We start from the raw sequence: 126,761 nt of genomic DNA, 5'->3' as shown, positions 1-126,761 counted from the left end.
TTTTTGCCCCCCCCCCCACCTTTTTTTAACCTTTTTTTTTTTCCCTTGGCGGCTTGCTGATATTTTATATAAAAGAGAAAAGCAAAGCAAAAGAGAAGCTGATAGTCTTGAATATTTTATTTTTTTAATGAAAAGAAAAAAAAATGAGAAAGTTATGTTTCATAATTTCTTAGTCTCTTACAACACGAGCCAGTGTAAGCCTTCAGGAACTGTGTGGGGCACAGGCCCTGTGGGAAAGGCGGCAGGGCTGTCTCTGCGGGAGGGGCCGGGGCAGGCCGAGTCAGGGGGCCCAGGGCCAGGCTCCGGGCTCCAGCTCCAGCCTCTCCCTGAACCCCCCAGAGGCACAGCCAGTCTGTGGCATCCCCCCTCCAGCTCTGGCTGAAGGGTGTCCCCAGCCGGTCTTTCCCACCAGCGGTACTGTGGAGATAACTTTAATAAAATATTGCCTCCGTTTTATCGAGGAGAGAAATAAAAGTAAAAAAAAATACCCTTTACAAATTTATATTTCTCCGTCTAAAACACGGGAGCCAAGATTCTGCTGGTGGAAGAGACAGAGCCACCCCCGAACCTCCGAGAGGTCTGCCTGGTCTGCCATCGCCACGCTGTCTGTTCTCTGTCCGTCCTTCAGCCCCTCCTGTTGCTGTCCTAGGTCCGCGGGCGCAAGCCGGGGGCAGGCGGGCTCTCGGACAGGCGCTCCTCTCGGCCACCCGGTCTCTGTTGATCTGACGGTGGACCCACCCAGCCTTAGGGGATGCTTGGTTTTGGGGTGGTGGGTGGCCAGCCAGGGGCAGGGGGTATGAGAACGTGATGGGGGCAGGTCCGTCCCTCGTTCATGTCTCGCCCACGGTCTCGCTGTGACGGTCCTTAATAGCCCCCAGAACTGCACTCTCCGGAGAGGAGGAAGCAGGGAAGTGCCTAGGGGTACCACCAGGCCAGCGATACTGGCGCTTCCCACCCGCCCTAGCCACAGGAAAGGGTCTTCCAGCTTCCGTCTCTGGCTCTACAGGCTTTATCCCAAAATGAAGCAGATAACTTTCAGACATCGGCCATTTAGTGATTTAAGGTGAAGTTCCAGCAGCAAGCATGCTTTGATAGATACCTGGTTCAAACCCCCATCAGGAAAGAGGAAACCCCGCAGTACCCACAGCGTGGTTGTCGCAGTGCTTGGTGTGCTTGGGGTCCTGTTCCCGGCGCCCCCTCGGCCCAGGCCGTCCCCCTTGGGCTGGCTCAGCCCCCGGGAGAGAGACCTGGACGTGTGGCGAGGGACTGTGCCCGCCTTGGCTAGGATTAGGCACGGCTCCACGCACCGCTGATATTTGCCCAGCAGGAAAATCGTGACAGTTAACATACCAGAAAGCAAAAGGAACGTGGTTTGGTGGCTAAGGTTTGGCGGGATACAGGGCTTGTCTTGGTGGGTCCCCCTTGGACCCGCGGGCCAGGTCTCGGGGCGATGACTCGCCCTCCTGCGCATCACCTCCATGTCCCCTCCCTTGGCGAGATGACAGAGCTGATGTGAAAAGCACTTGGGAGATTCATGTGATCTGAGAAAAATGACTTCTGTGCTCTGAGATATATATGTGTGTGTGTGTGCTACATATATATTTTTAAGAAAGGACCATCTCTTTTAGGATATATTTTTTAAATCTGTGGAACACGTCAAAAACCAAAATGGTTTGACTCAACCGACTTGGAAGCTGCATCTGACAGTTACACCCCGATGGCTTGAATCCCCGCCCCCCCCCCCCCAGGGGCGGTGGCCTTGTGCAGTCTGGGCTGTGGACTCAGCCCCTGTGAGGGCTCCGGGTGGTGGGGAGCCGCGTTCTTGGGGACAGGGAGGCATGGTCGCCTTGTGCCCTGTCCTCCCCTCTTCCCAGTCCTTCCGTCTTCATTCTTTTCCCCTGAGCTCCCCCTTCTGCAGACTCTTGGGAGCTGTTCTCTTCGTAGTTAGGCCTCGCCGTCGGCAGAAGGACTCAGCGTAAAGCTCAAGAGAACAAACACCGCATGGGACACTCCGGGTGGTTCTTTGTGTCCGTTTCCCTCTGTGCCAAAGACAGACAGAGGCTGAGGCAGGCCGTTTCTGAATCCAAGCAGTAGCCATCTTTCCACGTGGGCCTGGGCTGTCTGAAAGGGAGAGGGCTCCTGGAGACAGAGCTAGAGACAGGACCTTTCCTTTCTGAGGCTCCTGGGGGTGTGGGGGCCGCGTGTGCCAAGGGGTGGGGAGCTGAGAAGGGGGTCCCGTGGCCCCTGGTAGCACTTTGGGGGCGGAGGGGAAGGTCGGAGCTCCTCCACGCGGGACTGCTCTCTGTCCCCTGCCCCCACTGCAGAGACGGCACCGGGTTCCCTTCAGGCCTGGCAGACTGGCAGCGAGGAGGGGCCTCAGTTAGCTCTCAAGGGTGCCTTCCCCTCCTCCCACTCCAGACATACCCTCTGCCAAACTGGGAACTGGCGGTGCTAAGTAACTACCTCACAGAGCCCCAGAGGGACCGCCTGGTCACCCCCTTCCTCCCACCTCTCCTCCAGGGGTGGGGGGGGTCGCCTCCTTCCTTCTCTCCCCACCCCCAAAGGTGCTCACGGGGAGACCCTAGTGGCTTTGGCGCCTCCCGCCGTGCAGCTGTCTGGCCTGTCCGGCGAGACCCGGTGGAGAGGAGAGGAGAGCGGCACGGCCCGACGCGGTGGTTGCAGGAGGTTGGAAGAAAAACCCTCCGTGCCAGGGGACGGAAAGCCATTTCCCTTCCAAATGCTTGATTTAGATGCAGAACATTTCTCTTGTATTCAGACGTAGAGCAACACCAGCTGAAAACTTCAGTTTCTGCCCTTGGGATGCGTAAGGCTTCCCTGGGGGGCGCAGGGCAGGCAGGAGGCCTCGAGACCGAAGGTGGGTGTGCAGGGTGCAGGCCAGAGCACCGGCCCTGATGCTCGGCCCTCCTCGGGGGCGCGGTCTGTTGGCACCGGGTCTGGTGACTTGGTCTGTGGTTGAATCCGGACTGACAAGGCAAAAGGAAAGAAGATTCTTTTCTGAGATAGCAGGAGCTCCTTGGGAGCATGTGTTCGCGTAACTACAGGTGATGGGGGCCACGAGTACGAGTGGATTAACTACCTCAGTCCTTACAGTAAGGTTGGAGCCGAGGGCAGGGCCTGGTGCGAAGGGTAGGAATCCCAGCCGAGGGGAGTGAGTTGAGGCGTGTCCCACAAAAGGTTTGTCCTTGAGGAACAAGGGGGCCTGCCAGTGTCCCCCGACTCCTGTCCGTTGAGTTGAGGTGGGGCTGGCCATCGGTTCCCCACTTCCTGCCTTCTTTGCCCTGGGGTCCCACGTTTTCACCGCTTTGCCTCCAGCTTGTCCCTCTCACCTGCTATATCTTTGTTGGTTGGCCCGAAGGGGGAGGAGAGGAGTTGCCTCCTCTCCCACCGGAGGGGGCTGGCTGGAACCCACCACTTGGGCCCCAGAGCCAGGGAGCCTGGGGGAGCCAGAGCTAAGACCTCTTCAACAGGGTTTCTGTGAGATGCTCCGCCCCCCCCCCCCCCCCCCGGCATCCCCCTCCCAGTCTCCACGGAGACAGTGGGCTCTGGAAGGAAGAGGTGGAGCAGGAGCCTTTGTCCTGAGAGTCTGAGGGCCAGGGTCCTCTGGTGGCTCAGGCGTCTTTGTAGTCTGGGGAGTCCGCTGGGCCGTCCCAGCCCCTCCCCACCCTCTAATGGACCTCCTCATAGAAGCCCCATTTCACTTTTGTTTTATCTACCTCTTAGCAAGACAATAGAGATGAGTTAGGTAGTGGCAACTCCACTTGCTTAGGTTAGGGGGGGGAAAGAAGATTTCTTTTTCCAAAGGAAAAAAAAATATTACCTTAAAAATACTTTCCAAAAAATTTTTAAAAGCCAAAAAAAAATTTGTTGTTTTGTTTTGTTTTGTTTTTTAAAGAGGGAGACATTTTCCAGTGACTGCTGGATTATTTTAATTCCCCGGACTTTTTCTTTTCCCCCATAAATGAGTTTCACTCTTTGGCGATGAAGATGATGCGCTAGTCTAACAGGTACCACTTCCACGGCTGGCCCCTGGCCGGCCCCTGCCCTCTCACCCCATTCCTGCTCCTGAGTCCTCCCTGTGCTGCTCTCCTTCCCCCCCCCCCCCTCCCCAGCCAGGTGATTTCTGGTCACCCCCAGCAAGAGCTAAGGCTTTGTGTGTGTTGGGGTGCTTATGTCGTGATTCACCATTTCCCCCTGTAGGGGTTGGGGGGGGTCGCTTGTAACATTTCTGTGTAAAGTTTCTGTAACCCACTGCAATGCAAAGGTAAGATGAATTTCAGCAGGTGATGAGTTAGCAACACAACTAACGCGTGCCGCCACCGTGTGGATGCTCCCCTGTCTCCAGCGTCTTGATCTCGGTCCCAGAGAAGAGCCCCCTCCCCTGAGGTGCAGTGAATGGGTACCTAGGACACGCCTCTTACTCAGGACAGTAAACAATGTATTGTGGTGAATGCGCATCGCGGGTGGGCGCTGGTGGGGGTGGGGGGCTCACGCCTGTGACTGTGCAACCCTGTTCTGTAAATGTGGCCACTTTGGAAATTGTACCTTGCTGGAAATTTGCTGGCCATCACCACCTGGATTTTGATTGTACCCATTCTCCCGCCCTTGAATCTGGCCTTGACTCTGTCGGGGGAGGTGGGGCAGCTGGCTCAGACTTTTGGAGTTTGTTCTTTTGCTGGATGAGCACTCCAGTGTCAGCCACAAACCACTTCATTCCACTGTTTCAATTTCAAAATAAAAGGAAACTTTATATTGAAAGCCGCGTGTGTCTGTGTCTCAGAGGAGGGCTTTCTGGGTTGGGGAGCTGAGCTGCCGAGACCTTCGGGGGGGACGACCTCAGGGAGAGAGACCTGGTTTCCAGGGTCCAGAGTCACTCAGGTCCAGAATAGGTAGGCATTCTGCTTCATGCTCCACAGAGGGGCGGCTTCTGAGGGGCGCCTTGCTCTCAGTGTTCTCTGAACATTAGAATAAGGCCTCCGCTGAAGAAGATGTTGGAAATCACCGTGCAGAGCCGTCACAGTTGGCCCGGAAATATAATCATGGGGGTGTCTTGCCGTTCTTCCTGAAACCTACACTGAGAAAAACGGTGCAAACAACTTCTAGGTTTTTTTGTTTTGTTGTTTCCTGGAAAGAGAACTAGGTCACCACGTGTTGTGTCGCTGCCTTCTCCTGAATGTCTCCTCTCTGAAGGCTGGGGTGGTGGAGGGACAGCCTTGGGTGGTTGGACCTGACCCTCCTGAGGCTTGCTCCGTCCTGGTCTGTCCTAAAAAGTGGCAGAGCGGACTGGCCCACACCTTGCCGGCAGGGATGATCCGGACTATCTGTTGGGTGAAGAGAGGTGCATGGTACCAGCTCCGGCGTTCTGAGGTCAGCGGTGCGAGGAATGCACCAAGAGTTGCCCCTCCCCTTCTCTCAGGTTTTACAGTTGCCCTGGCTGCTGAGTGGACGGTGAAATCTTAACTTCCACAGGGGACAGAAGGGAGTTTCCTCCGAGTGTTGTTACAGGAGCAGCCTGCCTTTCCTTCTTCCCAACCTCTCCTGCATCCTTTCTCCCCCCCACCCCACCCCAATCCAATCTTGTTTAAAAAAAAAAGTTTAAAAGTGAATCTGGATGGGTTTGGGTCATTAGGCTAAATTTGGTGTTGCTGTTAAATATACCTCATCAGACCCTGGCTGGTTGTAGCTCAGTGGATTGAGCACAGGCCTGTGAACCAAAGGGTTGCCGGTTGGATTCCCAGTCTGGGCACCTGCCTGAGTTGCTGGTCAGGTCCCCAGTAGGGGGCACACGAGAGACAACCACACATTGATGTTTCTCTCTCTTTCTGAAAATAAATAAAATCTTAAAAATCAAATAAAATAAATATGCCTCCCCAAACAATTGGATGTACCGGTTAGTTGGGACATGATTTTTGAGTGCTGGTGGAAGCTTTGTGTAGGAGGTGAGTATTTATTTGTTCCCTGTTTTGTTTAGAAAATAATTATTGTATTTTGCTCTGCATATATTACACTTCTGTGTATAATTGTGCACCTACATTTTTGGCCCAAACTTTCAGGGGAAAAAAACCTTTCTTTTTTTTTTTTTAAAGATTTTATTTACTTATTTTTAAAGGGAGAAGGGAGGGAGATAGAGAGAGAGAGAGAAAAACATCAATGTGTGGTTGCTGGGGGTTATGGCCTGCAACCCAGGCATGTACCCTGGCTGGGAATCGAACCTGGGACACTTTGGTTCCCAGCCCGAGCACAATCCACTGAGCTACGCCAGCCAGGGCTAAAAACCTTTCATTTTTATTCATTTTTTAAAAAAACATTTCCATTTAGAAACAAAAATGATTATTGTATTCAGGGTATTACTTTGCATATGGGTATCATTATTGCTTTCTAGAATAACACTTTTAACACATAACCAAGAGTAAAAGAATTAAAAACATTTATATAGATACAGAATTAGTACTACCCACGTATAATGCTCATCCTTATTTTTCCCTCAGAAATTTGGGCAAAAAAGTGGGCATTAAGCCTGGGCTGGCGTAGCTCAGTGGATTGAGCGCGGGCTGTGAACCAAAGCATCACAGGTTCGATCCCCAGTCAGGGCACATGCTTGGGTTGCAGGCCATGGCCCCCAGCAACTGCACATTGATGTTTCTCTCTCTCTTTCTCCCTCCCCTCTCTAAAAATAAATAAAATCTTGAGAAAAAAAAAGGGCATTATACATGGCAAAGTACAGTAAGTGGTTTAAACATAGGAATAAAACGAAATTTTGCTAATGGCCAATATTTCTTGAGATAAATGTGCTTCTCGCACACCTGTATGTCATTAAAGGCTTCACGTGATGGGTTATGTAACCCTCAATAATCCGAGAATGAACATGGCTCCCATTTTATGGATGAAGACACTGAAGATCAGAGAGGTGGTTACTAAAGTCCCAGACATTTGATTCCAGAACCTGTACCTTTAATAGCACAGCTAACCAACATCTCTCCGCCACAGAAACCTTCGCTGGTGCCTGTGAGACAAGGTGGGAGCTCATTTCGTTTCAACTGTAGGTTTACTGGAATACATTCTTTTTACTGTCTCTGTAAGTAATAAACTGTGAGTCTAAAAGCGACTCTTTGCATCTTCACTGGTCAAAATTAGACCTTGGCCTTGGCCTTGCCTTGTTGCATACGCATGAGCTTGACAACTCTGGTGCCCAACCTTGGGGCTCGCGAAGTCACAGAGCCCCTAAGACTGGAGGCCGTATGGGTGAGGTTGGGGGATACCAAGCCTGCCCCAGGGCCTGGTGGCGCAGCCCTCACCTAAGTGGTGGGTGAGAGAGAGACGTTCTGTCCGTCGGCTGCATGGGGGGAGGTCAGGTGAGCACAGCGAATGCACCTGCTGGTAAGTGTTCGGAGGTCAAGTGGCTAGACGTTGGATTGGTGCCTTCAGGTGTTAAAAAACAGAGGCTGAGTTAAGAGCTGCTTAAAACCTAAAGTCAGGGCAAAGCTGAGTTTGCCTGTTTTCTGAGGAACAAGTTGGTTTCCAAGAGTTCTCCAAAGTCCAAGATTTTTTTTTAAAGCATCTTTAAGAATAGATGAATTTTAACATAACTAAATGCGTGTCAACTCCTTGCCGCTGTTCTTTTTTGCTGCTTGGTCCAGGGAGGAGACAGAAGCCAGTTATTTAGCATACATTGAATTTAACATAAAAATTAAGAATTGTTAAGTAGGTGTAAAGTTAGTAAGTAGATAATTCAAAATGTAAAAAGAACTATAGGGCTGTGATTTTTCAACCCCTTGCATTTCGTGGTCCACGTAAACTGGTGAAATTCTGTGGCAACCCAGCAAGTTTTTTTTTCCCCATCCGACAACAAAAAGAGGTGTGATTTTGATTCACTGACACAGGACGGCAAGTGTCCATTTTTTATTTGACAATCTAAGGGGGAGAGGTCAGTGCCCTGCTAAATAGTCAGGTAACGAAAGCTTTAAAAATCCTTGATTCATACCAGCTGAAAAGAGCGACTCGGGTATTCAGGAGTTAGAATTGTCTGAAGGAGCTACAAATAAGAGGAGGAAATGTCCTCTGTTGGTTTTTATCTGTAGCATTGGTTAATTTTTATTTTTATTAAAAAGATTTCACCCATCTATTTTTTAGAGAGAGAGGGAGAGAAACATCAATCGTTTGCTTCTCGCATGCCCACAACTGGGGACCTGGCTTGCATCCCAGGCATGTGCCCTGACTGGGAATCGAACCGGTGGTTTGGTTTGCAGGAGGGTGCCCAGCCCACTGAGTCACAGCAGTCAGGGCCCACTGGTTACCTTTTAATTATATATTTCACTTCTCATTTCTCAGGATTAGGTTTTCTTCCTCCAGCTTGGAACAAGGAAGCGGTGTAGAAGCTGAGCCGACCAAACAGAAAGAGGGACCAGGAGTTAGTCCTCAGTAGACAGACATGTTGGACTGCTTATATCAGAGAAAGCAGAGGTTGGGAGAGTGGAGGGGGAAATGGAACAAATAGAATTTGATAGAAAAGCACATGCTCCTTTTCCCTGTGTTTCTCCCTTTTTAATAAAAAATTGCATTAGCTAGGGAGTTGCTGTAGGCCAGGCATTACAGGCCCGGGGATCAGGTAGTCTCGTAGTCCGTGCTGTCATTAGGGCCATTGATTTCTGCCAAGTCTCCGTTGTTGGTGTCATTGGGGAAGGTCTGGAGGACCGGGGTTTTAAACCCTCGCCGGAAGCAATAGCTTTACCTGCCGCCTCTTCCTTTTAAGCCCTTCACCAGAAGCGCTCACACAGGGAGTACCACGGTTTGCGTCCCACGTCCTGTCCTCTTCCCGTTTGGTGGTGGGGGTGCCGAGAGAAAGAAGTGGCCTGGCTCATCTGTGAGCACGGAGCATCGGGCTCTTGCCTCCCTGGGGACCAGCTGCGCCCTCACTCTGGGGCTCACTTTCCATCTGGCCTCCCTGGGGGCTCCCACAGGGGACCTTGGAAGAGCACCAGTCCCGGCGGGGGTCCTGGAACCCGCAGGTCTCCTTCCTTAGGGAGGTGCTCCGTCGAGTAGATGTCTCCAGTGTCTGTGGGCTGTTTTCTCCCTGAGGTCGTCTCCCTGAGGGCGACCGAATGCTGTGCAGGAGCAGTTTGGGCAGCCGGGGAGTCCGGGTGCAAACTCAGTTCGGACACAGACGGGGAGGTGGAAGGGTGAGGTGACCTCCTGCTGCCTCCCCGCAGCTAGAGCCGTTCCTGGCCTCTCCCCTCCGGTGGCTGTGGGGGCCTTGCAGCCACACTGTCCAAGCAATTACACTGCCTCGCCTTGCACTCACTCTGTCCCTGAAGATGCATCTGACCTTCGGGAAGGAGTTCGCAGAAGCGGTAGAAGCCTCACAGGTGGCCCAGCAGGAAGTGGATACAGTGATGGCACAGGGTCAGATGATTGAATGGTCTCATGAGACTCAGCAGAGTATACTTATCTAAGCTGTAACAATGACAGAGGAGATAATACAGTAGAAAAAAACCCCAAATATCAAAGAGATTTGAGATATTCAGGTCCTTTCTCAGTCGCCTAGGACATGCTTCTTGAGATTACAAACCACCAGGATATGTGTGAGGTATCTATCTAGGTCTTTACAGAAAAACAAGATGATAAAAAAGGCAAAAGATAATACTCGCTTTGAAGAGAAAGCAGCGCATACTGAGATGATATGAAACAGCTGTGCTACAGACTGAATTGGGTCCCCTCCAAATGCATCCACTGAAGCCCTAACCCTCCAAGTGGTGCCATTGGGAGATGAGCCTCTGGGAGGTCAGCAGGTTCGGGCGAGACCCCGAGGGTGGCGCCCTCCTGCTGGAATCAGTGCCCTTGTTAGGGACACCAGAGCTGCCGCTCTGTCTGCACCCTGTGAGTGCACTGGCGGGAGGAGGCCAATTACAAGCCACGAAGAGCTCTCACCACCACCTGGCCAGGCTGGCACCCTGAGCTCAGACTTCCAGCCTCCAGGACTGTGAGGACATCACGTTCTTTTGTGAAAGCCACACAGTCCGTGGCATTCTGTCATGGGAGCCTGGGCTAACTAGTGTGTGCAATGATGCCGTTCCAGAACAAGAAGTCCAGGAAGTGAATGCCGGGCAGGCTAGCACAGCCGTAAGCTGGGAGAAAATGGCTCATCTCCATTCATTCATTCATTCATTGAATGCCTGCTCCAATGCGAGCGTTGTGTTTGTACGGGGGATATAGCACTCGCTGAACAAGATGAAGGGGACTTCCACTTTTCCATGCCTCCCTTCTGCAAAGCGCAGGCGTAAATACCATGTAGGGTAAGTGCTGTTCGAAAACTAGAGAGCAACGGGGGGGGATACATGCGTCCGCAGAACTACCCCCGCTTTCTGGAAGGTGACATTAGATTGAGGCCTGAGTGACAAGGAAGGGACAGCCACGTGACCTGGGAGAATAATGTTCTAGACAGGGAAACAGCTGGTACAAGGCCGAGTAGGGAACGGAGCACATTGTGTTTGAGGGAATTAGACGCGGCCTGTGTGGCTGGGGCTAGTGAGGAAGGTGGGGAAACAAAGTCTGAGAAACAGCCGGAGAGCAGGTCACGTGGCCGAGGTAAGAAGTCTTCCGTGTGTTCTAAGTCCGTGGGGAGATCCTGGTGTTTCAGCAGGGAGTTGCCATTGCCTGGTCCGCCCTGGGATGTGAAGAACAGCTCGTTGGTAAGGAAACTTTTGTCATCAAGAAAGCTGACAAATGGTGGTGATTTTGGCAAGGGTAGTAGTAGCTGTGGCAATAAAAAGAAGTGAACAGAAACAGATCTGTAATATGAATTGGGACTTGCTGATCGATTAAATACAGGGAATGGGGAGAGAAAGGCACCAAGGGCCCTGGCTGGTGTGGCTCAGTGGATTGAACGCCGGCCTGAGAACTAACTGGAAGGCTGCGGGTTTGATTTCTGTGTGGCACACAGCTGCGCTGTGGACCAGGTCCCCAGTTGGGGGCGTTTGAGAGGCAACCAACTAATGTTTCTCTCCCTCTCTTTCTCTCTCCCTTCCCATCTCTCTGAAAATAAATAAATAAATAAATGAATAAATAAATAGAAGGGCATCAAGGGTGATTCCCAGATTTTTGGCTTTAGAAACTTCTTGGACCCTGGCTGGTGTGGCTCGGTGGATTGAGCACCAGCTTATGAACCAAAGGGTCACCAGTTCAATTCCCAGTCAAGGCACGTGCCTGGGTTGTGGGCCAGGTCCCTGGTCGAGGCGTGTGAGAGGCAACTGATCGTGTATCTCTCACACATTGCTATTTATCTCCCCCTCTCTCTCCCTCCCTTTTCCTCTCTCTAAAAGTAAATAAATAAAATCTTTGAGAGAGAGAGAGAGAGAAACTTGTTGGAAGTCAGCTGCATTTACTGTATTCAGGAAGACTGGAGGGTGATTAGGTTTGGGGAAAATTCAGTTTTGTTTTCTGACATGTTAAGCTTGAGATGCCCATTAGACACCAAAGTGTCAAATAGGGGACTTGCTGTGTCATGTAAACCATTGGATATGCAATGTTGTACGATGGGAATTTGACTGGTCTTTGCCCTAGTTCTTGGGAGCAAATAACCTCTAAATCCTTGGAACTTCCCAAGTAATGGGATTGTCTTTGTTATTCAGGGGCCCTGGACCACTCCTCAGTTAACAGGAGATGACTCAGACCCGGAGCGGGGGTGGGGGTGGGGGGGTTGGGGGGGGTGGGGGGGGGCTGGCGGGGAGCTGCGCTAGTGGCAAAGACCAACGAGGTGATTGGAGGTCAGTGCTTTGAGCCAGGCTGTATCAGCCCAGCCTCCGGGGATGCCAGTGGGGCGGGCAATTGAGTTCAACCACAGGATTCATGACACTCAGTCAAACATACCTACGTGATAAAGACCTTGGTGAAAATTCTGGATACCCAAAGCTTGTTGAGCTTCCTGGCTGGTGAACACATTGATACGCCCAGAGGGTGGTGTCCTGGTCCCCAGGGGAGAAGACACAGAAGCTCTATGTTGACGACCTTCCCAGACCTTCCCCCGTGTGTCTCTCCATTTGGCTGGTCCTGATTTGTATCCTTTCTAATAAAACTGTGATAGCGAGTGTCGAGTATCCCAAGGCCTGCAAGTCATTCTAGCAAATCATCGAATCTGAGTGTGGCACGGTGAGCCCTGAACTTGCAGCCCGTCGGTGAGACGCACGGGTGGTCTGTATACCCCTGAGTGTGGCATGTGAAGGGAGGGTGGTTTTTGGCGACTGCGCCCTTAAACCTGTGGAGTCTGTGCGAACGCTGGGTGGTTAGTGTCAGGACTGCATTGCGGTGCTGCAGCAGGTCTGAAGTGGAGGGGAGTGGTGGAGACATGGACAGCCACTGGCGTGGAGATGGTGTTTAATGCCATGGTCTGGATGGATTTTCTAGAAATACTATATAGTTGGAGAAAGGAGTCTCAGGAAGGAATGACCCTGAAGAACCCTAACATTTTGAGCTTGAGCAGAAAGTTAATGAGACCGGAAAGCAGCTGCCAGGGGTGTCGGAGGGAGCCTGAAGGGCATGGAAGGGGAGGAGTCAAACGAAGAATGAATGGGTTCCTAGGAAGAGGAAGCAGTCGACTGCATTAAAAGCTCCTAAGCCCTGGTGGGGTGGTTCAGTCGCTTGGAGTGTTGTCCCATACACCAAAAGGTTGCAGGTTCGATCCCTGGTCAGGGCACATACCTAGGTTGCAGGTTCAATCCCCAGTTGGGGTGCGTACAAGAGGCAACCAGTCAGCGCTTCTCTTTCACATGGACGTTCCTCTCTTTCCCTTCCTGTCACTTTAAAATCAATAAACATATCCTCAGGTAAGGAAGGAATAAGGGGGATAAAAGCACCTAAGATGACAAACAGCATGAATATAGAGAAAGGACCATTGAACTTGGCAACGTGATATTCTCAGTGGAATATTTACCGTGTGAGTGTCCCTGTTGTTCGATCTACCCCATTATTCCCAGGGTCCTTTTCTCATCCTCCTGGGTCACTTTGGGAGACAGCATGGGCAATACGCCCTCTGTGTCGGCGGGGAAGCTTCGTCAGCCTCCTTCCTGTCTGCAGGGGGCTGGGGCAGGGCGGTCCTTCCACAGCTCTCGTCTTTTTTCCAGCCAGGCTGGGGCCCTTGGTCAACATGGTTCTCTCACAATGGAGTATTTTCTGGGTACTTGATTTCAGATAACTTCATGGGCCAAAGTCATATCCATAATTAGTTCATGCTTTTTTTTTTTCTAGACTTAATATCAGATCCTCAGTAACAGGTATATCAGGTTTCTGTGGTTCTACCCAGGGCGCAGCTGTGGACTCGGCCCAACACAAAATCGTAAATTTAGTTACAACATTATGAGATTTTTTTTGTGATTATGTGTCACAATGTATTTAATGGGCGGCCCAAGACAACTCTTCTTCTTGCAGTGTGGCGCAGAGATGCCAAAAGGGCTGGACACCCCTGTGACACAGTTTGGTGTGGCTGCACGGGCCCGCAGGCACCGCCCTAATCTCCCCAGAAGTCTTTCAATAAGAGTGTCGTAGCCACTCCCTTGATTTAATACGTGTCCTAAAACTACGTGATGGATTGCAGCATTGGCCACAAATCCCTCCCATGGTTGTATACACCCAGCTTTGTTTGCGTGGTGACGGTCAGCCCTCCCCACAAGACAGAGGTTCTGTGTTTTACCCTTCTAATCTGGGTTTAGCCGGGTGGCGTGCTCTATTCAGGGGTACGCCGCCTGCCCTGGCCTCAGCGCTCCTGCCAGCCTCCCCTGCCGTGGCCTTGGAGAATGCTTCGTCCATCACCACGGTGTCCCCCACATGTTATGGTGAAGCAAGTATGACAACGGTCTCAAGCTCACAGAATTCCTGGCCTTCACAGGTGGCCCCACCGCAGAAGCAAAGTCTCGTCAGAACAGCAGAAGGGTCTGCCGGGGGCTCAGTCACACAGTGGCTGGGGGGCCATGCCCGCGCCTGTGGGTTTCTGTGCTCCGTACCGCACACAGGACACGAGCCCACCCCTGACATTTGTGAGGCTGAGGCAGGAATACAAGGAGAGGTCTAAACAGTGTGAAGTTAGAAGTCAGGTTAACAGTCGAATACAACGTGTTCTGCCTGCCTAGTTTCAGAGCAAATGGGAAAGCTAGATTTAAATGCAGTTTTCGGGTCTCTGGAGTGCACACCAAGCAGTAGTTGCCTTTGGCCTGGCCCCTTCCCTTCCCAATCGCTGACTTTGTTTTCTGTTGGGAATAAGGAAATTAAGAACTAAATTTCCTCTAATAGACAAGAATCACATTGGAGCTAAAAGGAAATGATAAGGGAGACACAGTGCCTAAGCAGTGTCTAGCAGACGCTCTCCCCTGGGTAGGCTAGATAAGCAGTGCTTTGTAGTTTTTAATGAGAAATAGAAAACTAGCTAGCTAGAGCCAGGAGATTACTAGGTTAATGAACAAACAGCCTGTCTTCCCGCCTTATGCAAGAATGCTTGGTTTGAAATTCCCGCGCGCGGTTTTTGTAAGCGAATTGCTAACTGCCACGTCTGCTTCTGTATAACGCTTGCTTGCCCTCCCCTATATAAGAACGTAGTTGTAAGTGCTCGCACGGCTCTCATTTGCAGCTCCTTGTGGGCACTGTGTCGCTGGACACTTTGAGAGTTCGCCCCTGCGCAGGTTAACCTTGGCCAATAAAATAACGCCTTTGAACCCCTGAAAGTCTCTGATGCTCATTCCTCGTGGATATTGAACGCAACATTTTCCCATAAATTTGTATAGTCACCCGAAGCAGCACGTCCCGAGCTCTGTTCACACGCTTTGCAAATAGCCAACCCTTGGCCACTCTGTGAGCTGGGAGCGGGGTATGGGGGAGGGGGGGTGTATGCTGATGGCAGTGGCACAAGTCTAGGTGAGAGGCCTGGGCAAACTCTGCAAGTGGGCAGGGGTTTCCAGCGTCCTGGGCACCCAGAGAGCTGCCTGGGGGCCTGTGGGCTCCGGGTTGGTGTATCTCCTCAGCCCAGAGTCCTCGTCCCAGCAGGGCGTCCCCACAGGAGACACAGAGCAGGGCCTCTGAAGTGCAAAGCCCACGTCCGGGGACCTTATTGCCTGAGTCTAGAGGGCATATGCCCCAAACGGGTGGCCGCTATATGCCATCTTCGTCCCCTTGGCCTAGATGCCTGGCGTGAGAACCACAGAGTGAAGGAGAGAGTAGCCCCCTGGCCCATACCCCCAAGTGCCTGCTGGAATAATGTTTGCTTCCCAGCCCCCACGAATTTGGGGCTCTGAAGGTCCTAGTGCGCAAGAAGGAATGTTCTCACCAAAATGGACAGTCACGGCTTCACAGAATTAGGAGCTGAAACTGCCTCCTGGAGGTTTGGAAGGAGTGGAGGGTGGTAGAGAAGTGTCTCTCCAAGTTGGTTGGCCTCTTGTTTTGTTTTGATTTTTAAGCCTGTCACTTGCAGGGTGCTGCCCTGATTCTGACCCCCTGGGGACACGTGGACTAGCTAGGAGTTACTACCACAGGTGGGGGCAGGCACTGCCTTTCTCAAGGCCATGGCGTAACTCGGACAGCTCCGCTCTCGGAGTCTGTACACCCTCAGGCCAGTGGCCTCCAGCCAGAGCTACTATACCTGCACCCACTCCTCCGCCCCTGGGGGTTTTCACCGTGTTCCCGTTTGATGGTGTTTGATCAGCGTAAAAACCAGAACTGCCCATAGGTCATTTCTAAGGATTACCCAGGTGAGAAACAGCAGTCATGAGGACATAAACATCAGAGGGCAGAAGCTAACAGCCGTACTTACCTTTATATTTTTTCCATCAAAATCTAATGATGATGATTTGTCAAAGATCTAACCTTCTGAGCAAGACAAGAATCTTTTACATGTATACACACACACACATATTAATTATTCCAAACTTTTTCTCTTCCTCTCCATATCTTATGCTGGTTTCTAATATTTAAATTTACAAATATTTACATATTTTAGATTTAGGTTTTTAGATACAAACAAATGAGCCATTATTTATAATTAGTAATTATTTAGAGATACTATTTTGTTTTATTGATTTCTAATCTTACTCTTTCTCTTTGTATTCCACTGACTTCCTCCTGGGTTTATTTTCCTTCACTCCAGTAGATCCTTTAGTGGATATTTCAGAGGGGATCTGGGTGTTGAAAAACCCCTTTTAAATGTCTGTTTCACCTCAGTCTTCAAGTTGTGTGTAAGACTCTAAGGTGACAACTATTTTCCTTCAGCACTACTTGGGTCTCCATGGGTCTTCAAGATGCAATTACAATGTCTTCTGATGTCTGTTGCTAATAAACAGAGCGCCGCTAGTCTGAATATCATTTCCTTGTTAGAAATCTGTTAATATTCATCTTTTTCTGGTAGTTTTCCATCTTTAATTTTAATCCTTGATATTCTGCAGTTTGACCACCATATGCTGATTTGTTTTTATTTATCCTGCTCAGAACTCGTGTGCTTTTAAAACTGAGGATGCACACTCCTTTCTTCGATTCCAAGAACCTTTAAGTCATTGACTCAATATTGTGACCCTCTTTTTTTGTTATCCTTTTCAGATAGAACTCTCATTAGATGTATTTTGGACCTTCTCACTGAACTTTCATGTCTCTTCATCTATTTTTCTTTTTTTCCAAGTTCTTTAATTCTCTCTGTGGCATTCTGGAGATTTTCTCTAGATCTGTTTTCCAGTTTAGGGAATCTCCTTTCAGCTACGTCTAAATTATTTGTAACTGTCCACTGGTTTTCATTTTAATGATTTTTTTCTATTCATAAACCTTCTATTTGAATCTTTTTCAAATCTGCCTGTTGTTTTCTCCATCATATTCTGTCTTTAAGGACTCAATGTTATCTTTATTTCCTTTGAAAAATGCAAATGCACTCATTTTAAAGTTTATTCAAAATTGCATTATTATTTCTTTTTTCTTTTTTTTTAAAGATTTTATTTATTTATTTTTAGAGAGGGAAGGGAGGGAGATAGAGAGAGAGAGAGAAACAGCAATGTGGGGTTGCTGGGGGTCATGGCCTGCAACCCAGGCATGTACCCTGCCTGGGAATCGCACCTGCGACACTTTGGTTCGCAGCCCGCACTCAATCCACTGAGCTACGCCAGCCAGGGCTGGATTATTATTTCTATGTCGCAATTGTTGCACTTGCTAACTATTTCTCATGGTGTTGGGTTTCCTTATATACTTTATAACTTTTATTTATGAGTTTCCCTTTGGGAGAGTCTCTCTCTGGGCGTTTCTTCTTGTGCAATCCTTGTTATTATCCTGGATTGTGGTATATTTTATAGTTACCTTTTTTTAAGTTATACAAGATCCACTTGTTCTGCATCAGTTTTACATTAGTCAGTCAGCTGGGACTTCCCACAATGCAAGCTCAGTCTGTGATACCTAAAGAAAAAAGGGGGAGGTTCAACAAATTCAAGCCCTGCCTCAGGCTTAAAGGAGACGTTTCCCATTAGGGGAATTAGTGCTAACTCTTCCCCTTAGGCATTAAATGTGTCCCAAAGCCCAAGTGGCAGTGTCTTTTCTGGGTGTGACAGGGACTATGGGGTGCCTTCCAATATCCATTCTCTTTCTTTCTTTCTTCTTGGTAGAACCTCAGATTTATTCAGGCTGTCGATCAGTTCAGCTGGAAAAAGAGAAGAAGAAGAAAAAAAAAAACCCCCACCACATTTCCAGCCTATTGTAAAGCTAGGATGGTCATATGATACAATTCTGGCCAATGAGATGGTAGTAGAAGTCAGTGGCTTATTAAGAAGGGGCAGACTCAACTGGGAGACTCGGTTGTTTGTGCTTGGTCCTCCCTCCCTCCCTCCCTCCCTCCCGGAATGCGGAGCAGCCCTCCACCTTAGCGGTCCTTCTGTAGGCATCAGGAGGAAGCTTCGCCCTAGGAGTAGCAGAGTGCAGAGCTGGAGGAATCTGGGCTCCTGTGTGGTAGAGCTGCCATCCCAACTCTATATAGACTACCTTCCTCTGGGTTTCTTGTTATACCATATAAATAAAACTTCCAATGTGTTCAAGCCGTGCTTTCGACTGTCTGTTTCTTGCAGAAGATCTCAATTCCTAAGAGATATTCAGTATAACTCCTTCCTGCCGCTTAGCATGTGGACGGCTTGGCTGGGCTCCAGGACTTTCTTGTTAAGTTCCCGACAGTTACAGGGAGCTTAGGGGTCCTGAGGATGTGTGTACAAGCGAAGGCCAGGTATATACAACCCCGAATAATGGGGCTGCTGACCCCTGGCTTGCAAGTATATCAGAAGCTTGTCCTGTGCTTCAATCCAAAGACTACGGCAAAGCTCTGCTCCAGCTCACCACCTCTGCTCGGTTCTTCTGCTGCTCCCAGGCCTGGGACCTCAGCGCACTGGCAACAGATACCCAGTCAAACTCTGTGGTGTCAGGCAGGGGTCCCCAGCACTGTCCACCACCCCCCCTCCTGCCGCGGACCCTTATCAGTGGGCATATGGCCCGTGAGGAACCGGGCTGCGAGGGAAGTTTGCCTGGTCTCCGCCTCCCCTGTCCACCCCCACCCTTCCCCTCTGCCATCTGTGGGGAAAAGACGGTCCCAGGTACAAAAAGTGTTGAGGACTGCTGCACTGGTCTCCTTAACCGACCCATAGCTCTGTAAACAGTCCCTTGTTTGAACTCCATTCAGTCAAACCCTTTTGAAGGAGCCACATATTTTTGCCCTTGAAGTTGACATTTCCTGATGCATATGATTATTTAAAGAAGTTTAAACATTAATCAACCCTGACTGATGTGGCTCAGGGGGTTGGGCATCGTCCCACCAGGTGAAAAGTCTCCGTTTCAGTGCCCGGTGAGGGCACATGCCTGGGTCACTAGGCCAGGACCCCAGTTGGGGCGCACAAGAGGCAACTGATCTTTCTCTTGCACATTGATGTTTCTCCTCTTTCTTTCTCCTTTCCTTCCCCTCTCTATAAAAAAAATAAGTAAAATCTTTGCCCTGGCTGGTGTAGCTCAGTGGATTGAGCGCGGGCTGCGAACCAAAGTGTCACAGGTTCGATTCCCAGTCAGGGTACATGCCTGGGTTGCAGGCCATGACCCCCAGCAACCACACATTGATGTTTCTCTCTCTATCTCCCTCCCTTCTCTCTCTAAAAATAAATTTTAAAAATCTTTTTTTAAAAAGTAAAATCTTTAATAAAATATTAATCAAAGTTTCCTGGAATTTAGGATTAAAACTTACTGGTTTACCCTGACTGCGTGGCTCACTTGGATGAGCATCGTCCCCTAAGCCAAAGGTCACCAGTTCACTTCCTGGTCAGGGCACACGCCCGGGTTGCAGGCCAGTCCCTAGTTGGGGCGCATGCAAGAGGCAATTGGTCGACGCTTCTCTCAGGCATCAATATTCCTCTCTTTTTCTCCCTCCCTGCCCCCTTTCTAAAAATAAGTAAATACAATCTTTAAAATGTACTGGTTTAACGATTAATAGAAATAATAGTCCTTATCATGAATAGAAATAAAAGCCTTAGTTGACTTTTGCCACAATAGTGCCAGGTAACAAAGCGCCCCAACACTGCTTACGGGAAACACTTATTCTCAAGCTCTCACGCCCCGAGACCGACTGTGGTGTGGCCGGGCGATTCTGCCAGAGAGCGCCGGGGAGCTGGGTTCGACCCCAGGTGGTGGGTTTGGTTTGGATCTGCTTCCTGGGTTTTATTCTGAGCCAAGGCTGACGGGCACAGCAGCTCCCTGGGCATGTTCTTCAAAAGGCAGATCCCTGGAACTCAGAGGAAAAAAAAAGCCGACTCACACAAACATATTTCAGCCTCTTGTAACATCCTTTTAGCTAAAGCAAATGTTCTGGCTGAGCCCAAGTCTGCGGGGCAGAGCCCAGCCTGAGGCCACGAGAAATGTGACGCGTGACTGTAATACCAGAGAGTGAAGTGTTGGAACCAATCATTCATTCCCTCACAAATGACATCTGTTCCCTGTTTATGTTATTGCGGTTGTCCCCGCCTTTTCCACCTCGGCCCACCTCTAGCCCCGCCTCAGGCAATTCCCCACACCAAGTCCCTCGTCCAAGGGTCCCACGTGTGTTCTTTTGCTAATCCCTTCGCCTTCTTTCGTCCAGTTCCCTCCGCTGCCCCGACAGCCGTAAGTCTGTGCCATGCATCTGTGCCTCTGCTTCTGTTTGCACTTCTGTTTATTTTATTCACTAGATTCCACATGTAAGTAAGATCATGTGGTATTTGTCTTTCACGGACAGCCTTATTTCACTTAGCATAATACTCTCTAGGTCCATCCATGCTGTTACAAACAGTAAGAGTTCCTTCTTTTTTTTTTAAGATTTTATTTATTTATTTATTTTTTAGAGAGGGAAGGGAGGGAGAAAGAGAGAGAGAGAGAGAGAAACATCAATGTGCGGTTGCTGGGGGCCGCGGCCTGCAACCCAGGCATGTGCCCTGATTGGGAATTGAACCTGCAATGCTTTGGTTCACAGCCCTCGCTCAATCCACTGAGCTACACCAGCCAGGGCTGAGTTCCTTCTTTTTCACTGCTGCATCGTATTCCACGGTGTAAGTGTACCACAGTTTTTTTCTCCACTCATCTACTGATGGGCACGTAGGCAGCTTGCAGAGCTTGGTTACTGTAAATGACACTTCTGTGAACATAAGGGTGCATATTGAATATAGATAGAGCTGACATTTGTGACTCAGTAAATTTAATACTAACTTAAACCTTGGTAATCACACAGCAACTTTTCAATGCGTAGGAGCTGCCCTTACATATTGCTAACACTTAACTTATTTCCTAATAAGATTTTGTGTTTGAAGCACCTGAGTACACTTTATGTGTATTAATTCACTTAATTCTTAAAACAACCCCACACGATAGGTGCTGTTACCATCTGCATTCTTATAACTGAGCACAGGGCAGTAAATAACTTATCTGCGGTCCACACAGCAGGCAGGGGGCAGAAGCAAAGTCGGGCTCTAGAGTCCATCTTTTAGCCAGTACACTATGCTGCTTCTTGAAGGCATCTCGACGATTCAGAAGACAGTTCTTTAAGAAGAAATGTTCAGCCTCTCATGTTGTGCTCCTTTTGCCTCCATCCACATCCAGGACACACTTCTTGACTGCCAGGGTCAGGCTGACGCCAGCAGGGTGGCACCCTTGACTTCTGTCCTTGCTTCATTGTTCCAGACCTGGCCCTGGTCCTCCCCGGCTTTCTCTCTCTTTTGCGTCTCTCCCATACTCACCAGCCCGGAACCTCCCCTCCACCTAGGCCGCATGCTATGCTGCCTGGTACAGGGGAGGTGGAGGGCTTTGGATCCAACAGACCTGGCTCCAAGCCTCCTGTGGCCTCTCTCAGGTCTCTTCCTCCCACGAGGGCGAGATAAATGCAACACCAAAGGCTTGAGATTGTTCTGAGCACTGGACAGTATAATAACATTCATCCACCCCTTTCTCTAGCAGAGAGTTTTTGAATACCAACTAGGAGCCAGCCCCTATGCCAGAGATACGATGGAGAGCAAGGGCAAGGCCAAAGTGGTACAGCTTTTCAGGAAGCACGGGGAGCAGGCAGCAAACACACACAATTCCCCCTCCTACACAATTGCAAACTCTGACCAGCACCGTACCCAGAAAGTATTGGGACACCCAAAGAGGGGTCTGGCCTGGTCTAAAAGGGGCCGTTTGGAGGAAGTGACATTTAAGCAGAGGCATAAAAGCCAGACAAAAGCAACATGTGGGTGTGGAAGAGTCTCTCTTGGAGAAGGAACAGCATGTGAGAGCCTGAACAGCCCTCAGGGCTCTGAGACCCTAACCCAGCCAGCTGAGGACCTTCTTCCCTGGACAGCGCAGCTCAGCACCCGCTAGCTTAGTTCTTACCCTTGAGCAAATGGCACCACTTCCTTTTTCCTTGAGTTTCTGGTAAGCCAGGTGTTGCAAGCCGTAATCAGAGAACTGCTTGTTGACTCTTGGGCTGGACCTGGGCTCCCCACCCCATCCTGTCCTTGGGATGTATCATCTTCCACCCCACTGCTCTCACACAGCCGTTCCGAGGACACAGCCAAAAGGAAGATGTTGCGACCATCTAGACAGTACACATGACTGACCACAGTTAAGGCCTCTATGTAAACTTGAAGATTCTGGGGATGGTGCAAAGATCTACTCATTTCGTAGCTACCCAAGGCAAGCCTCTTTGTGTAAGTTCCCTGGTTTATTACACCTGCCACCTGCCAGGAGAAATGCAGTTAGTTACCTACAAGGAAGCTCCCTAAGACCATCAGCTGATTTCCCAACAGAAATTTTGCAGGCCAGAAGGGATTGGCACAAAAATATTTCAAGGGATGAAAAGCCAGGACCTACAGCCAAGGTCACTCTACCCAGCAAAGCTATCGTTTAGGATCAAAGCACAGAGAGAGCTTCCCAGACAAGAAAAAGCTAAAAGATTTTATCATCACCAAACCGGTATTACTAGAAATCTTAAAGGTGCTTCTTTAAGAAGGAAAAAAAAGATTAAAAATACAAATAATAAAATAGTAGTAAGTACATATCTATTAACAATTACAATGACTTTACGTGCAGATAGATTAAGTGTTCCAGGTCAAGGACTTGTGGTGAATGAATGGACAATGAAACAAGACCCTTACACCTGCTTTGTCCTAGAGGCTCCCCTCAGATTGAAAGATACACACAGACCGAAGGTGGAGGGATGGAGGAAGATGTTTCATAAAGATGGAAACAAACAAACAAAAAAACTGGGGCAGCCATACTCATACCAGACAAAATAGATTTTGAAACAAAGGTTATCACAAGAGACAAAAAAGGACGAGCGATTCCACTTCTGGGTATTTATCTGAAGAAACCCAAAACACTAACTTGAAAAGACATACATGTCCATATGTTCACTGCGGCAGCATTTACAGCAGCCAAGACATGGAACCTAAGGGTCCGTCAGCAGATGAGTGGGTGAAGAAGGGGTGCATACAAACAACGGAATGTGACTCGGCTGGGAAAAAAGAATGCAGTCTTGCCACCCAGCCACACAGGTGCACCGCCGAGAGCGTACTGTGCTGTGAAATGACTCGGGGACAGACATGTGCCATGTGATTCCACTTATACGTGGAATTGAAGAAACAGAACAAAACAACAAGCAGAACTGAAACTCCAAGATACAGAGAACATTTTGACAGTTGCCAGATGGGAAGAGATTGGGGGGATGGTGAAAAAGGTAAAGGGATTAAGAAGTACAAATTGGTAGTTACAGAACAGCCATACAGTATAGAGTCCTGGCTGGCGTGGCTCAGTGAATTGAGTGTGGGCTGTGAACCAAAGCATCGAGGGTTCGATTCCCAGTCAGCGCACATGCCTGGGTTGCAGGCCACGGCCCCCAGCAACTGCACATTGATGTTTCTCCCTCTCGCTCTCTTTCTCCCTCCCTTCCCTCTCTACAAATAAATAAATAAAATCTTTTTTTTTAAAGTGTATAGAACAGCCCTGGCCAGGTGGCTCAGTTGGTTGGAGCATCTCGTACACCAAACAGGTTTTGGGTTCGATCCCCGGTAGTAGCGCATACGGGAGGCGACCAATCGGTGTTTCTCTCTCACATTGATGTTTCTCTATCTCTTTCTCCCCGCCTTTCTCTCTAAAATCAATAAGCATACCCTCGGCTGAGTATTAAAAGTGAACAGGACATGCTTGCATTCCTTTGGCTCCCAGGTGTTGCCACCACGCACCAGCACTTGGGTCCAGTGTTAGAAATCGTTTGGCTTCTTTCTTCCCTAAGTGTTCCTCCTCTTGGCTGCGAGCACGGTTTTAATCTGACCGGATTACGAAGCTCAGATATGTTCAGGTGATGCAGCTGAGTTCCCTGTGGGCCACCAGGAGCTTCTCCCACAAGGCACAAGTAGACAAGAGCCTGATTGTTAAGGATAAAGTTAATTTTTCTTTCGGCTCAGCGACACCGGTGCCAGCTGAGCGTGGCTGGGCTCATCCAGCGCAGTGGAGATTCACATTACAGAAGAACTGACAGATTTGTCCATGTGACAGCCAGAAATGGGTCAGTAGCCCATTTGCCCCAGGGAGAAGTGGAGGTCTGGTTCTAGTGGTAAAACGGTAACCAGCCATAATGAAAAAGTATGAGGTCAGCCACTGGGAGAAATTACCTGTGGGCTGACCCCAGACAGCACCTGGGGAGTCTGTGCGCAGGCCTGGCCTCTCTCGGGGCTCCAGGTAGCCTTGAAAGGTCATTTCTTCTCTGTCACCGAGGGCTCTGATTGGCTTGGCTCTGCATCTTGACTCCCAAGGACCATAGAATGGCCGTGGGTGGAGAACCGGTGTTAGCGGATCCCCGCTTTGCCAACTTTCCCTTCCTGCCAGTCACTCTCAGGGCAGGGAGAGGAACTCACAATCACAGGGAATTCACCCCGGACCTGAACCCACAGGTTACCATTCTTCCGTAAGCAGAAGACAAGGTCAAGTTAACCTCATGCCCACCTCCTAGTCACCAGTGTTCTCCCATTTGGAGAGAGCTGGGGAGGCAGGTGCACCGTGGGGCCAGCACCCACGGGCCTGAAGGACACAACTCCCAGGTGCGAGTCCTAGCTCCGGCGCCGGCCACAAAAGTTTGAACAAGTCGTGAAAACCTTCCTACCCTGGGTCTTCACGCTGTGAAGCGGCTCGCAGTGTCACCCGGAGGGTTGAATTAAGGGGGATAATGTACACGGAAACCCTTGGTAAGCACTGGGGTCATTGTTTACATGGACATGGTTAAGTACAATCCGTTGCTGATTAGTGCTGTCCAGGGAAGCATAACCTCCCTCTTAGAGCTGTTTCTAGAACCCAGTTATCTGCAGCTGCTCTTCCAGAGCAGCAGCGCCCGCACCGCCCCCCACCCCCACCCACCACCCTCCCGAGCACCGCCCGCAGGTTTCTCTGTTCCGCGGGCTGCCCAGAGGCGCAGGGTGAATCTGGAACGCCCCAGGTCCTCGGGGCATCTCTTTCTGGTCACTTTCCTGACCTGTTCGGTTCGATTCATTTCTCTCACTTATTTACACCACCTTGTATGTGATGTGTCTCTGTCTAAAATTCTTTTGGGGACAAAGCAGGGTCTAATTAAGTACCTACGGTATACACAGAGAAACGCCGGTTATTTTTGCATGCCATTGTTTTGTCCACTTTAAAAATACGTCACGTTTGCGACTTAGGCTGGGTCAGGATAAACTACAAGACAATCCCACCTGAGAGGAGCCACAGGAGAGCACCCAACACCGCACCTGGCTTGTGAAAAGGTTCCTGTAAATGCCAATTTCATCAGAAATTCCCCAGACTCTTCCGGGCACAAAGGCATTAAGTGGCTGCGCGGGCCTGTTAATGCGTTCAACCCACTCCAGCTTCCCTCCCCGGCGCCCTTTGCCAGCACAATTTCCGTGGAGTCAGGGGTGAAGTGAAGTGTGCAGGCAGCGCAACCGCCGAACCTGGTGAACCCAAGTAAGGGGTGGGTGTGGGGGGTGTGGTGGAGGAAGGAACAAGGTGAGGCGAAGAAGCTCGTGGGCCGTCAACACAGCTTAGCCGGTAAGGAAAGGAAGGGGCCGTGGTGGTAAGGGGACTAGAGGTGGGCACAGGGATTTTATTGTTCTTTTAAGGTGGAGAGAGAGTTCCGATTACCCGCCGACGAGAAGCCGCTGGAAGCTGGGAGGTCTGGCGAACAGCGCAGGAGCGGGGCTGCCGCCGCCGGGCGCGCGGTGCTTAGACTTGCTCGGGACAGAGGAGGGAGAAGGGAAACGGAGGCTCGGGGTCCGCTAGGGGGCACGTGACCGCGTTCCTGGCCCGCCCATCCGGGTCCCCGACCTTTCAGAGGATTGGGTAAACCGCTGAATCCCTGCGCTCCTCAGCAGAGAGGCCCCCTAGTACTGACTCGGACCTCCGGTGCTGGGGAACCGGGCGGGCTCTGGGGGCTCCCCGACCGACGGACAGAAACTGCTCCGCTAGCCGCGCGGGCTTCCAAGTCACCCAGACGCCGTTGGAATCCCAGCTCCACTTGCTAGCTGATTGCCCCCACTTTGCCTCAGTTTCCCTGTCCTAAGAGTGGGGCGAAGAGCGGTATGCGCCTCCTAGGGCTGTTGTAAACGAATAAATGGCTCAACCTAAATAACGCGTTTAGCGCCGAGCCGGTACCTAGTTTCATGCACAGGGGCTGTGGTCTTCATCGCACCCTTCCCCAGCTCTCCAGGGCTGTTCGCTGTGAGGTCTGGTCGTCCCCAGACGGTACAGATGTTTGGACAGACTGGCTGGCACCACGCTGGGCTCACCGACAGAACCAGGAGGTGGGCGGGGTGGTGGGGTGTTTGTGACGTGGGACTTGGGGACCGACCCAAACTCGCACACCTCCCCCACCTGCCCTGCTCCCAGAAAATTTGCCGGCGTTGTTGCTGGGACCCGACAGTCTGCGGGGTGGCTGCGGGGCTCTGTTCCACCGGCTCGCCAGCTCACCCTGCTCTGTCCGGTTGTGCTGGTCCGAGGCGGCCTGATTCAGAATGACCTTGCACGGGTGAGTGTCCCCAGGGCACAGAGAAGTGGGAGGTCAAACCTGGCCAGCCCGCAGCCATCGGAAAGTGGCCAGATGTGGGGTCTGCTGATGCCAGGGCGGGGGAGGCGATAGTTGGTCTCCAAATTCAGTCCGACCCGTGCCCCACCCCCGCGTAGGTGGGGGCAGCGGGAAGGGCACGGCGCCTCCGGGCGCCGTTGCTGTGCCCCCAGGGCCCACTGGTTTCCCAGTTTAAAAATTCGACAGGGAGGTGGAGGTTGCCTCTCGTTGGAACCAGGAGGCTCCGGTCCTCTTTCCTTCAGTCGTGGCTCCAGACAATACCCTAACAGGCAGGGTTTTGGGAAGTCGACCTTTAGGTCCACGCGCATCCAGGGGCTCCAAAGAGCCTCCAAGGAGTTGCATAATAATTAATGGGAGAAAGGAGACTTGGAGGTTTGTCTACCTGAATGTTTATGAACTACTTAGACGGATCAGAAATACAGCTTGTGCCTTTGTATTCCCAAGGTTTCTCTCTTCTTTGTAGAGCAATCTTTTCTTACCGGCGAGGAAGTCACCTAGTGGAAACATGGTGAGATGATGTTTCAGGAGCATTTAAGCGAGGTCTGTTCTACTTCGTGCACAGGATGAGACGGGGAGGGGGCAAGGGAAGCAGCCCTCGCACCCACCCAAGGTCCCTGGCGAAGGCTTTCTTTCCTCCCGTTTCCTTCCCCGCCATCACCCCACCCATCACACATGCCTCACTGCATGGCCACCCTAGGAATCCTTGCGCCATGCTAGAAGCGAGTGCCAATACGTTTAAAGCACGTTAGTGCTTGTCCAGTTTGGCTTTCCCTGCGCAGTCGGACAGTTAGCACCTTACACAAAAGTCTGGGTTTTACTCGCTGTTATCTCTACGATCTTAAGGTTGCTTTACAGGGCCTCTGAAGAAACTTCTTGGAAACTTTGCTTCTAAATTTTCTTTTTTCCATTTAAAAAATGTCTGCTTTTGAGATGGATATATCTGATCTTGTCTAAGAGGAGACAGCATAATCACGGGGAAAAGGTAGACTTGGGATCCTACCTTAATGTTCATAAGCTACAAAGGGTCGGAGACACATTTGTCCCTCTTTATCTCCAAGGTTTCTTTTCTTTGTATCTTTCAGAAGTCAGTTGACTTTTCCGATCATTTGACAATGACAAGGAAGTCAGCTTGTGAAAATGCAAGAACGTGTTCATGAGAACATGGCTCATAAGCATTAAAAAAAGTACACAGTGTGCAGAGGATGAGGTGTCCCCATACACTCTACCCTGTCCCGGGGAAATGATGCAGTGCTTTGCAATAAGCTCTGTGTAGGGCCTGTTCTTGATTTTTCCAGCAGTGCTCACAGCAGCGCCATTTGAAGAGAAAGTACTCTTAACTATGTCCACCCTACAGCTGTGGAAATTGAGGGAGTTCCCCATGGAATGCACTGGAGGGAGCAGATTGGAATTCAGCTGTATTTGAGGCTAAAGCCAATGTTTTTTTTTTATTGTGTGGGACGTGTTACTCATAATATTTTATTCAATGAATATTTGCTAACACTACGATGTGCTCACTATTGTCCTGGGTGCCAGGGACACAGCTGCCCCAACCTTCTGGGGGAGTGGCAGCTGCCGCATGGTTGCCATCATCCGCTGCTTCCTTTTAACCTCTCTCCCCTACAGAATTATTTTCTCTCATAATCAGTACTAATGATTATTTTCTTTCTTATTTCATTCTAAGACAATTAAAAGTAAGCTACATTTTCTAAAGATACTCAGGTTGTGCCCTGGCTTGGCTCAGTGGATTGAGTGCGGGCTGCGAACCAAAATGTCGCAGGTTCGATTCCCAGTCCGGGTATATGCCTGGGTTGCAGGCTATGACCCCCAGCAACCGCACATTGATGTTTCTCTCTCTCTCTTTCTCCCTCCCTTCCCTCTCTGAAAATAAATACATAAAATCTTAAAAAAAAGATACTCAGGTTGTTGGGTAAAATACTTCAAGTATGAGTTAAAATCCTCATATACCAAACAAAATATTATACTTGGCAGTTTATACTGTTTTAAAGCATAAGTAATAAAATATGCTAATCTGAAGTTCATACATGCTATTGAAACTTAACAGTAACTGCAGCAATTGCTTAGAACTTAGATTTTTATACTCTTTAGAAATGATTGAGGTCCCCAAAGCGCTTTTGCTTATGTGGGTTGTATCTATTCCCATTAAAACTGAGAACATCGGAAACTATTTATTTATTCAGTCATTAAGAATAATAACCAGCCCTTGCTGGCGTGGCTCAGTTGGTTGGAGTGTCGTCCACCTGCATACCAAAAGGTTTCGGGTTTGGTCCCCAGTCCGCCGGGTGTGCAGGAGGCAACTGATTGATGTTCCTCCCTCCCACTTCCTCTCCCTCTCTAAAAAAATCAATAAATGTATCCTCAGGTGAAGAGTTTTTTTTTTTTTTAATATTTTATTTATTTACTTTTTAGAGAGGGAAGGGAGGGAGATAGAGAGAGAGAGAGAGAGAGAGAGAGAGAGAGAAACATCAATGTGCGGTTGCTGGGGGTCATGGCCTGCAACCCAGGAATGTACCCTGGCTGGGAATCGAACCTGGGACACTTTGGTTCCCAGCCCATGCTCAATCCACTGAGCTACGCCAGCCAGGGCCAAGAGTTTTTAAAAAAGAATAATAATCATAAACCTACCAGATAGTATAATAATATACATTAATGAAAAATAGCTAAAATGAGTCGGAGGCTTGGCTGGGGCCGATGGATACACTTCAGTTCACGCGGGGTCCTACTGGCTGCAGGCGTCCGCTCTCTGCCTGGCCCTGCGCCCGCAGCTCACAGCCGGGCAGCTGACCTCCCGGAGCCCATTGTCTGGGAGAGAGTGTGCCACCAACACAAAAGCCACAATGTCTCCTATGACCTGATTTCCGCAGTGATCTTTGCTGTTATATGTCCAAAGAGAACAAGTGACATTTTCTGCTGTCAAAATAGAAGAAACCTTGAGCAATAATTTCATTATTTCAATGAGTTGCAGGGTTTGGATACTTTTTTTTTTTTTTTAGCTGAGAGCTTATTGAAAAAAAACTAGGTAAAGCCCAATTATAAGTTACCACCTAACCCAGGCCAAATGATAACTTTGGAAGCAATGTGGTTGCTAAAACCATAAAGGAATGGTCTAACCCCTCCTGGGTCTTGGAAACCATACACCCTTGCCAAGAAGGAGTGAGGGAATAAGTCTGTACGTCGCTTACCCACATGAACTCCTTGAGAGCGAGGTCTACTCCTGATTTATCTTTGTGTTCTAGACCATTGTCTGGCACATAGCGAGTGCTCAGTACATTTTTACTAAATGAAATCGGATTTTTGCAAAATGTATACATATCTCTAATACATGTTTATATTGCATGCATGCTGTAAAATACCCCACTTGGGTGAATCTCCTACAGGAGCAGGCTGTGCCTCACATACACGTGTTTCCATATTATACAAACTGCCGCAGGGGCGTCCAACCTTTTGGCGTCTCTGGGCCACACTGGAAGGAGAAGAGTTGTCTGGGGCCACACATTAAACACACAAACACTAACAAAAAGTGATAAGCAAAAAGAAGGTTTTAAGTAAATTGACGATTTTGAGTTGGGCTGCATTCATAGCCATCCTGGGCCGCATGTGGGGCGCTGGCCACAGGTTGGACATCCCTGCGTTAAAAAGTCCCCAGGAGTCATTTGCGTGGGACCACTGCTGACGTTAGCTGTGTTTTAGAATTCCATCTAGTACGTGCCGCCTCTGATTAAAACCACTCTGTAGAGCACTGATGCTTTATAATACTGTCTCTAAAACATTTTTCTGATACAAAGGTAAAGTGATCCTTTTCAGTGCATACTTAGTGTATACATTTTTACACTCAAGCCAGGACTGGAGATAGTGTCCCCACACTCCCACCGTCAGCATCTGTGTGCCACGCAGTCCCCCGTCTCAGCCAAAGGGACGTCACTGCGTCATCGCGATGCGTTCAGGAGGGTTCTCCACTGCGGCTCCTTACTCACGGGAACCGCCTCTTCCTGCCGCTCATTGCAGCCTGTGGACAGTCCTGGTCCGCAATGGCTGATGAAGGTGGGCAGAGAGTGGAGCTGGACCGGGACAAAGAAACTGAGAGAGGATATGATATGATGCTAAAATGCCAGTTTTATGAAAGCTCGGTGCATTTTTAAGGAAATGGCTGACAAAGCACAGGGTTAAGACCAGCAGGTAACTGAGGAGGTACAGAGGTTGTGTGACAGCGTTATTTCTAAGTACTGTGTCTTAGCTGCTGCCCAGAGGTTTTGATATGTGGTGTTTTCATTACCACTTAGGTCAAACTATGGTCTAATTTCCAGTGTGATTTATTCTCTGACCCACAGTTATTTAGAAGGAGATTTCTGAATTTTGGAGAACAGGGATTTCACTGCTCACTTAATTGCATGGGGGGCAGAAAATATACCTCACATTATTTAAGTTCTGTGAAACTTTGGACACTTGTTTTATGATTCAGAATTTGTTCAATTATTATAAGTGTTCTGTATGCATTTGAAAAGATTGTCTATTTTATAGTCCTTAAGTGCAGTGTTCTACATACGTTCATTTATGTCAAGTTTGCTGATGGCTTGGTTCAAATTCTTACTGATTTTTTGTTTGCTTGATCTATTAGGAAGAATAGTGGGTTAAAATCTTTCACCTTGATTGCGGATTTGTCTATTTCTTATCGTAATTCTATCAATATTTTGCTTCATATATTTTGAGGCTATGTTAAGAATAAGAATCTTGTTCTGAACTGAATACTTTCTCTTTGAAGTAGTCCTCTTTATCTATGGCTTTGGATTTTTGTCTTAAAAGTGTACTTCATTAGTATAGAGATAGCAACTTTATCTTGGTTACAATTGGTGTAGTTATCTTTTTTTTTTTACTCTCAGGGTTTCTATATCCTTTGTGTTTTAGCTATTTCTCTTGCAAACCACATATAACTGGGCTTCTAGTTTTCCTTCAGTCTGACTAGCTTTGTGTTCTAACTGGAGCATTTAATCAATTTATGTTTATGTAATTGTTGATACATTATGTGATTGATTATTTCAGTGTAACATTTCTTTGAGTGCTTTCTGTTTGTTCTACTGAATCTATGTTCTTCTTTCTTACATTTCTTGCACTTTTTGATATTGATTATTTTTTATTATTCCATTTTCCTGTCTATTAGCTTGAAAGTTATTCACTATTTGTACTATTTCCATAGTCATTACATTATAGATTATAACATACTCTTGGCCTATCGAAATATAAATTTACGTGGTATTTTTAATCCTCCTCCTAAACAATGCAAAGACCTTAGGACACTTTTAGTTTATTTATTGCCTTTCCTGACATGTCACTATTTTACTATTTTTTATTCTATTGTATTAAACCAAACAAACAGTATTATTGGTTTTTTTAAAATTAAGTTTTAGAGGAAAGGGAAGGAGAAAGAGAAGAAGAAACATCAATTGGTTGCCTCTCACATGCTCCCAGCTGGGGACCTGGCCCACAACCCAGGCATGTGCCCCGACCAGGAATCAAACTGGTGACCTTTCGGTTCATAGGCTGGCACTCAATCCACTGAGCCACACCAGCCAGGGCTATTGTTTTATGCAGTTACTGGTTATCCAACTTTACCCACTTATTCACATTTTTTATTTCTTGTTATGACCTGTCATCTGGGATAATTTCCTTTTAGTTGTTACATTAGTGCAGATATGCTGGTGACAAATTCCCTCCAATGTTGTTGGAGGGAATTTGTCACCAGGCTTTCTGAAACATTTTCAGAAGCCTGAAAATGTTTCTATTGCACCTTCATTCTTGTATATCTATTTTTGCTGGTATAAAAGATATTTCAATGTCCCTGGCTTCTCATATATTCTATTGGAAAATTAGCTAGAATTCTGTTTTGAAGAGAATTCTCTTTTCTTCTCTGGTTGCTTTTAAGATCAACTCTTTGTCTTTAATTTTCAGCATTTTTACTATATTGGTATTTGTTTTTCGTTTGTTTGTTTGTTTTTTAATTTCCCTCCTTGTGGCTTACAGAGCTTCTTGAAAACATAGATTCAAGTCTTTCATTAGTTTTGAGAGTTTTCAACCATTTTTTTTCCTTCAAATATTACTCTGCCCCATTGTCATCTCTTCTGATACCTCAGTACTCACCATCCTCTGTGTCTTTACTTCCCAATAATTTAAAATCTTTGGTTTCTCTATCTTTAATTTTGGCTGTTTTCTTCTGACCTGCCTTCCAATCTTATCTAATTAAATCTATTGAATTCATTCACTAAGTTTCCATAACTGTTATTTTTGTTTCTAAAACTTCTGTCTGGTTATTTTTATGTTCTTCAATACTGGGTTAACATTTTCAATCATTAACTTACAGTTTTTGGGGGGAGTAAGCATGCTTATTTTACGACAGGTATCTGATAATTCCAATATTGGACGCCCTGCATTTTTATTGTGTTAATTTTCTCATTTAAAAAAATGTTACATCCTGGCTGGGTAGCTCAGCTGGTTGGAGAGTCTTCCCAATGCACCAAGGTTGCAGGTTCCGTCTCTGGTCAGGGCACGTACAAGAATCAATCAGGGCTTGCATATATAAGTGGAACAACAAGTTAATCTCTCTCTCAAAAAAAATCAATTAAAAAAGATTCCTCATATGAAAAAAATGTCATCCTATCTCCACATGTTCCTTAAAAACATGGTCTTTACAAAATAGTTTGTGGAAATAATCTGAAATATAGGACAAGTTACCCCAGAGATGACTTATGTTTGGGACTGCTAGGCTCCAGAAGCACTGGCTGTGTAGGATTGCCTCAGTTTACCTCAAGGATGATGAATTCCATTCACTTCACTTCTCATTTCAAAGAAGCTTAGTCGCCTAGCCTGGGAGTGCTGATCCGATTCTGACTCACCCCTCTCCAGGGCACTGCAGCCCATTGGTGTTTTCATGTAAGTCAAAGGGGATTCACCAGAAACCCCCACCCCTCCTCCACCCGTGATGGATCTTGAACTCTAATATTTATTCCTCTCGCCCCAGGAGGCTGAGAAAAGCATGCTCGGCCTATGACCTGCCCTCCCAGGAAGCAGCAAACACATCCAGGGGAAAAGTAGTCTCCATCCCTAACCTCTGTTATCCCTTGAATCCTGTGTAAGTAATTCACTATGTAGGCAACCATCTGGTCTCTTCAAGCAGATTTTTTTTTTGGTCCAGCTTTTCTCGTTGTCATCAGTGGGAAAGTTGATCTGAATTGCATGGCCCGCTATTATAGGAGGCTGAAGTCCCTTTTGCCCCTGAGGCTCCAGGTGGAAGTTGGTAAGACTGTTTTTGGAACTTCCACCAATCACAGTAAGGGTGGAGTACAGCCAATTTTAATTTAGTGTAAGGAAAATAAAGAAAGGTGATGTTATTTGTACTCTTAGTCCACTATGAAACACTGAAACAATTCATAGTCATTTTATATATATATATATGTATAATTTGAATGGGTTTCTATTACTTGCAACCAAAAATTCCTAATATCTAAAAACAGTGTGTATATATCATTTTTGTTCCCCATCACTTTTGGTGATTAATAGGCATTAAGTGCTACCTCAAAGTTATGTTTAGCCCTGGCTGGTGGATTGAGCGCCGGCCCATGAACCAAAAAGTTGCCAGTTTGATTCCCCATCAGGGCACAGGCCTGAGCTACGGGCCAGGTCCCTAGTTGGGGGCATGTGAGAGGCAACTGATCAATGTATCTCTTGCATATCACATCAGTGTTTCTCTCCCTCTCTTTCTCCTCCCTCCCCCTTCTCTAAAAGTATATAAATAAAATCTTTTTAAAAATGTATTTCATTATTTTTTTTACATGTTTAAGCTCTCACACTAGGGTTGAACAACGGGATGCATGCACAATGGAGACATTATTTCTCCCAAAGAACTATAACCACACATTCTCAGCATAAATATATGATTGAACTAATATCAATATACATCACATCTTATCAATTACATAATAAAACAAATGAGCAAGTATCCAAACATTACACTACACAGCTCAAAAGGCATATATTAATGTCTGTTCAATTGATTACCAGAAGCTCACATTTTTAAAAAGAGAAATTGGGAAGAAAGGGAAAATAATCACACTTTAAACAAAAATAATAGCAGTAAGTCCTAGCCAGTGTGGCTCAGTTGATTGAGTGTCGTCCACAAACCGGAAGGTCGAGGTTTGATGCCAGATCAGGACACATGCCTGGGTTGCGGGTTCGGTCCCCGGTCGGGGCGGGTACTGAGGGCAACCGGCTGATGTTTCCTCGCAAATCGATGTTTCTCTCCCTCTTTTTCTCCCTCCCTTCTCTCTAAAAACAAATAAAAATATCTTTAAAAAATAATAGTGGTAAGCAACTTCCAAGGTATAAAAACATTACGAGATGTTAAAAAATTTCATGATTAAATCTTGTTTTAGCTGCAGTAACAAAGCATCACTACCTTCTAAAATTATGTACTAAAGGGTGTATTCTACATGCTTTGCACAAGACAAAGGCAGCATTTTAATTTAGAATATTAATAGTCTCTCTCATTCTTTCCGAGGCCCTTCCTGTTCAGTTATACTCCACATGCAAACATTCAATTAACTGTAAAGTTTTTTTTTTTGTCTGAAGTCTTTAAGGACAGGTGCTTCTGTAAATGTAGATTTTCTTTTTTCTTTTGTAAAACAGATTTTCAAAATGGAGGTTTTCTATAACAGCACAAAGTGAGATTTCTAGAAAGACAAAAATAATCACTGTAAGACTTGGTTAAAATCCAACACAAATGAATGCTTGCATCAATCTAATTATACTGGTACAAACATGGGGATTTCACATAAAACACGCAGACGGATAACCATAAGGCCCTTCTTTCTGTGTTTGAAATGACTGAAGGGAGCAACCACGGAAGACCTAGTGTGTTCGTCATTCCTGGGCTTTAATTCTATATGATACTAAAAGTACACAAGTATTGGGCTGGGTATTTTGGTACTTAATCTCTCTAAATTTCTTTTTCTTTTTTAAAAGATTTTATTTATTTAGTTTTAGAGAGAGGGAAGGGAGAGAGAAAGAGAGGGAGAGAAACATCAGTGTGTGGTCGCCTCTTAAGCACCCCCTACTGGGGACCTGGCCTGCAACCCAGGCATGTGCCCTGACTGGGAATCGAACCAGTGACCATTTGGTTCACAGGCCAGTGCTCAATCTGCTGAGCCATACCCACCAGTACTAAATTTCTTATGTTAATCTTATGTTAATAAGATTCTGGCATGGGTTTAAAGGAGACCTAACTTAAGAGTGCATGAGTTCAGGAGAGGCCCATGATACTAATGAGAAGCACATTTTAATGCTGAACAGCAACAGTCTTGTGCTAAGTGTCCAAATAGGGTCAGGATATGGGGCTCATGGACGTGACCTTAACAAGTCTGTCTGCCACAAAGGTCCCACATGTTTCTTCTTAAGTTTCTGCTGCTTATTATTCTGTCCCTTTGCATTGTTAATTTGAATTAGATCTCTTCTTTCATCCTATTTTGACTTGTTGGCTTGTAAAAAACTGTGGAGCAGTGTGGTTTTGAATCCTGCATCCACTGCTCACCACTGAGCAATTCTTTTTTTCCTCTTTAAGCCTCAGCTAACTCATGTGTTAATTGAGGGGCATAACAGAACCTCTCTCTTCATGTTGTCGTGGGAATTAAATGAGATGATGTGCATGAAGCTCTTGGCAGAGGATTAGAACATAGTGGTCATTAGATGACAACATTAATAATTATTATTAGAAATATGTATGCCCTGACTGGGTAGTTTGGCCAGTTGGAGCGCGGTCCCAATGCACCAGGGTTGCGGGTTAGATCCACATCAGGGCGCGTGCAGGAACCAACCTATGGACGCGTCAGTGGGTGGAGCAACAGATCGATATTTCTCTCTCTCTAAAATCAGGAAGTGAACAATGTATTTATTTGTAACTAGCTACCCTTCTAAAAATCTTACCATTTCTAATAGTTTCTCGTTTAAGACATTTTAGTTTTCCAGCATGCAATTATTTCATCTGTAAAAAAAATTATGCTTGTCATTCCCCTTGTTTTATATACCTTTTGTATTTTATAAGCTAATTTTACTGCATTGATTGTGCCTTCATGACGATATTAAGTAATCACAGTAGGCATTCTTATCTTGTTCCTGACAATAATGGAACAAGAAGCATAATTTTTTACGGATGAAATTATTGCATCCTGAAAAACAAAAATGCATTAAATGAGAAAGTACTGGACCAGAGGCAGGGACTTCTGTCTACATAGGTCAGCTCCCGTCTGGCCCTGCGAGTACATTTTCCTTTTCCACCAAAGGCTGAAGAGTGTGTTTCCCAGGCTGAAGCCAAAACACCGAAGACGCCTTCCAGGAGCAGAATGGCGCGGCCCAGTGCAGGGCAGAGCAGGCAGGGGCCTGGTCCCAAGGCCACCAAACCACAGTCCTGTTTTCACAGCCTGCTGGGTCACAGTCGAGCTATCTGCAGCAAATAAAATTCCTTCTTCATCATACCCCAGATTAGGAACTGCAGTCGGTGTTCAATTAATGCCGACTGACCTTGGGTGACCCGTCATTACTCCTAAGTACTTATTCTTGTCTCCCTGTAAAGGTGTTTTGTAAACCCGGCTGGAACTGTTTACCTTTGAAACACGGATCTGGGACTTTGTTGAAAGGAGTGGGGATTGCATAGGCCTTCAACGACCTCCTCACGTTTTCTTTTTTCTGCTTCAGAGGTCCGCTTATATCATTTGTGTTTTTTTAGAAAGTTACCTCTTTCATCTAGGTATTCAAGATCTAGGCTTCTCTCGTGTCTCACTTTCTTCTCTTTGCACCCTTCTTCTCCCCTTTCTTCTCAGTTCAGGGTCCCAGGATAAGCCAATTGCTATCTCTGCTTCCCAGTTCCTGGGGAGAGAATTCTGGTTCATTGACCCAGTCCAGACGTTCATCCTTAGTCGGGCTGGCCGTGACCAGGGCAGTATCGTGTAATACCCACAAGGCTTGTCGGTGTAACCTTTGGGATTCAGGAGAAAAGTCTTTTTTTCCTTTTTTTTTTTGTTTTGTTTTATTTTAACCCTTGTTCGAGAAAAGTCTTAAAGAAGGGAGGTTAAAAACCAGCAGCTCTCCCCGAAGTTGTCTACTCAGTGCTTAGATTTAGTAATGGTTCGATTTTAGGTTTTTTCCTACTTCATCACTTTGTACTTGCGTTGTAACCAAGTTGCTTCTACTTTTCTTAGATTGATTTTGTTGTCCTTTCTCAAACTTACTACTTGACTGATCCATTTTTTAAAGATTTTATTTATTTATTTTTAGAGGGGGAAGGGAGGGAGAAAGAGAGAGAGAGAAACATCAATGTGTGGTTGCTGGGGGTCATGGCCTGCAACCCAGGCATGTACCCTGACTGGGAATCGAACCTGCAACACTTTGGTTTGCAGCCTGCGCTCAATCCACTGAGCTAAGCCAGCCAGGGCCTGGTCCATTTTTTTGTGATTAGACATTTGTATTTAAAGCTTCCGGATGTCCTCCTCATATCATTTTAGCATATTCCATAGTTGCGTATGTAGTGTCTTCATTATCTTTATATTCTTGCTCTGCTCTTGTCCTTGATTCAAGAGTTGCTTTGGAAAGGTTTTTGTTTTTGGTTTTGAATTTCCATGTTGTTGAGGGACGGAGTTTTTAGTGGGTAACTGATTAACTGTTAAGTATATGGTCTGAAAAATTCTACTTTATTACAGTTTTCTTTGTGTCCAAATATGTGGCCACTTTTGTAAATGTTCTAAGAGCTCTTTCACAGAATATGAATTCTATCATTTAATTGCTCTTATATATTTATGAGACTCGATCTGTTAAGGACTAAGATGTTAAAATGTTAGAGATTAGATGTAAGAATGTTAGAATATATGGCTATTTTTATATTTTGAATCCTTCTCTTATAACCTACAGTTGTTGGCTTCGTGTATTTTAGTGCTGTTATTTAGTAGATAAAGTTCATGACCACTATGATGGTTTTGTGGATCATGCATTCGATAATTATAAGTGATCCTTCTTGTCCTATTGTAACAGGGCGCAGCCAAGAGGGGAGCCCCAAATAGGGATCTGTAATAGGGTCCAGAAGAGCCTGGAGATAATTGGCTCCACACCACAGGGCCACACCGGCCCAGAATGCGGGCAGCTGTGGCCAGTCGTGAGAGGAGCCGGAAATGGGGCTGCAGAGGAAGATTAGCGCTGGGATTTAAACGGAGGCACAGCAGCCATTGGGGGTCTCTCTTTTTGGGACCACGCGTCTGTTTAGAACCACGTGGCTTTGGTGTCTTGGTTGGGACCATGAGGCTTGGGTGAGAGTCAGGACCACGAAGCTTTGGAAGTGCTCCTTTTTGCCACATGGAGGGTGCTGGGAGGACTGTGTGCATTTGTGGGGAACTTTAGTTTGTGTTATTTCAAATGAATAATAAATTCCTTTCCTTTTCACTGATCTCTGGTATTAAGAGACATCTTCCTCAGGCGGCGGGCAAAATGAACCCAGTGGGTGGGGAGGAACCCCCTGGAGACTGTAACACTATTTAATACTTTTTTTTTCTGCCTTGAGTTCAACTGAGCTCACATTAATATTACCAACTTTACTCATTTTTTCCCCTTAGAATGTTTTTGCCTGTTATTTTAGTTGTGATTTTTCTGAGTCTCTTCGTTGCAATTTGTTTTTTTCAATTTATCAGAAATCAATTTGGATAAACGGTATAAAGGTAACTTACATTTTCCCCTGAAGTTACATTTCCTTTATATATTACACAATCAACTCATTTAATACCTAATCAGGAAAAACCGATTTTAACGGAATTTGCTGTTTTGTGCCCCAACAGCTCTAGATTCCCGTGGCTCTTCAAGATGACCGTCTTCCTCTTAGGAGCTGCTGGCTTGGTTTTGTTTATGCACAGAGGGGTGGACCTTCACGAAAAGTTCAGCTTCCACCCAGAGCTCCCTCGTCCTGCTCAGGCTGTCCACCTGCCGAAGCTTCTACCTGAGAAACATCTCAGGGACCTCTTCACCTACGATGGAGTCTGGTGAGATATCACCTGTCCTCTCTTTTCCGCCTTGGTCTGGCTGTGGTTTGCTCTGCCCTTTTGTATGCATGCGACAGATGGTTCTCTACCTTCCTGAACCAGCGTTGGCTGCTGGAATGATTCCCAACTGTGGGACCAGGGAAGGGCTTGGTCTCCAGGGCACAGTCTCTGTTCTCTGCAGCGCTCTGCAGAGCCTCTTCAAACCTTGGGTTTAACCGCCGCCTTGTTGACCCTCCAGCCTCTTCTTCTGGTGGGGCTCACATGCCACTGGCATTCCCGTGACTCAAGTTTAAGGAAGTCTGGTGTAGGGGATAGTTCGAGAGAGGGGGCCTTCTCCCAGTGTCCCTCCTCTCTGCTCCCTGCATCTCTGTCAGGGACCACTGTGAGATTCCAGGGTCTCAGCCCAACTAGGGCAGCGCCTCTGGGGCAGGAGATTCTCAGAATGACACACTGGGTGAGGCCTCAGGCTCCCCCTCATCCACCAACCCACCCGCCCAGTGATGGTCCGTCCTCTTGCTCGTTTTAGGCTGTTCCCGAAGAACCAGTGCCAGTGTGAAACCAAACCCCGGGGTTACCGCTTTCAGGATGGCTACAGCCGGACAGACCTCCCTGCCGTGAAGGCGAGGAGACAGGCTGAATTTGAACACTTTCAGAGGAGGTATGGTGGGCTGGGAGGGCTCTGGGGTCCCGAGGAAGAGCCAAAGCTCTCTCTGCTTTGCCCTGAGAGCGTGGGTTCGAAGAGAGAAGGAAGGAGCTCCCCTCCTGCAGGGTCCCTGGGAGGAACTATCGGAGGAACAAACCAATGACAGAGAACTGAGGAAATAGCCCTTAAATGAAGCTTTCTAAACTTCGCCTGTATAAAACATTTCATAATGATGTAGGAGCAAAGGAACGGCGGTGGGGTGGCTGGAAGCGTGCAGGTGGCGCTGTGGCACAGCCTCCCCCCGCACCCAGGCTCTCTGAGCCGGTGGCTTTGGGGTCTCACCAAGTGCACTGTCTTGTTCATCTACACCCAGAACGGACGGTCTCCCTGCTGTGCGCAAGGTGCAGGATTATTGATTGAAAAGAGCGGAAATTGATTCCGGCTGGCTTCTGTCAAAAGGGAATTTGTGGGAAGGATGTTGGGAACTCACCAAATCTGTAGGTAGTAGGATGACCAGGCTGCGAAATTAAGATACAACAGAGTGCATAAGGGCTGGGAAAGCCCTTCAATTAATTAATTGATTGATTAACAATGATTTATGAGCTATCGTAGAAGGTGTGCTATGATAAAAAAAATAATAGCACTGTGACGAAGGACTTGAACTTTGAAACAAGCTGGATGGCAAGTTACTTAACCTCGTAGGATGTCAGTACCTTGTGAAAAAAATTGTAATAGGGATGCCTCCTTCAGAGGCTTATTGTGAGTGAATGGTATCGACATGCAAAGAATTAGTAACTGAAAAAGGGCCTGACACGTAGAGGCACAGCAAAAATACTACCTACTCTTAGTGTTGTGGTTTATTATTATCAGCATCTTATAGTTCTTCACGGGCAATACACAACACAGAAAGATACATAAATCACCTCTGTATTAGGTGGTTGGAAGTGCTACTTGGAGACATACATTAAAATGCTGTGGTAGGATGCTATCTGATGTCACAGAATTTCACGGGATCACGAAGGAAGGTGACTTGGAACTCTGGCTTGTTTATCAAGCAGGCGTCTCCCCGGGGTCCCCATGAAAAAGCATTCCAGAAGGAAGAGTCGCTGCAGAGCCCAGAGCCAGCGAGGGCCTTTCCAGCCCGTGGCCCGACAACAGAGGGGGCCCGGGAGCCCAGTAAGCCAGGGGGAGGCAGGGCGTGTCAGCCTGCAGGCGGCCAGCCTGGAGGGCCGGTGTAAGCCAGGAAGAGGAGTGTACCTGTTGTTCTCTGGGTTGTACAAAGAATTCAACACTTTAGAAGACTGACAGGTTATCTGAGACACGTTTGTGAAGCCTCACGCTGGCCTCTGCGGAGAGGAAGCCGCAGTGGAGGTATAGGGCATGCGGGGAAGCCTGCGGAGTCGTCGGGCGGAAGGTGTGAGCTCGTTTGGCTGGAGGATCTGTTGGCCGGGCCTGCTTGTGGGACAGTCCCCGGTGGGCGACTGAGCCTCACTGGTGCATCACGGAAGAGGAGGAGCGAACTGGGCTCCGTCCAGGTTTGATCTGGGGAATCAGCCACTAACCCCTCAAACTACAAACACATGGACGTCTCCCCAGAAGAAAGATGACAGTGGCAGCAGGAAGGAGTACTGAAGTCAGAGAGCCCGTGGAATGCGCAGGTGATTCCGACAGGGATTCGAACCCTGGCCCCATCCAGCTGTGTGCGGAGTGGCAGGGCTCAGTAGTGAGCAGTGAGGCCAAGTGAGGCAGACGGGCTGCGTTCACGTCCGGCACCCTCCGCGTCCCGGCTAGGGGACCCTGGGCAAGCGGCTGAACCTCCTCTGTGATTGACGATAATAATAGTCCCTAGAATCTTTGTGAGCAAGAGTTGATATGTGGAAGGGCTTAAAACTGTACCAGGTTTGTAGCCCTAATGAGATGATACAGTGGGATAGTAGAGATGATAAGCAAAGTATCCATGGGTCCATGAGAAAAGCTCTCACGCCAAGCAGAACCTGGGCTCCCTAACCCTCTCTGTCCACCTCCCGTCGGGGCGGTCCCCACTGCTGGAGTCTCTGTGAAGTCCCTAGTGAGACTTGAGGCGCCTAGCACAGGGTAGGGTTCAACAAACATCTATGAAATAAGTAGGTGGTTGAGGGGCAACCCTGGGGCACGTTTGTGTCGGATGATGGCTCTGTCTGTCCTGGGCAGTGAGGGGACCGCTGAGAGGAAGAAGTCACCGCCGTGTCAAGCAGGGAACACCTCGGCTGTGCCAGGTGCCAGACGTGCGTGGTGGGGAGGGCGGGCAGGGGATGGGAGAGGTGAGACAGGGAGGCGTGGGTGTGTGGGGTGGAGTGCAGGTCTGCAGAGAGCTGGGGAGCAGGAATTATAACAAGGCCGTGACTCCAACCAGGGAAGGAGCTGGCCTTGTCTTTCACTGCCCCTCCCTCACCTGTGGACACGTCCATCTCTCTTGAAATGATACCTGACAATTCAGGTATGAGCAACAGCAACGGAAAACAGAGCCCAATATAAAAATCAGTGTGAACCAGGCCTCATGGCAGTAAGGAAGCAGCTGGACAGAGAGACACCCGCTTCCTACCAGTGCCTCAGATCTCTCCATCGGCTGATGGAAAATCACTGAACATCCACCCTGAGCAAGACACTGAATTAGGCACAAAGAGAAATCTGATCTGGATCCTGCTCTCAACAAGCTGGCGGCACAATGGAGAAGATACAATCAGTGGCCCTCCTCCAGAGTTGTATTCATTCCCACCACAGCCACCTCGCGCCGACATAATCGCAGAGTGGCTGAACCCAGCACTGAGGGAGTGCGGGCGTCTGTGGCCCTGCACTGTAGCCAGCAAACTGTGTGGAACTCAAGAGTTCAAGTCAAAGCTCAAGATTTGAATAGCGGTGAGAACAGTAACATGGTACAACGTAGAAGGGAGAGTCACTTCCAGCTCTGGGAATGAAAAAGGAACAGTCAGGAAGATGGCGATGTTCAGCCCTGGCTGGTGTGGCTCAGTGGATTGAGCACTGGCTTGTACACTGAAAGGTTGCTGGTTCAATTCCCGGTCAGGGCACATGCCTGGGTTGCGGGCCAGGTCCCCAGTGGGGGGTGCCCGAGAGGCAGACACACATTGATGTTTCCTTCCTTCTCTTTCTCCCTCCTTTCCTCTCTCTATAAAATAAAATCTTTCAAAAAATAGTGACATTCGGAGCTGGCCTCACCTCTGCTACCAAGCAAGTTCCTAGTGTTCTGTGTCGGTGGCTGGGGCTTTATGTTCTTTTTTGCCCGTGTTGGACACAGGGCCTGGCAGTCAGGAAGGGAATGAATAATGGGGCATGAGGTGATGTGTGACTTTAGGCAGGGGCCTGGGTGTGGCTGGTTTCTGGAAGGAGGACAACCCGTTTGGAGGAAAGTGTTTCAGGCATTAAAAAAAATCAAGTAGATCTAGACACACCGATGGGGAAGAAGCTCGATCGTTCATTATGACAAAAAAGCAAGGCACAGAAGGTTTGTACAGGGTACTACCGTGTGTGTTTTTAAAAGTAGGGGGAATATTCGTGTGTGAGAGAGTGTGTTTATACATGCTGGGGGGGGGTACGAACAGTGGTGGTGAACGTTTAACAATGGGTTTTTGAAGCTTTCAATGGCTGCTTGCCGTGTTCGCCAGTTTCCGTGGTTTAGTCACCACGCCCTGGTGGGTTTCCAGCCATGGACCCGATGTCGCTGAGTGCACGGCTGGGAAGGCATCCGCAGCAGGGTGCTGTCCTGTAATATCTACTCTGCACAAACTCCCCAGCAGATGGTAACCGCCTCAAGAGCAGGGATCGTGAAATAATTAAGAAGTGATGTGCTCTGAGTGTTTATTACCTTTTGGGGCATTACATTATATTTCATCTCAAGTGTATATACTTTCAGTTTTACTAATGGCTGTGTTTAGCAACTGGCGTGCAAAATTCCTCAGAATTCAACTACTATTGGCTTTCCCTCGCCAGGACAAGCCAGCCCCAGGGTTGGCCCCCCGTGGCCTGGTTATTTTGTTTCTCTTTTGCAGGTCGTGATTTTCATTTTTATTGTTGATGCCATTATAGACGACCCCCTTTACCCACCCCCACCCAGCCTGTGATTTTTATTTTTTTAAGTGCTTTGTTGTAAACTGTCTCATTTCCCTTGTGGAATTAGAGGCTGGGAGTAAGGAGGGGGAATGGAGGGGAAAGGAGGAGAATCTACTTTCCAGTTGTAGCCCGGCCCCCCCCTCCCCCTGCCGTTGGCAGCACCAGGCTCTGGGCAGAGGCGCCACCTCAGGAACTAACCTGAGCCACCGGGTGTCAGGGCAGCTGATAACGCTCCGTTCCCCTGCAGGGAAGGGCTGCCACGCCCACCGCCGCTGCTGGCTCCGCCCAACCTCCCCTTCGGGTACCCGGTGCACGGGGTGGAGGTGATGCCCCTGCATACTGTTCCTATCCCAGGTAGGTACATCCCCATCTGGGAGAACCGAACCACTTTCCTGCTCCTTCTTAAGCAAAAGGAAGTAACAGAAGGGACAGTCATACATTGAGTACCTGCTGTGTCCCCGGCACAAGGCAAGAAACTTGACGTGATTTCATTTAATGTTAATGTCACCCTTTTCACCACTGGAGATCACCCTTCATAGCTGTGACCTCCCGGGGGCTATGAGGTAGCACAGAAGGGGACAGATATCCGTGTGCCCCAGGGAATCTTAGACAAATGGGTTCTTGGTGTCCTACAGCATCCTGGGAGCAGGCGAAGCATGAGCTCATCTCCGGGGAGTGGAATATTTATATTGATCGAAACTCTTAGGCCTGTGCCCTGACTGCTGTGGCTCAGTGGGCTGGGAGTCCCGCGGATTGAGAGGGACACCGGTTCAATTCCCGTCAGGGCATCACATCTGAGGGAGGCAGTGTCCAGCTGGGCCTGGCTCTCCGGGGACCCCGCTGCACACACAGGGACCCTGACAGCCCCATCCTGCGGGAAGATCACCCAGGGGGGCTCTGGCGGAGACACAAGCACCACTGTCTTCTAGAAATGATGCATTTATTTGGTTGTTAAACAATTATAAATCTTCCTGTCCTGAGCAGGGACTTGCTTGGGGAGGGGGTTGGGGGGGCCATTTTACTCACTCCTCTAATTCAGCATCACAGCTTTGTGAGGTGAGCATTATCTTGCCAGTTTCACAGATGAGTTCAGAAAGTTGCCTGTGGGCACTAGGGAAAATACGTTTGAGTTAGAACTGGAACGAGTCATGTTATAAGAAAAGAGGTATATGCTAAAGTAGATACATTTGGGGTTGGTAGTGTTTTTGAGTAGTCATTTAAAATGATGTGATGTTTTGGATGGTTCATTTTTTATTGTGGTAAAGTATACATGACCAACTTTACTATTTTAACTATTTTTAAGTGTACAGTTCTGTTACATTGAACACATTCACATTGTTCTGCAGTTATCACCACTGTCCATCTCTAGAATTTTTTCATCTTCCCAACTGGGACTCTGTACCTTATTTTTTTAAAGATTTTATTTATTTATTTTTAGAGAGGGAAGGGAGGGAGAAAGAGAGAGAGAGAGAAACATCAATGTGCGGTTGCTGGGGGTCATGGCCTGCAACCCAGGCATGTACCCTGGCTGGGAATTGAACCTGGGACACTTTGGTTCCCAGTCCGAGCTCAATCCACTGAGCTACGCCAGCCAGGGCTACTTTCTGTCTTTTTAAAATAATTTTTGCAGATATTATTTTTTTATTTTTAGAGAGAGGGGAGGGAGGGAGAAAAGCACCAATGTGTGAGAGATACTGCATTGATCAACTGCCTCTTGCAGACCCCCCACCGGGGACCTGGCCTGCAACCCAGCTATGTGGCCTGACCAGGAATCGAACCAGCAAACCTTTGGTTGACAGGCAGGCACCAAATCCACTGAGCCACACCAGCCAGGGCCGCTTTCTGTCTTGATGAATTTGACTGCTCCAGGTGTCTCCTGCCAGGACTGTTTCCTCCCCTTCAGTAACAGAGATACTTGGAAGGGACTGGGTTAATCCACAGCACCCACCGGAAGCTGAGGATAGGCATCAGAGCTTTCAGAACGGCTGGAAGGACCGTGGAAAGCATCTCACAGAACCCTGGGGGAGAGGAAATACCCTGGAAAGGAGGGGACACTTAAAGGGACTCTTGGAAGGACGTAGAGTCAGCCGGGAAGGTGGGAGAGACTCAGACGGCCCTTGGAACCCTCTCAGATGCTGTTTTCTTTTTTGTCCTCTTGTCTGCACCCTGCAGGTCTCCAGTTTGATGGACCCAACGCCACCATCTACAAGGCAAGAGTCCCCTTCCCAGTCTTTTTGTGCACGTGGCATCCTGTCCTTGACTCACTGCCCATGCCTCCTGCCCCCACCCTCGCAGTCTTGGACTCTGACAGAGCCCCGTCCAGATTCAATATCAGACTCGAGTCTGAAGTGGGGGTGGAGGGAAGGGTGCCTATGGAGGGCACACTTTTTCCAGCCATAGGAGTGGCTGCAGTTCCAGGGAGGACTTTGCGGACCACGTCAAAGCCCCGAGTCCCCACAGACACGGCTGCTGCTTCTGCAAGAGAAGCTGCTGCCCCAGCCGTGGCTCCTGTGTTGCGCTGCCTGTCAGGATGAGCACCACCAAGATGGGTGCCCGTGCCCTGCCCTGCTTTCCCCGCTTAACAAAGCTCCAAATCAGGGTCTTCTGCAGGTATAACTGATCGACAGGATATACAGCACATTGAGAACCCCAACTAAAAAGGAGTCTGGGAAATGTAGCGGTAGTTTCCTTACCTCTGCATTTTAAACAGAGGTCGGAAGGGGTGATGAGTGAGCAAAGCTACTCCCCCCTGTGGGAGCCTCCTCTGCCCCCACCCCCAGCTAAGCCCCTCCACCCCACCTGCTTCTGTCGCTTTCTCAGTGCTCTGCTGTCTTCTTCACAGCGTCCTCTGTATCTGAGCTGCCTCATCGTGTGCTATTGTATGTGTATCGTCTCTCTTCCCCAGCAGACTATAAGCTTCTTGAAGGCAAGGTGTCTGTCTCAGTCACAGCTCTTCCCTCGTGCCTGTGGTTTGGAAAAATCAGGAAATATCCATTGACTGACTGAAGCGTTTTCAGCAGGAGGGACATACTCTAGTCTCCCTCTCCTAAAGATAACTGGCTGTTGCAGAAGACGAGAAGGCCAGAGAAGGGAGTAGCATTGGAGAATAGCAATGGGGATGAAGAGAAGTAGACCGATCCCCGCTATATTTTGAAGGTAGCACCGATAGGACTGGCTAATAGGTGAGCTGCAAGTGTGAGGGAAAGGGCAGAAGAACGGCAATGATTTCCACTGGGGGCCTGGAGCCATTGCATGGACGAAGGTGCCATTCACAAGGCAGAGAGAACCAGGGAGAGGGCGCAGACAGGTTTATAGAGAAAAATCAGTAGTTCGGTTTGGAAGCTATCAGTTGGATTTGCGTGTGGAACTCCCAAGCAGGGCAGCCAACCAGGCAGCTGGATGTCAGAAAGCGATGAGCTGTTGACATACATTTTGAAACCGTCAGCACGTGGAGGGGATTTCAAGCCTTGGGAGTGGACAACATCTTCTAGAAGAAGGTGTTAGAATAGGAAGGCAAAGGGCACAGAAGCAAGCCCTGAAAAACCTCCATGGGGAGGCCCGGTAGAGGAGGAGGGCTTGGCAAACTGAAGTCGAAAGGAGCTGCCTGTGGGAGGAAGAAGAAACCTAGAAAAATGGTATCCTGTAAGTCAAGAAGAAAGGCGACTGCTTGAAGGCCCCAGGCCCCAGGGCTTGTTGCTCCTCTGCCGGACCTGGAGCAGTGACGGCCCAAGGGGCCAGACCCCAGCTTCCGGGACACCCCTGACGCCCCTCCGCTCGCCCCAATGTTCGCTCTGCCTGCTGGCCACGCTGGGCATGTGCCCTCCCTTGCATTTAGCCTGTTTGTACTTCACCCATCCTAGGTCACCCTGACTGCTTCTCTGGGGACATTCCACACCCTCGTTGACATCCCAGACAGTGTGGTGCAGGGCAGAGGTCAGAAGCGGCTGACCATTTCCACCAGGGACCGGACGCTGTTGAATTTCATCCTCCAGCACGTGACCTACACCAGCACGGTGTACCAGCGCCACAAGGTGGACGTGGGTGAGAGCCTGTCCTTGGATGGTGAACGGGGAGCTGGAAACTCCGCTGGGTGCTCTCAAGGTCTCTCTCCTCCCAGAAGCCTGTCTGCATTTCCGAGGCTCCCCTTGCTCCTGTGTCTAACCCTAGACACCTAACTCCTGAGTGACGGTACCCAGTACTATCCCCACATTGACACTGAGCCCATGGGACAGAGTCAAGGAAAGGACAGGTGAAATGCCTGCTCGTCCCTCTGTGAGGACAGGTCTTGCATGCTGCGTACCTGGAAACCATCCAATTCTCTTCCTCGTTTTCTAGTTCTCAAAACTGAATCCTTCAGCTGTGGTAGGGGAAGGAGCCAGTCAATGCATCCGTTTATTGTCTGGGCATTAACAGGAAAAGGATGCGGGGAACAGCCTCGTCCAAAGGGCGGTGGCTTTGACTCTTCCTCCACAACCAATGCTCCCAGCCCCTGCTCTAGGAACTCCCTGGAATTCCTCAGGGGACCCCAGTTTCTTTGTGGATGAATTGAAGTCTCCCCTTTCTCTTTTGCCTAGCATCCGCAGGACACTAACATAAAGAAATGAGATGTGGGACAGATTACTCAGGACCGCACCCTGAAGAGTGGGTTCTCTCCGCCTTCAGGGCCTCAAACATTTCCTTTTGCAAAAGGACCGTGTGAATTAAAAGAGGGCAGGTAGTGTCATCCCGGTTTAGTAGCTGGAGGAGATCGAGTGATTTGCCCGAGGCGTTTCAGATAAGAACTGGCAAAGTCAAATTTAATTCACACCCTCTGACTCCTCCCTACCCCACCGGATTCTAACAAGGGCAAGAAATGTGAGTCGAGGAACCCTCAGCAGGTCTCGGCAGGGACACACAGGAAGTCAGGAGCCAGAGCGCGGAGGGACTCCATTAGGTCCTCAGTCTCAGCCCAGCCGGGACGCTGTCCACCAAACCTCCGTCCCCGCCTTGCAGGGGCTTCCCTGGGTAGCGTGGAGAGTGACCCAGACACGGTGCTGACCTCTCTGACCCTTTTTCTTTCTGCAGTGAGTCTGGAGTCCAAGTCCTCAGTGGCCAAGTTCCCAGTGACCATCCGCCATCCTGTCCTCCCCAAGTTATATGACCCTGGACCAGGTAAGGCCCTTGTCCCTGGAGCTGCAGGGTGGCATCCTGTAGCGCTATTGGTGGAACCCGGATCCCCTTTGAGACGGAGGCGGAGACTCCATCAGAGCAGCAGCTCAGATCTGGCTCCTGACCGCAAGCTTTGTGTGGCGGGAAGGAGTTCGAGGACACGCCGCTCTGATACTGCTTACTGATGCCTATTGTACGGTTGTGCTTATTTTGAGAAAGACCTAATGACCGGCAACATTCTAACAGGGACGAGTAATAGGAATAAAAACAGAATGGTACTGGGGCGTGAATAAATATATCAATGGAATCAAATTGGAATTCCAGAAATAGACACGCCAGAGTTTTACCTTGTGACAAGGGTATCTTTTCAAATTAAAGGGGGGCAGATAGATTATTTAAGAAGGCCTGCGGGATGACTGTGTAGCGATGTGTACATGAGCAGCCGAATCTGTCCCATAGCTCATACTGAGATAAGTTCCAAATAGATCAAATATCTAATTTTGTAAGTACTAGAAAAAAAATGTGGTTTAAAAATAACATTGGAGTATAAGGTCTTTCTAAACATAACACAAAACCCAGAAGCGATAAAGAAAAGACTAACACATAATATATGTAAATTTTTTTAACGTTTTTGTGGCAGAGATTTATCATAGGCAAAGTTTAATGAAAAAAAAAAAACCAAACTGGGAAAAATATCTTCAACCCACATTAACCTGAAAGGTCCAATTTTACTTACAGCGCCTGCAAATCTGTACGTAAAGAACACCTAATAAGCCAGTGGAAAATGCACAAATAACAAAACATTAAGTTTGGCAAGAGTTTTAGCCATTAAATATACGCTCAGGATCACACTAAGAAAAGTGCCCATGAACACTACGTCTATATCAGAAAGGACTGGGAAACCAAGGAGTGGGAAACAGACATTGTCACAGCCTGGGCCGGTGGGACACACTTCTGGGGGAACTGGCACTCTTAACATTCCAAGCGTGTGTGCTGTTGGGGCCAGACATTCCATGTCTAGAAATTATCCTACAGACACTTACATCTGTGGGAAATAACATTTTGTTTTGCAATGAAAAAAACATTAAAAGTGGGATGTTCTGGAAGGAGGGAGGAGGAAAGCACAAGGGTTGGAGTTTTTAAATACGGATACCAAATGCCTTCCAAGATGTGAGCAAGGTACGGAAGAGAGCGATGAGCAGGCTACAATTTATGTAAAAGAAAAAAGTGTGTGTGTGTGTTGGGGGGGGGAGTGTATTTACATAATTGCTTAATTATGGAAAAAACAAATAAGAAGTTGCTAATATTGGTTGCCTCCTGGGAGGAAACCAAGTAGTTGGGGACAGGGGTGGGAAGGAGTATCTTCATGGGATGACTCTCTATATATTTAGAATTTTGAATTACTTGGCATTTAAAAAAATATACTACCTACACATTTCAAATATAATCTATTCTATTCAGATAATTTGATTCAAAACACATATTAAATTATTTAAAATAGAAATATTGTGGACAGTGGTTGAAAAGATTTGTTTAATATAACTATCTCAAAAATAAATAAAATAAGCCTAAGAAAATTCCCCAAAACACTTTTTAAAGGGCTTCAGGTTTGTTTTAAAGACAGAGTGTTACAGACCGGGTGGAAATCACAACCCCCGCCCCTCCCTGCCTCCAGCAACCACAATCACGTGTACCACTCCCTGCTTTTGTACATCTGATACGTAGATTTCTATCCCCCCCCCCCACACACACAATGCATACGGTGTGAGGTTATGTATCTTTGGAACGTTTCATAAAAGTTTTCACACTGTATGGTATGAAGGTCTAGATCCTGCTGTTCTGTCAGCCCGTGGCTTGTCTTTTGATTTTGTTGCTGGGGTCTTTTGTTACATGAAATCTTTATCCTTTACTATAGTAAAATTGAAATTCTTCCCTACACTAAACCCAGAAAGATATTCTCCTGGATTTTTTCCAAAGATGTATGTGTTTGCTTTCCCATTTAGATAACTGAACTACGTAGAAATTATTTTTATTTTATTTCTTAGGCATGTGATGGAGAGCTCATCTTTTGTTCTGTTTACAGCAAGTGGCTCCAACACCGTATACTCCCTCCCTCCTCCCTGGCTTGTGTTGCACCCCACCACACGTCGAGGTTCCTAAGCGCAGGAGCTCGAGTCTGGGCTTTCTCCGGTTGCACTGATCTGTTTACTGTTGGGCTAATTCCGTAGTGTTTCGATATACTTTATAACAGGTTTTCTATCTAGTAGGGATAAATCCTGTACTTTGGGATAACTGTACTTCATTTCTAAAATTTTTAAAAAATATTTTTTTAATTTATTTTTAGAGAGGGAAGGGAGGGAGAAAGAGAGAGAGAGAGAGAAACATCAATGTGTGGTTGCTGGGGGCCATGGCCTGCAACCCAGGCATGTGCCCTGACTGGGAATCGAACCTGTGATGCTTTGGTTCACAGCCCACGCTCAATCCACTGAGCTACACCAGCCAGGGCTCTAAAATTTTTTTAATGTAAAGTTCTTTTTGGTCTTTTACTCTTCCATTAGAATGTTTGGGTCAGCTCATCAAGACTCTAAAATGCCTTGAGACTCTGATTAGAATTTTGTAGAATTTAAATATTACTTAGAGATGAATTCTCAATATTATGAAGTTGGATATTCCCAATAATGAGTTCAGTAGACCTCTCCATATTGTAGTCTCCATAAGTTCTTCGGTAATTTATTTTTAAAATATTTATTTATTTTAGAGAGAGGGGAAGGGAGGGGAAAAGAGAGGGAGAGAGACATTGATTGGTGGCCTCTTGAATGCACCCTGACCCAGGGCCAAACCCACAACCTTGGCATGTGCCCTGACCTGGAATTGAACTGGTGACCTTTCGCTTTGCAGGATGACGCTCACCTAACTCAGCCACACTAGTCAGGGTCTCTTCAGTAATTTAGTTTGTGATTTTATTTGTAAGGGAATTGCACATATTTTATTGGATTTAGTCTTAGGTACCTGATATTTTCATTGTTATTGCAAATTGGATCTTTTCCTTCTACATTTAAGGGGTTGCTGATAGTATAGAGGGCATTGGTAATTTCTGAATGTTGAACTGGTAAACCACATCTTTGTTTCACTCTTACTAATGATTTTTTTAACATATAGCGTCTTTTAGACAAATGCTGATGCTTTTTGTCCTTTTCTTTCCAATTCTTATAGTTTGTTTCTTTTTCTTGTCTTCCTGCATTTGGCTAAAATCTCTGTTTTTACAGTGTTGAATAGTAGCAGTGGTAGCAGGCAATTTTGCTTGTTCCTGACTTTAAGAAGAATATTCTAATGTTACCCCACTAATGGTTGCTGTGTGGGAGTGTGGTAGATATACCAGGGTAAGAAAGTTTCCTTCTTTCCTCCTATGTCTATTGCTAAGCATTTTCTATTTCTATTTTCTGTTTTCTATTTCATTGTGAAGAGTGTTTATTATGAACAAGTATTGAATTTTATCAGGTAATTTTTCTGCCTATTGAAATAAATTTTCCCCTTGATATGGGTTCATACAGTGATTTATGTGGATTGATTTTCTGCTGCTGAAATATCCTTGCACTGCTAGAATAAACCCATCTTGATTGCAATGCATTATCTGATTAAATGCTGAATTAAATTTATGACTATTTTATTTAGAATTTATACACCTGTATTAAAAACTGAATGTATCTTTTCCTGCAACATCCTTGCTCAGTTTTCAATGTTATACATGTCTCTTAAAATGAGTTGGGTAGCTTTCCTTTTTTTTTTTTTTACTATTTTCTGAAATGAATTGTAATAAAGTAGGAATTACATGTCTCTTGAACTTTTCTTAAAATGTATTTGGTCCCTTTGTCTTTGAGGGGGTTGAGTCGCAAGGTATGTGGTTAGGGATTAAAAGTGGGGACGTGTGAGGGAAAGGGGGGACTTTTTTTTTTTAGATTTTATTTATTTATTTTTAGAGAGGGGAAGGGAGGGAGAATAAGAGAGAGAGAGAAACATCAAGGTGTGGTTGCCTCTCATGTGGCCCCCACTGGGGACGTGGCCTGCAACCCAGGCATGTGCCCTGACTGGGAATCAAACTTGCAATGCTTTGGTTCGCAGCCTGTGCTCAATCCACTGAGCTACGCCAGCCAGGGCAAGGGGAGAAGTTTTAAAATGTAATTCCGTGTCTTCATGGTTATTACTCTGTATGTACATTGAGTCAGTTTTTTACATGTTTCCATAAAAGTATCCACTTGACATAAAAGGGTCAGTTTTTGTCATAAAACTGTTCATAGCATTCACTTACACTTTTATAAGATTTAAATACATCTGAAGTCACGCTCTACTTTGTGTTCTTAACATTTACCTTCGGTAATTTGTAAGCAGTTTTCATATACAACTATTCTCATTTTATTTATACTTGTTTTGTTTCATATTTTCTTTTTTATATATGCGACTCTGTTATTCATTGCTTTAAAGATCTGAAACATTTTCTGTTTAAATCCTTATCAGATGTCCCTGTTGTTTTCAGTCTCTCTGGAGCGGGTTCGTCTGCACAAGGGGGACTAGTTGGCTGTTGTTTTTCATATTAATTTTGAGTGATTTGGAGCTTGTGTTGGTGAGCTCATCTTCAGGAGGAGACCTTGGCTTGCTTGTTTTGACTTCTCCCTTCCTCTCCTGACCTCTTCCCACCTCACCGCTTTACAGCTGGTCCTGCCTTCAAGTTCTCCAGGTTCCCCGTCCGTTCTCTTGCACTGGGGTCTTGGGTTCCTGCCCCACGGTGAGGCTGGAGTTACCAAGGAGCCGGTCTCGGGCCTGAGGGTGGCTCCACACAGTCCTGCTGTGTTTGCAACCAGAGAGGTGTATGAGGGTGATAGCTGTTCGGGGTTCCTTGTGCAGTAAGTAGGTAGTAGATGGGGCATGGGGGAATTTGACCTAGTTTCAGTCCCTGGCTTCTAGCAAAAAGCACGACTCTGGACCCACACATCCCAGGAGACACTTCTACTGCATTACCTTTCGGAATCAGCCTCCCACCTCCTCTGTTGTGCTCTGAGCCCAGAATCCAGCCCCTGCTTGGTGCTTTTTGTTTCTATTCTTTGGAAGAAAAGTCACGTATTTTTCTGACCCATAGTCAGACGTGTTATCCATTGCACCACTGGCCCCGTACTAAAAAAGTCACGCATGTTTGCGCGTGGCTGTCTCTTTGTATTTCTCTTGATCACGACTGTGTGTTTGTGGGGTGAGGGAGGAAAGCAGAGAGCTACACCACCAACCTGGCCAGGAATCCCTTACCTTGACCACAACCTGTGATAATTCACACTCCTGGTTCTCTCTAACTAAAGAACCAAGCTTGTCACGTGGCCTGAAAAAAGCAAAGGGAGGATTCCTTTGACATGCTCTTGGATGGGATCTACCTAACTCTTTCCGCTCACGCCTTTCCCCCTATCTCCCTCAGACCAGGAGAGGCTGGGGCAGTGGAACAACCTGGGGGGTTGGGAACGACTCCTGTCATTCTGAGAAGGCGGCTCTGCCGTGGGATTGCAGAGCACTCACTCACAAACACTAGGTAGGGCTGTGGTTTTCCACAGGAACTAACTCCAGCCAAGCCCACCCACGCAAACCCCCCACGCGCTCAGTCAGCCGGTGTGGCTCCACCCTTGGTGGCTGAATTCCAGACACACACCAGCAGCTCCCGCTGTTTTGGCACGGGGTCTTTTCCTGGAACAGCTGTCCCTTCTCCAGTCTTTTATGTAAATCACATGCCTTAAGGTGGACAATCCGGTCCGGTCCTCCCAATCTCCAGGTAGACCTATTGTCTCACGTCTTCCTGAGCGTCAAGTCCAAGCAGGTTTCTCTCTAGGAGTTTCAGCTGATGGCAGGAACAGGTCTCAAGTCCTGTAAACCTTCTGCCCTCTTCCTGGGCCCTGTGACCTTCCATGTCGAAGGGAAAAGCTCTGTGCATCTCAGCTCCGAGTAGTAAGCGAAAACAGAACGCAAGCAACGTGTGGCAGGTGAGCACACCATAACGCATTCAAACAGACAGTTGAAAATGGCGCAGTGGAACCAAACAGGCCCAGGAAAAAACCCTCTAGCATATAAGACAGATAAAATGTCAACAAACTCTGTATGTTTTACATTTATTTATTTGCTAATGTTACTAATTCTTTGCAGCAATCCTGGTTAATAAAGTTATGTCGGTGCCAAGTGTACGGCTCTCTAACACACCCTCTGGGTACTGCATGGTGTGCTCACTGCCCCAAGCCCAGTCTCCTCCCGTCACCATGGAGTTGACTTCCTTTCCCTCTGGTACTCACCACACTGCGGTCTGCGTCTGTGAGTGTTTGTTTGTTTGTCCTGTTTGTTCATTTGGTTGTTTTCAGTGTCATATCCCACATAGGAGTGACTTTTTCCGTCTGACTTATTTCGCTTAGCGCGATACTCTCAAGATCCATCCATGTTGTTACAAAGGGCAGCATTTCATCTTTTCTTACGGTTGACTTGCATGCCACTGTCTAGATGTACCACATCTTCTTTACCCAGTCATCTCTCTAAGGTTGTTTCCTTATCTTGGCCACCATGAATAATGCTGCAGTGAACATAGGGATACATAAATATGTTTATTTTCCAAGCAAAACAAACAAACCTTTATTAAGCACCTTCTGAGGCATGAGGCCCACAGACACGGAGAGGACGGAGAGGCTGCGACACGATGAACCACCAGGACAATGCACGTAAGACACTGAGGCTTCTCGAAAGACAGAGCTCTGACCTCTACCCTTTCTCGCCCAGAGAGGAAACTCAGAGACCTGGTGACTATTGCCACCAAAACTTTCCTCCGTCCCCACAAGCTCATGGCCATGCTCCGGAGTCTTCGTGAGTATTACCCAGACTTGACTGTGATCGTGGCTGATGACAGCAAGGAACCTCTGAAGATTAATGACAGCCGCGTGGAATACTACCTCATGCCCTTTGGGAAGGTATGTCCCTCCCAGATGGGGAGACACAAGAGGGCCCCCGAGTCAGGTGCCACCGTGGATGGGGCTGCTTCAGTGGCCTTCCCAAGGAAGCCCGGTCCTAAGTGGGAAGGAGTAAGACTCCTTTCTGGGTCCCCTCGCTGACTCCAGATTCACAGAGAAATCAGGCCACTCTCACTGTTCTGCATTGACAGGGCGGCTAATCTGACTTTCCTCACACTTGGTGTGGAAGTTGACTGAGGTCCTTCTAAGTGATTTGAGGTGTCTGACGTCCCAAAGAGTCCTGACATACGGCTCCAAGGACACACATACTTCTCACCCCTGTGATTCCACCCCGGCTGGAGTGGCTCTCTCTCTGTCTCTCTGCCATATGCCTTCCTCCAAAGACACACAAAGGAAGTGGCTACTGTACATACCGGAGAGTCCCTCCTTCCAACATCTTCCAGGCAACATAAGGAGACACGGAAGGAGAGCCACAGAGATTCTGTCAGATGGAAAAGGGCGTCCCTCCATCCATACTGGCCACGGGGCCAAGAAAGGGCTTTCTAGTCTTTCTGTCTCTGATCCACAAAGTCCTGGTCCTCCTTCCAGTGTCTCTGAGACATGGCCTCCCTTTGACCCAGTGGCTCTCCACTGCTGTTGTATATTGGATTCACTCCCACAAAGTCTGACTTAATCCGCCCGGGGTGCAGCCTAGCTGTTGGGAATGAGAAAGCTCCCCCGTGTGAGATTATTCTCATGGTGACCACTGATCGAGCCTCATTCCACCCGCAGGGCTGGTTTGCTGGCAGGAACTTGGCCATATCCCAGGTCACCACCAAATACGTTCTCTGGGTGGACGATGACTTTCTCTTCAACAACAAGACCAAGATTGAGACGCTAGTGGATGTCCTGGAGAAAACGGAGCTGGATGTGGTAAGGGGGTGTTGCCACCTGTACAAACAACCAAGGGAGGGAAGGAGAGTGGAAAGGAAGAGAGGAAAGTAGGTGAGGGAAGAAGAGAAGAAAAGAGAGAAGAGGAGAGGGAAGGAAGGTAAGGGAGAGGGGCCGATGCAGGCGATGAAGAGCCAGCGCAGCTCTGGGGTGCAGAGCACCACCCCAGAGCTCGGGAGACTCGAGAGTTCTGTTTCTGCCTCCATACTTTTCCTGGAGAACATGGTGGCCCCACCCCAACCCACCATTGTTTCGTCTTTCAAACAATGTGTTCACGCATCACTTCTGACCTCCTCCCTGGAGTGGCGGGGGATGAAAGAGCAAGCGGTGCTTTGGTTCTGTCCACACCACCCGAAAATAAGTGTAAATGGTACAAAGCTTTAAAAGCACCCTTATCCCTCATGACATTTTAAGAAGAAGAAAATAATAAAAACATCAAAAGTCAACGCACATGCAGAAAAGAGAAGAAAAAGGTGCCGGGAGGTAATGGCACTGTAGAGTATTCTGGAACTTTGGGAGAGGGCAGATCTTCCATCTTCTCGGCATACACGATGATACTGACTTTAAAGTGACAGACAGGTCAGTTAGCTTGACTGTAGTGACCTTTTCACAATGTGTATATGTCAAAACATCAGGCCATATACCTCTAATATATACAATTTTAACATGTCAAAGATATCTCAACAAAAGCTGTTTAAAAAAAGAAAGAAAGTGGATGAGTGCCATCATGACCACAGCCAACTCTTACCCCAAATGGACAGTCCCCAGAGCATCCAGGTGACCGCTCTGGTTCCTCGGCTGCTCTTCCAGAGACCAAATCAACAGTGTCAATGAGAGAGCAGGTGTGGCTCCCACACATGCTGGAACCCGAGCTGGCACTTGACCCTGCCTCCAAGGTCATCATGGACCAGCTTCCGTCTCTTGTTGCTCCATCACCCTCGGGTCCTCAGCTGCAAGGCCAGAGGAGAAAGGGAGCGGCGAAGGAGACCATCTTCTTTTAAAAATGTGATCTATCTAAATCATGGTCTGTCAGCCAGGACTTGGCCACGTGGTCAGACCTAGCAAAGGAAATGGGGGAGTTTCTTCTTTAGCTGGATAGTGAACTCCCTGTATCTTAATATAATGCACTTAAAACTCAGATGGTTCATTTATGAAAAGGACGGGGGAAAGAACAGGTGATGGGGGATAGCAGTAGGCTTTGCTATGCCATCTTGAACGATAATGATGGTTCAGGAACAGATGTGCTCACTTGTCCTGTTCTGCGTGGGCTCAGGTATGTAAGTGCACGTGTCCCCCACGAATGCACAGACAGCCGCTCAGAGAGGTGTGTGGGGAGCAGAGAATGGGAGAACTGCAAGAAGATGCAAGAAGCCCAACAGGGGAGACTCCATGTACCGACCACTGCGCATGCAGGCTCTTGCCTGCACCCAAATACTGCTCCTCCTAATGGAAGGGAGTGACTTACCTGACGCGATCACCCACCGGCAGTGACCGCGGAACGCTGCGGATGGCTCGCCAACACATGACAAAAATATACACAGAAACAACCAGGTCCTGTGGGGAAGTAGGAACGGAATGGCCACTCTCTCTAGTGGGGAGTGCCATGGCCACCCTCCCTAGGGGAGAGCACCCCATTCTCCCGCCCAAGCAGGCTTTTTATTGGGTTCGTTTGCATAAGAATTCAGGTAAAGCTCATTACTCATTGCTGGGCAGTAAGGATCAAACAATAGATAACAAGGAACTCTGAGGGCCTATTTTGAGTCAGGGTCAAAGAGCTGTAAAAAACTTTAAGGAACAAACTTCTTCTTTGGACCCTTATCATTCAACTGAGAACATTCTAAACAAAGCAGGTTTCACAGGATTTTACATATTCTTTCTTAGGCCTGATCACCAGGGGAACCAACCCTTTCCAGCACAGGGCGGCACCACCCTGTCATTGTTTCAGGCTTAGGTGGAGCAAGGGAAGGAAGGCAGCCAAGAGATTAGGAGATTCTCTCGCAGACAATGAGGACTCAGACTATGTCAAAGCCGAGGGGCGAGGGTCCATCACCCCCTTTTGCCGTACCCCTCAAAGTCCTTCCTTGGGGGCCTCCCACGTGATCATGCCTTAGAGTATTCCCCCCTTGGGGAATCTTACCCATCATTGGCTAGCCGACCAAGCACTGGGGGCCAGGCAGGGTGAAGTAATAGGAGCAGGAGCGGTGCTCCTGCCAGGGAGATAAACTTTTGTCTCCTTGCTGGCTTATGGTCCAAGGTCGTTCCCTCAGCCTTAGCCTTGGCGGGGGTTACAGCTTCCGATACCAAGCAGGGCGGTTCCCAACAGTTACTTTCTTCTGGAAAGGAGCTTGCTTGTAGGCTACACAGAGCAGAGAACTTGTCTGCCCTTTCAGCTTGGTACAAGTGCTTTCTGCTCTCACCCACCAGGTTTTCTGGAGTGAGCAGGAACAAAGGATCAAAGGACCCAGCAGTCTGTGCTGGAGGCTGTGGCTGCAACAGCAAGGAGAGAGTAACTGAGGGACAGTATGAAGGGTAGATAGAAGAAGGGTGTGATTCTGGTTGTAATTGAGGTTCAGTCCTCACGGAGGCAAGATGGATGTCGAGTCTGTGTTCTCTAACGTGGATCTCTCTGCCCGCGGGCTAGGTAGGCGGCAGTGTGCTTGGAAATGTGTTCCAGTTCAAGCTGTTGCTGGAGCAGAGTGAGCATGGCGACTGTCTTCACCGGAGGGTAGGATCTTTCCGGCCCGTGGATGGCTTCCCCACCTGCGTGGTGACCAGCGGCGTCGTCAACTTCTTCCTGGCCCACACAGACCGGCTGCTGAGAGTTGGCTTCGACCCCCGCCTGCAACGCGTGGCTCATTCAGGTGGGGAGGCTGGAGAAGGGCGGGTGGCCGCTGGGTTGTGAACTGGCCTTAGAAGTTTGTTCTTTCGGGAGCATGCTCCACTGATCACAGCCGCTTGCCTGGCAACTGTGAGGTTCCTTTCCCTTTCACCCCAAGTTAAGGAGCTCCTGGCCTCTCCTGGCTCCCTCTTCACCCTCTCCTTGACTTCTTGCCCCCTGCAGGCCATTCCTGCTTGTCCAAGACACCTTTGCTCTTCCTTGCCCCCTCCCCTCAATGACTCTGTGTATGCCCCCTTTCCCCACTCTGCTTCCTATTCTCATTTCCCCTGAAATCCTTTCCTATGTATCTGCAACTGGTTAACTGCCCTCCCTCCTTCCCCTCTTATTCCCTCAGTCCTGGAGTCCACAGTCCGTCCAGCTGGAAAGCTAATCTGTGCTTCTCTGCCTCTCTGCCCATATCTCTGTCTGAGAAATGACCTTATTGATTTCCTCCCAAATCAGCTCAGCCAGGTGGCTCTGCAGGAGGCTGAACTTCCCCGAAGGGTATAAGCTGTGTCTCCTCCCCCGACTCTCGTCTCAGACCTGGAGTATGGCCCTGGGTCTCTGGCTGAAGCTCACATTTCCTTCTCCCGCTCTCCCTCTCTCTTGCAGAGTTCTTTATCGATGGGCTCGGGAGCCTGCTCGTGGGGTCCTGCCCAGACGTGATTATAGGTCACCAGGCCCACACGTCACAGGTGGACCCGGAGCTGGCTGCCCTGGAGAAGACCTACAGTAAATACCGGACCAACACCAATGCCCAAATCCAGTTCAAGCAGGCTCTCCACTACTTCAAGAACCACCTCCAGTGCTCCACATAAAGGTGTCCAGACATCGGAAAAGCATCAGGTCAACCGGTTGTGGGTGTCTGGAGCAGTGGAGCCAGTGGTCAGGCTACCAGACAATGGGCTCCTAAAAAGATGGACATTATAACAAACCACATAGTGTGTAGGGCAGATGGGATGGGTTCAGTTACTGGAAAGACCAATTGAAGGCTAGCGGTCATTGGCCCCAATCACTCACTGATCAGGGCAATGAAGACCATATTAATGACGATTATTTATTTGTTTGATGCCTTACTGTTGATGAAGCATTTGCATATACAGTATCTCACATTTCCTTAGATCTCACAGGAAGGAGGGTTCGTATCTTCAGTCAAAAGACAGGCTGGTTGCTGGCTGAGGGTTATTTGGTGGCAATTATGTAACAGCTGGAGCATCATCTCCAGCATCACTGTCATCCACAAGTTTTTATTTGGTCCTACCTTATGGCTTCAAATGATGGGAATAGACCATGGTCCTTGCCTTGAGGAGGTCGTAGCCTGATTCAGTTCAGTCCACTGGCACCACTGGGCAGCCAGGGTCAGAGGATCAGAGGAGGGAGAGACGTCACGTGGCCCAGGCAGCTGAGGATGGCGCTGTGGAGTGAGCTTATCGGAGCCTGGAAGATGGATGGGATTCAGGCAGCTGGAGGGCCGGAGGGGAGCAGTGGGTAGTCTGCTGTCTGCTGGAACAGGTTTTCCTGACACCAGACTTGCTACCCCAAAGACACATTCCAGAATGCCAGGGATTGAACTTGGACCGCACTCTAAGGTGTGGTGATAAACAATATGAGTGTGGTGGCAAGGCACCCAGTTCCTGGGACTCGAGACCAGTTACTAACTACTCCAGACCCCTGTCACCTACAGTATGGGGCCCTCACGTGTTGTTGAGAAAGGCACTCTGTCATCTTTGGAGCCCGCAGGCTCTACAACTGCTGACCTAGCCCCTCCTTTACAGTTTCTTCTCTCTCCTACGGAAGATCGCTGAGGGTAGTTCAGGATCTCTGAAGACATGTCTGTGAGCTATTAATAAAACTTCACGAAAAGTACTTCAGGTCCTGGCTGGGTAGCTCAGTTGGCTAGAGTGCTGTCCTGATACACCAAGGCTGAGAGTTGGATCTCCGGTCATGACACGTATAGGAGGCAATCAATGAGTGCGTAAATAAATAAATGGATACAACAAATTTATACACACACACACACACGCATATCAACGGTCAAATAAATTTTAAAAAATTGTAATTCACATTAGCATAGGAAAGGCTCTTAGAAGTTCTGCAGTCAAGAAATCGGTTTAACTTTAATTCAGCATTTCTCAGATATGGATAGAGACTGGCAATCATTTTCCCCCCCAAATTGGAATTGAACACATAGACCTCTTTCTGTTGTTGTCATAAAGATTTTATGGTGCCCTGGCTGGCGTGGCTCAGTGGATTGAGTGCCGGCCTGCGAACCAAAGGGTCACCGGTTCGATTTCCAGTCTGGATACATGCCTGGGTTGCGGGCCAGGTCCCTGATTGGGTGGGGGAGGGCGGTGTGTGAGAGGCAACTACGCATTGATGTTTCTCTCCCTCCCTTCCCCTCTCTCTAGAAATAAACAAATAAAATCTTTTTTAAAAAAGATTCTATTGCAAAAGCTTTTCTAGCTTTAACTAACATGCACAATCACTTCATGTAATAATAGCACATGCGTTTTATGGGCAGTAATGTTAGACAGGACAAGGCTCTCAAGGTCCAGGCAGTTCTTACTCAAGGCCATTCTTGCTAAATGTTACATAAAGTGCAGCACAGTATTTGCAGGTGCATCTGTAGTCAGAGGACCTTCACTCAAACCCAACAAGATAAGTTTAGCCAACTGCAAAGAAGAAATCAACTTTAACATTAACATTAACAAGGAGTATATTTAAGCAGTGGCTCAGCCTCCTTCCTGGGAGACAGGGCTTTGGGTATGAATCCCGTCTCCAAAACTACCTAGCAACAACCATACCTCTTTCCTGAACAGGACACCCTAGGGGTGAACCCCTTGACTTGGGTAACATTCACAAACCTGGGGGTGGCCGTAGGAGTTAAAACTCACCAGTTATTATCAGTCAGATGTTTAAAGAAACTGAATTGCCCAGGAGACCTCAAAAACTTACAGGTTTTCTGTTCTTTCCAGTCAATCCCAGACATCTGGTCTAGACATAATCTTTGAGACTGGGAAATGCTTTCTGGTAACCACAGGTCTCTACGCCTTGCCTACTCCTTGGCACTCAGTTAAATGACCTCTGCTTTTAGGCTATTCAAACTCTGCATCTAAGGCACAGGGAGACCATTTATAATCTCTTCTTGCCCCCACAGTTTTCCTCATTGCGGACAGTAAATGTTTAAAGCTCTCCAAGGTAGTAGTAGGCTGGTCTTTTTGCTTAAACTGGTCTTTGGCTGTCTCTTCTCTCTGCTGGTGCTTTCTCTTGGGGAAGAGAATTCAGCTTTCCTAGGCCTACAAGTCTCCAAATCACAGGACTGAGGGTCCTATAATTTTACTGGGAAACTTGGACTGCAAACCATTCTCAGCAAGAGCATGTCACACCTGCTTTTAAAACAGGGTGTCTCAGCCCGAATCTCGTCTCTCCTCTAGGACCGTCCTGAAGACGGCGTGAAGTCACTGACGCACACCAACATCCTCATCTGTTCCGGCCATTTCCTGTTCTTGATATTCTACAGTCTTGAGGAACAGTCTGTGTTCCAGATACCAGCAACGGTTTCAGGATCACCAGCTTCCCCGAAGGTCACTGCTCCCTACCCCAGCTCTCCTGCACGATGCTGCGTCTAATCACCTTCATGGAGGATTCGCATCTGCATATACTTCTTTTTCTTAATCTTTTGCTGGGGTGCTCCAACTGCCTTTATAGCCTTCGGTCTTCCTGCTCCAGCTTCCAACAAGTCTTCTGTATAAAATCTACATTTCTCATCCTCCTTTAAGGTTTACTGGGAGCTTGCCAAGGTTTTTATCATGTAATTGAGTAATCTGCGTAACTACATGTCTATTTCCTCTCCTATGCGCTTGGAGAAAGACCCCTGCTCTCTGCATATAAAGACTCAGAAGGTGTTACTCACAAAAGGGGGGAAAAAAGGGATACATTTGATATGACCAAAATGAAAATCTTCTGCTAATCAAAAGGCACAATTACAAAAGTGGAAAAAATAAGCCACAGACTAGAAGAAAATATCCATGATACAAATATTTGGTAAAAGATTCATATCACATGTATGTAAACGATTCCTGTAAATTAATAAGATGACAATTTTTTAAGTGGGCAAAATACTTGAAGAAACACTTAGAGAAGAATATAACTAAATGGCTAATGAGCATGTTTAAAAAAAAAAAAGATGTTCAACTTCGTGAACCATCAGGAAACTGCAAATTCCAGCCACAAGGAGAGATTATTATACACCCACCAGAATGGCTGAATTTAAAGGACTAACAGCTAAGACGTGGAGCAGCTGGAACACTCATACACTGCCGGTGGGAGTGTGAAATTGTACAGCCACTTTGGCAAGCTGCGGGGTAGTTCCTAATAAACATAAATGTACACCTAGCCTGTGACCCAGCAATTCCATCCCTGGTTACGTGCCCCAAGCCAAATGTTAGCACAAGAATGGTCACGGTAGCTTTATTTATATCAGATCCAAGACAGAAAAAAACCTAAATGTCCATCCACTGGAGACTGGACCAAGAAATTGTGGTGTATTCACACAGTAGACTCCTACTTAGCAATAAAGACATGCTGTTGATACATAAAGTGCAATGGACGACTCTTAAAAAACATTGTTAATTACAAAACGGTGTCGTTTGTCTGGCTTCTTTTTGTATATATAAACTTTAAAGTAGGCAAAACTATTTTTTGGTGATAGAAACCAAAGTAGCGCTTTCAGCCCTGGCTGGTGCAGCTCAGTGGATTGAGTGCCAGCCTGCAAACTGAAAGGTCGCTGGTTCGATTCCCGGTCAGGGCACACACCTGGGTTGTGGGCCAGGTTCCCAGTTGCGCGTGTGCAAGGGGCAACTGATTGATGTTTTTCTCCTCCCTTTTCCTCTCTCCAAAAGTAAATAACTAAAAAATCTTAAAAAATATATAAAAGACTGAAAATACCGAGCGTTTAAAAGACAAACAAAACTGAAGTAGTGATTTCAGGGGAGCAGGGCCAGTAATGACTAAAAAGGGGCACCAGGGAATTTTCTGCTGTGATGAAAACTCTTTATATCTTTAAATTTGTTTACAAAAATGTTTATTTCTCAATTGCGGTTTACATTCAATATTATTTTGTATGAGTGTCAGGTGTGCAGCATCGTGGTCAGACAATCCACGTACTTTACAAATGCCCCCCCCCCCCCCCGATATTTCCAGGGCCCACCTGGCACCACACGTAGGCGCTACAAGAAAACGCTCTACATCTTAGTGTAGGCGATGGTCACACAGGTGTGTGCATTTGTAAAATGGTGATTTCAGTTCAGAGTTGTGCATTTTACTTTATGCAAATAACATCTCAATAAAATACCATTTAACAAGAATGAGATCTATTTTACATGTACTGTGATGGAACGACCCTCAAGATAGCGGGAGCTAAGTAAATAGAACAAAGTGCAGAACACTGTTTTTATTTTTATTTTATTTTATTTTACTTCACTTTATTTTATTTTATTTTTAACACTGTCTAAGTCTGTCTAATGGCCTGTCTCATGGAGGAGAGCGCCGGAACAGGTTAGACTCTTGCTGTAGCAAGCTCAAGTTGTGCCAGACAGTTCTTTTTTATATATATATAATTTTTAAAAGATTTTATTTATTTATTTTTAGAGAGGGAAGGGAGGGAGAGAGAGAGAGAGAGAGAGAGAGAGAGAAACATCAATGTGCGGTTGCTGGGGGTTATGGCCTGCAACCCAGGCATGTGCCCTGACTGGGAATCGAACCTGCGACGCTTTGGTTTGCAGCCCGCGCTCAATCCCCTGAGCTACACCAGCTAGGGGAAGTGCCAGACAGTTCGGATCGTCTGCCACAGAGTGTTGCTTGAATTTTGATTTTTTAAAGAAAAGGAAGATGCATATACATGGATATTTTTATAAGAATAAAATATCTCTAGAAGGAGAGTATCAGAAGTTGCTTCAAAGTAAGAACAGGAAGTTTTCACCAGGGAGTTTTATTCAGCTATGTATTTCCTTTTATGCCCTTTGAATTTTGTATCATGCTCATGTATTACCCATTGACATATTTTTAAATTTTTTAAAATTTTTAAACATATTCTTTTTTTTAAGATTTTATTTATTTATTTTTAGAGAGGGAAGGGAGGGAGAGAGAGAGAGAGAAACATCAATGTGCGGTTGCTGGGGGTTATGGCCTGCAACCCGGGCATGTACCCTGACTGGGAATCGAACCTGCGATGCTTTGGGTTCACAGCCCATGCTCAATCCACTGAGCTACGCCAGCCAGGGCTATTTTTAAAATTTTTAAGGAAAGAAAAAGCAAGAAGGCTTTTAAGTATCAAGTTGTTATTATGTTAAGTGCCAAAACAGAACAAAATTTACATATATGTGTGTACACACACACACATATTACAATGAGACTGACTATGTAAACATGCATTTTGAAAAAAAGGAAATGATCCCTGGCCAATATGGCTCAGTGGAGTGAGCACCAGCCTGTGAACCAAAGGGTTGCTGGTTTGATTTCCGGTCAGGACACATGCCTGGGTTTCAGGCCGGGTTCCCAGTTGGGGGTGTCTGAGAGGCAAATGATGGATGTTTCTCTTGCACATCAATATTCTCTCTCTCTTTCTCCCTTCCTTTCCCCCTCTCTAAAAATAAACTTTAAAAATTTAAAAAATATTTTTTAAAAAAAGGAAATGAAACACATCAACTGTTAAAAGTGCTTGTTGGGACTGTGGTTATTTTTAAATCTTTCTACTTTACTGCTTTTTCTACATTTCCGTCATAATGTTTTACTTTTACAATCTGAAAAGATAAAACAATTATTTAGAAAGACACAGTGAAAACACTCCAGAAAAAAAATGAAATGTGGATGCCGCTTTGTTCAAAATGAGTATGTAGCCAGATTTCCCCATCAGAGTTTCCTGGGGAATGCCAGGCCCAGAGCAGGGGGCTGGGTGTAGGGGTTGGGCGGGGCAAGCTGGGAGACTCAGGGCATCACTTGTCCCCCAGCGCAAGGAGGTACTGATGGATTGCCTGGCATAGACAGAGCTCCCAAGGCAAAGTGGAGGATCTGTGGCAGATAACACCTCACCTGGCTGGTGAGGACACAGAGCAAGGCAGATGCTGTCCCAGCTCACTGCGAGTGGCCTCAGCAAGGATAAAGGAAAGCAATGAACCTTGATAATGAACATGAATACTTTTCACGTTAACTACTCAGAGCATCACTGCAGCTATTATACTATCCATTTATTATCTGTTTAGCCCTCTTCTCTTAAAACCTGGCCTCACTGTACTTTCTGAGGTATACTCGGCCCAAGTTCAGCCTTTAGACTGAACCCCACCTCAGGCTAACCCCACCTGGGATAGAGCCCTGACTCCCCCATGCTTAAGGGGCCACCTTGTGGAGGGTTAGAGTCTGTTTTCCGAGACCACAAAGGGGTCTTTGGGATGCCATGCCCTGTGGATTTCTGTTCAGAGAAACTAGTCATGCTGGAACAAGGAGATGGCATATTCTCTCTGTTTTCTCCTGTCTCTGAGCACAGAATCGGAAGTTGTTTCTTCCTCCTAAGTTCTCCCGGGCCCTCTAAACGGGTTCAATGAAGTGTTTGGTAAGGCATTAGACACATTCAAAGATCAGCAAGTCCTAGGCCCTGTCCCCAAAGGAATTCGCAGTCCAGCCGAGGAGGGGAGAGAGCAAAGATGGGGGAGGCTGAGCCACGGAACACAGTGACCTGTACTTCCAGTGAGCAATGACAAAAGCTGTAAGGGAGATGACCTTTCTGTGCTGCTTGAGGAATGCGTGAGGAGTCGAGTTTCAGCCAGGGTCTCACTTGAGCTGGTAAGATTGTTCTCAAGCTGAGGAAGAAGGAGGTGGGAACTGCAGAAGCACAAGGGGAATGGGAGCAGGAGAAGTGGGAGGAGGAAGTCACTCCTTCACCCTTGTCCTGGACAGAAGGGACCATCTCCTATACACTTTCAAAGGCTATAATCATCATCCTTTAGGGTTTCTACAGTAGTTCTTGAAAATTCATTGCAATACACTTTCACAGAGCCCTTGTAATAAGGAAATAGATGGGAAAGCGGAAGCCCAGAAATGCTAAAGCCATTTGACATTAAGTCAATTCGATATTAAGTCACTCCGGCCTTAATAGAGGGACACCTTGACCTCACCAAAGGAGCTCAAGGGGAGTTCGGTTTGGTCTTTAAAATGGAGAATTGCTCATTTCTTTTGACAATATACAAGAGTTACACATTTTTTTTCAAGCAATACAGTAAAATAAACCCTCATAAATTCGCTCCCCAGAGATAATTGTCATCAACAGACTTTCCTCAATTTGGGCTGAGAAGGTTCTTGGCCGTATGGAACAGAAATGGACTTTGAGTGCCTTAAGCAGAAAAGGGCCTTGTTGGAAGGAGGCCAGACAGCTCAGAGCGCCAATGGGAAAGCAGTCAGGAAAAACGGCAAGAATGAAGGGGAGCAAGGCACCCAGGAACCAAGCCACGGTCAAGGTCCTAGACAGCCTGGTTAGGATGCCACTTCTGCTGCCGGTGGACGTGGATGGATGGCTACCATCAATCACAGCTCCTGTGACGCCGGGGATCATGGCCACCACCAGCAGCAGAACAAGTTCTAAAACATCCCTGTTTCTGGGATGTTTCGGAATCTTAGAACTGGATTCTAAGTCCAATTGGCCAAGCTAAGGACACACACTTCCACTCTGGCTCCCAGAAGCCTGGAGAATAGTCTGTCGCGGAGACAGCCCTGCCCCCCAGACCCACACGGTTGGATGCCTCAAGAAAGAGGAGCAGATACATGGCCAATGTTTATTACGTAGGCACACAGCTTTCCTGTATACATGGGGTTTTATTATACATGCTAATTGGTAAGTAGATTTTTTTGTTTAGGCCTGTATCTCTTTTCATGTTAACACAATAACTCATCCCTTAAATTCCTGCACCGTATTTATCATATAGATAGTCAATATCTGTTTAATCAGTTTTCACTTAATGGGCATTTAGTGTCTATTCTTTCCTGTTATAAGTAACACAGCGAGGCCATCCCGAACGTTTGCACTTGTCCGAGTCGTTCTTTAGGTCAAGTTCCAAAAGTGAAATTGCCGAGTCAAACGGCATATAAAATTTTATCTGTCTCCCGATATACGTAAAGGATCATTATCCATTTATACTTTTACTAAAATTAATGAGAAAATCCAAAACGGATCCTCTCTCTTTCACTGATCTGATTGTAACCACGTAGCAAGTAGCTTTGAGGGTTGAACACGAAACTGAAAGTGAAACCTTCCGCGCGGAACTCCGCTGCTTTCAGCCACGTGAGCCACGTGAGGCTCCAGGTATCCGGTGGGGCGCCCTCCCCGGCCAGAGGCTCGTGCCTGGCGCGCTCAGGGTTTGAACCCTAGAACCCTCACGTGCCAGTCCGCTTTCCTCTCCACTCGGCTAAACTACCCCCTCCAGAACATACGTTTGTAAATAAATAAATAAACCAACAAGTACGAAGCCCAGGATGCGGGCGCCGAACTTCCTGCTGGGGGGCTGGGAACTGGAAGCGGCCTCGGCCTCCAGCGCGGCCAGGCATCGCCGGCCGCGTCTACCGAGGAGCGCCCTCGCCAGCTTGCCGTCCCCCCGGCTTCCTGGGACGCGCGGGCCGTGACCTCGGGAGGACAGCAGGAAGAGGGGAAGCGAATGACATCCCGGGATCAGAAAGACGCAGGACGCCGAAGCCCGCGTTTTTCGCTTCCGCCCGCTGGTGCCTCCTCGGGCCCAGCGCCCAGGTCAGGTGAACCCGACATTAGCCACCACTTTGTAAAGACAAGTCGGCCCTCTGATTATATGATTTGAGAAGAAGCCCGGCCGCCTAAAGCAGCCAGCAGGTCCCATGGTGTAATGGTTAGCACTCTGGACTTTGAATCCAGCGATCCGAGTTCAAATCTCGGTGGGACCTCTCCAAATGTTTTTGGTTCTGCAATTTCTGTTTTGGGGATAAATGGCGGCAACAATCACTTCGAGCTGTGCCGCTGCCCCTGCGACCTGCCGGACTGCGGTTTAGGGTCCCTCCCCTTCTCTCCAGACGCTTTCCTTTCATGGCCGGCCCATGGGTCTCAGTGCGCATGCGTAAGAGTCGGGGAGGAAAAACAAGTGTCGGTGGGAGACTTTACACTGGAGGGGACAGACGGAGGAACCAGAAGGATCCCGGGGGCTCTACTTCGGGCGCGCAACAGCGGCGGGGTGCGATGCATTTCTGTTGTGTTGCATAAACCGGGACGAACTGACTCCACGGAGCCGAGCAGCGGAGCGCGAAGGCATGACAGGCTGGGGAGGAGGGTGTGGTTTGGGGGTCAGTCTAGATGTGAGTCGGTCGGATACTGAAGTGGGTGCGGATCTGTTTTGGTTGTACGGTATTCAAGCAGTAGACAGTCATTTCTGTGTCTTTTTCTTCTTTTACAGATTCTTTAACATTTTTTAAATTCAAAGTTTACATTCAATATTAATTTTGTATTGACTTCAGGTATGCAGTATAGTGGTTAGACAATCATATACATTACGTTCCCCCGGACATTTCTGGTACTCAACAGGCACCATACATAGTTATTACAATATTATTGACTACTATGCTGTACAATGTCTTTCCTTTTTTTAATTTTTAAAAATTGATTTGAGAGAGAGAAACATCAATTTGTTGTTCCACTTGTTTATGTATTCATTGGTTGCTTCTTGTATGTGCCCTGACCGGTGATTGAACCCGAAACCTTGGTGTGTCTGGATGACGCTCTAACCAACTGAGTCTTTCTTAAAGACTTAAAGGGCACAAAGTCTTTCTTAAGAAAAAAATTCTTTTAATCAATTCCAGAGAGAGGGGAAGGGAGGGAGAAAGAGAGGGAGAGAAGCATGAATGCGAGAGAGAAACATGGATCTGTTGCCTCTTGCACACGCTCCAAATGGGAACTGAACCCACAACCCAGGCATATTGCCCCCACCTGGGATGGAATCGCCAACACTGGCCCGAGCCATTCTGCGTCTTTCAGTGGAGGGTCGGGTCGGGGAGTGGGGGATTCTTAGTTAAGCTATCTATTCCTCAGTCTGTCTCAGTGGGTCATGTTATCTCCCCCATCAGTTTCATCATATTAACACACTATTTCTCCTGAGCAGAGGGTAGGGATCTCTATATGGTTCACCAACAGGGTTGAGCCAATCTCTATACTGGCAAATCTGTCTTGAAGCCGTGTTTTGGGTGCTGACCAGGCCCACGTGATTTGCAGGAAAGGGTGTACCTTTGGAAGAGCAGGCAAAAGACGTTCAGGGAGTGCTGTCTTCTTTGATTGGCATCCAGGTTTTGAGATCTGTATGTCCCTCTGGGATAAGTGACGAGGGAGCCCGCTGACGCATTTGTGACCTCCCCACGGGGTGACTGGCAGGCACTGTGGTTATAGTTCGCGTCCCTTGGGAAGATGCCGTGGTAACAGAGAGGCTCCTCCCATTGATTCAGAGCAATCTGAATCTGTCCCTGGAGCGCTGCTCTCCCTACTCCATCCCACGCCTCACACTCCTTAAAGGCTTGAATGGATTTGTGCATGTGAGCATTCCCAGCCTCAAAAGTACCTAGGCAGCAGAGATGGGAGGACTTGCCCTACCAGATATTAAAGCCTGTTGTCAACCATAAACTATAGGAATTGACAGTGTGATACTGGTGCAAGGATACTGTTTGCAAACATACCCATGGAGCAGAATGGCAAGCCCGGATGCAGCCTCGCACACACTTGGACAAGTGATTTATGACAAAGGTAGTACAACAGGGCAGTAGACAAAGGACCTACTTTTCAATAAATTATCCTGGGACAATGGATGTCATATGGGAAAATATGAGGTCAACTTGTACTAAGCAGGGCAATAAATTCCAGGTGAACTGTAGACCTTTGAAAGGAAAAGCAATAAAGCTTTTGGAAGACAACATAGGAAAATATTTTCATCACCTCAGAGTAGAGAAAGTCTTAAACAAGACACAGAATGTTCTAAAAGTTTCATCTATGTCATCATATTAATATGACATTGTATATTCTTCTCACCAAAGACCTCAAGAGGAAAGTGAAGAGGGCCCTGGCTGGTGTGGCTCAGTGGACTGAGTGCTGGCCTATGAACCAAAGGTCGCCGGTTCAATGCCCAGTCAGGACACATGCCTGAGTTGTGGGCCAGGTCAGGTCCCCAGTGGGAGGCATGTGAGAGGCAACCACCCATTGATGTTTCTCTCCCTCTCGTTGCCTTCTTCTCTGCCCAAAAGTCAATACCCAGGAGAAAAGAAAAACAACCTAATGGGAAAACAGCAAAAGTCTTGAAATGGCTCTTTACAAGGAAAGTCAATGATAATGGACATACCATTAGTCATCAGGAATGTGCAAATTAAAAGTGAGCTGCCACTGCACGCTCACGAGAACGACGACACTGGATGTTGCCCACAGAGAGGGACTAAGAATAAAGATCTTTTACTCTGAGCCAGTATAACGCACTTGGAGGATTCCAAGCCTCACACAAAGACATTGATACATTTCCTCCTGTGATGGTACTTAACCCACATTTAATGAAACACTCAGGAGCTCACCGCCATCCCCGCTGTCCCTCCCCCTCCCAGCTCCAGCGTCTCTGAAACCCCCTCCACCTTCCCTCCTCTTTCCAACCCTAGTACCTCAGGGTCCCTCGTCCTCCCTAACGGTCTGAGAAGGCCTGTCCAGTCGTTTTATTCTCTTGAAGGGCCCCCAGGAACAGCATTTTCCAGAAGATGGCGCCTGCAGCCTATTGTTCCTGGCCAGAGTCACCAGCAGAGGGCAGACTGCCAGGACCACTGGGGAAGCCAGGCCTTATGCGGGATTCCTTGGGCAGTCCATTATCTTCTTCCTTTATTCTCTGTACATCGCATAATGTACACAGAACACTTATCTCGCCGCCTCCCACACAGCAAGCCCATCAGTGATGTAACAGGCAGCGCCATTCAACACCCATTTGTTGAGCGCCCACCATGTTCTAGGAGCTGGAAACACAAACATCGAAGGCTTGATCCATGCCCTCAAAGGGCTTGAACTCTTGACTGATAAATCAGAGACTAAAGTCGAGTGTCAAATGAAAAGCAATAGACTCAGGAGCATTTGTGGACACAAAGGGAAATGAAATCCAACTAGGTATGGTTTTAAAAAATCCAGACGAAAGCTCAGAACGGCATGGAAGTGCTACCATTTGTGTAAAAAGGAGGAGAACATTCGTATGTATTGGCTTGTACCTGAGAGCCCTGGCTGGTGTGGCTCGCTGGACTGAGTGCCGGCCTGCGAACCAAAGGGTGGCCGGTTGGTTCCCAGTTGGGGCGCGTGCCTGGGTTGTGGGTCAGGTCCCCAGTACACAAGACAAGCCCTGCAGACAAGACCTCATCCCTCCAGACTGCAGGCGTGGGACCCAGGAGGCACTAGGGGTGAGAGGAGGGGAGGGCTGCACTGTCTGGTTCCCTAGGAAGGGTTTCAGCTTCTACCAGCTTCAGACGCTGAGCCCTGAATTTCCCAGTCAGCTCTGCCCCTCTTCCCCTCCCCTCCTTCTAAGGCCTGGGGATCCCATCTTGAGGGGCTTCCCTGAACGTGTGGAAGAAAGGCGATACAGAACTTGACCCTGAGTTACTCCTATTGATGTAGGTGGACCAGGGAATCAGGAGCCTTCCACCTCTCTTTCTCCCTCTTCCCAACCTGACATCATCTCACTACTCAGGTTCATCAGAATGTCCACCATCCAGGCCCTGCGGGTGGCCTCACCTCTCCGCCCCTCCCTTCTCCGCCCTTTCCATGGTCCTCCTTCCTCCACCCCAGCCCGCGTTGCCAGTGTTCTCCAAGCTCTATTTTTAGCCTCTTCTCACTTGGATCCAAGCAGCCTTCTTGAGCGGTGTCTCCTATTTTCGTACTATCAGCGGCCACCTCTCAGTGGTTCCCAAAGGGCTCAAGGGACAGGAGGAGAAGCCTGCGGGAGTCATTTAAGAGAGTCACCTGGTGGAGTGGCACAGCTATTCACTGAGTCATCCCAGAAAGGAACTTGAAGTTCCCTGGCTATCCTCCAACATTCAATCTCTAAACTCTGAAAATCTTCCTTCCCAATGATCTCTCCAATCATCACCCTCTCTCTGTCCTGAAGCCATTTTCCGGATTTAGTCCCTAATCACGTCTGAGTGCCTGGGTCCCAGGGATTCCACTTTCTCTGGGAACTACCCTGCTCAGTGGGCGCCGGGAGATATCAAGGACAGGAACTCTTTCCTCTCTGATTCCTGGGGAGCGAATGAGGTTCTGGTCAGACTGTCAGGTCCTAGAGAACAATCGAAGGACTGAAGACGAGGGTATCAGATATCGGGAGAGAGCTATGTGATTGGTCCCCTTAGGGTGAGCTCGGAGACTGAAAGTATTCAAGTGACACGAACAGGTTTACCAGAAGCCTCCCTGTACAAGAGGCTCTTTAAAACTGCACTGGGGCTCTGGTTGGCGTGGCTCAGTGGACTGAGTGCCAGTCTAAGAACCCAAAGGTCACTGGCTCGATTCCCAGTCAGGGCACGTGCCTGGGCTGCGGGCCGGGTCCCAAGTTGGAGGCGTGTGAGAGGCAACCAGTCCATGTATCTCTCCCACATTGATGTTTCTCTTTCTTTCTCCTTCCCTGCCTCTCTCTCTAAAAATAAATAAAGAAAATCTTAAAAAGAAAAAGAAAAATAGAACCCCACCGGGCTGGCTGGGGCTCATGAAACAAAGCAGCCAGAGAGGCAGTGATAGTGGACTTCAGAGTTGGAAAATTTTAGTTTAGGTAATAGCTAATAAGCTTAGTAATCAATGCATGTAAAAGCTTTTGTTCCAGGAACTGAAGGTCTGACCCACCCTGACTGCAGGAGACCATAAACAGTCCCACCTTTGTTCCTCAGGAGAACCACAAGCAATTCACGATGATATCTGAACTCCAGACTGAGATGACCACGCCCAGGACACAGCTGAAGACCACCACCTGGGGCACAGCTAAGACCACCGCCCGGGGGGAGGATGCTGGAGTTGGGTGTTTTTTTAATCCAAGGAATTTCTCCCAGAATTTCGAACCCCCTCACCACACCTTGTTTATTCCCTGCTGTAAAAACCTTGGCCTGGAAAGAAAAGACAAGATGGTCTGTTAGGGTATGAACCCGCCATCTTCTCAGGTCGCCGGCCACCTGAATAAAAGATTCGATCTCTGACTCTGCTTATTGGGTTTGGTAGTGACAGGCAGCCTGAATGCCGGTGTCTTTTCCGGTTTCAGCAGGATCAGAGCTTATGCATGAGCTTCCCTCGCCGAGGCCAGCGCAAGTCTACCGACGGGCCAGCAATGGTGACAACCCAGGGCACCAGCCAGTTCCCTGGTGGCAGGTCAATGTCCCTGGGACAGGCACTAATTCAGGAATGGGGTTTCCGTTCCTTGCCAGTCACGTCCCTGCCGACACTGCCGACGGTGGACCCGTGCAGCGTCTTCCAGAGGGCTGTGCGGTGCTAGACCCTCCTCTCTCCCGGGCGCTCTTCCCAGCAGAAGTCAGACGGGCGCTAAATGTGATGTGGATCCTGGAACAGGAACATGACACTAGTGGGAAAGCTAGGGGAACTCAAAGTCCGGAGCTTAGTTAATAGCATTGTACCAACGTTAATGTCTTAGTTTTAATAAAAGTGTCATGGTTATGTAAGATACCAACACTAGAGGAAGCTGGGGAAAAGGCACGTGAGAATTCTGCACTCGATTTGCCATGCTCTGTAAATCTGAAATGATTTCAAAATGAAACTACTGAATTTTCAAAAAGAAGTAAGGCAAGGGGCTCGTGTCAACGGGATTTGCTGATCTCGCCGTGTGTCCGTCACTGGAAGCTGGTGGCTTTACAGAGCGGCGGGCTGGCCTGGCCCCAGTGTGGTGCCAGCTAGGAGACATCGCTTAGCAGGGGTGAGGCGCTGTCACGAGGCTGCCGAGTGTGCTCTGAACTGACCCAGTGACAGCAGACAGTGCTTTTCTCCCCAGGCTGAAAAACTCCAAGGTGGGGTAGCAGCGGGGACCGCTGGCCTGGATTACACAAGGACCAGCTCTCACAGGGGTCCTTCTCCTCTTCTCAGCTTGCTCCTGGGAAGGTCCCAATGGGCAGGGAAGGAATGCTGTCCCCGGGGCACAGATTAATAACTCCTTTGAAGTGGAAGCTGAGATCGCCCTCAGCCCTTTGAAGCTCCTCCTGGAACCGGGACAACAAACAGGACAACAAACAGGAGCTCTGAGCGTTGGGCCCCTCCTGTGGCCGGGAGGTGTTTGGGCGGGGCCGGGAGAATGCCTGGGGCGCCACACCCTAAGTAAAGGTGTGATTTTTTTTTTATAAGTCTAAGGTTGTTGTGTGTTTTTTTTTTAAAGATTTTATTTATTTATTTTTAGAGAGGGAAGGGAGGGAGAAAGAGAGAGAGAGAAACATCAAGGTGTGGTTGTTGGGGGCTGTGGCCTGCAACCCAGGCATGTGCCCTGACTGGGAATCGAACCTCAGTTTGTTTGTTTTTTTTAAGATTTTATTTATTTATTTTTAGACAGAGGGGAATCAGAGGGGTGGGGGACAGAAACACCAATGTGTGGTTGCCTCTCGTATGCCCCCAACTGGGGACCTGGTTGGCAACCCAGGTATGTGCCCTGACTGGGATTTGAACTACCAACCTTTTGGTTCACAGGCAGGCACTCAATTCACTGAGCCACACCAGCCAGGGCTAAAGGTACTATTCTACCCAGGGCCCCACCAAGGGTTCAGACTCCTCAGGAATAAAGGTTAGATTCACCCCCTGGACTCTGCACTTCAACCAGTGAGACTGTCCCTGAAGGCAGGAGACGGGGACCAGGGGTGGAAGGAGGAAGCCATGGCCGCCCCGTCCACAGCCCCATGGCTGTAGCCCCAGCTGGCTTTCCTTTCCTACTGCTGGAGCCACACGGGATATTTACCTTTCCCCATTTAGAAAATTAACTATTGTTATATCTCAACGTGCCCTGGCTGGTGTGACTCAGTGGACTGAGTGCCAGCCCGAGAATCAAAGGGTCGCTGGTTTCATTCCCAGTCAGGGCACCTGCCTGGGTGGCAGGCCAGGCCCCCAGTGGGGGTGCGTGAGAGACAACCACACATTGCTATTTCTCTCCCTCTCTTTCTCCTTCCCTTCCCCTCTCTATAAAATAAATAAATAAAATCTTTTAAAAAAATAAGTAAATGTTTCTCTTTCTCATTCCTCATCTTTCCCTTCTCTCGAGCACAGCATGTGGAGAGCAGCTGAGCTTACTTCAGGTTGCGGGACAGTGAATTAAGAAAGGAACAGACCTCCTTGGGAGACCCCGGAGTCTGACCGGTGGCCTAGGACCTCACCAGGAGCAGGGCAGCCCTTGGACTGTGGCGCTTTGGGAGGGGAGGCGGGCGTGGGTTTGCAGCTCCGTGTTATCACTGTATTGGGTTAAACTTGTTTTCAGATATTTGCTTTCAATCCTAATCTAGTAATCTCCCAAGCCAGAAACTTGGACTTCATCCTTGACGACTCCCTCCCTTCCACCCTTCACTCGACGAGACCTCAAGACCTGAAAACTTCCTTTTCTGAAGAACTCTTCGCCCCATCTCCTTTTCGAGATTCATGGCCGCTGCCCTAATTCACATCTCCCCTGATCTCATAATTATCTCCATGTCCCTGGACTTCTACTTTCCCTTTTCAATCTTTTTTTTTAAAGATTTTATTTATTTATTTTTAAAGAGAGGGGAGGGAGGGAGAAAGAGAAGGAGAGAAACATCGATGCCTGGTTGCCTCTTACGTGCCCCCTACTGGGGACCTGGCCCACAATCCAGGCATGTGTCCTGACTGGGAATCGAACTGGTGACCCTTTGGTTTACAGGCTGGCACTCAATCCACTGAGCCACACCAGCCAGGGCCCCCTTTTCAATCTTATCAAAAGCCAAAACCTTCTAAATGCAAGCATTACCGAATTACTCCCAGCAGCCAAGGTTGTTTAGTAAAGCAAACAAGACTCCTTGGGTCACCCCCACCCCCACCCCACCTCTTCAGCAGCAACTCCTAGGACCTAGGCCTCTCTCTTGACATTCCAACAACTCCAGCCTGATGGGCGTTTGGATTCAACACCCCACCCCCCCATGCACACACACACACACACACACACACACACACTTATGCCTCTGATTCTACTCTACCTTCAACCTGACTTGCCATCCATCCACAACTTAACTGTTTAGGACTCCGCTCAGGACATCTCCTCCTTCTAGAAGCCTTCCCTGTCAGTCCTCTCCCAGGATGCAACACACCCATTCGGCTGGATTGGGTGGCCCTCCTATGGGTCCCCATCACAACCCGCACTGACCCCTTCCATGTTGCTCTGACCGTGCTGTCCCGTGAGCGCGTGTCTGTGGCTCCCTTAGACAGTCATCGCTGTCTCCTGCATCGGACCCCCCGCCCTTCGTGGGATCCAGCCGCCCTTCTGCTCAGCAAAGCCTGTCTCCCCACCACTTAACTGTCTTCCTAGGCTTTGCATTGCCCTAAGGGTGGAGAGAAAGTCCTTACCCGACCTCCTGGCCCAGTCCTTCAACGCTTGACCCAGCCTCCCTCTCCAACCTCACGTTTAACCACTTCCCGTTGTCCCCCCCACCCCCATTGGCCTGCCACACTCTGGCCACCTCGTGTGTTTCTCTGGGTGTCTGTCTGCCTGCTGTGTGTGTCTGCACCACCCTTGACTTTCCTTTCCCCATGGCAACACTTAATGATTTAACTGTAAATGCTACTTTTTTAATCCTCACCCAAGGATATGCTTATCAATTCTTCAGAGAGAGAGGAAGGGAGAAAGAGAAACATCCATCGGTTGCCTTCCGTCTGCGCCCCCCATGGGGGATCAAACCTGCAAACTGTGTGCATGCCCTCACCGGGGACTGAGCCGTCAACCGTTTGGTACGTTGGGCGGGCGACACTCCAACCCAGGAGCCACCCGTCCAGGGCCTAACTGTAAACTCTTTGTTCCGTGTCTTCTCTGCTAAATCCTGCGAAGAGAGGCGCCACGTTAGTCCCTCTCACTCTATTATCCCTGCGGCCCGGGGCCCCACAGACCCCCAATCATAGGAAATAAATCATGAAATCATAGTCTCTTGGTTAGCAGGCCACCCGGGGCGATCTAAACGACTCGGAGGAAGGCCATCAGACTGGACATGAGACGGGGAAAAGGACCTCCCGTCTCCTGTCTTCCATCCGAACCACTCTGAGGAAAGTGCTGGACCCTAGGAAGGGTGTGGAGGGGGGAATGGGAGAGGTCCCAAGGCGGAGTAAATGTCTCCTCAGGCCTGCACCCTGGGGTGTCAGGATATCATCGGCTCTGCAGACCCCACCACGCACGGGGTCAGTGTTCCCAGTGGGGTCAGCAGGGATTCAGCAGGCAGAGGAAATAATGGCAGAACAGACTTGAAAATGGGCTTGGGAGACGGATCCGCAACACACGCAGCCAAGTAGCTTTACTCATTCTGGGACCAAAAGAAGGGGGTGGATTCACTGACTTGCTGGGTGTCGCGGGACAGCTGGCTCTGGGTGAGGAGCGTGGCCGAGACGGGCCAGTCAGGGTGACGGGCTCAGGCGCCATCAGCTTATCCTACAAGCGCCTTTCTCCTTGAAGGGGTTCTTGTCTTCAGGGATGCCTCTGAGAAGAGGGTCGTTTCCTGCTTGGGCCTCCACGTAATCCTTGATTTCCTTTCCTGTCTTGGAAATCTGCGAGAAAGCAAAGCAAGCTCTCAACCTCCTGTGCATTGCTCAGGATCCATGACTTGGTCAGTCCCAAGGCAACGGACTTCAGGACAGGGTGGGGACTGTGGCCAAAGAGGAGGAAGAAGAAAGGGACAGGCAGGCAGGGAGAGGGGTGTCAGTTCCTTGGCCAGACCCACCAAGCCTGACCTGCTTGCAAGGGATGCTGGGCCAGGCCCAGTGCAGGGACAGGGCTGGGCAGGCTCAGAGGCTGTCTCCTGTGCGCCTGCGTGGGGTCAAACCCCAGCCTCCTTCCACATCCCACCTACCGCGTCCCAGAGGCGCCTCCTGCCTCTTCCACTGCCCTGGAGAGGTCCCACTACCCCACTGTCCATCGCCTCCTCCTTCAAGTCCCAGCCCCACGAGGAACAGAAAGGGATGGAGAGGAGGGGGCAGGGGAGGGCAGAGGAGGCTCACCGGAGCTCTCGGGTTCCTTGCTTCCTTCTTCAGCTGCTCCACCTCCATCCTTAACAGCCCCTTCTCACTGAGCTCCTGGGCCATCCCACCCTGGAGAGACGGGTCCTGGAAAGGATTTCACGGCCGAAATTGCAATCCCCCACCGGCTCCCGCAGCTCCCTCCTCTGCAGTCTCTACACCTCAACTTACTCCTACCTCTTCCCTGCCAGGCCCCCCCCCCACCCCGTTCAGGCCCCTCATCGCTCACTGCATCGTCCCCACCTCACCTCCACCCTGCGCCTAGTCTCAGGAGGTGAGAAGGCTCCCCGTCTGATGGGGGAGACACGATCTCTGCCCTCGAATAAGGACCCGTCTACGGAGGAAACAGGAGTCAAGTATGGGGAAAGGAGAGCACGAGGGCTTCTTTCAGGGAGGCAGATTTGGGAGGCAAATTGTCGGTGCACGTGTTACGCAGGTGGAAGCTGTGAAGGAGCCCCGGGTCCTGTCCCGGGACAGGGAGCCCCAGTGGTTCCGAGAAGGGCTCTGGGGCCCGTCCGACTCCCGCTTCGATCCCAGTTCTGCTGCTTCCAAGCTGTGAGGCCTTAGGGAAGCCACTCAATCTCCTCGAGCCTTAGTTTCCCCATCTGTAAAATGGGTATAATAGTAGTCTCTACCTCATCAGAATAGTGGGAGTGCTAAAAAAATAATGCATCTAAAATATTTTAATACACCATCTGGCACATAATGAACACAATACATTTATTATTATTACTATCATCATCAACAACATCATCATTATACAATCATCTGGAAGGCCTGTCAGCACCTAACCTCCATAATGCTCAGACTAGATCCCAGCCCAGTACCACCCCAACCCCTCTCACCTGCCGAGAAAGAGCGCGCACTCTAAGTCACTTTTGCCCGGCCCAGACAAGATGGTGTTTGAGCCTCCCAGCCCCCGGGCAGCCGACAGTCTTTGGAGAAAGCAGATGGTCTGGGAGCCCAAATCTCTGATGCCTAAGCTGATCACGGGCTCAAGGTTCTAAGCCCATCCGTCTGCTGAGCCTCCGAGCTCTCACTGCCGCCCGGGCGGGCACGCTGCCCCCTGCGCGAGCTCCACTCCTCCAGTGACCCCTCTGGTTAGAGCCTGTTTCCCCAGTCCTCACCCTGCAGCCCGGCATGCCCCCTCCCCCTGCTTTCTCTCCCAGGCCCCTCCCTCTCCGGCCTCTGACACTGCACTTTCTTCCCTAGGAGGGGAGTCCTAGGTCAGCTCCTAACTTCCCTCACCCCAGAAGCCTTTGTGTGCTGGATTGGAGCCCCCCAATTTCACTTTATATGGTTCCCCCAGCTCGCTCTTCACTCACTCCTCCAATCAAAATGTGCTCACACAGGATGCCATGTCCATCAGCACCTGGGGCCATGGCCACCTCGAACACCCCCATCCCTGCTTCTTGGCCTCATGCCTCCCTCTGAGCCCTGGCCGTGGGTCCCATGCACAGGGTCATGTGGGTCATGTGGGTGACAGGGCATGTGCCCTGATCTTTCTCTTGGGATTCCTCCCAGGACCACCCAAGATGACAGACTTTGAGCCCCTGTCCAGTGACAAGGGGACCCTCTCGAGGAGCAGATGTTAAGGGACCAGTATGGTCAGCGAGTGATCCTCTTTTTCTCCTGCCTCGAGGCTGACAGGCTGGGTGCTGGGAGGGGTGGGGAGGGGGCCCGGGATCCATCCTAACTCCCCCCGCCCCCCCGCTCCAGGATCTCTAAGATTCTGAGAAAGGACAGGACCCTGGAGGCCATTTAGGCTAACTCCTGGTTAATGCAAGAAATAGCGCACCTACCTCCCGGGGCCGCTCGGTGCTCTGTCCGCCACCGCTGCCTAACCCTGACCAGTTCCTCTGGAACTCGCAGCTGGTACTTCTCAAAGCCGAGCCCTTTCTGCTGTCTAATCCGGGTCCCTCACCCTACACTTGGCCCGTTTCACCTCATCCTGCCTCTGTCGGGCAGAGCCTGTGCACGAGGCCTTCATCTCGGGTAGTCCTGCAGCGGCTCGGCGACACGTTTCGGGGCACCGCTGGCCGTGTCTTCCTGGTGTCCAGCCCGACGACTCCTGTCGCTGCGGCATTGTCTGCTTCCCATTGCCGCTGCTCCGCCGCCCTGCAGGCCCCCGGCGTGACTGGTCCCCACATCCTCTCCGCCCTGCGCTCTCCTGTCTCTTGGTGACTCATCCCTGGGCTTCCCAAGGAAGCGCCCACCCTCTGTCCTTTCCTCCCTTCCATGAGTGGAAAATCCATCTCCACCCCCTGCCCCAGAGCCGGCCAACCCCCTTCCTCCACAATCTACCACCCCCCTCAACAGTTTCCTCTCCAGGCCCAGGGAGCAATCACAGACGCCCCGACCTTGGCTTCCTCTGCTGGGAGGGATTGGGGGGCTGGGCCCCCAAAGGGGCCACTGGCTTCCCCCTTCCTCTGGGCAGGGGACAGAAAGGCGCAGTCCCAGGGAGCGGGGACTGACTTCCTCTTGTCCCGGAATGAGCATGCCTGACCTTTGCAGGCAGGTTTGGGTCTGTCACGAAGAGGAAACCAAAAGCAGTGAGAGAGGGAAGGCAGAGCAGCCAATCAAGGGCAGGGTGAAGCACAAAACCGGCGGCTCCCTGGGGAGCCTGTCAGAGGCTGGGGGCCATGGCCGAGCTGCAGCAGCTGCAGGAGTTCGAGATCCCCACGGGCCGGGAGGCTCTGCGGGGCAACCACAGCGCCCTGCTGCGAGTCGCCGACTACTGTGAGGACAACTACGTGAAGGTAGGCAGAGTGGGCACAGGCCCCGACACCCCGGCCCCTGGAGGGACCCCAGGCAAGGCCACGGGGGCCACCCTGACAGGTGCTTGTCCTGGGCTTGAAGCTGAAGTCCTCCCACTCCAGGCCTCAGCTTCAACCCAGTTCCCCAGACTTGAACGGTGACCCCATGCCACCCAAGCCTCTGCTGCGCCCCTTTCTCTCCCCCAAAGCCTCAGGCGCCCAGGCAGTGCGGTGGCATCCTAGTATCAGGCCTGACCCCAGCTTCCTCTCCTTCCCAGCCTCTCACCCAAACCCACGGGCCCGAAGACTTGTCCTCGCAGGAATGCTGGGGCCATCGTTTTGTTTTCAGGCTGGCTCTGGGTGAGCCTTCACAAGGACTTCCCAGACATTGCAGTGAACTTGAGATGGACCAGGGAGAGCGGGACAGCAGACTAGGCTGGGGTAAAGACAGGGGGTCAGACGCGGAGGCCAGGGCGTGAACAACACGCCTGTGGGGGGCAGGCTGCCAGCCAAACGTGAGGACGCAGTGGCGTTTAGAGCAGTTTTCTGGATTGCGTGGTTGTCCCAGGGCCGAGCATGCGGGTTCCTGGGTCAAGGGAAAGGGAACGAGCAAAACTGGATAACGACTGAGCACCTCTGTGGTTTCATGAATCCTGACGGCCACCTTGCGAGACGATGGTGTTATTCCCGTTTCATAGGCGAGGAAACAGCAGCGCAGGGGGGCAGGGTGACCGGGTTCAGGTCACACAGCTTAGGAACAGCAGGGCCAGGCATCAGCCTCCTGGCCTCTGAAGCTGAGCTCCTCTCCACCTCCCCGTCTCCCTGACACGCTGTGTGACTTTGAGACGGTCCACCTGTACTCCCTGTCCACAGCTTCCTCTGCCCCTGAAGCGCCGCGGGCTAATCCTGTCACCCCTTGGGCAAAACTTCACTTCTCTAACCTGTTCCAGTCAAACCATAAGAGGAGGCGCAGGGATCTCCCAGGTTTATAAGAGTACGGAAAAACAATAATGAAAGGAGCGAGTGCTCCTGGGAAACGGCAGACAAAAGGAAGTCAGTGATGACAGCGGTTCACACGCTCTGCCCCCTCCCTGTAAGCAGGTGGGCTGCCTCCTTTAGTCCTCACCCCAGTCCTGTGAGGCGAGGACCACTCACTCCTGCTTCACATACAGGAGGCTGAGATTCCGAAAGGTTAGCTCACGTCCCAAGGCTTTCCGGCGAGGTTCTGGATTCACACCCACTACTCTGACTGCAGAGCCCACGCAACAAACCTTTAGCTGAAAACACTACCCGGGGTTGTACCTCCTGACTGCCTAGGGGTTGACAGGCGAGTGAGCCAGCTCCATTCTTGTGGCACTGGCGGGCACGTCCCTCCCGACGACAAGGATGGAAGTGGTCCTTTCCATTCCCCCGATAACATCAGCGCACCTCAGTAGCACTGCAGGCGGTCTCTCGTGTGCGCACAGTGCACACACAGCATGAGAGGGTGCGAAGGCCTGAGTCCGACTTCCGGTGCTGCCAGCTCCCGCCTGCAGGACCTGCAGCCAGGTGCCCCTCTGACTCTCCCCGTGGGCTACGTGTGACAACGTGCTGAAGCCTTCAGCCCAGTGCCTGCCCTTTAAGAAGGCCAGGGTAAAAGGCAGCTGTAGCTGTGATCATCATCATCATCATCTGATTCATCATAAGAATGAGAGATACAAATGTCAGTTCTAGCATGATGCAGTAGCCCTTGCAAAACACCCGGGGCACAGGAAGCTCTGATCCGGGGTGGGGGGGACCCCTGGACTCCTGCTTCGTTCATGCAGAACACTACCTAGGAGACCACACAACCAGTGGCCTTTTCTGGCCGCGCTGAGGAGTTTTGTCTGAAGAGCAAATGCCTGGGAAGGGTCTGGATGGCTTCTCAGAACTTCTTTTTAACAAGGCTTGGTTCCTGGGCTCTTGGCCCTCCCCCACCCCCTTCCTTTCACCCCAGCCAGGTGTCAGGAAGCCCGTGGGGAATGGGGGAGGGCGGGCTAGGGTCAACCTCAGAGTTCTCCGTCAGGGTCTGTGGAGTTCACAGGCAGGGTAATTTGCATGATAAATAAACAGTCAGTTATGACGATAGATCCCAAACACTTATCTCCAGACCTAATTTGGTCTAAGACGAAAGTCAGGGGTTAGTAGGCATCCAGGCTCCAGCTTCCCAGAGATGGGCCCAAGCAGACGTTTTTCCTACGTAGGCTGATGGAAAAACCCAGGGATGAATTCCACAGGCCAGTCCGGGGGTGGGGGGACGGCACGGGAGAGCTGAGGCGAGAGGTCTGGGTGGAGACCACAGGAGCAGCCCCTGTTCCGTCGGGGTCTTCACTTCCTCACCTGTTAAAGGAAGGCAGTTGTTTTTCAAGATTTTATTTATTTTTAGAGAGGGGAAAGGTGGGAGAAAGAGAGGGAGAGAAACATCAATGTGTGGTTGCCTCTCTCGTGGCCCCCACTGGGGACCTGGCCCGCAACCCAGGCATGTGCCCTGTCTGGGGATAGAACTGGTGACCCTATGGTTCGCAGGCTGGTGCTCAGTCCACTGAGCCACACCAGCCAAGGCTAAGGGAAAGTTTTGAACAAGAACAAGACCTGCTATCCCTTCCGGTTGTAACATCCTGGGTTGGTTGCTTTGCTTTTTCAAGGCATTTGTTTACATATGCTGATAAGCTGTAAATTGCATGCAAGTGAGCATGTCCTCACTGGTCTTGGAACCACAAGGCAGGGAGTGACTCCCGAGAGGGATACCACAGGAGGGGTGGCTCAAAAGGGTCTGGGTTAGTCCTTTGGCTCCAGCCTAAACACCCACACTCTCTCAGCACTCTGCTCCGATAGGTTCCAGTCTGTTCTCCGCTGACTGGCCTTGAGGAGCCCCCGAGTGCTGAGACCCACTGGTGCAGCCTTGCCTGCCCTGGACGCACCTCCCTGCCCCCACAAAAGTACAGGCTAGAGTGTGGCAACTCCAGAGACAAGGAAGCTGCCCAGGGAATCAAATGACCAGAGAAGATTCTCCCAGCCCCCAAAGTCTGATGTGGAACTGAAAAAAATCTGTCTCTGTCTTACGCCACTCCCTGGCCACCCCTTCACCACGGACTGGCAGCGTGGCCCTGCCCAGCCCCTGGCGCAGCGCCTGGCACGCTGTGCGAAGATGCCCAGCAAGTGTTCAGGTTTACAGTGAATCCATTCCTTAGCTCACAGTTTATTACCTGCCGCCTGTGTGGGGAACGCTATGCCAGAATGGGATGGAGAATAAAATAGACACTCTCACTGTGCTTACATTTTCGTGTGTGTGTGTGGTGGGGGGCAGGGAGATAGACAATTAAGTAAATAGATAAATAATTGTTGATAGTGCTTTGAAGAAAGGAGAACAGGGTAGATATTTTAGACAGTCGATACAAAAGTGGGCCGGGGAAAACCATAAGGTGGTGGGGGAAGGTGTCTCTGAGGAGCCAGGACTCCATAATAAGGAGGATTCCAGAAAGAAGTACAAGTGCAAAGGCCCTGAGGTAGAAGCAACCTTATCTTGAAGGGGAACAGAAATCCAGTGGCCCCTGCGGCTGGGGGGGGGGGGGGGGGAGCACGTGAGAGGGCGCGGAAGGGGCTGAGGGCGAAGAGAAAACAAGACCCGGCCGCGAGGGTCCCTGCACAGGCCCTGGCTGGTCGTTTGGGCTACACTCCTCGTGTGCGGGGAAGCTATTGGGGGAACGGACGAATGAGGTCCCTGTGTTCAGCCTTCAGTCTCCTTATCTACGAAACGGACCGCATCATTGTTCCCCAAACACCCGCCTGCAGGCTGGAGTTAAACCAAGAGCTCACGAGTCACCTGGGGAGCTTTTAAAGGCGCAGACTCACCAGCCTCACGCCCAGGGGACTCTGGTGAGGTGGTCTGGGATGAGATCCTGACGCTGCTGGGTTGGATTTAAGTTTGACATCTCCCCTGGCCAGTCTTTGCCTCCCCACTCCTTTCTCCCGTTCACCTTTCACCCCTTAAGAGGTCTTCAAGAAGGTAGTAGGGTCAATCCTTAGCTTGACTTTTTGAGAGGGAGTAACTTTGGCTCCCCTTGCCCCCGTTCCACAGGGCTAGGTGTGCTTCTCTGCTGGCCCCCGAGTCTGTCTTACTGTCGTCCTGTCGTACTGTCGTTCTTATGGAAACCACTTCAAACACTGCAGGGTCGTTGTTTTTCCCAATTCAACCCCCACCCTCCCCACGCCTTCTCCATCCCCCTTTCCCAGCAAAGGACCCGTGCAAGGTGCTGGCCTCTGACCCGGACCGTGTGTATTTCAGTCCACAGACAAGCGGAAGGCGCTGGAGGAGACCATGGCCTTTACCACCCAGGCCCTGGCCAGTGTGGCCTACCAGGTGGGCAACCTGGCCGGGCACACTCTGCGCATGCTGGACCTGCAGGCGGTGGCTCTGCGACAGGTGGAGGCCCGTGTGAGCACGCTGGGCCAGGTAAGGAAGGCGGGAAGGCTTCCCGGCATTGGCCCCCGACTCCTCAGCCCGACATGGGTGTTTTCTCCCGTAAAACTCCTGTCCTGCCTCTTTCCACATCCAAGTGCCTGACTCCGCCCCGGAAGCTTAGCAATCCCCTAGCGATTTGAAGCTCCGTATCTTTGCGCCTCTGCCTCGGTGCTGGCCTTGCTACCCCGTCCGACTAGGTTCTCCCTGGAGGCAGAGCTCTTTCTCCCTCTGAATTCTCCCCTGCGTGCTAGAAAGCAGACTCTACCAATCATGGCGGCAGCACAGTCCAGGAAAGAGGCAAAACAGACTCTGTTGCCACCCAAGCACAGGCGGTGGCTTAATGAATGTCTTAAACTCAGAGTGCTTGCTTGGCAAGGTCATCTTCGGCCCTAGAAGCGCTGCCACCGCCACACAGTGTCCCCCACCCCTCTGTGACACACACACCCTCCTCCTTCCTTCCTGGATCCTGGGCTGAGGCATTAACTGCCCGTAAACCAACATGCACAGCCCCAATCATACACCGGCCTGGCCTGCGCAGGACCCCACGTTCGGTGTGGGCGTGTCTCTTTCTCTCATCCCCTCGCGTGGAAGTGCCAGCCTTCTCGGTGGTGCCGTGGGTTTCTCCGCAGAACATCCCAGAGGCGAGGGAACTCACTTATTTGCCCCTCAGAAGGGACAGCTGATCCTGCCACGATTCTCAGCCATCGCCATGCTCTCCCTCTCTGCTCCCAGGCCAGCCCCGTGCTTCAGGGCCGCTGTGTTTTCTCTTTTCCTCTGGTGCCTGGTCGGCTAATAATAACCCCTGGTCCCTTCCACCAGGAAGCCGCTCCGAAGCGGCTCCATCCTCCCTTGGGCGACACTTCCCAAGCGCCTTACGGCCTTGGGGATAAAACTCATTCTTTCTCTGGACCTCACTGCCTCCCACGGTCCCTACCCCCACCCCAAATTCTAGCTTCTTGCTCCCTTAAGGGAACGGGCTCTGTGCAGAGCCCACCCCCACTGTGAGTGACCTCCAATGCCGTCACGCAGATGGTGAACATGCACATGGAGAAGGTGGCCCGCAGGGAGATAGGCACCTTGGCCACTGTCCAGAGGCTGCCGCCCAGCCAGAAAGTCGTCCCCCCGGACAGCCTGCCCACCCTCACCCCCTACTGCAGGAGACCCCTCAACTTCAGCTGCCTGGATGACATTGGCCATGGGATCAAGGTAAAGGCAGGGGCTCCTCCTCTTTCTCCACAGCCCCCTCCTCTGCTCCTGCCTCACGGGTCCCTTCTTTCCAGACCCCCCGGGTCTCTTCCACACCCACGTTCTCGTCCCGATCCGAAGTCCCTTTCTTTCCTCACTCCTGAAAGCCATCACCCTCAGGAGGAGCCCCCCCTCCTTAAAATCCCTTCACGATTGCCCCCCTCCCCGCCAGAACAGGCCTCCACCCCGTGCGCAGATGACCTGCCGAGGGTGACGTGGGTGCGGGGTGCGAATGTGGAGGGCGAGAGGAAGGGCGGTTGTCAGGGTGTGCATGAGAACGGCGCCCCAGCCACATGAGAACGGCGACTTCCTCTGTCTGGAGGTTTGAGGTCACCACACTGAGAAGTCACCCAGAGCTGCCGCTGGGTGAGAAGGGGCAGGGAGGCAGCCAGTGGGAGGGGACGCGGTGAGGACGGGGGAGCCTGGCTCTGGCATTTTCTTCTCGGCCCATCTTCTTCGAGAGGTGGGAGACCCGTCCCATTTTTTCGGCTCCTGTCCCCACCCTCCAACCTTCCGGGTTAGACTAAAGCTCCCCCTGACCAAAATGGCCCCCTCCCCCAACATCCTTACCATACCTCCTCCCCAAAAAGGGGAAACTAAAAACCCCCTCCTTCAGTCACCAAGCTTCCCACCACCAAGTTCTTCCTATTGTCCCACTGAGGCGCTTCGAGTCAGCTCAGCCCCCCCCCCCTCCCCGGCTTGGTCCCTAGTGACACAGACCAGAGGGCGTCATTCCCCAGGTACCTGCTCTTGGGGCAGCTCTACCCTGACAGGGGTGCTCTGTCACACATGGGTTTGCACCTTGTCCGAGGTGCGCCCCACTCTAGGTCTGCTGCCCCTGTCTGCCCCGGGCCGGTGCCACAGGCCTGTGCAGGTGGGACATTTCTAAGCGCCAAGGTCACCCTTGCCCCAGGCCTTCCTCGGCCAGAGCCAGGCACCCGCATGCTGGGCTCTGAGGTGCTCTGAGACCCGGGGGCGAGGTGACAGCCCACTCCGCCGCTGAGGCCGTGCAGAGGAAGTGGCCTTCAGGCTGTGTCTGTGCTCTGAGGTTTCGGTGGGGCCCGAGGCAGGCAGGCTCGGTGCCCAGGCGATGAGCAAGGGGGGTGGGGGGGGAGGGAGAGGGGGCTGGGAAGTGGAAGTGGGAACTTGCTGTGCCCGCACTCGCCCTCCCGGTTCTGGTCCGTCCCTCCCCCATTTCCTCTGCGGGATGAAGGGGCCATTGGGGGTTACCCATCAGTGTCAGCCCAGCCCCCTGCCTCCCCGCCCCGCCCCTGCAGGATGCGAGCACGCAGCTGTCGAGGACCGGGACCCTGTCTCGAAAGAGCATCAAGGCGCCTGCCACGCCCACCTCTGCGACTCTGGGGTGAGGCCTCGCCGAGACCCACACCAGCCGCGCGCACGATCCTGAAACTGGTTCCCCACCCTCGCCTCCGCGCCGCCCGCGCCAAACTTCCTCCTCCTCCAGCTGCCCCCGCCCCCCCACACCTGCCCCCTGCGCTCTGGAAGCCTTCCTACACCGTAAGGACACACTCTCCCCTCCCTCCACCCTTAGGAGAGCGCCCCGGATCCCCGAGCCCGTGCAGCTCCCGGTGGTGCCCGACGGCAAACTTTCCGCCGCCTCATCGGTCTCTTCCCTGGCCTCCGCCGGGTGAGCCCCAGAAGTCCAGGCTGGGAGTGGCCGTGGGGCGGGGCAGGGGGGCTGTTCGGAGGGGTCTCCTGCCAGTTCTCAGGGTGACTGCCGGGGCTGAGGACTCAGGATCACAGGGGCGGGCCAGGTAGGGGATGCTGAGTTGGGGAAGGTATCCCCAGGCTAGCCGAGCCTTGCTCTCTCCGATCTCCAGCAGCGCGGAGGGTGTTGGCGGCATCTTCACGACCAAGGGGCAGGCGCCACCCCGAGCCCCGCCTCTCCCCAGCGCCACGGCCCCGCCCCCCCCACCAGCCTCCGACCTCTGCCTGCTGCCCCCGCCACCGGAGGAGCTGTCTCTGCCGCCGCCTGGTACGATCCCTGCTGCCCCTCCTGGCTCAGTTGGGTCCTCCCCTCACCCCCGACCCTCCTTCCCACCCCTCTCGGATCTAATCCCGCTCCCCTCAGTGAGGGCTTTGTCCAGGTCACAGGACAGAAAGGAGGCCGAGAAAGCGAACTAACATCACGTAACGCCTGCGTATGCCAGGCCTTGGGTTCAAAGCTTCTCATCCATGTTCTCACTTCAATTTAACCCCAAGAGGACCTTCACATTCCGGTTTCACAGATGAAGCCGAGCCCCCTGCACTGTCCACAGGTTCAGGGCTGACTGAACACCCACTCCGCACTGGGGGCGTTGTGGGAAGCCCGCGCTGGGCCCGGGCTGGAGGAAGGCCACGTGCAATGGTTAGATCCTGGGCTCTGCTCTTGAGCATGAGGTTCCTGGTGCCACAACGGCAGCCTTTCTGATTTCTCTCCCAGCCCCAGACCTGCCCCCGCCCCCGATCCTGGACATGGATGAATTGGAACTGCCGCCTCCTCCTCCACCAGGCTTCGGGCCCGAAGAGCCTAGCTGGGTCCCTGCTTCCTACTTGGAGAAAGGTACCTGACAAGATCCCACCACCAGGGTTCCCCCCACGCTTCCGCCCCAGAGGCACTCTGAGCCCATCGTCCTGCCCCCAACCCACCCATTTTCCAGAGCCTAGTGGGAAGAGAGCAGCCGGCCTGGCGGTGACATTGACTGAGCCGGGGAGGGGACCCGAGGGCCCAGAAGGCACCCCCGGCCCCACATCTTGCAGCCTTCTCCTCTGGGTGCTCTGCTCCCTAGAACTACGTGGGCCCCTGCATCCCCAAGGCTGGGCAGGAGGCACACCTCACAGTACCCTCTCCTCCTGCCTTGCAGTGGTGACACTGTACCCATACACCGGCCAGAAGGACAACGAGCTCTCCTTCTCTGAGGGCACGGTCATCTGCATCACGCGCCGCTACTCCGACGGCTGGTGTGAGGGTGTCAGCTCGGAGGGGACTGGGTTCTTCCCAGGGAACTATGTGGAGCCGAGCTGCTGACAGACAGCCTGGGCATCTCTCTGGACTGCTGACCGCAGGCTTTTCCCTGAGTGGACCTTGAGCCCCAGGCCGAGGCCAGGCTCCAAGATCAAGCAAGGCCGGACCGGGCTTGCCCACCTCTTCAGCTGTGAGCAGTGTCTGCACCTGCCCCCACCGCGGTGGGAAGGGATCCCTGGGAGAGAGCAGAGGGGCCCTGGGGCCTGCTGCAGACGGGAAAGAACCAGAAGCCACGGAGTTTGGTGATCTTGTCCACAGAGGACCCCTATTCCACATTGGGCGGGGACTCCCGCTGCCAAGCGCCAACTTTGAATAAAACTCTGATGAACTCCTGATCCATTTGCCCTGTAGGGCTGGGGGGACCAGAGAGGGACTGAGCCTCGTTCAGCTCTAGGGCTCCTGCTAATTCACGAGCCCCCTCTGCCTGCTGTCGGCAGCAGCATCTCTCCCACCCCCTCCATCCTCACTGCGCGCCCTCTCTGTACTGGACTTCCGATGCCCTCTGCAGCGATGGGCTGAACACCGTGTGTCTGGTCCTGGTTTCTCAGGCTGGGCACTCTGCCAGAGTGGGGAGCAACTCCCTCAGGTAAGTAGGGCTCCCTGAGAGCAGAGACCACCTCACCCTCACCCCTTCGATTGAGGCGCCAGAGAGCTCAGTCACTTCACCCTTCACCTGCTTTATAGCTCGAAAACACCAAGAGTGAGGCTTGGGTTTCACTGACTCAGCGTTAAAACATCATGGCTTCCTGTTCCATACGAGAGGAGCGGGGCGCAGAGGGCCCAGCCTGCGAGGGTGCCTTTGGTTGAGTTCCTGGTCTTGCTGCATAGACGAGGCTGGGGTGCGGGGAGCCACCGTGGCCTGGTGCGAGAAACCGCGCAGGCCCAACCGAAGCAGGGCGGTGTGCTACCTCGATCCACCACCAGGAGGCGACTGTTCTTTCTGGCTTTTTTTCCTTTGTGGATGCTGGCAGGGTGGCTGGCAGGAAAGGGACGCGAGAAAAGGGATGTAGTGTGGGCTCGCGGGAGGTGAAGCAAGATCTAGGTCTGGGGCTGTCGGAAGAACGCGAGAGCGTCACCTTCCCGCAGGGAGTCCGGTGCGGGAGGATTTCGGGACCTGAGTCTCCTTTGACCTAAGACTGTGGGAAGGGAGTTTATGCAGCCAGGGCAGGGCAGCAGTTCAAGTTCTCTCCCCTGCAAGGGGGCCTCTTCCTCCCAGTTCAGAGGACGAGGCTTTTGGAACCGCTGCTGCGTTCCTAGGTATGCGCACCACCGGGGTTGTGCCAGACTCCAGAATTTAGCTGTTTGCAGTGGATCTGAGGGAGGCAGCCGAGCTGGTTTAACTGCATAGATAAGGACGGCTCCGAACTCCCTCCCTCAGTCCCAGAAAGCACGAGCCTGGAATTCTAGAAATTCCCGGAGGGACGGTACCAAAGCGAGAGGGAAAAGGGAGTTACAAAACCAGGTTCTTTCCCAGTCTCCCCCTACCCCCGTCCCTTCTTGGCCGGGCGCCCCCTGCAGGCAGGCAGCCATCTCAGCTCGGCTTCAGCACCTGCTGCAGGTGGAGGCGTACTTCGGTGGCTGTCTCCCAGGGCACCACCGTGGCGCGGAATGAGCTGGGCTCCGCCTTCTGCGCCTCCTGGATAAGGCGGTGCATGGGATAGCCGCGGCGCGGGAAGGCCACGTCGCCGCTGGCCAGCAGCCCCATGGGGCAGAAGTCGTTGGCGCCGTCGCCCACATAGAAAAGGCGCTCAAAATGCACGCCGTCTTGGGCCCGCTCCTGCAGGTAGTCGCTGAGCACCTTGTGCTTGCACATGTTGGCGGGGCAACGGGGGCAGCTGTGCGTGTGGAAGGGCCGTAGCGTCAGCAGCCCGCGTGCGTCGGGCCCCGACGGGTTGCTGAGGATGCGGCGGAACAGGCCGAGATGGCCCGCAGCGCGCAGCGAGCTCTCCACGCCGAAGGTGTTGGCATCCGAGATAAGAATCACCTCGAAGCAGGTCCCCTGCTTGGCCACAAACTGCAACAGGTCGCCCATGCCCGGCGACAGGGGGATGGCCTCGTAGACAGCGCGCAGGTCCCGGGGCCGCACGCCCTGCTCGCCCAGGTACTTGAAGACGCGCTGCATGTACTCGTTGTAGAAGCCCTCGCGGTAGGTGGCGCGCAGGCTCTCCGGCAGCCGCTGGCCCGGCGCGGCGCGCACTATCGAGTCGTCGCTGTTTTCGTCCACGATAGTCTCGTCAAAGTCGAAGGTCAGGAGGAAGCGCGGCGCGCCCTGCACCGCCATCCCGCTGTCCTGGGAGCAGGGAGGAGAAGAGCAGGAGGAAGAGGGAGCAAGCGAGAGCGGGCGCGGCGGGCGCCGACCCGGGAGAGGCTGGTTAGCAGGCCTCGGCCAGAGGTGCTGGCACATCCAAGACCTGAGGAGGACCCAAAGCTGATTAAGCCGGGGGAGCACCCAACGCCGCGGACCCCATCCGCAGCTCCCTGCCCACCCCCTGGGCACCTCTTAACTAACTGCGCTGGGGCTATCCTCAGAAGACCATCCTCCTCTAGAGCCCAGAAGAGCTTCCTTGGCGCCTGTTTCTGCTACTCTCATTCAGGGCCATTGGGACTTAACCTAGGTCAGCTCAAAAGCGTGGACAATGAGTGCCAGACCCACGCATGGAGAGTAGGTGCCTGGGCCTCTGCCTGGCCAGAGAGCTGCAGTTTAGCTTTGGGAATGACTAAGTAGGGAGATGGACTGCACAAGACCCAGGAAGGCTCTTTGGGAGCTGCCTCCAGCCAGATGGCTCTGGGCAGGCGTCCATGGATGGGGCTCGCTTTTCCAGGGAGTCTTAGGGCCCTGTGCTGACAGCTCATCACTAGTCACTTGCCAATTCCCCGGGAGGACCGTGTCAGCGGGTGGGGTTCCTGCCAGAGTCCGAAGCAAGCGGGCAGCAGAAGCAGTGGGGCTTGGGGAGGTAGAAGCCTCCCACGCCAGGCCACGACATACCTGGGAGACAGGTAAGGGAGAGGAAAGAGAGCGGCAGTGGCTGAAAAGGTGGAGGCAAAGTTAGTGGGGACGTGGGCAGGGGGTGGTATGAGGCAGCAGTGGGGAGGGAGGGGCCAGGAGTAAGGAATGATGGGAGAGCTGGGAGACAGGCTTGGCAGGAGACAGAGTGGGGGTGAGGGGCTCCGGGGAGTGGAGACCTTGGGCCAGAGTCATGTGGACGGGGCCATGGGAGAGAATGGAGACAACAGGGCAAGGGTGAGGGCTCACAGAAAGGCATGCAAATGCAAGCAGAAGCCCTCAGCAGCTGCCCGCAGCTGCATGGAAGCAGGGGGCAGAGTGAGCAGATCATGCACAGCTTCAGAATACCCACTCCCCTGCTCTCCTCCCTCCCCGCACCCGAGCCTCCCTCCCTGATCAGCCCAGACAAAGCCCCTCCTTCTGGTGTCTTTCTAACTCCTCAGTATTTCTGTGATGTTTATGGGCTGGATGGAACCCCTTGTAAAACAGGGAAGCCCAGGCTCCTCATTCAGAGCTGAGCTTTGAACCTGGCCATCTGCTTCCCTAATGGAACTGCCCTTTAGACCTCATTCTAGTCACCCACTGGTCTCAGCAACATCCACCTGGGGGTCTCAGTGGCCCAGAGTCTCAGGAGTTGAGGATGTCAAACATCAGGACCCGTCAGCTGGGATGGAAGCTTCTAGGGGTTAGCGGAGGCCCAGTAGAGGTGAGGGTGAGCCTGAAAGGGGCTGGACAGGGTTCCTCCTATCCCGTGATGGAGACATGGAGGCTGAGGCCTCATCCTAAGAAACCCTTAGAGGGACCCACTTACCCTCGACAGGCACCGGAGGCCGCCAACCGGAAAACACCCACTCATTGTTGGTCCGTCGCCCTGGACACCACCTGTAAGGACTCTGTTGGTCTCTAGCCGTCGTCCAGAGCTCCTGACAACCACACAAGGTCTGTTTAGGGGTGTGCAGTCAGGAAAATAGACCACTAATGCCACCCCACCGTATCCCCTATGCTGAGCCCCAGGAACTGCTCCCAGGGGCTCAGTAAACACAGCTCTTCAGACGGGAAGAACGCGTACAGACCACGAAGCCCCTGCTAGGCATCCTCTCCGCAATCCACTGTGATGCCGGAGAGGTCATAGGTGATCTGGTTGGAGACTGAGAGGTTAACCGACGTGCTCAAAGGTCACACACTGTAAATGGCAGAGACAGAGCTCAAAACCGGACCTGACTCTGGGACCAGTGCTTTTTTTCCTAGTGTGGTCCTTGCCCCTTTCTTGCATGTGGTGCAAGGTAGTTCACAAATCATGTTCACCCATATTCTCTCACTGCTCATCGCCGCTTCATGAACTCAGCTGATGAGAAGGGCTCAGGGAGGTTTAAAGCACTTTCCTGCAGCCACGCTCTTTCCATAGGTCAGAGCCTGGATCCCGGGCACCTGGCCAGAGCCTTGCCTGCCCTCTGTCCTCACAAGGACAGGGGCAGATGATGGGGTTCCCTGTACCACAGCCGGGGTCCCAGACCCCTGGGCACCACTGGCTTCTAGGCAGGTCCAGCAGATTGAGATTTCTGCTGGACTTTGCTGTGTGGCTTTGGAGACAAGGTTTGGCTTTGTGGGGCCTTCACCACTGCAGCTACCAAAGGTACCACCTGCAGCCCCCAGTGCCCCACTCCACCTCCGACCCCGTCCAGCCCGGAATAAGAGACCAGAGGCAGCTGGGACAGATCTGGAAAGGTATTAAGAGCTAGACTGACTCCACAAGGAAAAGAGCAAAGATCTGGCTGACTGCTGCCCTCTGGTGGTGACAATGGGTGACACTGGAAACACCTCTGACTTTGTCAAGGTGACACTCTCTCCAGATCATCCCAGGATAGTAGGGAGAAACTATTGCCCCCCAAGACAGAAACTGGAGCATCCAGGAGCAGGGCACAGGTCAGAGGGAGGGGCTCTATCACCTTCCTTCTTGAGGTACCGCATCCCTCCCTCCTTCGGCCACATATGCATTAAACCCTTTCGGTCAGGATGGGATGTGGGGCTCAGCATTTTCCTTAAGAACTTTTAATTGCAGAATTGGGAGACGTGGTCAAAACTAAATGGGGCCATGGGCAACAGAGGGGATTTGGGGAGAATAGACGAAATCAAGGGGATGATGGGATAGGCAAGCAGGCGCAAGGACTGGTGGGTTTTACAACCCGTGGTAGGATTTGGAGGGTGGGAGAGGTGTCCCCGGGCCTTATCTGGAGGGAGTTTCAGCCTTCCAGGATCCTGGCTGATAACTCTCGGCCCTCCTGGTGCCATTTCCATTGCAAAGGCAAACAGGAACAGACCTGTGCTGGAACATGCCACACACGTGGGGAAGCGAGGGGTTAGATGCAGGGAGATAACAGAAGGTCTCCAGAAGCTGCCCAGAGACCAGCTTTTATCCCACAGAGAATATTCTACTGATTTTTAATCATCCTCACAACTTCTCATTTCTCACAGCGAAAGACGTAGTTACTTTTTAAAATATATATTAATAGTAGTGTTTAGGGAAATTGGTTAAAAGTTTTATTGTTTGGTAAGCTGTCTTTGTTTCCTTGACTCCCCATAGCAGAGAGCCAGGCATCCTAGGTTTCTTCCCCTGGAAACGGAGACGGCCACGCTGTGACTCCCCACCCCTGCCCCGAGCCGCAGGCATCAGAGGGGACCCCGCCCCCACGAGAATCTGTCTCCCGTGACGTTCAAAGAAGTTACTCACCTCCAGGAGTTTTGTCCTGAATGATCAAATCATTTTGTGTCATCTAAAAAAGCTCCTCAAATAAAAGGACAGGATGTCTGAGCTTCTCCAGCAGGCTAGAACAGAGAGAGGAGGGGAGGGTTTCTTCCGGGTGACAGGGAGCCCAGTGAGTCCCAGGCAAAAGCGGTGTCTCCCTGACTCCACACCGGGTCACCAGATTCTGCCCTACTCCCCCTTCTTTTTTTCATACATGCTCTTAGGTGACATCTATGGGAATGGGTGGGAGGGTCCCCTGAGGATGGGGGAGGGAAACCAGCCTCTTTTTGGTATAGCCCCTAAGTTTGCAATTCCAATCTTAATGGATGGAGGGAGCCCACAGGACCGTTTGGGGAAAGGCAGCCACAAGCAGTGTGTGGGAAGGGTATGGGGGAGGGCGAGGACCCCAGGGGTCCCTCAGTGACAAGACGAGGTCTCCTTGTACCAATGGCCAGAAATCTGATTCAGCCACTGAGTTGGAACTCTTTTCCTCCCCCAGAGAGCACTCCCAGCCTCACTACTGTTGCAAATAGGGAAAACAGAGGCCAAGAGAGGTCGAGCTGCTGCCGGGGGGCCACACAGTCTCAGGATCAGGACTAGAACTCCGGGGTTCTGGTGCTTCCTGGAAAAACTGCAGCCAGAGCTTCCCTTATCGCCCTGGAGACCCCCTTAGACTATGAACTTCCTGTCCTGACTAGTAGGAGCTGATGACCTGGAGCCCTGGTGCCAGTGAGGAAGCTGGGACCTGGAATCACCTCTGGGCTTGCCCTGCTGGGAGGGGATCCTCATTGGGCAGGGAGGTGGCAGCTGCCGGGTGGAACTCGGGGGGGGGGGGGGGGGGGGTAGATATTTTTAGAGGTGGTTGAAGGCAGGCGCTCTGGCACACCCCCAGCTGGCGGGTGCTTCTCTCCAATGCGGGGCTGGGGGTGCGAAGTTTAAGGGGCCGGGGGTACTAGTGGGTGGTGGGGAGCAAGGGGGCACCGATTCTTTCGCTTTGACATAGTCCGGGACGGACGATACACCTGGTCACCACGTTCCTGGGGCAGGAGAAAACGGGACTCATTCCTCTGCTCCAGGGACTCCCCCACTGACACACGCGTGAAGGAGCGCCCTGAAACTCCGCACAGCCCCCACTCCACACTCGGACCCCAGCCCGCCCCTACCTCGGGGAGCCCAGGACTCACGTGGGGAGCGGCGGCTGCAGAAGTCTGTCCCGGCTGAGTTTGGAGTGTGAAGGAGTGAGGAGAGGGGCTAGCTGAGGTATTTGGGCGCAGGATGGAGCCAGAGGTGCTTACTGGAATTGGAGGGGACGTGGTGCCTTATCCACCCCCGGACTTCTGGGCTCTGGCTCACGAGTCCCTCCGGTCCGGAGGGGTCGTGGATGATGTGCGTCTGGGCCGTCCCTCCAACTGCCCTCCATCCCCCACCCCCCGGGCTGCTGCCGCGTCCCCTTTAAATGCCCGGGAGCTAGAGCCCAAGCCACGGCTGGCGCTGCGGCAGCCGCAGCACCCTGGCCCACCGCAGTCCCCATACGTCACAAGCGACTGTCCAATCACGGCGGCGCCGGCGCTCATCAAAGGGGCGGGCCACGCCTCCCGCCTGCCCCGGAGGCTCCGGGAGTGCCAGCGTAGGTGGGATTGGGTGCCGCGGGCAAGGGTAGGGTGGAGAGTTTAGCCCTTTGGAGGAACGTGGGTGGGAGCACCCTCCGTGGAGTGGATGTCGGGATTCTGCGTAAGTCCCCGCCCACATACCCTGGAGTGCCAGGGCTGTGGACTTTCAACTGCAGCTCCCAGGGTTCTGATCCCTGGGATGCGGAGAAATGCACCCCAGCCTCCGGCTCTCATTCGGTCCTTGAGTCCTAAGCCCGGTGATTGGCCCCGGTTGGCCCAGCTCAGGGAAAGCAGTCCCTCTGTTCCTCTCCCACGTGCGCATGGCTAGGTGCCCTCTCTCCTGCAGGCGGCGTCACAGCGCCCCGTCCTAGCCTTTGGGACCTGTCCTCGGTTACAGCTTACAGGTTCCAGGTTCCAGGGGATTGCCAGGAAACACCCCCTAACTCCCCTACCCTGTAAACGCTGAGTTGGGGCCCGAACAGTTGGCCCGTTCGCGAGTGGTGTTGTAGTTAAAATACCCACCTCTGCCTCCTAAGAGTCTGTTCTCAGCCACCCTCCCCCACCCCCCTCCTGCCCTCCCAGCCTGGTGCTGAGGGGAAGATTCTGTTCGGAGAGGAAAGCGGTGAGGCTTGTAGTTACTGAGAACACAGTATGAACGGGCCGCTGTGCTTGGTCACTGCACTCGTGGTTGAATGTTCGCCACGTTCCAAAGAAATGTTCGCCTGAGGTCAAGCCCAGGCACACCTGACTCAAGGGATCGCAAAGGGGCTGTGTGGGTGGGGACATCAGCGGTGCTCCCAGGCCTGGTTCTGCCTGCAGTCCTCCCTGATTCTCCCCTGCTCTGCTCCTTGAAGACAACCAGCACGTTTCAAGGCCCCGAGTGGTCGCAAAGCCAGTGGGGCCGGAAACCAGAGGAAGTGAGGGTCGGCAAGGAGTTACCCTAACCTGCGTGCCAGGGGCTGGGGATGCAGTAATGAACAGGACGCACGGGTACAAGCAGCAACAAATGCTTGAAAGCTGCCAGCCCGATCCTTAAATCCCTTGACAGAAATCCCCAGTGGCCCGACTCGAGAAACTGGCTGGCTGTTTCACTGCGTCATTCCTCCTCGCCCTCCTTCCAGCTGCCAGCTCACCCTGCTCTTCGCTCGGGTCGCCCCTCCTCACAACACGCCTGTCGCCCGTCCCCGCTGCTGGCCCAGCTCAGTCTCCCCGTCCTCTCCTCCCCGGCTACGCATTCCACCGCTGCGTTTAGTACACTGATCACGTGGGTGCCGCCAGAGCGCATAGTAGGTGCTGTACATAATGTCCCATGTATCAGTTCCTGGTACCCTCACCGTCCCATGGCCTGGGTGTATGGCTCCTTTTATTGCGGGGAAATCAAGGCACAGAGAAAGTTGAGCGGGCTGTCTTAGCTGTTACCTATTCTGTCCCTCAGCTCTGTGTTGGCCACCCCTACTCTGCTGTAAGCCACGTGAAGGCAGAGGGCATGTTTTATTTAGGAGTGTCCCCCTAGTCCCCAGCACGTAGACCCTGGCACATAGTAGGCCTTGGATGTTTGTGATTGAGGACCCCCCCACCCCCACCGCATTCCATTTGTGTTACCTCATTGTGTCTTCACAGTAGCAAACCAGTCACTCTAGTACGGTCCCTGTTTTACTACAGGGAAACTGGGACCGAGAGAGATCAAATGGCTGGCCCAAGGTCAAATGCCCCTGGCGCTAGATTCAAAAGCTGTCCCTCTGATGCAATCAGCAGCCCCCTTCAGCCCGGTTTCCAGATTCACTGGTGGAGCTGGGGAAGGGGTAGGCTGATGCCTTTATGTTACTGCCCAACCTTGCCTTTCGGCGACGGGAATGCCAAAAGCCTTGGGAGCTGTGGGTATGTACAGAGCCTTTGTGGGAGAAATGTAGAAACCTCTAGTTCTTCCCGCACTAGATTTTTTCAGGACACAACCCTGTCTCTTTAAACTGTCCCCTCTCATTGTGCCAGTGAGTGCATGTAAGTTGGATGACCAGCCACGTGCTTAAAGGTGGGGATAGTAATGGAATGTGGATCCCACCTCCCACCCCCCACCCCAGCCCCCAGCAGGTTGAGGCCTCTGCCCAGCATGCGGGCTGCAGGGCTTCCCCCCCTGTGGGGTTCACATTAGGACTCGGTCAGTCATTCTGGCAGACAGCTTGTAGACACAGGAGTCATCTTGAGGTGACGGGGCCAAAAGTCCCCGGTGACCCCTGACTCAGGCAGCCAGGGATGGAGCTCTCCAGCTGGTCTGCACAGAGGGCATGACGCTTGCCTAAGGTTTGCGTGTTAGAGCCAGGGAGGCCACGCATCCAGGATCGTGGCCTCCTGCTCTGCAGTCAGTCCGGAGGGGCAAGGGCGAGATTGCGGGGCAGATCTGCCCTAGCCTGTCCGCCCGAGAGAGGGCTGACTGGGTGCCGGGCACCTAATCCTCACAACAACCCTCGCAGGTGGGTGTTAGTATTCTTGGTTTAACAAACGAGAAAGCAGAAGCTCGGTCACATTAAGAAAGCACCTTGCCCAAGGACGCTGTGTGGCAAGTGGCGATCAGCCCGGATGTTGAAGTCTGCACTTTGTTGTCTGCAGAACCCAAAGGGCTTTCGGCGACCTGGTGGCCAGGGTGGGTAGGCTTAGTGGAAAAGGCCACTGGGAGTGTCCCCCGTTCAGGCGGTTCTGCAAGACCCATTGTGGGGTGCTCTGGGTGTAAGGTGTTGTCCTGGGGGGGTGGGGCCAAGACTGAGCAAAGCCCCGCCCATGTCTCCCATCCCCTTCCCCTTCCTAGACGGCAATCGGTAGCACCGATAGAGCGCGTCCTGCGTGCCAAGTAACGTCCTGAAAGGCTCAGTTCTCTCGGTCTCATGCTCATCCTGGGCTCAACCCATTTTACAGATGAGAAAAATGAGGCACGACATGGTCATGTGATTTGTGCAAGGTCACAGAGCTAGAAAGTGGTAGAAGCGGGACTTGAGGCCAGGCAGTCGGCTGTAGAGCTGGCTTGTAGCCAGCGCCTCACATGCCCTGCCTGTCTGGGCTTCATTCTGTTTCTGTACGCAAAGTGGGTTTCCTGGCACGGTTCCCTGCTCCTCTTGATTCGGGTACTTTGGTGCTGCTTCCTTCCAAAGGAGCCTCCCCTGTCAGCCTTGCTTTTCCTCCTGTGGGCTGACGGGACAGTGGGGCATGGCTAAGGACAGTGGTCATTTCGCTTTTTTAAAAAATCCTCACCAGAGGACGTTTATTGATTTTAGAGAGAGAGGAAGGGTGGTGGGGGGAGGGGAGAGAGAGAGAGAAACATCGATCCGTTGCCTCCCATACATGCCCTGACCGAGGACTGAACCCACAACCTAGGTCTGTGCCCTGACCAGGTTGTAACCTGCCACCTTTTGGTGCCTGGGAGGATGCTCCAGGCAGCTGAGCCACCAGGCCAGGAGAACAGCAGTGACTTTACACCATTCTGGGCCTTTCACGTCTATGAAGTAGGAATTGGGGCTCAGCACCAGGCACTCCTCCCTGTGTTTTCTCTTCTCTTTGGAGAGGAATGAAGGAGATACTTAGCAAGAGGCATGTGGTCGTCACCACTGGAAGGGTGAAGTGTCTGGGTTTTGAGTTGCCCTTCTATGCTGCCCCACCTGTCCCTGGTCCTTGGAAGGATCTGATGAGGATCATAGATCAGGGCTCAGCGCTGCAGAGCTGAGCCTCGGCAGCTATAGGCGGCGGCCTGCTCGCCGAGTCATCTCTACAGTACAGTGCTCATTGGTTTGTGCTCTCATTCATCGGACAAGTCAATGAACGGCATCAGGCACTGGGAGGCATGATTTTGAACAAGACGTAGACCCTGCTCTCGAGGAGCTTACAGTCTAGAGAGGGGCCCAGACAAGCAAACAGGCCTTCCCCAAAGAGTGCCAGGCAAGACAAACGGGCAGATCTGTGCTGCCGGTAACCACCAGGGCAATTCTGTCTTGTCCTGCAGCGGGTGAGGCAGCTGGGGCCGCAGCACCTCGGGCATAAAGAGGAGGCTCCTGATCACCCGGAGATGCCTTATCCTGGCGGCTCCCCTTCCCTTCCCTTCCCACCCCAACTCCCGTTCTGGGCTGCCCCCTCCCCCTTTCTTCCCACCTGTCTCTCCTGTGCAGCCTGGAGACAGCTCTCATCCGCTCTTTCCCTCCCTGCCGTGACTCCCCATACAGTGGACTCCCCTGGTCACAGTTGTTAAAGAGAGAGAACCTCAGGCCCCAAACGGCCTCATACCTGACCTCACCACAGTTTCAACCTCTCCCAGAAATGTGATCTTAGCCCACCAGCCTGGGATTTTCTGGTCAAGCACCAGAAAGGTCATCTGTCACATGGACCCTCTCCATCCCCCTTAGAAAGAAGAGACAATCCGTATGATAAAAACCCTTCACTTTCTTTCCCCCTCCACACGCACAAAAAAGATGTCCCAGCCCCCCAAGCAATCCTTTCTCTTCTTTTGTTCAAAGCTCCCTGGCCCCACCCTTCTTATAAACCTTCCATTTGTACAACTCCTGGGAGTGCCCTTCTAGTTGCTAGGTGGGAAGCTGCCTGATTCATGAATTGCTTCATAACGCCAATTACATGTTCACATTTACTTGGATGAGTTTTGTTTTTGAACAGAGCTGAGCTGTCCACTGTCCTCCCTCGGCAAGCAGCAGGACGAGGAGTAATGCGGCAGAGGGAACAGAACGCAGGAGGGAATGAACAGCCGGACCGGCAAAGAAGGCGCGCTCCCAGCCTGCCGTCAGTCCTTCCCCTGTGACTCAAACCCCGCTTCCTGGGGCCTTCCCTCTCCAGTTGGCTTCTGAGTGGCCAGAGAACCGACAAAGCCTGGAGGCTTTGTTCTGAAGGAGAAAGAAAGGCTGAGCTCTTATGGTAAACAAACAAACAAACAAACAAACCCGCATTCTTCAGCAGGATCAGTCTTCTAGAAGACCAGTTGTCTGGGTCACGGGCATTAGGTGGTCTGGACACCTGGACATTCGTTCCTTGGTCCTTCAGACAGGTAGCCAGAGGGTTATCTGGGGACGTGAGGTGAATCGGGCACTGACACAGGACTGGGACATTAGAAATGTAAGTGTCCAGTTAAAACAAGGATAGAAATACTTCCTCACACTTCAGCCTACTTGATTCTAGTCATTTAGCAGCTTGACTAGAGCGACTCCATTTTATTCCTTCACTCTGTTCCGCATGAGGTGCCCTCCCCCTGGGCACCAGCTATTCAGAGACTTGAAATCTGCCACTCCAGTTCCTTAGTCTCGGCAGGTGTCACGTGACAGAGAATGAGGAGACGTAGTCTCTGCCCGCCACGTGTCCCCGGTGACTTCTCTAATCCCATCTCACATCCCCCTCCTCCTCGCTCTGCTCCGAGCACTCTAACCGCGCCAGCCTGCCTTCAGACGTTCAGCTGTGCTCCCACAGGCCCTTTGCACTTGCGGCGTGGCAGACCCTGTGCCGCACTTTGCCCAGCGTGCTCCCTGCCCCATCCACGGCCTCTCACTGGGCTCAGGGTTCAGCTCAGACGTCACTTCTGAAAGGAAATTTGGCCCCGATGGTGTGGCTCTGTGGATTGCACACCGGTCTGTGGACCAAAGGATCGCTGGTTTGGTTCCTGGTCAGGGCATATTCCTGGGTTGCAGGCGGGTGTGTGTGAGAGGCAACCAATCAGTGTTTCTCCCTCACATCAGTGTTTCTCTCCCTCTCTTTCTCCCTCCCTTGCCCTCTCTCTAAAAACAAATAAAATCTTTTTAAAAATATAAAATAAAAGGAACTATGTCCTGCCTTCCCTCTCCCCGTCCCCACTGAGATCAGAGCCTCCCTGTAGACATCTGAGGAGCACCTGTGCTCCTGGGTGATTGGTAACAGCTGCCTCCCATTGGGCTGTCAGCTCCAAAGAGCAGAGGGACCTTAGCGGGTCCCCTGCACCTAGCACAGATCTTGACCAGGAGTAGCTGCTCACTAGATATTTGTTGCCTGAATAACTGCAGAATCCTCAATCTAGTTTACTTGTGTAGGGTGTGGCCTTGGCCCTGGAATGAGCCCGGGGGAAGCCTTCCCAGCCTTAGCTGTGCGGTGACGCGGCCAGCTGACTGTGGATATGCTAACTAAGGACAGCCCAAGAAGCACAGCTTGTGTTTTTTTTTTTTTTTTTTTTTGCCTTTCTTTGAGCAAACTACCCCACCCAGGAATCTTCCCACCCCTCAGGCAGGCTGGAGGCCCTCAAGGGCAGATGCACGTGATAATTCCGTGCCTTTTGCCAATCCGGATGCACCCACCGGAATGAGAGTCCAACCCAGATAAGAGTACTTCATGAGCTTAGTAGGCTTTGTGGCTTACGGAACACACTCTGTAACGCACGCCATTCCCCGATGAGGCAAAGGAAGCCGAGAGAGGCTGGGTGACAGGTCCAAGGTCGCACAGCTGGTAAGGCGACTCAGGCAAAACTCGAATGCAGATCCCTTGAAGCTGGCCAGTTTCTTGGAGGCGATTACACAGGTGGACACGATGTGCTGCTCACCAGCAAGAATCCCAAGACACTAGTCTTTTCGGCAGTTGTTTGATTCTTTCATTCATTTTTTTACGTGCTCCTCCCTGCACACGTCCATTGATTTGTTCAGGAGGCCCCACGCTCCGGCCGTTGCCTCTGAGGGCACTGCAGCTCAGTGTGAGCGTTTGGAAGCTGTGGCCCATTGTGCGTGTCCTGAGCTTATTATATACGCTTGGTGTGGGTGTGCTTACATACAAGTTTGCATTTGTCATGTAAACTTTCAAATGGTTCCCTGACACTCCAGTGCCCCTCCCCTCCCAGCCCTGCAAAAAGTTTAAGAACTGCCATAGTAACTCGTACTGCTTGGTGGGACAGGGTGGCAGCCCCTGTGTCCCTTGTTTCTCCTCCCTGTTTGGGTGACCATCTCTGGCCCAAGTGATAAACCTGCTGTCTGGACCACGTGACCAGCCTTGGACAGCTCCTCTCAGCCACTGCTCCCAGAATATCAAACCTGTGGAGACACACACATACACACATTCACGCCAACACCCACACAGTACTGCCCGCGGTGGCCGCGCTCGTGTGTGTCAGACACTGTGACACTCACACCCTTGTTTCTTTAATCCCCACAGCAGGCCTGTGAGTCTGGGAACTCGCCCAAGGTCACACGGCTAGAAAGAGGGGGCACTGCATTATGAGAGGGCAATCTCGGGGGCAGGGCGGCCGTGTTGGGGAACGCTGAGTGTGTTTAAGATCCTCCAGGGACAGGGCAGTGGTCGGGGCTCTTAGCTCCCCACGAGGGCCGAAGCGTGCACTGGGCATCCTGCTGAAATCACCCCGCTTTCCCCCGACAGCTGTTTCTGGAGCATCTTCTGTGTGCCGGGTGCGTGTCGGGGACAGTCCCAGCCAGCCTCCATGATGGCCTCGAGGTCCGCACCTGGTGTCACACCTTCATGCAGTCCCCTCCCCCAGCGTGGGTGTATGTGAAGGTGGCATTGTGCGGACGCCAAGGCACATCTCTTCCGATGTAGGGAATAAAAGCGGCTTCTGTCCTGGGTGCTCACTCACCCTCTTGCTGTCCGTTTTGGATCACTTGCTCCCCGGGAAGGAAGCTGTCACACCGTGGACAGCCCTCTAGCAGTGAGGCCCACGAGGCACGGAACTGAACCCTCCAGCCAGCGGCCTGCAGACCTGGGGACTGCCCCCAGCCAGTGAGGGAGCTTGGAGACAGACCCTCCAACCAGGCCTTCAGAGGACCACAACCCCGGGATGAGGATTCCTGGCTTGCAGACATGGCGGGAGGTAATACACGCTTGCTTTAAGCTGGCTGCTACATTTTTAGGGTGATCTCTTAAACAGCAATAGAGAACTTAACCAGAGTTCCGCCTGTAAACACAATTGCCGTGGTTCTTTTTATGGAACAGAAGCACACAGTGGAAGGAGGGAAGGCAGGAAAGAAGGAGGGAGGGAGGAGGGAGGGGAGGGAGGGAAGGAAGCAACTGTGTCAGGCAGCAGTTGGAGCAGTGGAGAAAAATAATGCAGGGTATTCGGAGAGTGAGGGAGGTTTGATTTAAATAGGGTGGCCAGGGAAGATCTGCCTGAAACGGGGTCATTTAAACAAAGACCTGAGGAAGTAAGCTCCTAAAAATCTGAGGGGAACAGCATCCAGGCAGAGGGAACAGCCAGTGCAAAGGCCTGGAAGTGAGAGTACGTCTGGATCACATGACCCACCCGGAGAGTGCCGTTTGCATATTTTGCCCCTAGATTGGTTGCCCTGCTGGGCCTGGGTTTGGCCCCACATGACGTGACCTCCAGGAGCGAGCAGGCAGGCAGGGTGCTGGGCCCCTGCTGCTCTTGTTCTCTCCCTGAAAGGCGTGGGCGGGCCCTAGACCTTGGCTTCACGGCTGAATTCCTGGGAGCGGGTGTCACGTTCTCAGGAGGTAGAAACAGATGCAGTGGCCATATTCTTCTAGCCTCCAGGTGATCTGGGTCAAAGTCAAGTGAAACTGCAGGACGAGAGATATGATGAAGGAAATGCAATTTGGTTGCAGAAAGATTCACATTTCAGAGCGTCTCCAATGTTTACAGGGGCAACAGGTAGCATAATCGAACTCCAGCCTCGTTGTTACAGCCGTAGGCTGTTTGCAGTTTCCTCTCCGGAGCCAGCAAAACACACGGAGTATCTGTGTATCACAGCAGCAAGTGCCAAAATAACCTGACCTGCCCACTGGGCATGCACATCCGCCTCTTCCTGGTGACAGATTTGTTGCTCAAGTGACTCATGGCCTGAGGACTCCCTCTTTCTGTGCCCGCCTCCCCCTCACCCAGAGAGGCCTTGCTGTCCTACAGTGCAACCTCAGCGCCCCCGGGGGCTCCCTGCCAGCAGGTCCGTGGACGGCAGCCGTGTTTTCCAGATCAGATGGACGGACATTGCGGCAAACCTGAAGTTACGCTGGGAGGACAAAGGGACAGAACGCTGGAGCCGAGGCCCTCTGGGAAATGAAGGGCACAGAGCAGCAAATAGCCCACGAGAGATCCACTCATCCTGAAGGGGCAGAGGAGTCATTCATTTATCCATTCACGTGTTCTTTCAACGAGTTTTCCCTGCACACCTACTGCGTGCCAGGACTGGGCCATGTGCTGGAGAAACAATGTGAGCAGACAGACAGCGCTCCTGCCCTCGGCGCGTTTATAGTCAGCTAGGGAGACAGGTGCATAGGCGCTGGCCTGTGCTTCCGGTGAACTTGGCGGGGACACCCATCCCAGTCCAAGGGGAGGACCAGGGAGAATGGTGACATCAGGGGAAGGCTCCGTGAGAAGTGACTCCTAAGCCAAGACCCGCAGGATGGATAGGAGTTCAGTGAAGAGGACAGCTGTGTCCAGGCACAGGGGCAGCTTGTGCAAAGGCCCTGCGGTGAGGGGAGCGGTAGAAAGGGCAGAGGAGGAGGGTCTTGTGAGCTTCATCCCTCGGGGCCACGGGGAACCACTGAAGGCTTCCAGCGAGAGAAACATAACCACGTTTGCATTTTAGAAACGTCACTTTTGCTGCTGTTGTTGACTCTGCCTCCCCCACCCCCATGTTCATGGCCTCGCGGCAGAGCACACCTAGCAGAGGCGGGGCCTTTGGAAAGACTGTGGCCCGGGCTGACCCGGTCCCCAGCCTGCTGGGGAGATAATGACAGGCTCTCCTCTCCTCTGCGCCCCACCCCGCCACAGCAGGCTTCAGGGGTGGGCTCTGAGGGCTGCTATATTGGGCTCTCATGGGTGAGGGCTCTGTCTGGCCTCTGCCCACATCTGGCCGGCTTCCCCCAGGTCTGAGGAGTCGTTTGTATCTCCAGGGTGGCAGGGCCTCCTCCCCTCAGCCAAGGCGCCCAAGATAATAGGGCAGCTTGGGAGCTGTTTATGAAAAGGCAGCCTGGTGGGGGGGAGCGAGGAGGGGGTGGGCAGGGCCCTCAGGACTGGTGACTGCTGCCACAGATAGCAATTGGGGCGGGGAAGGCTGTCTAAATTACAGCTCCCGGAATAGAGGGGCCGGAGGGCGTGGCGGGGCATCCTACCAAGGAAGCGCTGGCAGCCTGCCAGGCACGTCCAGGCTCCAGTCCCTGCCACAGGCAGAGGCGGGTGGCCACACACCGGCGGGGCCGTGGGGGACGCCATTCATCCTTGGCCAAGCGGCTGGCAGCTGTGAGGTGGGGTCAGGCGGTGGCAGGGAGGCTCCTGGGGGTTAGGAGAGAACCAGCCCGGTGCGACCTTCTGGAAGTCTGGTGAGGGGAGGGAAGGGCTGAGAAGAGGCAGGGGGTGGCTAGCCTGACCCCGGAGAAGGCGCCGCATCCCAGGTCCCCGGGGATATTCCGCACGAGGAGTGGGAGACCCTGTAAAAATGACAAGAAGGGCAGGCGCACTAACAGCAGCTACGTGTCAGGCACTGCCCCAAGCAACAACACAAGTCACTTCAGTTCACCCGCACAGCTCCCCATTATTGCCCCCATTTTACAGATGAGGAAACTGAGGCCCATGGAGATCCAGTACCTGCCACACAGAGATGGTGGGTGGCAACCCCAGGACGGGAGCCCAGGTTTGTCTGACTCCCAAACCTGGGCTCCAGGTCAAGGAGCCGATGTGGAGGCTGCACCTCACCGGTGTCCTCATCCATCCGCCAGATTCGAGCTGTCGCCGGGGCAACACGGACGCAGCGTGGGGTGCCAGGAAGAGCTGCAAACCTGAGGCTCGGCTGAGCTGTGCCACTTACCCACCCCAGGCCTCTGCTTGCTCATCTACAGGGTGGGGGTTGTTACAGGCACCCACCCCCTAGGGTCCTCTGGGAATCTGATGACGATATGTGTTCATCAGAAAGTGCCACATGTCAAATGACTATTATGTGGACACTGAATGTTTACAAAGGCAATGATTTCCAACCGATCAGAGGAGCTCATGTGTGCACGGCGTGCCTGAGGAGCAGCACTATTTAAATGAGGAATAAGTCCTGGCTGGTGTGGCTCAGTGGATGGAGCACTGGCAACCGAAAGGCCGCTGGTTCGATTCCCAGTCAGGGTGATTGGAGACTCAAGCGTTGGAAAATTTTAGTTTAAGGTAAAAAGTTATAAGCCCAGCAAGTAATGTATATGTTAAAGCTTTTGTTTCAGAAACTACAGATAAGGCCCATCCTGGCTCCTGGGAAAACAGCCGACCTCCTGGGGCACTGCTGAAGATTACTGCCTGGGGACAAGTGGGGGCATCGGGGCCACTGTGTTCCAGGGGGAGACAGAAGACCACCTGCCCCTGGGAACAGCTAACTGCCCAGGACAGGAAGGCTGCAGTTTCTTTCACCTAATCCTCCCTGAATTTCAAAACCCCTCACTGCACCTTGTTTGTTCCCTGCTGTAAAAAGTCTGGCCTGGAATGAAAAGACAAGATGGTCTATTAGGGTATGAACCCACCGTCTTCCTGGATCACCGGCCATCTGAGGAAAGCGCCCCCCAAAATTCAATCGCTGTCATTGCTTATTGGGGTTTGGTAGCGACAGGCAGCCCGAACGCCAGTATCTTTTCCGGTTTCAAGGGCACATGGCTGGGTTGCAGGCCAGGCCCCGGGTTGGGGGCCTGTGCGAGGCAAGTGACTGATGTTCCTCTCCCTCCCTTCCCCTCTCTCTAAAAATAAACAAAATCTTTAAAATGAGGAATAAGTCCTGGCTGGGAGGCTCAGTTGGTTAGAGCGTCCTCCCGAGATGCCAAGGTTGCGGGTTTGATCGGGTTCGACCCCCCAGTGAGGGCACATACGAGAAACAGTGACTGCGTGGACAGATGGGACGACAGACTGATGTTTCTCCCCGCCCCCGCAGTCCACTAAAAAAATAAAATGAGGAACGTATCCTCGATGAGTACTTGGTTTTCCTATAAAGAGCGACTTAAAGCAAGACACACCTGCATCCACTTTCTGTGAGGGTTTGCTGCCTTGAAACTAGTTCTTCAACTGCTTGTACCTGAGCTGTCGATTTTCAGCTCAGGCTGGGGACCCCACCCCCACCCCCAAGTTCCTGGCACCAGCTGTCCCCTGGGCCGGGGTTCTCCCTGCAGAGACACAGGCCCTGGGTGACCCTTGCCTCAGGCTGCGGCTGCCTTTCTGAGCCCCTGGCCCTCCCAGGTGTGTTACTTAATGTCATGCAAGAGGCTCTGGCCTGTCCCCGGGGAAGTGCTGCAATAAACCCCAGAGGCTGAAACTTGCTGATTCATCTGAGGAGCCAAGGGCAGGTTAAGGGCACTGGGGCGGCAGGGTGGGGGTGGGGAAGACACTTGGCCAGCAGCCTCACTGACACTCCCATCATGCATGGCTGCCTGTCCCTTTTCCTGGTCCCTGGTTCAGTGTCTGTGGTGACCAAGCACACCATGCAGGGAGCAGGGAGCCACACCTTCTGCCTGCTCCTCCTGAGCCCTATGGTGGTCTCTTTCCAAGGCCCAGTCTTCAGCTCTCTCCCTAGGGTCCTCGCCACCCACCCCGAGGAGCTGGTTCAACTTGGCACCTGCACCTTCCGGTGAGATTTGTAGTGGTGCTGTTAAGGTGGCCCATGGCAGAGAAAAACAAACAAACAAACAAACAGAAAAAAAGACCGCTTGTGGCACAGTGAAGTTGCAACCCCTCCATCCTAAGGAGGAATCTGCGGAGGCGGAGTCTATTAGGGAGGAGCCACTCATGCACTCACTCATTCAACCAGTGCTTTTGCGTCCCTGCTCCAGGTCTGGTGCTATTCTAGGTACCAGAGGCGCAGACGACTTTTGCCCTCATGGATCTCGCATCTCATGGGAGTGGCGACCAGGTGAACGTACAGGATGCCGGAGAGTGGTCCATGCCACGGAGAATGCAGAGCAGGGAGGGCGGAGAGGGGGGTGGTGTTCATCAAGGGCAGAGGGTGTGGGCACAGGGAGGGACCCCACTGTGTGGATATCTGGGGGACACAGGGCAGAAGGAGCAGGCGGTGGAGGCCAGTGTGTGGATGGAGTACAGTGAGCTGGGGGGCAAGGGAGGGGGATGGATGGAATTGAGATTCGTGGAGAAGCAGGATTGAAGGTTGGACGTTCTTTGCTGGGGAGATCCTCCTAAACTCTGACTCAAGTTCTTTGAGCTCAAAGGAGGCCACCTCTCTTCTTGGGGACACGTGCAGCCTCCTCTGACAACAGCCCTGCTTGGGATACAGGGGGGACTGGAGTCTGGGAGGCCAGGGAGGGGATGGGGCTCCCCTCCAGCGAGCTGAGCCAGGACTTCTGGTTCCCTTCTCCTGCCTTGGACTTGACCGCCTGAATCCCAAATTCCTATCACCTCTAGGATGTCCCTAAGGTGAGACGGTAGGCTTTCAAACCCAGGGTTCCGAGGAGGGAGGCTCCATGGGTTCCCTCCAGCACACCCCCACTCCGACGGGAGGAGGGGCTCTGCTTTAACGTCACCTGTGTTTACAGGTGTGATTTCATTTCAAAAGTGCATTTGTTTCGAAGGACACACACACACACAGTCTGCAAGACCTGGTGTAGCCGAAAGTGTCGAGCACTCTGGGTCCAGACTCGGCACTGTCTGACCGGGGCTGGCCTGGTCTCCCCACCTGGAAACAGGGACGTGAGGAAAGATCCCTCCAAGCACAGGCTGCACGCTGTCCCGTTCTGCAAAGCAGCGTTCTGCAGCTTCAGCGTTCGCGGCGTGGGGAGCAGGCACTTGGTGATTCTGACCCGGGGGGCCTCTAGGCCATGACTGGGTAAACGTTGCTTCTTAAAAATTCCTAACACAGAAGATTTGATTTCTGAAAGGACACATAAGGGACTGGTAAGAGCGCTCACCTCTGGGGAGGGCATCGGGAGGCTCGAGGGCTCGTGAAGCAAACTCCCCTTTCACTGCATTCTCTTCTATGCCCTTTGAATTTTGTGCACGCGTGTGCATTTTAACCATATACATGTGCACAGAAATGTACCCTTATCTGATAAAGTAAACTGCAAATATTTAGAGCATTATTCAAGTGAAAGGTGAAAGACCAGACACTCGAACAGGACCACTTGCCGTGTCCACACTGCACCTTGAACCTGAACTACGGGGAGAGCGGGAAACCTAATTCCTAAGGGCTTTGAGAAGAGTCGCGCAGGGTGAGCCAGAGACCCCCAAGAGAAGGGGACAGAGGAGTCGCCCAATAAACCTTTTCATTAGGTGTGTCACTCAAGCCGAGTGAAGGGTGGCAGGTCCCAAAACTTCAAATGTCCCCCTGAAGGGAGAGGCCGGAGACGCCAGAGACAAAGCCAAACAAACAGTCGCAGTGCGCAGGGAGGGGCGGGGCTCCCGCAGCAGGGCTGCGTACCCTAGGGAAACCACCCGGAGGTGCGTGTCCGTCTGTGTACGCGGTGACCCCACCCCCCGTGTCAGTCCCTCCAAGGAAAGGCCACGTCCTGCTCGTCCGTGCGTCCAGCGCCCGCACCCAGGCCTGTTTACGAGCCAGATGCAAATGCCGAAGGAAAGAACCTTCTAGCCCCGCACCGGGCACCAGCATTCCTGCTGCTGGGCCCGCCGCGCCCAGCGATAGCGGGTTACAGCTTCCCGCGGTCCTGTGAACCGGGCACTGCTCGTGTCTCCAGGGGGCCAATGAAAAAACGGTCTTGTGTCTGCCACCTTGTATTTGGCGGCGTGCTCTGGGCCAAGTGACTTCACTTCTTTGGTTTTGCCATCTGTACAGTGGGAGCCACTGTTGCAAACATATCCAGAGGCCAGGGAACACCTGGAATGCAAGGGTTCAGCCAGGTCGCTGGCCCGAGGCAGTGAGGGAGGGGTGGAGGTCAAATTCAAACCCAGCTTCCGAACTGAGGTAATTCTGCTGCCCCACCGGCTCCGGGGGCGGCTCCTCCTCCGGCAAGGTGGTACGGAGATACTTGGAAGGGTTGATAAAGCCACTCATTTTTCTCTTCTTGCTTTTGGTCATCATTAGGGACTTGTTAGGGAAAAGGAGACAAACAAAGGTTTATTTTTTTTAAAATCCTCACTCAAAGATATGCTTATTGATTTTAGAGAGAAAGAGGAAGGGGGGGGGGAGAGAAACATGGATGGAAGAGAGAAACATTAATGAGTTGCCTTCTGTATGGCCCCAACCAGGAATTGAACCTGCGGCAACCTAGGTCCGTGCCCTGACCAGGAAACGAACCCGCAGTGTTTTGGTGTACGGGGCAATGCTCCAAGCAACAGGACCACCGAGCTAGGGCAAAAGGTATCTCTTTATACTAATTTAATAACTTTTTATTGAATAATACTATGTGCACTAGTGCTGGGCAGGGAAGTATAATTATGGTCCGGAGAAAAGGGAGAAAATTAAATTTCTTACAGCAGGCTGTTGCCTGCAGAGAGTGAGTGAATTAGGATTCTGGAATATTTGGGCTGGAAGGCTTCTTAGGGGTTCATAGTTCCTCTGATACAGATGGAAAAGCAGGCCCAGGATGGGGGAGGGGCTTGCCCAAGCCTCTGGAGTTAGAACACTCAGGTGGTCTTCGATGAGGAGTATGAATGAGGAAATAGGAGTGTGGGCCCTCAGCCTGTGACCCTAATGGAATGAGGGGAGAGTGGAGTATGGGGAGGAACCAGGAGGGGGAGGAGCCAGGAGGGGGAGGGGCATCATCCTGCAAAAGGGAGCCAGGAGCTCAGAACTGAACCCAGCACCTCAATCTTCCCTCCCTCTCAGAGAGAAGATGCTGAAGCCTGCCATTCCCTCACCTGAGGACCCGGGCAGACCCAGGCACGGAGGGCTTTTCAGAACCCCGCCCTAGGGACTGACTGGAGGGCTAGGAACTTTCTTGATTCTGACAGTTGTATCTTGCCATGTGCTCTTGGCCAAGTGCCTCCAGCCCAGGGTTTTGCCATCTGTAAAATGGGGCCATGGTCCCTGCCACATTGCAGGCCAGGACAGAATGAAAGGATCAAAAGAAAGGAGGGCAGAGGCAAGGTTATTTGTGTCTGGCTCCCCCCCTCGCCCTGTAAACAGATTTCTCCCTTCTCCCCAAGGACCTGTCCCAAAGAGGCGTCTGGAAATTCAACAGAGCCAGCCAGTCTGGGAGTTAAACAATCGGCAGCCCAACACGGGTATCCGCTGAGACAGAACAGCTATTCAGACGTCGGGGGCGGTGAGCGGGGGCCTGAGCAGCGAAATGTGGAGAAAGAAGCGTTTCACACGCGTCCGCTCCCGGCCCACGCCCGTTGCCATAGCCGCCCCCCTCCCCGCTCGGCTCGGAGCCTGCACGCAACCCCGGCCTCACACGGGCCTCGGCGCCCGCTGGGCGTTCCCCCGGGCTTCCTGGCTTGTGGTTAAGGGAGCGCAGAGCCGGTCGAGTCCAGGAAGGACGAGTCGCGCGAGGCTAGGACCAGGCGTCCTGTGGGCAGCGGCCCCGCCCAGCCCGGTCACGCCTTTCCAGGCGCCACGTCCCCGGACGCGCGCGCGGTCCCCTGGAGCTAGGCCCTCTCGGGGCTGCGCGGGGTCCCCGGCGGGGCGGGGAAGGGGAGCCTACGTCTCGGCCACGCCCGCGTCCCCGCCGCACCTGGGACTCGAGAGCCCCGCGTCCCTGCCACTCCCGTGACCCAGTGGCCATGGGTCCGCCACTCCCAAGACACAGAAGTCCGCGTCCCCGCCGCGCCCGTGCCCGATCCCCGCCAGACGGGTGTCAGCTCGCAGTTGGAGGCGCACAGCGTCTCACTGACCTCCTTTGTGAGCTCGGGACACTTGCCGCACTGAGAGCTGACAACTTGGGGCCCAAAAGCCACGGAGGGAAGAAGCTCCAACAACTTCCCCGGGGTTAACTCCCCCGAGCTGTCTCTCAGGTCGGCCGAGAGCGTTTCCTCTGCGCTTGGCTGACACCCCCCTGCCGCTGTGGGAGCCAGTCTAGGAGACAGCGGATGCCAGCCTATGGCGGAGGAGGGTGTAGGCACCTTGGGGGCTACCTTGTGCGTTTTACTGGTGGAGAAACCTTAGTGCAGAGAGAGGGGGCCTGAGTTGTTCAAGGCCAAGGTCCCACTGTAAGTTATGGCAGGGCCGGGTCTGGAGCCCACGTTCCTGTGGCCCTAGCCCGGCGCCCTTTCTCCACACTCCCATACCCTGTCTCAAATTAAGTTGAATCCACCCTGGGGCTAAGGACAGGCAGACTTTTTGCCAAGAGTGGTTTGGGTAAAGTAGTGAAATGCTGGAAAAATGGAAGTTTTCTAATAAAAACTGTCTCCATGGGCACAGAGAATTATAAGCACTCACTCCCTGGCTCCGCAAATCACCTGCACAACCTCCCCAGCACTCTCAGCCCGGCAGGTCCCGGGCCTCCCGCCCACACCTTCCCCTCCCCTGTGTCCTTTTCTTTTCCGGCACCTGGAACATGTCCAGAGCCTGGACATGTCCAGAGCCTGGTTTGACCTCTACTGCCTGTGGGGTTTTCCCCTCTACCTTTAAATGACGCTCAGGGCTGGGAAAGTGGGGGTGGGCGGTGGATTTGATTTTTCTACTGTCTTACACCTCTGGATGCGGTTCTTCCACACTAGCCACAGGTAGTTCTCTTAAACCGTGTCCCATAGTTATATTTATTTATTTTTAAAAGATTTTTAAAGTACATTTTTTTTAGAGAGAAGAGAAGGGAGTTTGGAGAAAGAGAGGGAGAGAAACACTGATGTGAGAGAGAAACATCGATTGGTTGCCTCTTGCATGCCCCCAACTGGGGGCCTGGCCCGCAACACAGGCATGCACCCTGACTGGGAACTGAACCAGCGACCTTCGATATGCAGGCCACCATTCAACCCGTTCGGCCACACCAGCCAGAGCCCATGGTTATATTTAGACAGCCCTTCATTCCCAGTCTGTATGGAGAGCTAACTTAGACATTATCCAAACACACGATGACAATATTTCAAACCACACCAAGGAGGACCCTCTGCTTAAAAGTCCCACATCAAAAGTAGCTTTTTCTAGGTCCCTGCCCTGCCCCCAACAGTTTGGAGAGGAAGTGGCCAGCTGCCACCTCTGTGGTAGGTTGCAAACCTCAGCGTGGCCGAGGCTCCCTTTGGTCAGGGGGGCACTGGAAGACCAGCTGACAGTGTGGACCACCCCCGACTCGAGTGTGCTGCAGTCAGACGTGCCGATGAGAAAACCAGCAGTTTTGGTCCTTCCCCCCTTAGCCGCCCCCTCTCCCTCTCTAGAGGGGTCAGCCCCCGTTCCTAGTCCCTTGGAGAGCCACACCATCTTCTCGGCTGTTAGAGAAACACCGTCTCATGGGACACTGCGGTGACAGACCCCAAAATGCCATCAGATGACTGACCTGTGCTCACAGGGTGGAAGGAGGCACAGCTGAACCCCAAGTTCTTGTCACACCTTTGGACAAAGTGTTTGCATGTAATTCCTTTGTGTCCCAGGCACCAACTAGGTTGGGACAGGCTCGGTTAGGGGCCTTCAGGAATGCCGGGTCTTCCGCTTCTCTGTGTTTCTCAGGCTTTAGGACCGGATCCCAGAAGCGAGACTGAGGTCATCGCAGACTGTTCAGTAAGGAAGCCACTTGCAAGGTCAGCCAGCCTGACCCTCTCCTTTCGGTGTGATGCCATAATTATTTATTTGTATATTGAGTACCTGCCATGTGCTGTAGCTAGAGAAATAAAATGATCAAGACAGTTATCTTCTTGCCCTGGCTGGCGTAGCTCAGTGGATTGAGCGCGGGCTGGGAACCAAAGTGTCCCAGGTTCGATTCCCAGCCAGGGTACATTCCTGGGTTGCAGGCCATAACCCCCAGCAACCGCACATTGATGTTTCTCTCCCTCTCTCTCTCTCTCTCTCTCCCTCCCTCCCTTCCCTCTCTAAAAATAAATAAAATCTTAAAAAAAAAAAGACAATTATCTTCCCTCGGGGGTGGGGGGAGGCTGCAAAAATAGGGCCAAGAGACAAACAAGTCTGCCAATAATGAACAACAGTGTGACAAGAACTGTGACAGTTATGTGCAGAGTTCAGGAGGGACCAGCCGTGTTTGGGGAGGGGAAGGGACGGAGAGAGAGAACAACATTGATGTGAGGGAGAAGCATTGGCCAGCTGACTCCTGCACGCACTCCAGCCTTGGGACCAAACCAGTACCCCAGGCACGGGCCCTGACCAGGAATCGAACCAGCGACCTCTCACTTTGCAAAGATGACGCCCAGTCCACTGAGCCACACTAGTCAAGGCCTGAGTTGGGTTTTGAAGAGAGGTAGGTTGAGATAGAGACTGAGTTAGGACTAAAACCCTGCTTTCTAGTCTGGTGCTCTGTCCATGCAGAGGAAACCGGAGACCTGAATTCCCAGCTGCGTAAGGGGAGGTGCCCGTGTCAGCATGCCTTGACCCAGCATCCGTCAGCAAGACCAGACCTACCTGCATGGTAGGGGGAGGAATCGAGAGGCAACCTTTCCGGCAGACAGCAGGGAAGAGTTAAACCCTTCAAAATCTTAGCTCAGCCTGGAGGGACAACTGGGTCTAGTTGTTCCATGGATCCTCGGCAAAGAAAGGAGAGGTAGTTTCCATTTCTCTCTCCATTCGCAGGCACTAGTATAGCCTGTGCATTTGATTCCTGAGTATCTGTGTGTGGCTTATTTACTTGGGAAGCACCTTTCCCAGACTCTCCAGTTCCTGACATCTGGCTTGGGATACTCAGAGCATGCGTGTCTTAGCACAAGACAAACCCGATTCAGGATGGCAATTTGCTGCGTTAAACATGCAGTTCATTATAGAATGCATATCCAATAAAAATGAAGTTGGAAAAAAAAAGTGAAGTTGGAACCTATTACTCTTTTTTGGATCAATATTTATATTGCTTCCATTCCTTTAAAATATGAATGAATTAGTATATTAGTTTGAATAACCGAAACAAGAGAAATATCACTCCACAATATCATACCCTTGGACAAAGTGTATGCACGTTAATTTCTTTGTGTCCCAGGGACCAACTAGGTTGGGGCAGGCTTGGTTTGAGGGTTCGGGAATCCTGGGTTTTCCCCTTCTCTGTGCTTCCCACGCATTAAGACCCAGTCCTGGAAACGAGACCGAGGTCATCGCAGACTCTTAAGTAAGGAAGCCACCTGCGAGATCAGATCAGCCAGCCTGAGCCTCTCACTTCAGGAGAGGCTCCCCCCTCCGGGGGGAGGGGGGAGAGACACACACACACACACACACACACACACAGAGGACAGACACTGTGCCAGTGAAAGGATGAGCCAGGAGTAGTACACAGAGGTCCTGGGACTGACTGCCCGAGGGACGTGGCCTCAGCTCTGCCACGAACTTGCAGTGTGGCCTTCAGAGGTCCCCTCTCTCCAGCGGTCAGCTTCCCCACCTGGACAATGAGGGGTGAGACACCAAGGAACTTTGAGACACACATGAAATTTTGACTTAGAGAGTTTTGACTCCTTTTTAAAAAAAACATTTTATTTATTTATTTTTAGAGAGGGAAGGGTGAGAGAAAGAGAGAGAAACATCAATGTGTAGTTGCTGGGGGCCATGGCCTGCAACCCAGGCATGTGCCCTGACTGGGAATCGAACCTGCAATGCCTGGTTCGCAGCCCACGCTCAATCCACTGAGCTCTGCCAGCCAGGGCTTGACTCCTTTTTTTAAAGTCCGATGTAAAGGTTTGTTGAGAGTTTTGACTCTTGAACAGAAAGCCCAGCTGCCTGACTGTACCAGCCCCTGACCCCAAGCAGCTGGAAAACTGTGTCCTGATGATTCTCTTGCACACCAACCGAGAGCAACAGCAGGGAGGTCACAGCCAGGATGGAGGAGAAGCACAGGCCCAGGGCGAGGCCCGGGTGAGCATGGGGGGCAGGTGGGGTGGGCTCAGGGACGAGGAGAGGGGTCGTGTGCTCGTGGAGGGAAGCGGAGGCGGCAGAAGGGGCTGTCGCCAGCTCTGCCAGTCACTGGTCAGGGGCCATGATGGAGCCTGCTCTCCTGCCAGCCCCCCAGCCTGTGCTTTCATTTAGGGCACAGCTGTCAGGATGCACCAGAGTGGTCCCTGAGCTGGCTGGAGGGACACTCCACTGTTGCCCCCCTGAGCTGGAGTCCCCAGCTGTTTCCTTGACCCGTCTCTAAGGTCTGGAAACTGGGACCATAAAGAGGTGGAAAAACCCAAATCCTTTGAAAAGGGCCCTGTTCTTTCACTTGAGACAGTGGGTGTGGGTCTTAATAGACCCAACCCAAACACAGCCTAATACCCAATTCTATTTATTCTCCTTGTGGTGGCAACCTGGGCAGAAAGATGTGGCTCCTTGAGGGCAAGGGAGGTAAATAAAAGAGCCGTAATTTGTAACTAGCTCATGTTTGAAGTTCTAATTCTGTAGCCGGCAAGGGTGAGCGCTGTTCTGTGGTCTCCGATGGTCGGGGATGTTGTCTGCCAACCCGAGCCTCCGCCGTTCAACTCAGCCCGCCTGCATTCCTGTTCCTAAAACTTCTGCCGCTCCAGGCCCGCAGGACGGGGCTGGCGGCTTCCCAGCGGGTCTGCTGGATGTTAGCTCGGCGAGCTGGCTTCCAGTGATGAGCGTTCGCTCACCTGGGCCCGGCGGGCGACAGAATGAAAACCCGGCCGTGAAATCAGCGCATCCATCAATGCAGCTCAGCGGCTTCCTAAACGGCTCCTTGCGTAGTCACCACCAGAAAGCAGGAGAAGTAATTTCCACGTGCTGAATGCCGGCTGTTCTCAATTTTCAGTTTGATATTCCCGACTCCGGGGGAGGTCCCTCGTTCCTGCGACTGGCTGATCAGCCGTCCCTCTGCTTCTGGTCCCTTTCAGGGCTCGGCCCGGTCACCTCCCACTCGGACCAAGGGAGGGTGTGCTTCTGCATCCGTCCGACAAAGACCCCAGACCCCAATCCACACCTACACCTGCCCATGTACTCAAGGGGGAGACCCTCAGCGGAAGTCTCCTTTGGATTAATCTGCACCCACCCACTCAGGCCGGCCACGCCGTGTGGTCACCATTCCTGCCATCCGCTGACACCACACAATGTGATTTACCGCCGCCTGTGGTTCTTGACATTTCCTGGGCATCAGCAGGCAGCACAGAACACCAGCCCCAAGCGCTGCGGTCCTGAACGGTTTTCTTCTCCCTGATACTGTCTTTAACATCAAGTCCATGTCAGTGGGCACCACACCACAGCCATGAGGACAAGGCCTGGCCTTCAGCTGGGCGCCCTGGAAACCAGGCATTTGGGGATGGACGGCGTTACTGCCCACTCCCACTCCTCTTCCTGAAAACAGGCCCCCAGACAGTGGTGCGGGGCTCCCTCTGCCAGAGGAACAGAATGAGGAGTAGATGTGAGTGAGTTTTAGACATAGTTTTATGTATTGGTATAATTTTAGATAGAGATAGAAACAATCGATGTATTGCAAGGAACTACACAATTGTAGGGGGCTGGCTAGAAGAGTCCAAAATCTATCAGGCAGGTGGCAGGCGGGGACCCCCAGGTGGGACCTGAGCAATTCCACGGTGGGATTCCGTCTTTCCTGGTGTCGATCCTCAGGCCTTTCAGCTGATTGGATGAGGCCCACCCAGTTAGCGGGGCTGCTCTGCTTTACCTCAAGTCAGCTGCCTATCGGGGCTGAATACCATCACAGCAGCACCTGTACTCGTGTTTGAATGAATGAGGGCGAGACTGCCCGGCCAAGGTGACCCAGACAACAAACCATCCCAGGCCTTGAGGCAGGAAAGGCGAAACCATCCCCAAAATGTGTTTACTCCAGCAAGGTGAGTGGTTGCCTCATTCAGGTGTAATCAATTGGATCCAATGGAATCAAGGGATCCATTGTGATCAGCTGGTCTTCATGGGGTAGCTGATCTCTAAGGAATAGCGGCGCTACATCAGGACCATGACATCGGTCTCTTCCTGGCAGGCTGGCCGGCCGTGGCCACCTGAATCTTGATGAGGGGGAGCCCGTGGTATGTGGCCCAGTTATAGCTGCCCTCCCCTGCCTCCATAGATCTGTATGTACCCACTGAGTGAGCGCTGGACTGACCAATGACAGGCCGGCTAACATCCACTGACCCTGTTGTTCTGTCCACTTGGAGTGTAGTTACGACTTGTTCCGTGGTGGGTGCTCTCTGATGGGCATTAATGTGTAATGTGAAGATCTCATATGCCATGCTCATTCCCACAGGCCCGTCCACGTGTCTCTTCCCCATGCCTCCTTGTCCCTGATCTTCCAAACCTTCTTTCTCAAGCCCCCGGTCAAGCCGTCAAACCATTTGCCACTGTTCACATCTCTGGCATATTCTCACCTCGGGCAACTTCTCTTTCCGCACGTGGGGAATGCCCATTCACACTGCCGAGCTCTGCCCGCGGGCAGACTTTCCTCGCTGCCATCTCCCAGGACTGCCCGGAATAGGCCTGCGTTGCAGCAGGGGTCTGTTCTCAGCCCACCTCCACCACGCCAGCTCATCTGTGAACCAGGCTCTGCTTTTCCCCTCTTACCTCAGGCGATCATGAAGGGTGACCCCGCCCCTGCTCCCATGTAGCCACCGTACACGTCAGCTGGAGGAGAGGCACCGGCGTGACGGTGGTGGATAACAGGGCGACCGGGCCACGTGCTCGTGCAGCTCACTTGCACATCTTACTTGTGCCCTCTCTTCTTGCTCAAGTTCAACTCTGAAATGTTCTTTGCATCTAAGAGTGCTGTTAGGCCCACCTGACCTTATGAACTGGTGGCTTATCACGGGCAGTCCTGGCTCCATGAATGCGGATAGCTAAGGCTGGGTGTTCTGTTTCTGCCAGGGGCCGGTCGCATTCCAGAAGATTTGCAAAAGTTTATAGTGGTCTTATGCAGGTGGTACGGACCTGCTCCAGACCCTACATGTGTCTACATAACTCTCCTATTGGGGCTTGCCATAAACCCCACGGAATTTCTTCACGGATATCTCTAATTCCATGCTCGTATGGCCCTCATCTGCAAGCGGCAGGCCTGCCCAAGCCTGCTGAAGAACCCTGCCTTGCTCTGCACCCCACTCGAAGCTGGTGTCCTTCTGTGCCATTCGTTCTGCGAGTTGGCACAGCATGACATCCCCCCTGTGGGACAGAGCTTGCTGTTCAGGTTCCGGGTCTCAGTCAAATACCCACTCTAGCACACCCCCTTCACCAAGCCTCTACCTAACGGTCGCCCACAGCAGTCGTGGCTTTTCTGCTTCTCTTAGTGCAAGCCATCTCTTTCTCCTGCCTTCCGGCAGCCATCCCGGCAGCCTACGGGCACCAGCCCCTGGCATCTCGTTAGGGGTCGTGATCAGAAGGGCCCAATATCAATAAACTGTCATGTTTCCCACTTACACCACCCTACACCCCTTGGTCCTGGCTTCCGTGAGTACAGGCTGATCAGGTCCTGCAGCTTCAGTCCAATCAGGAGACAGAAGCCACAGAGTAATTTGAACAGGGAAAGTTTAGTACATAGAATAATGATGTGTAACAGGGAATTGGAGTAATGAAGGACTGGCCAGTAAAAATACAAAGAGAGCTCGAAAGAGCATAGAGATAGCAGATGGAAGGAACAGCTGCTACCCTCAGTGCTGAGACAGCACACCCAGGGAAGCGGCCACCCCAGGGCTGAGCTCCAGGTCCCTTTGAGAAGACACAGTTGTGGCTTGTTGGATGGCAGAAAAGTCACTGTGGCGTCGAGCAGGTGGGACTTGCTGGAAACCTGCCCTCTGGGATTCCTGGGGAGGCCACGCACGAGGGGTGCCCCAGCTGAGGGGATGGTGGAGAGGATGACCGCCTCACTCCGGAGCCAGGCCTCGGGGAAGCTGCCAGAGCTGCAAGAACCTGCCGAGTGCGGCACACGGGCAGTAGGAACGGAAACCCCTTCCTTCTGCAAAGCTTCTCCATGGCCCTCTAGTGACGAAGCTAATATTGTGCCAATAGGCAAAGGAGAATTATTAAAGGGCTTTGTTCCACCCTCACCAGGCAGGCAATGAAGGATGTCTTTGGAGCTAAGAGGCAAAAATTGACAACTGCCTCAGCCTTCCCTCCTTGAGGAGGACCAGCACTTCCCCGGCGAAGTTATGTTGTACGTGACCCTACTCGTCAGTCTGGTGGCCGGGAGGGGAGATGAGACAGGCCCAGAGAGGTGTGCATTGCTGCAAGGCAGAGGCCTGTGCGTCTTCTTCCAGCATGAGGGGAATGGTAACCTCGTGTAGGGAGGGGCTAAGCACTCCTGCAATCCCAGAAGGTCCCGGTGTCACCACTACAAATGTCAGGGGCCCTCCCCTTCCCGAGCACAGCCCTGACCTGGTCACTGTAGGCTTGCAGTGGACGAGCATTCAACTTTCCCTGGGGCTGAGCTACTCCTGTAACTGTCGTGGGCCTGACCCTCAGCTGTTCCGCTTTCTGGCTGCAGGACTTGAGTTTCTTCTTATCTGCTGCTGAGGCAGTTGGCTTTCTCTTGCTGTGTATCAAGTGATCACAAACAGCTGCTTAAGACAATATCCAACTATCATGCAATTCTGCAGGTAGGGTGCCTGGGTTCTGCTCAGGGTGTCAAGTCCATCTGTCCCAGAGAGCAAAACACAATCACAGGACTAGTAGCTGACCGTATTAGTAAACTCCAGGGATTAGGGTGTGGCATCTTGGGGGTTCCGTCTTTAGAATTCTGCCTCCTGCAGTCTGCTCTCTGGCCCCCAGAAAGTCACATCCCTCCCAAACGCAAAATACATTCACATCCTTCCAAAGTTCCCAAGGGTCTCACCCTGTTACATCACCAACCCAAAGCCCAGAATCTCATCTAAACACCATCAGCTCGTAAGTTCAAAATTTCACCCTTAAAATCAGATGCAGATGAATCCCTGGAGTAGAACCCTGTAAGCACAGCTCCTGGACACAATTCTTCTCCATCTATGGGCCTGTGACACTAAAGAAATAGGTGACGTGCTCCCTACACAATGATGGGACCGGCATAGGACAACAGTTATATTCTGGTTCAAAATGAGGGAGATGGCCCTGACCCGTGTGGCTCAGTGGGTTGAGCATTGTCCAGCAAAGTGAAAGGTCGCTGGTTCGATTCCTGGTCAGGGCACATGCCTGGGTTACAGGCCTGGTCCCCGGTTGGGGTACGTGCAAGAGGCAACCAATCGATGTTTGTCTCCCTTTCTTTCTTTCTCCCTTCCCCTCTCTCTAAAAATAAATAAATAAAATCTTTCAAAAAAAAAAAAAAAAAAGCATGGCGGGGGGAGGAGGGGAATGCCGCCTGTCCAAAGCGGTTTTTAAATCTAGCTGAGCAGACTCCATTAGGTTTCGAGGCCTAGAATTGCCTTCATCCCTCTTTTTTAAAAAAAAATTATATTGATTTTTAGAGAGAGAGGAAGGGAGAGAGAAAGAGAGAGAGAGATTGATGAGTTGATTTGTAGACCTGCTTATTTATGCATTCATCAGTTGTTTCTGATATGTGCCCTGACTGGGGATAGAACCCACAACCTTGGGGTATCAGGATGATGCTCCAACCAACTGAGCTACCCGGGCCTTCCCGGCTCTTGACTCTGCCCTCCTGACTGTTGGAGTCCCCTTCTGGTCACTCATCCTTTCTCAGGAAAGATAGCACATGTTTGCTGCTGAGTTTTGTCAACCTGCTTCCGGCCAGTAACATCTGGGGACCCAGCAGCCGTCTTTCCTTTGCTGCTGTTTCTCTCTCCGCCTCAGCTCACGGTGTGTCTGCGGGTATAAATGCTTCCAGAACCTCGTGCGCTTTGTGTGGGCTGCACAGGGACTCACTCCTAACGGATCTTTCTGGGGTCATTCCTCAGAATTTAGCTTTTGCTGAGAAGGCTAAGAGAAACAAAAAAAACCCTGGTTGACTGAGATGTGAAGACTGCCTTCGACAGTGGTAGAACTGAGTCTGTCCCCGCAAACTCACGTGTTGGAATCCTAACCCCTGGTGCCTCGGAACTCGACCTTACTTGGAAAGGGGCTTGTTGCAGATGTGACTGGTCGGGACCAGGCCGATCTGCAAGAGGGCGGGCCCTCAACCCAGTGTGACCGGCGGAAAGTGGGACGCAGACATGCGCACAGGGGACGCCCTGCGGGGGTGGAGCTGGTGCTCCCAGAGCCACGGAGGCGGAAGGCGGCCGGCGGACCACCGCAGCCGGGGCACAGGCCGGGGACACGGGCTCAGTCTCCAGGAGGAACGGACGGACCAACAGATGCTCTGACCTCGGTTTTGTCACCCCCAGAACGGGGAGACGTCACGTCTTTGTTGTTCGAGCCGCCCGCTTTGCGGCGCTTCCCGGCAGCAGCCCCAACGAACTAACGCAGCCGAA

At 51.4% G+C, this 126,761-nt stretch overlaps 4 protein-coding genes and 1 non-coding gene across 13 annotated transcripts; 3 read left to right on the top strand and 2 right to left on the bottom strand.

Moving 5' to 3' along the window:
* The first annotated feature begins 26,355 nt into the window (after positions 1–26,355).
* Positions 26,356–64,352, top strand: B4GALNT2 (beta-1,4-N-acetyl-galactosaminyltransferase 2). 2 transcript variants are annotated; one of them, XM_028520655.2, is made up of 12 exons: positions 26,356–26,545; positions 39,478–39,678; positions 40,205–40,336; positions 44,673–44,779; positions 46,598–46,635; positions 48,286–48,466; positions 49,490–49,576; positions 56,363–56,550; positions 57,322–57,462; positions 60,122–60,341; positions 60,971–61,178; positions 63,793–64,352. In XM_028520655.2, exons 1-11 carry the CDS (start codon positions 26,532–26,534, stop codon positions 61,174–61,176), a joined length of 1,515 nt encoding a protein of 504 aa, XP_028376456.1. In that variant the 5' UTR covers positions 26,356–26,531; the 3' UTR covers positions 61,177–61,178; positions 63,793–64,352. The 2 variants fall into 2 exon arrangements, with proteins under 2 accessions (XP_028376456.1, XP_028376455.1); XM_028520654.2 differs by having other exon boundaries at positions 26,357–26,545; positions 60,971–61,204.
* A 5,891-nt stretch (positions 64,353–70,243) lies between these two features.
* On the top strand, positions 70,244–70,315 carry TRNAQ-UUG. The gene has a single exon. It is a non-coding gene; the product is annotated as a tRNA-Gln (tRNA).
* Positions 70,316–79,286: 8,971 nt separating this feature from the next.
* GNGT2 (G protein subunit gamma transducin 2) lies at positions 79,287–81,697 on the bottom strand. 2 transcript variants are annotated; one of them, XM_036033804.1, is made up of 4 exons: positions 81,455–81,697; positions 80,858–80,943; positions 80,592–80,696; positions 79,287–80,141 (listed from the first exon to the last, which is right to left on the bottom strand). In XM_036033804.1, the coding sequence occupies exons 3-4, from the start codon at positions 80,673–80,675 to the stop codon at positions 80,016–80,018; spliced, it is 210 nt and encodes a 69-aa protein (XP_035889697.1). In that variant the 5' UTR covers positions 80,676–80,696; positions 80,858–80,943; positions 81,455–81,697; the 3' UTR covers positions 79,287–80,015. The 2 variants fall into 2 exon arrangements, with proteins under 2 accessions (XP_035889697.1, XP_028377576.1); XM_028521775.2 differs by lacking the exon at positions 80,858–80,943 and having other exon boundaries at positions 79,288–80,141.
* Positions 81,698–82,890: 1,193 nt separating this feature from the next.
* Positions 82,891–92,450, top strand: ABI3 (ABI family member 3). The gene is made up of 8 exons (XM_028520905.2): positions 82,891–83,368; positions 87,669–87,836; positions 88,875–89,051; positions 90,368–90,453; positions 90,643–90,738; positions 90,932–91,086; positions 91,534–91,653; positions 91,955–92,450. The coding sequence occupies exons 1-8, from the start codon at positions 83,252–83,254 to the stop codon at positions 92,116–92,118; spliced, it is 1,083 nt and encodes a 360-aa protein (XP_028376706.1). The 5' UTR covers positions 82,891–83,251; the 3' UTR covers positions 92,119–92,450.
* Positions 92,451–92,825: 375 nt separating this feature from the next.
* On the bottom strand, positions 92,826–99,390 carry PHOSPHO1 (phosphoethanolamine/phosphocholine phosphatase 1). 7 transcript variants are annotated; one of them, XM_028520497.2, is made up of 5 exons: positions 99,047–99,390; positions 97,848–97,942; positions 95,931–96,042; positions 94,983–95,101; positions 92,826–94,526 (listed from the first exon to the last, which is right to left on the bottom strand). In XM_028520497.2, the coding sequence occupies exons 3-5, from the start codon at positions 95,973–95,975 to the stop codon at positions 93,647–93,649; spliced, it is 1,044 nt and encodes a 347-aa protein (XP_028376298.1). In that variant the 5' UTR covers positions 95,976–96,042; positions 97,848–97,942; positions 99,047–99,390; the 3' UTR covers positions 92,826–93,646. The 7 variants fall into 7 exon arrangements, with proteins under 7 accessions (XP_028376298.1, XP_035889693.1, XP_028376301.1 ...); XM_036033800.1 differs by lacking the exon at positions 94,983–95,101 and having other exon boundaries at positions 92,826–93,251; positions 93,665–94,526; positions 99,047–99,387; XM_028520500.2 differs by lacking the exon at positions 94,983–95,101 and having other exon boundaries at positions 99,047–99,387.
* Between the last annotated feature and the right edge of the window lie 27,371 nt (positions 99,391–126,761).

This window comes from Phyllostomus discolor, chromosome 8 (assembly GCF_004126475.2).
Source record: "Phyllostomus discolor isolate MPI-MPIP mPhyDis1 chromosome 8, mPhyDis1.pri.v3, whole genome shotgun sequence".
In the NCBI taxonomy this organism is placed as follows: domain Eukaryota; kingdom Metazoa; phylum Chordata; class Mammalia; order Chiroptera; family Phyllostomidae; genus Phyllostomus; species Phyllostomus discolor.
This window is presented reverse-complemented; position numbering and strand designations above follow the sequence as displayed.

What these genes read in the sequence shown, in the direction of transcription:
- B4GALNT2 (XM_028520655.2), top strand. An exon ending in GTTATATGACCCTGGACCAG is followed by an intron (nt 49,577 to 56,362) that starts GTAAGGCCCTTG and finishes TTTCTCGCCCAG; the next exon opens with AGAGGAAACTCAGAGACCTG. An exon ending in AGAAAACGGAGCTGGATGTG is followed by an intron (nt 57,463 to 60,121) that starts GTAAGGGGGTGT and finishes CCCGCGGGCTAG; the next exon opens with GTAGGCGGCAGTGTGCTTGG.
- GNGT2 (XM_036033804.1), bottom strand. Translation starts at nt 80,675, where the DNA reads ATGGCCCAGGAGCTCAGTGAGAAGGGGCTGTTAAGGATGGAGGTGGAG. An exon ending in CAAGGAACCCGAGAGCTCCG is followed by an intron (nt 80,142 to 80,591) that starts GTGAGCCTCCTC and finishes GCTTTCTCGCAG; the next exon opens with ATTTCCAAGACAGGAAAGGA.
- ABI3 (XM_028520905.2), top strand. Translation starts at nt 83,252, where the DNA reads ATGGCCGAGCTGCAGCAGCTGCAGGAGTTCGAGATCCCCACGGGCCGG. An exon ending in CCCACCTCTGCGACTCTGGG is followed by an intron (nt 90,454 to 90,642) that starts GTGAGGCCTCGC and finishes CTCCACCCTTAG; the next exon opens with GAGAGCGCCCCGGATCCCCG. An exon ending in GCTGTCTCTGCCGCCGCCTG is followed by an intron (nt 91,087 to 91,533) that starts GTACGATCCCTG and finishes TTTCTCTCCCAG; the next exon opens with CCCCAGACCTGCCCCCGCCC.
- PHOSPHO1 (XM_028520497.2), bottom strand. Translation starts at nt 95,975, where the DNA reads ATGAGTGGGTGTTTTCCGGTTGGCGGCCTCCGGTGCCTGTCGAGG. An exon ending in GCCTCCGGTGCCTGTCGAGG is followed by an intron (nt 95,102 to 95,930) that starts GTAAGTGGGTCC and finishes CCTGTCTCCCAG; the next exon opens with GTATGTCGTGGCCTGGCGTG. An exon ending in ACGGTCCTCCCGGGGAATTG is followed by an intron (nt 94,527 to 94,982) that starts GCAAGTGACTAG and finishes GGTCCTCCTCAG; the next exon opens with GTCTTGGATGTGCCAGCACC.